Genomic DNA, 144,179 nt, shown 5'->3' with positions numbered 1-144,179 from the left:
ACATGCTTGGCCAGTCCATCACCCTTACCCTCAGCGTCTTTAGCAAGACAGTGGTAGTCTTGGAGGTGTGTTTGGGGTCGTTATCATGTTGGAATACTGCCCTGCAGCCCAGTCTTCGAAGGGAGGGGATCATGCTCTGCTTCAGTATGTCACAGTACATGTTGGCATTCATGGTTTCCTCAATGAACTGTAGCTCCCCAGTGCTGGCAGCACTCAAGCAGCCCCAGACCATGACACTCCCACCACCATACTTGACTGTAGGCAAGACACACTTGTCTTTGTACTCCTCACCTGGTTGCCGCCACACACGCTTGACACCATCAGAACCAAATAAGTTTATCTTGGTCTCATCAGACCACAGGACATGATTCCAGTAATCCATTTCCTTAGTCTGCCTGTCTTCAGTAAATTGTTTGCAGGCTTTCTTGTGCATCATCTTTAGAAGAGGCTTCCTTCTGGAACGACAGCCATGCAGACCAATTTGATGCAGTGTGCGGTGTATGGTCTGAGCACTGACAGGCTGACCCCCCACCCCTTCAAACTCTGAAGCAATGCTGGCAGCACTCGTACATCTATTTCCCAAAGACAACCTCTGGATATGATGCTGAGCATGTGCAACTTCTTTGGTCGACCATGGCAAAGCCTGTTCTGAGTGAAACCTGTCCTGGTAAACCACTGTATGGTCTTGGCCACTGTACTGCAGCTCAGTTTCAGGGTCTTGGCAATCTTCTTATAGCCTAGGCCATCTTTATGAAGAGCAACAATTCTTTTTTTCCAGATCCTCAGAGAGTTCTTTGCCATGAGGTGCCATGTTGAACTTCCAGTGACCAGTATGAGAGAGTGAGAGCGATAACATCAAATTTAACAAACCTGCTCTCCATTTACACCTGAGACCTTGTAACATTAACGAGTCACATGACACTGGGAAGGGAAAATGGCTAATTGGGCCCAATTTGGACATTTTCACTTAGGGGTGGACTCACTTTTGTTGCCAGCGGTTTAGACATTAATGGCGGTGTGTTAAGTTATTTTGAGAGGACAATAAATTTACACTATTATACAAGCTGTACACTCACTACATCACATTGTAGCAAAGTGTGATTTCTTCAGTGTTGTCACATGAAAAGATATAATAAAATATTTACAAAAATGTGAGGGGTGTACTCACTTCTCTGAGATACTGTGCATGTTAATGGGAGACCCTGTAAAGAAAAAAAAACATTATTGGGTTCCCCTAATAAAAAAAATACTTTATCCCTATCCTTGATGAGGGTATGGTATGGATGTTAAGGTGAAACCTTGTAGGGTGGCCCATAAATTCTATAGATAATATAATAGCCAGGCTGGCTCTTGTCCTCACCAATACTGGGACAATGTGTTTTGTCAAGGTTCCAAATCCCTGCTGAGAGTGCTTGGCCAGATATGGTTTGGGGAGGTGGGGAACCACTCAATGCTTGGATCTGGGTCTGATGGGAAGCAGCAGTAGTACTAATGCTGCTGTTTCGCTTCCCACTGCCATTGGAAGTTCAACTCAACTGAACACCAATTTAGTCCAGCCATTTGCTGAACCTCCAAACAAGAAAAATTCAGTCCAAACGTAGGATGGGATTGAACTTGCAACTTGTCCCTACTTCTTATATTTAGGTGAATTTAGGCTCAGTTTACCAAGAAGAATCCTAAAAGCCCCCACAGTTGGATAGGTGCACTATGACCATCCCTTCCCATTCACCCTATTGGTCAAGCCATTTTTTTTCGTGACCTAAAACACCTGATAAACTATCGACCCTACCAAAATGCAGTATTGTTATTTTGGGTGACACCAAATTGTCTACTACTATTAAGTGTTGGATTAATGAGAGAAAATGAGACAAATGTACACACTCCATTAAGCTCCTTTGATGATGACTAATCCCAGGATCCTAGTGCTGCAACACAAGAATGCTGACCATGCTGCCCAGCAGTATTGGTGCATAACAATCACAAGGATAGCTGATAAGAAGACATTAGGCTGAATAGATCTCTAAGTTGTCATAGTGAAGGCATTGCATCCAACCAAAGCTAAAATATGGAAAAGGCGACAATGTGGAAGCAGAAAAAGAGTTATATAATGGACTGTGTGTACCAAAGTGGTTAAAAAGTAAAGTATGAGAAATGACAGCAGAGAATGACAGGCTATCCATCCCTGCTGAATTAATGCATTTTAACACCTTGAAATTTAATTGTATGGTTGCAGACAAGAACAACAAGCTCCTTTGTTGAAAAAATCCATTTAGTGTTTAGATAACACAAAGAAACCGCGCTCTTTTGTTTTGCATTGCGGACAGTATATCACGTTGCTATGTATTGCGGTTTTCTTTTTTTGAACGCTATTCACTGTAGGATGTTGCTTAATGCAATTGAGACAAGGCCTGCGAACGTATCTACTAAAATGTCAAGGTTTCTTTCTCAGCCTGTAGCTTCCATTACACAGTCACCTCCTGACAACAGGCTGCTCTCTGCATTTACAGAACAATAGACACCAAATGAATTTGCTAGAGTTCATACCACGCTTGTGTGTAGGGGGGAAACCAAACATGAATGCTTACAGTTCAGGAAAGATAAAAATGTAAGTGAAAAATATTTTGCTGTTACTGCTCAGTCATTAGCAGAAACTTGTTCCTGTTTAGATGAACAGGAGAGAGGAGTGTAATCTACCATTACTACTGCTAGAGAAACAGGAGGTACATACCTACCTACTGCCTATTAATCCCACAGTGTTGCTAAACCTCCAGAAATGTACAGACAATCCATAAACTGTAGTCTAATTTAAGTTGCCTAATAAATATGTGTAAAAACATTTAAGTATCAGCTAACTGCAAATTATTTTATGTGTATAACAAATGTGATATATTATTTTTGTGGTAGCCTTCCAAAAAAGATGTCTCTGCATATTGTTTTGCTTAATTTTTGATTTGAACAGATATTTGAGTGTAAGTTTAAAGCTGAGCTCCACGGAAAAAAAATTATCCTGGGGTTGCACCAGCACTGCAAGGGTTAACTACTCCATTATGTCTACAGTAGGTACTAAAGTGCTTTTACTTACATGATCCTCCACTCCTCTGCTTGTTGACTGGTCCAGGCAGCCTCTTCTCCCCTATGCTCTGGTGGTTTAAAGCCCTCTGATGTCACGAAGACCAATGAAATGACATAGCCCTGTACTGGATGTGAAGGTGTTGAGATAAAGTCCACTGCCAGGGAATGGGTACATTTTTACCGTAATATAAGGGCACTATAATGCAGATTTTTGTTTAATTAAAAACTGGCTGGTCTGGATCCCATTGACAAAGCAGCCTAGTCAAAGTGATTTAATACTGGATATGTAGTGTCTACAATATTTTAGTGGCTAATTCCAGTGATATAAATAAAACCCAATTTTTCAACAAAATGGTGTCTCTCCTGTTCAAAATTGGGCAAAATAAATCTGCTTAAATACAGCGTGTGTAGTCAGTACAATATTATGCTGATTTTTTTTTTTTAATACTAAACCTAACACAGTGGCATGACGTGTCTCTTTGCAAAAGTGCTTAACCCCTTTCCACTGACCGAGTGGCCTCACTTGGCTTTTTCCATGGGGCTGCATATATGCGTATCTGTCCTTGTGCTGGGAGCGCGCTGACTCCTAGCACAGAGACCGGAATATCACTGGGAACCCCAGGTCCCATACTGACGATCAGGACCCAGGATTCCTAGTTCCTGGTTACCTGATCGCTGTGATATCCTCTGACTGGCTGCAACCCACCCCTATGTTTTCTTTCTCTTTGAATGCAGAATCCCGTGTTTCCTTATTACTTTGTTACCTATGTGGCAGTTACTTTTACCATGGTTGATACACAGCAGGCATGGTGCTGTCAGCAGCAGAAACATTAAAAAAGGCCTACACAGCAGAGCTCTTTCAATTGTCTCTGTCACGATGCTAGCTAATTTCAACCAAGCATATACAAAAAACCTATATTTTCAATATTTTGGCAACAATAGTGGATACAAACATGAGAGTGGATTCTGTGGGATTGGGATTTGGTTTAAACAAAAGTTACAAAAAATAATAATAAATTAGAAATAAAAATGGGGCAGACTCAATGGACCACTTGGTCTTTAGTTTGCTGTCACTTTTATATGTTTGTAAGTGATTTTGTGCTGTCTGTTTTTACATTTTATCAATATTATTAGTACCCCTCTAGAGCATTTTTTTCATTTTTGCACACATGTAATGTCTGCATTTTGGCTATAAAATTACATACTATTCCCAGAAATTATATATGTTATGAAAAGCAGAGGCTCTGTAGCATTAAATATGTTGTATTAAATTTGCACAAAAAGTTTATCAAATTTATATTTTCAAGAAAAAATACATCAAAATTATTTTTATTGCACACAAACAAAATTTAATCCCCAATTTGTTAATACAAATTAAAAGATGAGGTCATGCAGAGTAAATAGATATCAAATGTGTCAAGCCTCAAACTGTATGCTTTAAATCTCTTAACAGCTCATCATCAGTAAACCATGAATGAGGGACTTAGAGGTATTACTCTCACTCTGAAATTTGTGGCAATAAACACATACACATGTACGCCCTATGTGCGCATTTTGCATATGAAGGTGTGTATATGGAGTTGCTTTTAATTGTATTTATTGTTTTTTTTATATTTTGTTATATTTGTTAAAAACAAATGTTATTTTTATTTAATTTTATTGCTATCACAATGGGGCTAACAAGTCCCCTACTAGTTAGCATTGGTAAGGTGACAGGTCCTATTTACAAGGATAACAGGGGTCTATTGGACCCCTAATGTCTCCCCTGCAGCTAAGCAAGCATAGATTATGGTTGAGTAGCTGTTTCTCTGGCCACAGCAGCCTGGGAATTACAGCACTGAAACCATAAACATTCAGAGCTCAGAGCTTCCAGCTTTATATAGGGTAGAAGAGAATGGGGAATGGATGTTCCGCCTACTGTCCTGAGTGCACTTGTGGTCTACGAAGCGGAAAGTGCTGTGGGGGAGCTGGTGGATGCCAATATCACTTTACAATACAGCTAGGATAGGGTCCAGTGATGTGAAGTGTTTAACTTTTAAGACAAAGCAAAGTGGTATTGCAAAATAGAAGCTAACAAACTGTACTGTCATCTCCCAAGCATGTCATTTTCAAGATTCACCCCCCCCCCCCCAGACAATGGGGTTCAGATTTTCATTTGCAATTTTCAAAATTTCCAATAGGTTCGACAAATGGCCTTTAAACAGAAACCAAGCACATTCGCTCACCCCTAATTATACTGTAAGTAGAAATATTAATCTCTGACAATGTGCCGAATCCCTAGTCTCTGTCCCAATTACACAGAAATAGCTTTCTACATTAGATATTAAAAGCAACATGTCCTTTAGCTTAAAATGCTACTAATCCTAAATACTACAAAGTGTGTAAAAGACATATTGCATTAGAAGGAGATTGGAGGATTCAGAGAAGAACACTTTAGTCTAGAACAGCGGTTCTCAACCTGGGGGTCGCGACCCCTTTGGGGGTCGAACGACCATTTCCCAGGGGTCGCCTAAGACCATCGGAAAACACATATTTCCGATGGTCTTAGGAACCGAGACACCGCTCCTCTGACTCAGTCGATGTGTGGGCGGGATGACACGCTGCCCTGTCACCTGGCCACACCTCCGGGATCCCTCAACAACTCCTCCTCCTCGCCGCTGATTGGCCACCGGAACTGTAGCTCAGGAGAGGCACACAGGCGGCCAATCACCGGCGAGGAGGTGGAGCTTGGAGAGGAGGAGCCGAGCGGCAGCGCGCGTAGATCTAAGAAGATCGAGGGAACTGCCGGAGTAAGTGAAGAGGAGAGCGGCCAGAGAAGGAAGACAGCTGACAGGTAAGTGAGAGAGCGAGCCCAGGCTGGAGCAGGGGTCAGCAAGGTAAGTATCATTGGTGTCAGTGGGAGGAATAGTGCCCCATCATTTGTGTGACTAATACCAACAATGGGGCACTATTTCTCCCACTGACACCAATGAAGGGGCACTATTTCCTCCCCCCCCCCGCACTGACACCAATGATGGGGCACTATTCCTCCCCCCCACTGACACCAACGATGGGACACTATTCCTCCCCCCCACTGACACCAACGATGGGGCACTATTCCTCCCCCCCACTGACACCAACGATGGGGCACTATTCCTCCCCCCCACAGACACCAACGATGGGGCACTATTCCTCCCCCCCCACAGACACCAACGATGGGGCACTATTCCTCCCTCCACTGACACCAAGAATGGGGCACTATTCCTCCCCCCACCGACACAAACGATGGGGCACTATTTCCCCCCCTGACCCCAAAGATGGGGCACTATTTCCCCCTCCACCACACTGACATCAATGATGGGGCACTATTCCTCCCACTGACACCAATGATGGGGCACTATTCCTCCCACTGACACCAATGATGGGGCACTATTCCCCCCACTGACACCAATGATGGGGCACTATTCCCCCCACTGACACCAATGATGGGGCACTATTCCCCCCACTGACACCAATGATGGGGCACTATTCCCCCCACTGACACCAATGATGGGGCACTATTCCCCCCACTGACACCAATGATGGGGCACTATTCCCCCCACTGACACCAATGATGGGGCACTATTCCCCCCACTGACACCAATGATGGGGCACTATTCCTCCCACTGACACCAATGATGGGGCACTATTCCCCCCACTGACACCAATGATAGGGCACTATTCCCCCCACTGACACCAATGATGGGGCACTATTCCCCCCACTGACACCTATGATGGGGCACTATTCCTCCCACTGACACCAATGATGGGGCACTATTCCTCCCACTGACACCAATGATGGGGCACTATTCCCCCCACTGACACCAATGATGGGGCACTATTCCTCCCACTGACACCAATGATGGGGCACTATTCCTCCCACTGACACCAATGATGGGGCACTATTCCTCCCACTGACACCAATGATGGGGCACTATTCCTCCCACTGACACCAATGATGGGGCACTATTCCTCCCACTGACACCAATGATGGGGCACTATTCCTCCCACTGACACCAATGATGGGGCACTATTCCTCCCACTGACACCAATGATGGGGCACTATTCCTCCCACTGACACCAATGATGGGGCACTATTCCACCCACTGACACCAATGATGGGGCACTATTCCTCCCACTGACACCAATGATGGGGCACTATTCCTCCCACTGACACCAATGATGGGGAACTATTCCTCCCACTGACACCAATGATGGGGCACTATTCCTCCCACTGACACCAATGATGGGGCACTATTCCCCCCACTGACACCAATGATGGGGCACTATTCCCCCCACTGACACCAATGATGGGGCACTATTCCCCCCACTGACACCAATGATGGGGCACTATTCCCCCCACTGACACCAATGATGGGGCACTATTCCCCCCACTGACACCAATGATGGGGCACTATTCCCCCCACTGACACCAATGATGGGGCACTATTCCCCCCACTGACACCACTGATGGGGCACTATTCCCCCCACTGACACCAATGATGGGGCACTATTCCCCCCACTGACACCAATGATGGGGCACTATTCCCCCCACTGACACCAATGATGGGGCTCTATTCCCCCCACTGACACCAATGATGGGGCACTATTCCCCCCACTGACACCAATGATGGGGCACTATTCCCCCCACTGACACCAATGATGGGGCACTATTCCCCCCACTGACACCAATGATGGGGCACTATTCCTCCCACTGACACCAATGATGGGGCACTATTCCTCCCACTGACACCAATGATGGGGCACTATTCCTCCCACTGAAACCAATGATGGGGCACTATTCCTCCCACTGACACCAATGATGGGGCACTATTCCTCCCACTGACACCAATGATGGGGCACTATTCCTCCCACTGACACCAATGATGGGGCACTATTCCTCCCACTGACACCAATGATGGGGCACTATTCCTCCCACTGACACCAATGATGGGGCACTATTCCTCCCACTGACACCAATGATGGGGCACTATTCCTCCCACTGACACCAATGATGGGGCACTATTCCCCCCACTGACACCAATGATGGGGCACTATTCCTCCCACTGACACCAATGATGGGGCACTATTCCCCCCACTGACACCAATGATGGGGCACTATTCCCCCCACTGACACCAATGATGGGGCACTATTCCTCCCACTGACACCAATGATGGGGCACTATTCCCCCCACTGACACCAATGATGGGGCACTATTCCCCCCACTGACACCAATGATGGGGCACTATTCCCCCCACTGACACCAATGATGGGGCACTATTCCCCCCACTGACACCAATGATGGGGCACTATTCCCCCCACTGACACCAATGATGGGGCACTATTCCCCCCACTGACACCAATGATGGGGCACTATTCCCCCCACTGACACCACTGATGGGGCACTATTCCCCCCACTGACACCAATGATGGGGCACTATTCCCCCCACTGACACCAATGATGGGGCACTATTCCCCCCACTGACACCAATGATGGGGCACTATTCCCCCCACTGACACCAATGATGGGGCACTATTCCCCCCACTGACACCAATGATGGGGCACTATTCCTCCCACTGACACCAATGATGGGGCACTATTCCTCCCACTGACACCAATGATGGGGCACTATTCCTCCCACTGACACCAATGATGGGGCACTATTCCTCCCACTGACACCAATGATGGGGCACTATTCCTCCCACTGACACCAATGATGGGGCACTATTCCTCCCACTGACACCAATGATGGGGCACTATTCCTCCCACTGACACCAATGATGGGGCACTATTCCCCCACTGACACCAACGATGGGGCACTATTCCCCCACTGACACCAACGATGGGGCACTATTCCCCCACTGACACCAACGATGGGGCACTATTCCCCCCACTGACACCAATGTTGGGGCACTATTCCCCCCACTGACACCAACAATGGGGCTCTATTCCTCCCACTGACACCAACGATGGGGCACTATTCCCCCCACTGACACCAATGATGGGGTACTATTCCCCCCAATGACACCAACGATGGGGCACTATTCCCCCCAATGACACCAACGATGGGGCACTATTCCTCCCACTGACACCAACGATGGGGCACTATTCCCCCCACTGACACCAACGATGGGGCACTATTCCCCCCACTGACACCAACGATGGGGCACTATTCCCCCCACTGACACCAACGATGGGGCACTATTCCCCCCACTGACACCAACGATGGGGCACTATTCCCCCCACTGACACCAACGATGGGGCACTATTCATCCCACTGACATCAGTGATGGGGCACTACTCCTTCCACTGACACCAATGATGTGGCACTAGTCCTCCCACTGCAAAATTACAGTTATGAAGTAGCAACGAAAATAATTTTATGGTTGGGGGTCACCACAACATGAGGAACTGTATTAAGGGGTCGTGGCATTAGAAAGGTTGAGAACCACTGGTCTAGAACAGCCTTTTTCAACTTTTTCAACACAGAGGAACCCTTGAAATAACTTTCCAGTCTCAGAAAACCCCTGCTAAAAATGACTATATCTACAACTCATGGTACATTAGTATGATGGTCAATGGCAAGAATTCTCCTTACACTTGTGGTCATTGGGAACAATTACCCTCTTATAGATAGCTAAAAAGATCAGTGGTGTTACTGGGAACTTATCTGAGAGTCAGAAATTGCTCATTGCTCAAGGAACCCCTAGTAACCTCTGGAGGAACCCTTGGGTTTCATGGAACCCTGGTTGTGAAACCCTGGTCAAGAATGGTATTTTGTACAACCCAATGGGATTTCCAGATTAGGATCCTTTCAATTAAATCCTTTGATGTAATTGTGAGTTATTCAAAGTGATATCCACTACCTCAAATAAACATTGTTACCTGTGTTAATTTCCCATCAAATTTTCTGAAAAAGTTCTATGTTTTACTTCATCAGCATTTCAGCAACTATTTGGCAGAAATTTGTGCTGACACAAATATGGGAGATGCATTTTTTTTACATTGTTTTACGGCACAGGTTTAGTCTGCTAGCATGATCCTTGTTTGACTAACTAGCAAACAACAGACCTGGAACAAATATACAGAACAGGATTTCAAACATTTCTGACTGCAATTGCTGCATTCTTGTTCTGAGTCAACAACTCTCTGGGTTGTAAAGCCAGAATCAGACTGGTCCAAAAGAATTCTGTGGCATAACATCTGGCCATCTGGGTGGCCTGCCATCTGAATGAGGTATCAGTAGGCAAACACCAACTGGGATGAATGAACTAGGCATGTATTATCTGTGCTCTTCAATTGGCTAACCTCAAGTAATGTGGTAGCTGCCAGCAGATGTACTAGGGCACAAAGAGTGCCAATCGAACTGTATGACTCTCTTTTTGGCAGCTGAGTATGTTAGAGATATTATAATTACATTTTTACATAAGCCATTTTTTTCTTTTACTTTTACCTTTAGTAAAAGCTGTAGCCAATATGCTCAGACTCATTATCTGTTCAAAATAACTGTAAGCATATTTGTGGCAGAAGATTCTTCTATAACAAGCCAAGTTCAAAGGCCATACATCAGTTACCTATGAAATCATTACAGAAACATATCTCATCACATGGCACAGGAACCTGTAGGTGGAATTCAAAGTAACCATCATACTGTTAACTCTTCAAATTGCCAATTAGTCACACACATTTCTCAGTTGGTTTGGGTTTTTCAGTATTTCCAAAATAGCCGTTGCATCATTTTGCTGATTGTCAATAATGAGGCTGATGTTACTACAAAGATGCAAGCTATGATTAAGCTGCATTAAAAGGCCACTCTGACCACAGAGTCACAAATACAGTGTGTGTATCTACAGCATATCTTTGTAAAGAGCTCACTTGCTTCAGTTTTCTCCTCCAATGAAAAAGGCTAATTAAGACAATGGGGTTTACTTAATAAAGAAGTAGAGACTGTTCTCATAGCAAAGTGAATGTACACTGTGCAATGCAAGCATTTTTTATGTTAGACTGTGTGGCTACCTACCTCCGAAGAAATTAAAAATATTGTAATACAGCAAAGGTGGTGCCAGGATTATGGGGAAGAAAACTAGTCTGGAAAAAGTGTCAAGTACCAGCTCTGAGCTTGGTCAGGGCACAATCAGCCTTCATGGGTCCTTATATTGTCCTACCATTTCTGATTTCTCTGGAGGTGACTCAAACAAAATAACAGCACAAACACCTATTCCTGAGAGGGACAACTTGATAATTATAACAGCCTAAAGGCTGGCACATACTGGCCGAATGTCAGCCGTTATCAGCTGGTTCAACAGAAACCAGTCAACATTCGGCCAGTGTGTACAGCAACTGGAAAACCAGTAGCTGTCCGACAACCAATCAGCGCTCCAAGCCAATGTGGGGGAAGAATGAAAAAAAAAAAGGCTACACTAGCGATTAGTTATTTTTGCTACTGAGTTTTAACTACTCATTGGCAGACATTTTATTGATTTCAGTTTACCACACCAGGTACAGTAGCTGCCAAGGAATAGTTAGAAAACAAATATTTTTATTTATGTTTTGGCTAAAATATGGAAGGGTTAATACTAATGGTGCATTGAAAGGAAAATTCTGGTGTCAAAGCCGAAACCGAAAATTCAGGATGCACTTGGCTAACAACCAAAACCAAAAAAGACAGTTTTTTTATTTTTGTAATTTAATTAATGTGGATGGCAATTTTGCATTGAAGTCACTAGAGGGTAATTTTGCATTAAAGTCAAAAGGGATACGACTTTGCATGAAAGTCTATGAGATGCAGTTTTGCATTGAAGTCACTAGGGGGGTGTTTTTGCATGAGAGTCTATGAGACACAATTTTGAATTGAAGGCACTAGGGGACTTTTTTTAATTGAAGTCAATAAGAATGCGACTTTGCATGTAAGTCCATGAGACACAATTTTGCATTGAAGTCAGTAGGGGGTGCCTTTGCATGAAAGTCTATGAAACAGGACTTTGCATGTATCAGCACTAGAGATGAGCGAATTATTCAAAAATTCGATTCGACTGATTCGGCGAATTCGTGAAAAAATTTCGATTCGAGTCGAATATATTCGCTGCGAATTTAACTTATAAAAGGGTGTTTCTAGGCTTCAGAGAGCCTTTATATTAGTGCAGAACACTGTACCTTTAATTTAAATGCCCTTGGAGTCTGCTGGGGAAGAGAAATAATACTGACAGTCAGTATGACATGCAGATGAGTGCCGTCGATCTTAGAATCACCGCACACTTCACTCATTTGGGCAGTCACGGGGCCAAAACCAGAGTGTGGAGCCACAGTGTGGCGGTGGAGGCAGCAGCAATGGGAGGCCATACAGCACCCTATGACAAAAATGGAAACCACCAGCAGTGTGAGGAGACCTGAAAGTGGCACATGGCAGAGTGTGGCAATGGAGACAGCAGCAATGGGAGGCCGTACAGGGACCCATGACACACTCTGGACCTGGCAGCAGCATGAGGAAGCGGTACAGGGGCCCATGACAGATTACGGGCCTGGCAGCAGCATGAGGAGTTGGTACGGGGGCGCATGACAGATTACGAGCCTGGCAACAGCATGAGGAGTTGGTACGGGGGCCCATGGCAGATTACGGGCCTGGCAGCAGCAATGGGAGGCCGTACAGGGACCCATGACACACTCTGGACCTGGCAGAAGCATGAGGAGGCGGTACAGGGGCCCATGACAGATTACGGGCCTGGCAGCAGCATGAGGAGTCGGTACGGGGGCCCATGACACACTCTGGACCTGGCAGCAGCATGAGGAGGCGGTACAGGGGCGCATGACAGATTACGAGCCTGGCAGCAGCAACTTGGACAGGAGAACGTTCAGCTTCTGCACCGTCGGGTGCGTGCTCGCAAACTGTTGTCTCTTGGAAACGGATTCCAAGAAAGACTGCTGACGGAATCCGTGAAGAGGAGTAGCAGGAGAAGGAGCATCTGAACGAGCGGAATATGCCAACAAGCGACAACAGGGGCCCATGACAGATTACGAGCCTGGCAGCAGCATGAGGAGTCGGTACGGGGGCCCATGGCAGATTACGGGCCTGGCAGCAGCAATGGGAGGCCCGTAATCTGCCAGCACCCTATGACAAAAAATGGAACACACCAGCAGTGTGTGAGGAGACCTGAAAGTGGCACATGGCAGAGTGTGGCGATGGAGACAGCAGCAATGGGAGGCCGTACAGGGACCCATGAGAGACTCTGGACCTGGTAGCAGCATGAGGAGGCGGTACAGGGGCCCATGGCAGATTAGGGGACTGGCAGCAGCTATGGGAGGCCCGTAATCTGCCAGCACCCTATGACAAAAAATGGAACAAACCAGCAGTGTGAGGAGACCTGAAAGTGGCACATGGCAGACTGTGGCGATGGAGACAGCAGCAATGGGAGGCCGTACAGGGACCCATGAGAGACTGTGGACCTGGCAGCAGCATGAGGAGGCGGTACAGGGGCCCATGGCAGATTAGGGGCCTGGCAGCAGCTATGGGAGGCCCGTAATCTGCCAGCACCCTATGACAAAAAATGGAACACACCAGCAGTGTGAGGAGACCTGAAAGTGGCACATGGCAGAGTGTGGCGATGGAGACAGCAGCAATGGGAGGCCGTACAGGGACCCATGAGAGACTGTGGACCTGGCAGCAGCATGAGGAGGCGGTACTGGGGCCCATGGCAGATTACGGGCCTGGCAGCAGCTATGGGAGGCCCGTAATCTGCCAGCACCCTATGACAAAAAATGTAACACACCAGCAGTGTGAGGAGACCTGAAAGTGGCACATGGCAGAGTGTGGCGATGGAGACAGCAGCAATGGGAGGCGGTTCAGGGACCCATGAGACACTGTGGACCTGGCAGCAGCATGAGGAGGCGGTACAGGGGCCCATGGCAGATTAAGGCCTGGCAGCAGCAATAGGAGGCCCGTAATCTGCCAGCACCCTATGACAAAATGGAACCCTGGGCTGGGGCAGGCAGAACCGCCGTATCTTTATCACGGTTTTCCCAGGCCACCGAATGGTGACGCTGCATATGCTGACGCAACGCTGTAGTCCCAACATGGGCCCCCTGGCCACGCTTGACTTTCTGGCCACATAGTCGACATACGGCTACGTTTACTTCCTCGGGCGGCTTGACGAAAAATTGCCACACCGCCGAGTAAGAAACTTTGCCCCGCTACTCCTCACTGGCTGACTGCTACTTCCTCCATGCACACCGGCACCACTACTGGCCGTGGTGGTAGGCTGCAGTGGAGCTGGTGCTCTACTCCGTGGCCGTTTGCCTCCACTGACACTGCTGCGACCCTGCTGCCTCCTGGCAGCAGCAATGGGAGGCCGTACAGGGACCCATGACACACTCTGGACCTGGCAGCAGCATGAAGAGGCGGTACAGGGGCCCATGGCAGATTAGGGGCCTGGCAGCAGCAATGGGAGGCCCGTAATCTGCCAGCACCCTATGACAAAAAATGGAACACACCAGCAGTGTGAGGAGACCTGAAAGTGGCACATGGCAGAGTGTGGCGATGGAGACAGCAGCAATGGGAGGCCGTACAGGGACCCATGAGAGACTCTGGACCTGGCAGCAGCATGAGGAGGCGGTACAGGGGCCCATGGCAGATTACGGGCCTGGCAGCAGCAATGGGAGGCCCGTAATCTGCCAGCACCCTATGACAAAAAATGGAACACACCAGCAGTGTGAGGAGACCTGAAAGTGGCACATGGCATGAGACACTGTGGACCTGGCAGCAGCATGAGGAGGCGGTACAGGGGCCCATGGCAGATTAGGGGCCTGGCAGCAGCTATGGGAGGCCCGTAATCTGCCAGCACCCTATGACAAAAAATGGAACACACCAGCAGTGTGTGAGGAGACCTGAAAGTGGCACATGGCAGAGTGTGGCGATGGAGACAGCAGCAATGGGAGGCCGTACAGGGACCCATGACACACTCTGGACCTGGCAGCAGCATGAGGAGGCGGTACAGGGGCCCATGGCAGATTACGGGCCTGGCAGCAGCAATGGGAGGCCCGTAATCTGCCAGCACCCTATGACAAAAAATGGAACACACCAGCAGTGTGAGGAGACCTGAAAGTGGCACATGTTTGGGGCATGATTCATGGCGGATTTAGTCAGTTGTGTCAGGAACTGGTGGTATGAAATCCAGACTAATCCACGCCTGATTCATTTTCACAAACGTGAGTCTCTCCACACTTTGGGTGGACAGTCGTGTCCTCCGCGGAGTTACAATACCTCCTGCCGCACTAAACACGCGCTCCGATGCCACGCTACTGGCCGGGCATGACAGCCTTTCAAGGGCAAATTCAGCTAGTTGGGGCCAAAGGTCAAGTTTCGTTGCCCAGTAGTCAAGGGGATTGTCTACCTCGGTTGGCAGGGTGCTGTCCAAGTAGGCCTAAGCCTGTTGTTTGAGGTCCTGCTCCAGGTTCACCTGATGCTGCTGCTGCTGCGGCTGGTTAGTAGTTTCCTCACTGCGCTGGTGAAGAAAGCTACTCATCATCGACTGCAGACTGAGGCAGCCGCTGCTGGTGGAGCTGCCACTGCTCCTACCACCCCACCCCTCCCCTGCTGCCATGGCAGCGGAACGCGAGCGCACAGGGCCCACAGTGTCTGAGGATGGACGTTGGCGCAGAAAGGCAGAGACCAGCTGACTACATAGGTGGTTTTTATAGTACATTATTTTGGCCTCCCTCTCAGCAGGTGTGAAAAAGGCCACCATTTTTGAACGGTAGCGAGGGTCCAACAAGGTGGACAGCCAAAAGTCATCCCTCTGTCTGATGGTTTTTATTCGGCTGTCGCTACGCAAGCAAGCGAGCATGCTATGGGCCATTTGTGACAAGGAATGCGAGGGACTCCCTGCCTCCATCTCCACAGCATACTGCCACGGTGCGTCTGGGTCCTCTGTCTCCTCCTCCTCCTCCTCTACCAGATGCTCCTGCTCCTCCACTCCTGTCCGCTGAGTGGAAAAACCACCCATTTCACTCAATAATTCCTGAGCACCAATGTCCTCCTCTACCTCCTCCTCTTCTTCCTGTCCTGCCCCCACAGGGGTCATGTGGCGTTGAGATCTGTGCGCCACGTCTACCGCACCCTGACCAGCCATTGTTAACAGCATTTGTTCCAGGACGTGCAACAGAGGAATGACGTCGTTCATCCCATAGTCCTGCCGACTCACGAATAGCGTGGCCTCCTCAAAGGGCCTGAGCAAGCGCAGGTGTCACGCATGAGCTGCCAATGGCTGACATCTAAGTTACACAGGGAGTACCTTTATCCGCTTGTAACATCAGGAAATCTGTGATGGCCTTTCGCTGTTCGTAAAGGCGGTCTAACATATGTAGGGTTGAATTCCACCTTGTTGCAACGTCACAGCATGAGGAGTCGGTACGGGGGCCCATGGCAGATTACGGGCCTGGCAGCAGCAATGGGAGGCCCGTAATCTGCCAGCACCCTATGACAAAAAATGTAACACACCAGCAGTGTGAGGAGATCTGAAAGTGGCACATGGCAGAGTGTGGCGATGGAGACAGCAGCAATGGGAGGCCATACAGGGACCCATGAGACACTGTGGACCTGGCAGCAGCATGAGGAGGCGGTACTGGGGCCCATGGCAGATTATGGGCCTGGCAGCAGCAATGGGAGGCCCGTAATCTGCCAGCACCCTATGACAAAAAATGGAACACACCAGCAGTGTGAGGAGACCTGAAAGTGGCACATGGCAGAGTGTGGCGATGGAGACAGCAGCAATGGGAGGCCGTACAGGGACCCATGAGAGACTCTGGACCTGGCAGCAGCATGAGGAGGCGGTATAGGGGCCCATGGCAGATTAGGGGCCTGGCAGCAGCTATGGGAGGCCCGTAATCTGCCAGCACCCTATGACAAAAAATGGAACACACCAGCAGTGTGAGGAGACCTGAAAGTGGCACATGGCAGAGTGTGGCGATGGAGACAGCAGCAATGGGAGGCCGTACAGGGACCCATTAGAGACTCTGGACCTGGCAGCAGCATGAGGAGGCGGTACAGGGGCCCATGGCAGATTAGGGGCCTGGCAGCAGCTATGGGAGGCCCGTAATCTGCCAGCACCCTATGACAAAAAATGGAACACACCAGCAGTGTGTGAGGAGACCTGAAAGTGGCACATGGCAGAGTGTGGCGATGGAGACAGCAGCAATGGGAGGCCGTACAGGGACCCATGAGAGACTCTGGACCTGGCAGCAGCATGAGGAGGCGGTATAGGGGCCCATGGCAGATTAGGGGCCTGGCAGCAGCTATGGGAGGCCCGTAATCTGCCAGCACCCTATGACAAAAAATGGAACACACCAGCAGTGTGAGGAGACCTGAAAGTGGCACATGGCAGAGTGTGGCGATGGAGACAGCAGCAATGGGAGGCCGTACAGGGACCCATGAGAGACTCTGGACCTGGCAGCAGCATGAGGAGGCGGTATAGGGGCCCATGGCAGATTAGGGGCCTGGCAGGAGCTATGGGAGGCCCGTAATCTGCCAGCACCCTATGACAAAAAATGGAACACACCAGCAGTGTGAGGAGACCTGAAAGTGGCACATGGCATGAGACACTGTGGACCTGGCAGCAGCATGAGGAGGCGGTACAGGGGCCCATGGCAGATTAGGGGCCTGGCAGCAGCTATAGGAGGCCCGTAATCTGCCAGCACCCTATGACAAAAAATGGAACACACCAGCAGTGTGTGAGGAGACCTGAAAGTGGCACATGGCAGAGTGTGGCGATGGAGACAGCAGCAATGGGAGGCCGTACAGGGACCCATGAGAGACTCTGGACCTGGCAGCAGCATGAGGAGGCGGTACAGGGGCCCATGGCAGATTAGGGGCCTGGCAGCAGCTATGGGAGGCCCGTAATCTGCCAGCACCCTATGACAAAAAATGGAACACACCAGCAGTGTGTGAGGAGACCTGAAAGTGGCACATGGCAGAGTGTGGCGATGGAGACAGCAGCAATGGGAGGCCGTACAGGGACCCATGAGAGACTCTGGACCTGGCAGCAGCATGAGGAGGCGGTACAGGGGCCCATGGCAGATTAGGGGCTTGGCAGCAGCTATGGGAGGCCCGTAATCTGCCAGCACCCTATGACAAAAAATGGAACACACCAGCAGTGTGTGAGGAGACCTGAAAGTGGCACATGGCAGAGTGTGGCGATGGAGACAGCAGCAATGGGAGGCCGTACAGGGACCCATGAGAGACTGTGGACCTGGCAGCAGCATGAGGAGGCGGTACAGGGGCCCATGGCAGATTAGGGGCCTGGCAGCAGCTATGGGAGGCCCGTAATCTGCCAGCACCCTATGACAAAAAATGGAACACACCAGCAGTGTGTGAGGAGACCTGAAAGTGGCACATGGCAGAGTGTGGCGATGGAGACAGCAGCAATGGGAGGCAGTACAGGGACCCATGAGAGACTCTGGACCTGGCAGCAGCATGAGGAGGCGGTACAGGGGCCCATGGCAGATTAGGGGCCTGGCAGCAGCTATGGGAGGCCCGTAATCTGCCAGCACCCTATGACAAAAAATGGAACACACCAGCAGTGTGTGAGGAGACCTGAAAGTGGCACATGGCAGAGTGTGGCGATAGAGACAGCAGCAATGGGAGGCCGTACAGGGACCCATGAGAAACTCTGGACCTGGCAGCAGCATGAGGAGGCGGTATAGGGGCCCATGGCAGATTAGGGGCCTGGCAGCAGCTATGGGAGGCCCGTAATCTGCCAGCACCCTATGACAAAAAATGGAACACACCAGCAGTGTGAGGAGACCTGAAAGTGGCACATGGCAGAGTGTGGCGATGGAGACAGCAGCAATGGGAGGCCGTAAAGGGACCCATGAGAGACTCTGGACCTGGCAGCAGCATGAGGAGGCGGTATAGGGGCTCATGGCAGATTAGGGGCCTGGCAGCAGCTATGGGAGGCCCGTAATCTGCCAGCACCCTATGACAAAAAATGGAACACACCAGCAGTGTGAGGAGACCTGAAAGTGGCACATGTTTGGGGCATGATTCATGGCGGATTTAGTCAGTTGTGTCAGGAACTGGTGGTTTGAAATCCAGACTAATCCACGCCTGATTCATTTTCACAAACGTGAGTCTCTCCACACTTTGGGTGGACAGTCGTGTCCTCCGCGGAGTTACAATACCTCCTGCCGCACTAAACACGCGCTCCGATGCCACGCTACTGGCCGGGCATGACAGCCTTTCAAGGGCAAATTCAGCTAGTTGGGGCCAAAGGTCAAGTTTCGTTGCCCAGTAGTCAAGGGGATTGTCTACCTCGGTTGGCAGGGTGCTGTCCAAGTAAGCCCAAGCCTGTTGTTTGAGGTCCTGCTCCAGGTCCACCTGATGCTGCTGCTGCTACGGCTGGTTAGTAGTTTCCTCACTGCGCTGGTGAAGAAAGCTACTCATCATCGACTGCAGACTGAGGCAGCCGCTGCTGGTGGAGCTGCCACTGCTCCTACCACCGCACCCCTCCCCTGCTGCCATGGCAGCGGAACGCGAGCGCACAGGGCCCACAGTGTCTGAGGATGGACGTTGGCGCAGAAAGGCAGAGACCAACTGACTACATAGGTGGTTTTTATAGTACGTTATTTTGGCCTCCCTCTCAGCAGGTGTGAAAAAGGCCACCATTTTTGAACGGTAGCGAGGGTCCAACAAGGTGGACAGCCAAAAGTCATCCCTCTGTCTGATGGTTATTATTCGGCTGTCGCTACGCAAGCAACCGAGCATGCTATGGGCCATTTGTGCCAAGGAATGCGAGGGACTCCCTGCCTCCATCTCCACAGCATACTGCCACGGTGCGTCTGGGTCCTCTGTCTCCTCTTCCTCCTCCTCTACCAGATGCTCCTGCTCCTCCACTCCTGTCCGCTGAGTGGAAAAACCACCCATTTCACTCAATAATTCCTGAGCACCCATGTCCTCCTCTACCTCCTCCTCTTCTTCCTGTCCTGCCCCCACAGGGGTCATGTGGCGTTGAGATCTGTGCGCCACGTCTACCGCACCCTGACCAGCCATTGTTAACAGCATTTGTTCCAGGACGTGCAACAGAGGAATGACGTCGTTCATCCCATAGTCCTGCCGACTCACGAATAGCGTGGCCTCCTCAAAGGGCCTGAGCAAGCGGCAGGTGTCACGCATGAGCTGCCAATGGCTGACATCGAAGTTACACAGGGGAGTACCTTTATCCGCTTGTAACATCAGGAAATCGGTGATGGCCTTTCGCTGTTCGTAAAGGCGGTCTAACATGTGTAGGGTTGAATTCCACCTTGTTGCAACGTCGCAGATCAGGCGATGCTGTGGAATTCCGTTCTGCCGCTGCAGCTCAAGGAGGGTGTGCTTTGCGGTGTAGGAATGGCTGAAATGCATGCAAAGTTTACGTGACATTTTAAGGATGTCTTGCAGTGGGATGGTGGATTTTAGGAACCGCTTGACAACCAGATTGAACACGTGAGCCATGCATGGCGCATGGCACAACCTTCCTTGACGCAGAGCAGACACCATGTTCTTTCCGTTGTCGGTCAACATGGTTCCGATTTTCAGTTTGCGCGGAGACAGCCATCTGTCGATTTCTCTGTTCATTACACTCAGAAGTTCCTCCCCTGTGTGACTACGTTCGCCAAGGCATACCAGGTGCAGCACAGCGTGACACCGTTGCGCCCTGCACATGTGATATGCCGGTCGGGTAATGGGACTTGGCACGGGGGTGGCGGCTGAGGACACGGCGGAAGAAGAGGTGGTAGAGGCGGACATCTTTGCCGGACCAAGGACGTGCAAACGTGGAGGCAAAAGCGGCGTGACCTGTCCAAGTTGCTGGTGCGGCTGTGACGGCACCACGTTCACCCAGTGGGCCGTAAATGACATGTACTGTCCCTGACCGTAGTTACAGCTCCACACGTCGGCGCTGCCGTGCACTTTGGCAGAGACCGACATGCTCAAAGACTGGCCCACCATCTCTTCTACATGTGAATGCAGGGCTGGCACTGCCTTTTTGGCGAAGAAATGACGGCTTGGCACTCTCCACCGCGGCGCGGCACAAGCCATCATTTCTCGGAAAGGTGCTGAGTCCACCACTTGGAAAGGGAAGGACTGCAGCACCAGCAACTTGGACAGGAGGACGTTCAGCTTTTGCACCGTGGGGTGCGTGCTCGCAAACTGTTGTCTCTTGGAAACGGATTCCAAGAAAGACTGCTGACGGAATCCGTGAAGAGGAGTAGCAGGAGAAGGAGCATCAGAACGAGCGGAAGATGCCAACGAGCGACAACTCCCCTCAGCAGAGGTGTTGGAGCCTTGACTGGCTGATAGAGGGCGATTGACGTCGGGTGACGGAGCAAGTAGCGGAGCGGGTGATGGAGCGGGGGCTGGGGCAGGCAGAACCGCCGTATCTTTATCACGGTTTTCCCAGGCCACCGAATGGCGACGCTGCATATGCTGACGCAACGCTGTAGTCCCAACATGGGCCCCCTGGCCACGCTTGACTTTCTGGCCACATAGTCGACATACGGCTACGTTTACTTCCTCGGGCGGCTTGACAAAAAATTGCCACACCGCCGAGTAGGAAACTTTGCCCCCGATACTCCTCACTGGCTGACTGCTGCTTCCTCCGTGCACACCGGCACCACTACTGGCCGTGGTGGTAGGCTGCAGTGGAGCTGGTGCTGTACTCCGTGGCCGTTTGCCTCCACTGACACTGCTGCGACCCTGCTGCCTCCTGGGCAACCCACCGACTGTTTTGCTCGCTGCCAAGCTGCCACCCTCTTCTCCTGATGATGCGAAAGCAATAGCCTGATGACGACGAGGCTGCCAAGTGCGATCAGCCTCATCATCATCAATTAGGGTCTCCGCCTCACTACTAGCCCCCTCGGCTGCGTGTGGGTCAGGAGACAGACCTGTCTCTAGACCGGCTACCGAGCCACTCTCCTCGCCACTACTTCTTCGCCTGGCTGCTGAAGAGGCGGATGTCTCCCCCCGTTCCTGACCGCCCTCTGTTAGCTCTTCCTCACTGTACAGTGGGGCTGAGCCCACAGCATGCGATACTTCGCTTGGTGAGGGAACACCAAAGGACAGGGGCAGGTAGAGGACACGTGATTTCAGTGGGCTTGCTCCCGGGCCATGCCAACTAACGGTTGTGTCTGACGTACCCACCGACCGTTGGCTGTAGGTGTCAGAGGTGACCTGGGAAGAGGAAGACGACCGAGCCAACCAATCGATGACGGCAGGGTTGTCGGTGGAGACACGACCGCTGGATGACACCGGGAGCACTGGCCTCTGGCTGCGACTAGTGCTGCCTCGACCCCTTCCTCTGCTGCCACGTCTGCTCGCTCCTAAAACATTGCCTCCTCTGCCACTCCTCTGCATGTTCTCTGACATACTCTTTAATTAAACGATTCTGTGTCCCTGAGTAACAATTCTGTGTCTGTCTCTGAGTAACAATTCTGTGTCCCTGAGTAACAATTCTGTGTCCCTCAGTAACAATTCTGTGTCCCTGAGTAACACTTCTGTGTCCCTCAGTAACAACTGTGTGTCCCTCAGTAACAATTCTGTGTCTGTCCCTGAGTAACAATTCTGTGTCTGTCGCTGAGTAACAATTCTGTGTCCCTCAGTAACAATTCTGTGTCCCTCAGTAACAATTCTGTGTCTGTCCCTGAGTAACAATTCTGTGTCTGTCGCTGAGTAACAATTCTGTGTCCCTCAGTAACAATTCTGTGTCCCTCAGTAACAATTCTGTGTCTGTCCCTGAGTAACAATTCTGTGTCTGTCCCTGAGTAACAATTCTGTGTCCCTCAGTAACAATTCTGTGTCCCTGAGTAACAATTCTGTGTCCCTGAGTAACAATTCTGTGTCCCTCAGTAACAATTCTGTGTCCCTCAGTAACAATTCTGTGTCTGTCCCTGAGTAACAATTCTGTGTCCCTAAGTAACGTTTCTGTGGCCCTAAGTAACGGTTCTGTGGCCCTCAGTAACAAATCTGTGTCCCTCAGTAACAATTCTGTGTCTGTCCCTAAGTAACAATTCTGTGGCACTAAGTAACAATTCTGTGTCCCTCAGTAACAATTCTGTGTCCCTCAGTAACAATTCTGTGTCTGTCCCTGAGTAACAATTCTGTGTCTGTCGCTGAGTAACAATTCTGTGTCCCTCAGTAACAATTCTGTGTCCCTCAGTAACAATTCTGTGTCTGTCCCTGAGTAACAATTCTGTGTCTGTCCCTGAGTAACAATTCTGTGTCCCTCAGTAACAATTCTGTGTCCCTGAGTAACAATTCTGTGTCCCTGAGTAACAATTCTGTGTCCCTCAGTAACAATTCTGTGTCCCTCAGTAACAATTCTGTGTCTGTCCCTGAGTAACAATTCTGTGTCCCTAAGTAACGTTTCTGTGGCCCTAAGTAACGGTTCTGTGGCCCTCAGTAACAAATCTGTGTCCCTCAGTAACAATTCTGTGTCTGTCCCTAAGTAACAATTCTGTGGCACTAAGTAACGTTTCTGTGGCCCTAAGTAACGTTTCTGTGGCCCTAAGTAACGATTCTGTGGCCCTAAGTAACGTTTCTGTAGCCCTAAGTAACGTTTCTGTGACCCTAAGTAACGTTTCTGTGGCCCTAAGTAACGGTTCTGTGTCCCTCAGTAACAATTCTGTATCCCTCAGTAACAATTCTGTGTCTGTCCCTGAGTAACAATTCTGTGTCCCTAAGTAACAATTCTGTGTCTGTCCCTGAGTAACAATTCTGTGTCCCTAAGTAACGTTTCCGTGGCCCTAAGTAACGGTTCTGTGGCCCTCAGTAACAAATCTGTGTCCCTCAGTAACAATTCTGTGTCTGTCCCTAAGTAACAATTCTGTGGCACTAAGTAACGTTTCTGTGGCCCTAAGTAACGTTTCTGTGGCCCTAAGTAACGATTCTGTGGCCCTAAGTAACGTTTCTGTAGCCCTAAGTAACGTTTCTGTGGCCCTAAGTAATGTTTCTGTGGCCCTAAGTAACAATTCTGTATCCCTCAGTAACAATTCTGTATCCCTCAGTAACAATTCTGTGTCTGTCCCTGAGTAACAATTCTGTGTCCCTAAGTAACGTTTCTGTGGCCCTAAGTAACGGTTCTGTGGCCCTCAGTAACAAATCTGTGTCCCTCAGTAACAATTCTGTGTCTGTCCCTAAGTAACAATTCTGTGGCCCTAAGTAACGTTTCTGTGGCCCTAAGTAACGTTTCTGTGGCCCTAAGTAACGATTCTGTGGCCCTAAGTAACGTTTCTGTAGCCCTAAGTAACGTTTCTGTGGCCCTAAGTAACGTTTCTGTGGCCCTAAGTAACGTTTCTGTGGCCCTAAGTAACAGTTCTGTGGCCCTCAGTAACAATTCTGTGTCCCTCAGTAACAATTCTGTGTCCTTAAGTAACGTTTCTGTGGCCCTAAGTAACGGTTCTGTGGCCCTCAGTAACAAATCTGTGTCCCTCAGTAACAATTCTGTGTCTGTCCCTAAGTAACAATTCTGTGGCCCTAAGTAACGTTTCTGTGGCCCTAAGTAACGTTTCTGTGGCCCTAAGTAACGATTCTGTGTCCCTCAGTAACAATTCTGTGTCTGTCCCTAAGTAACAATTCTGTGTCTGTCCCTGAGTAACAATTCTGTGTCCCTAAGTAACGTTTCTGTGGCCCTAAGTAACAGTTCTGTGGCCCTCAGTAACAATTCTGTGTCCCTCAGTAACAATTCTGTGTCTGTCCCTAAGTAACAATTCTGTGGCCCTAAGTAACGTTTCTGTGGCCCTAAGTAACGTTTCTGTGGCCCTAAGTAACGATTCTGTGGCCCTAAGTAACGATTCTGTGGCCCTAAGTAACGTTTCTGTGGCCCTAAGTAACGTTTCTGTGTCCCTAAGTAAAGTTTCTGTGGCCCTAAGTAACGTTTCTGTGGCCCTAAGTAACGTTTCTGTGTCCCTAACTAACGTTTCTGTGTCCCTAAGTAACGTTTCTGTGTCCCTAACTCTCTCCCTGAATACAGCCAGGACTGCCTCTGTTGAATGACTGGAGGCAAATGGAGAATTCTAAAATGGCCGCCATTTATAGCTCGACCATTACACAGTGCTGGCTGGCTGCTGATTGGCTAATGCGATCACATGTCATGAATGAATGCATTATGGGTCAGCGCGCCTTGTCTGCGCGCCTTCCCAGACATCCCCGCTCCGTCGCCGCACATGTCGCCACCATTTTAGGAAAAATTTCGATTCGCGCATCCGAAGTCTGCTAATTTTCGAAATTTTCCTAATATTCGAAACGAATTCCACTTCGCCTACTTCGATTCGCTCATCTCTAATCAGCACTATTATCGGCACCTTTTTTCCTATCGGCATTTTGCTGATATAGCTGAGCATCCCTAGTTAATACCCCTACCAGTTTATTTTTTGTTGTATCCCACAATGTAGATTTCCCCAGTTTATATTTAGCTGTGTCCAGTTGTGTAGATTTTCCTTGACGCAACAGGATGTAGGATAACATTTGTTAAATTCCCTTTTTAGACCATTGTCAGTTGAACAATTGAACGCACTGGAAGGTTTGCTCTCAAATCTAAGTCTGGGAAAGACTCTAAAATTTTGGATTTGTCATCACTTACTGTCTCAGTGACAATGGTTCCCCAGGATAAATAAAAGGAGTGAGTGCCTATTCACATATATGTGGTTTGAACCGCATGCAATCCACATGACATGTGAAATAGCATTGCTTCCTATGGTGCCTGTTCACATATGTCCGGTGCAGGACAGGTCCAGATTCAGTGCGGATTCAGTGCGGTTTTAAACAGAGTCATGTCCGAATTCTGAGCAGTGGCTTCAGGTTCAAATTACAGGCTATTGACTTCTATGGGAACTGTATATGTGTGAATCAGCAATGCAGGCGTTGAGACTACAAAACAACTTTATAGGGGTCTAGCCCTTCCATACATTTTGGCAACCCATACACTTTAAGGCCTCCTTCACTCTAGTGTGATTTCAGATACCGCTTGGATAACAAAGAATCGTATAACAATGGAAATCACATTGATTGATTTCAGTGGTGACTGCTCACACCAATGCAACCCAACTGCGAAGCGACTTTGGGAAAGTACATGTGCTACTTTGGTGTGATGCAGCACTATTTTGTGCCCCATAGACTTCAATGGAAACCCACAAAAAACATATAATTTGCCCATGTTTTATGTTGCTTGTGAGCAGGGTGACCACATCTGTTTATTACGTCATTGACCAAATATACACATGCCCATATTCGGTCAATGACGGAAGGGGAGTGTCATGAGCTGCCATTCAACTAGTAGTAATGTTTGGGTCGCTGCAGGTTTTTTTATTTGTGCGAGTCAGTGGCTATCGTTCATGAGTGTCGTGGACCTACATCGCTGGATGATGTGATTGATAATAGATGTACATCGGGGACAGTTTTTTTTTTCTTTTAAAGGACTTTTCAAAAACTGTGTTAGTGATTTTCTTTTACTGTTTCTATTCTTTGGTGAATGAATAGGGGTACTATGTATTCCATACTCGTTCACAAAGAAGAGGGATCCCGGGATCTGGGGCTCCCCTTATTATTAAAGGGGACTTACAGATACCAATAAGCCCCCTGCCAGCAGACCCCTACAACCACCAGGACAGGGTTGTGGGGAAGAGGCTAAACTGACCCGTCTCCTTACCCTACAAAAAAAATGTAGTGAAAATTGCATCAAAAGCTCATCAAAATGTAGTATAAAATTGCACAAAAACTTGGATCAAATTTCTGCTGCACTAGTGTAAACCTAGTCTAAATCTCTCGGTAGCATAGGAATTTAATGGAATTGTAGCCCCAGCCTTAGGTCTCTCCTAAGCAAAACAGAGATACTAGAGGTGAAAGATCAATACGAGGGGCCCAATAGCCTGTACTCAATTGAACAAGCTGCAGCACAAAGCAAAGATTTACCAAATTCAGTCTGTATATGCAGCAAAGCATGTTTGTTATGCTCACTGTGGAAACTAAGGGGTTAATTCTCCACAACGTGTAAAAAGGCTGTTTGATCCTGTCTTCTCTGATCCTCCCCTTCTTCTAATGACCCCAATTTATCTGCTGATAAACAGAGCTCCATGAGTCACTCTGCACATGCTTAGCTTAGTGTGTATTGCTAAAGATTTTTTTTTCTTTGGCAGGGTGCCTGTGATCAGCACAGGGCCAATCAGCAGTGTCCAGACAGAGGGTCGGGGGTTATGCAGCCTCATAGGACAGTCAGAGCAGAATGAAAACTCTTCCTACAAGTTTTAACCAGTGCTGAGCTGGACACTGATAGAAGTCACAAGACTGATATATACTGCTGATGAGAAAAGGTATGTAGCAGTTTATATTTACTACAATAATTGCATTTCCATGTAGTATGTACTGTGGGAGATCGGATTTAGTGAATGCTGGGTCCTGGGTTTAGTAACACTTTAACTGTTTTTTAATGTAGTAGTGACTGGTACCCTTAATTCTGCAATATTTGCACAAGGGGGTGGGGGTTGACAGATGTGCTTTCTCTTCATATACTGTATGCTAGGATTACTGAAGCCATTAGTGTCAATGCAAAAAATCTGGAGCTTATGAAACGTCAGGCGGAAGCAGAGTTGATCATATTCATCAGGAAATAAATCGCCCTCCGTGTTTTACTTCTCATACAAGACAAAAGTCTTTGATTTTGGGAATGTGTTACAAATGTCTGGAACGAGCCCATAGAGCTGGTACGTGAGGCACCACCTCTCAGGTAGTCTGCCTCAGGGCTGATCATTATCATTCAACAGGACAGGACAGTCGAAAATACAAAGAGCTGTTTAAATCAAACAGACTATATTAATATCATGCAGCATAATGGTAATTAGGATTGCTGGCCTGCAGTGGCTCGGGAGATGCAGGATGAGAGGGATTGTCCTTCTTTTGTGAGATGTGGTTTTCTGTTTGCTACGTGTTTTATCAGATCCCACAGATGGTGGGAGGGGGGAGCTAAAATGGAAAGAAAGTATGCAAATAATATAAAAATTTAAAAAGATGCATGTCACTAGAGTCTTGAAGGGTTATATTAATAAAAAGTGGAATATTGGATTCCTCCAAGTTTAATCCTGTGTATGAATCAGTTTGATTATTTATAAAACATATTCATCACCTTTATTCCGGAAAAGCTTTGCATGGCTTGGGTTTGTTCTATTGTCATGTTAAATGTTAGTTTCTGTAACATTTGAGGTATTTATAAAGTTCAGAATGTTACTTTTAATGCAAAATTTTGCATGTCAACATCTGCTACTCTTAAAGTATAACTGTACTTTTAGCGAGCCCGCACCTCCACGTCTCTAGTCCAGCATAATTCTGGCTGTTCATCCACCTCAGAACTATAAAGAACCACAAATAATTGATGCATGACCCGGGCATGCATACAGCTATCTCCATGCAATCCTTTAGAGAGCTTGTACTCCAGTGGATTACACTGGACCAGAGAAAGGTAAATATAAGACATGGAAGGAGAATGGAGAGGTACACCCCAGTAAGTATAACTACACTAAAACTGTAGATATTTTATCCTGCAAATTCACTGATGCTCCACTGAATTTGTGTGGACATTCATACCACTCTTTGGCCTATATCCACATTCCAAGCACAATATATAACTTACCTGATATTATACATAACTTTTTAAGAGAATTCATGCTCTGCAACATTCACCAGTCAAGATGCATAAAAACTTGTAAGACGTTGGCAGCAGAAGTGTTGAAAATGAGGGAATCCAAGCAGAAATACAGTATATGCTTGCATTAAGAGTTTTTTTAAAACACTTTAAATACACATTTAAAAGCAGCAATTAATTGATTCCATGGTCATTCACACAATAAAATGTTAATCATATTTGTTATGCACTTTTTCTGTCCACGCATTAACAGAAGCAAGTCACGTTCACGTAGACAGAAGCAAGCCACTTTCGATGGAGGTCTCTGGAACATCTGACATTTAATAACATTGCTAATGTTACATTAGATGACACTAATTGCTTATAAACACTCTGTGTTTTTAAGTTTTATATCAGTTTTATCAGTGATTTGCCACTGATGCCTATGGAGATGTGCTGCACTCAAACCTGCTCCATCAGGTCCACCTTCGCTGCACATTTAACATACTGTATAGCAAATAAAATACTTGGCATAAAGCCCTTGGTTGCATACAGTATGTTATATGCATATATGAATCTGCTTTTTATGAAAATGTCCTTTAAATAAGGTTTTGTTGATATGGTTACGAAACACAAGGACCATCTCTCCACCATTTTTTCTTTAGAGATGTTTTGTGAGTATGCCCATAGCTCTTTTTGTTGAAGTTTAGGCACATGCTTATTCAGAATATGTTAGTGGCATTTGACAATACAGCACACAGTGCCTTTCTTGCAATTCTGTGGTTAATATATAAGCTGTGCTGGGGACAGAGCAGTACTTGACACCGCTTCTCTGAGATGAAATGGCCTTTTAACTGGGAATAGTGGGTGCATATATTCCTCCTCTGTCAATGCTCACACATAGGAGCATGATGCAGAAAGCAACCCAGGCAGAAATGTATTTCTCCAGGACTTAGTGACTTGGAAAATCACCTCTTGAAAATTAAAAGATTTTCATATTGCTTCTTGGCTCTATAAGGCTCCAAGGTAAGAATTTAAAGGGGGGGGTGTCATGGTTGCTTAGCAAAGAAAGCAGAAAGTCTGCATTAATTATTGCTTTAATTGCCACCACTATTTTAAAGCATGAGGACAGACTTAAAGGAGAACACCAGCAAACATGCAGACAAAATAGTCACTTCAGCACTGTAAAATTGGGTTTTGTCAGTATTCACCACGAACAAAAGTATTTTTTTATCCAATATTTTGTAACACATGCTGTCTGCAGAAACCAGAATACTCTTAATTGAAGCCAGATCAGTTAAACATGATTGGTTACTTCTTTCAACGGTCTGGCTTCAGTAAAATTTCCAACAACATCGAAGATGCATATCCCAGAGCAACAAGAATTCAAGAAAGGTCTGCAGAAAGAGGAGGTCAGATTCTTACCGGTTGATTTCTAGTGATGAAGCAATGTTTCATCTAAGTGGTAAAGTTTTGCGTCACATGTTCGCATATGTGGACTTGAGAAGCCACATGAACTTGTACAGCATTAGTCAGATTCTCCAAAAACGAATGTGTTTTGTGTGGTTTCATTTACAAAGATTTATGACCCTTTCTTTTTTTGAGGGAAACACTGTTACGGAACATTCCTATCTAGAAATGCTGAAGGACTGGCTTTTCCCACACCTTAATGAAGACTGAAGTTTTCATTTTTCAGCAAGATGAAGCACTGCCACATTAGCAAAACCAATTTCCGGTTTCTAAATGAAACATTGCCTCAATGTTATAGATAGCACAAGACCCCAAGACTTTGCACTACACTATTGGCCCCCCGAGATCCCCAGACATTACACCCTGTGACATTTTTTGTGGGGATGTGTAAAACAATGTGTTTATGTTCCCCCACTACCCGCTGACTTGGATGACCTCAAAAACAGAATCACGGCTGCAGTAAATTCTGTGGAAGAAGATACTCTCAGACGCATTGGGGACGAATTTAGCTATCGTCTTGATGTTATCCGTGCAACAGGAAGAGGGTACATTTATAACATGGTTAGTGAAACTTGAAGACTTACTTAATAGTTTGTAATTTGTTATGTAACTGTAACACATTTTCATTATTAAATATAGTATTTGAAATCGGGTCATTCTTTTTGAAAAACATTTTATAATTACAAATCATACATACAAACAAGGATTTCACGTAAACATATATTGATATGATTATACAAATTAGTCTGATCTCTTACATATTAAAAGAGAGATAACTTGATCTTGTCTCAATGCTCTGCATCTAAAATGTGCAAATGTGACCAGGGCTTAATGTGCTGCAAATAAAATGTAAATAATTTTATTTGCTTTTCAGATGTGTTTCATTAATTTTTCAAATAAATCTGTCAAAAAAATATCACAGTCAACATAAATGACACTGCCAAACACATCTGACTGACAATAAATGGCAATGAATGGCAGTCTGTACAGTAACTGGATTGTGAAGGAAAACTTTGTAGCTATATAAAAAACATCAAAAGTGAGCACAAAAATTTTCAGGAGCCAGGCGACATCCCTCCCTTCAAAAAAGATTATTTTCTTTGATTGTAATAGCTCTGTGCTGTGCAGCTCTGCTAGGTTAGATCTGAAATTAATTTGTATCACAAACTTTAACATAAAGATAATAGTTTTTGTTTTTCATGCTCAATATCATACAGTCATTCTTGAACTTTCCATGTTCTTGGATTCATCTTTCTGCCATCAGTTTAATTTCTTTTTTTTATTGATGGTAAGGAGCCAAGAGGAAAAGTCAGCTTGTGTTTGTAGCAAGATGCATTGTAGGAAAGAACAGTAATAGCCAGTAAATGCCACGCTGCTTGGTGTTTTATATGTCTGCAGTAAACGGCGCCCGCAGCAGACCAGGGCGGCTGTAAACGTTGATGTATATGCTGTGTGCTGACGATATTAAGCATCTAATGAATAAACAACACGTACAGGAGGCTGGGAACATGACGGAGTGACAGAGCGAGAGAAACGCTTCATTTTCACTTGGCTAAATACCCCGACGTGACAGAGAAGGATGGGTCATGTTGACAATGAATGGAGGCGCTGTCCGTCTCCGAGCTGATTTACAGCTTGCTTACTCAGGCCTTTCTGTTTTGCCAAACGTACGTGTGCCCAATAGATCAAATGTAGGATGGAGATTTTGATATGAGGTGAAAGAGAAAGGCTGAACTGATTCCAGGGAATTTTTCCTGCACGCCCTCCCCGCTCTCTCTCTGCCTTAGCCTAGCTTGGATTTCATTCACTAAGACAACCTTAACATAACAGGTAACAATGACAGAATATACAAGCAGCCATGCAGTCCTATACTAAATTCTCATGCCAAATTAGCTATCCCCTTTTATATTTGAATCTTTTTATTGAGTTTTTTCCACCCACAAAAAGAGTACAGAATACAAAGGCAAAATAATCTTAATTCAATCTTCAGGGAGGAAACGTTTTTGTTTATTTATATGAAGTATAATAGTAGACACACTAGAAGTAAATTTAACCAGTCAGTTAGAGTTTAATACATATTAAATACATTGGGGTGCAACCTATATGCTAGAGATGGTTTGCACCTAAATGGAAGGGGGTCTGCTGTGCTAGGGGAAATGTTTATGGGAAGGCTGGAGGAGTATTTAAACTAGGATCAAGGGAGGTGGAAGAATTAGATTATAACAGGATAGACAGATCACACAGGTCAGTACTTATTGGTGGGTGGAATGGGGAAAGATGGGTGGAAGGCTATGGCAGATAAGAAGGTTCCCATGTTACAAACAACCAGTGGAATTGGTACCATTTGTAGGAAAATAAAAAAAAAACATATGAAATGATTGACCAAGCCCTTGGAGGAATATTTAACTAGGAGGAAAGGAAGAGCATAAAAAGCCTAGATATTGGTAACCTGGTTTGAACTCTGAGGATGTATATTATTTGCTAACAGATCTTCAGTCCTTTTGCTGATCTTGGTGGGGCTATGATGTAGGCTTTTGGCTCCATAACTATTAATATCATATTGAATTCAACCAATCAAGAAGAGTAGGAAAAAGAAGTTAGAAGAAAAAGGTGTAAGGAATGAGTGCATATCTGAACCCGACAGGAGGGTATTCCTGAGGCCTTGTCAGTCCACAGAAAGGTATCTAATCCTGGTATCCCACATCTTGTCGAACTCAGCTTGATTGTTATAATAGAACATGTGAGTTTGTCATTAATTATAATACAATTCAGCTTTTGTTTACTGTGGTCAAGAACCACTGTGGGTAGGTTCCAACTTCTCGCTATAGCAATTCTTGCTGCCAAGATCATTTAAGAAATTAACCATTTGGCCATTTTCGGGATGCCAGAGTTAATTTTCTGGAAAATGGCAATTTCTGGTGATCTCGGGATATTTATCCCCTTTGCTAACCAGATAAGATTGAAAATTCTGATCCAAAACCTAGATACTTTAGGACATTGCCACCATGGATGATACATAGTGCCTCTTTGGCCGCATTGTCTTAAGTAATTTGAGGAGACAGAGGGATGCATTTTCGCCACTCTGGTAAGTACCAAGTATCATCTTAGCAAGGTTTTGTAGTATGAATCTGTTAGGGTGGTGTTTATAGATAATTTAGATAAGTCACTGCAATTTTTGTCAGCCAGAGAGTTCAAGTGAGATGCCTATATCTGTCCCCCACAGTTGCACAGATAGTCATTTACGGGTCAAATCCAGTGACATGTCGCACAGGATTGAGATTTGACTTTTGGTTACATCTTTAGATGAAGGGTCTGTTGAAAGTATAAGTTTAGTTTTAATAAAATACGTAAGTTGCAGCTTAGTCCGACAATTTTCCAGGTCATATAACTTCTTGCTCTTCAAAAAAATTATACCTAGAGCAGACCTTTATTTACCCAGGAGGAGTATGAAGAGAGGCAAGTGATCTTCTAGCTCTCTGTCTGTCCCAAACATCAAGGGAGTATGATAATGTAGGGCAAAAAATGGAGGCTGCAGCTTGTTGGGGATCCACATTAAGGCACTGATAGATCTAAGAGGGCACAAGAGGGTCTCTATGGGAATCCATGAAGGAGGAAAACTTGGAAAACCTGGAGTAGTTTATGCCAACTGCATTATCTAGTCACACTGATGATGTCAATAGATTAGTTTTTGGTTCCAAACAAATTTGTAATTTCTATTTCCAGTTTGGGGATTGCTATAGGAACTGTCCTATAAGAATACAGAAGTTTAGGTAATATGTTCAATTTTAATAGAATGGATCATTTCTCTAGATCTGTTTTGAATTTAAAGGGAGGATAGTTTGCAGCATAAACAGTCTAAATAGAAGGGGTCAAATGAATTCCTAAATAGGGAATGGATTTAGGGGCCCAAAGGAATTTAAAATTGTGTATTAGGTCCATTGCAACCTGTGGTAAATTTACGTTCAGGGCTACTGTTTTTTTGTGATTTAGTGTCAGACCTGATAGTTTGGAGAATCTGTTCAATAGTTGTAGTTGGTTAGGTATCAATGTGTGGGGAGACAATATACATATATATGAGGACATCGTCAGTGTCACGTACCGTATTTGTGTGTCGGACGGCAGAGGAAGGCCTCTTGTACGACTCCGGCTCAAGGGCCACTGAAGGTGGCAAGAGCATGGCGGGATATGAGTGCCTGGTCAGTCCTGTAGTCTGTGTGGGAATTGCTGGCACTTCGCTGGCCAATGGGATGGCTGGACCGGCTGGCAGCAGAGCAGACAGGTAGTGGAGCAGGCTGGTAGCAGACTGAATGCAGGGTCAGACAAGCTGGGTTGGTAACAGATAAGCAGATCAGACATGAACGGCAGGCAGAAGAATTGTCGGGTCACAAGCCAGAGTCAGTGATGGTGGGAGCAGATCAGGCAGAGTCAAAAGGCAGAGTTGGAGTCCAAGAAACAAGCTGGGGTCAATCACAGGTAATCACAGGAAAAGGCACAGGAATACAGGAGGGGGAGCTGCAGATCAGACAGCAACTCACTAGTGCACCTGATGCACCTTTATAGGCCAGTGGGCGCCAGAATTAGCCAATGCACATTTCCGTACATGTACGCCCACGCATGCGCATATGCGCACGGCCACACACTTGCAGACCCGCACCTGCGCATTCGGGCTACGAGCCTCAGCCATGCCATGGCCAACATGTCCCTGACAGTCAGCAAACAAGGCACATTTGCTTTTCGTTGGGCCGCAATTTATTCTTCGAATGTTAAAGTGTATGGCAATAGCTAGGTGCTCCATGGCTGTTGCATAAAGTGACGGGTACAGGGGGCATCTGTTGGTTGCCCCTTTGGATATGAATCATATCAGAATGATGTTTTTTTATGTCTTTTGTGCTGAAGGAGAACAATAAACAGCATGCAATATAGACAGTTAAGGTGCCAATCCCTACTACCTATAAGATGTTAAATGTACCCACGATAAGTTATCAAACACTTTGTTTAAATCTAATGATAACAGCTTAACTTTACTATGAACCAGGGAATCTCTTTGAGAACATACAGCAGAGATTAAGGTTCTAAGTATTTGATCCAGAGTCTGGTAATGCTGAATGAAGCCTGGTCATTGTGAATGTAGTGCTCTAGGAGACAGGATGTTAGGCTAGAATTTTTTGTGAGGATTTTTAAGTCACAGTTTATCAGGGAGACTGGCCAATAGTTTGAAGATATTCCCTTTTATAGTTTTTCCTTTCAACAAAAATAGGGAATACTATGTGGCTGCAGGAATAATCTCAGCTCACACCAGGCAATTTTCATACAGTACAACAGTGGAAAAACAACTATTGCTAGTTTATATTGTGTTCAGCTACTTAGCATGTAAGGATGCAAGTTAATGGCACACCTGGGGTCAGTTGGTTATTTTTTTCTGAAGCCTTAACCTTCGGTCTGATTATGTCCATATTTCTGTGCTCAAAGTAGTAAATTTTTTTGCATTGAAATATGTATTTTTTTTTGTAGGCCTGTAATTTTTAGGAATAACTAACTGAAATCTGGCCGAACAAGAGTCTAGTAAACATCCCAGGTATGTTAAAATTTGAAACACGAAATCATAAATTATAATTTAATAAATAATCATAAAAAACAACATAATAATAATAAATTTAATTCAATAATATAATCAAATCGAAAACACTGAAATTTGAAATAGAGCGCCAAGTTCGCACAACACTGAGCAAAGTCGCAAAATCGTTTTCAGTGTCTGATGACGAATTTCCCCACGAATCATTATCACTCAATTCTGCAAGTAGTTCTGATTTACTATCGCTGTTCTCTAGCTGGTCTAAAACCGATTTTGACCTAAAAGGATGCTTTTTGGACGCCATGGACGTTTCTCAGTTTCCAGGCAGAAAGAACAGTAAAAATGTAGGCAGGGCACAGGAAAAAGCACTCAGGACAAAATGTATGTGAAATGGTTTGATGCAGTAATGTTTTACTATGTTATTTTAGTGAATTTAGTGAATGTCACTTTTTGTCATTTTCAAATTTCCCGCCGTTCCGTCCCCGTACGTCCCGACACCTCGGGGGACGGAACCCAGAACAGCCTTTGCAACATATAACCTTCGCTGACTGCAGTTTACATATTACTTGCAGCAATAAAACAGCATTACTTTTACATCTTTCTTTGTCTTACCTACAGCAATTCTGTTGGCAATTTAAAAAATTAAACAGACCAAAGCATGCACAAAACAACCTCTACTGCCCCCATTAAAGGAAACTCTGCTATCTTGCACAACAAAGCAGATGGCAAATTCTTCACATTTCTGGGAGTAGTGGATGCCTGTGTCCCCAACCATGCTGTTTTTGTATCCCCTGGCTCCATACAAATCATAGTAGTGAAATTGGGGATAATGAATGGAGCCACAGCGCATCCAACACAGCTGGAACTGTCGGATGTGAAGATTTTTGCAGTGTTTTTGCTCTGCAAGTGAGCAAAGATTCCATATATGGATAGCAAACCAGAATAGTATGTAGTTATTTTTTACATGCTTTGGCTTGTTTGTCATAAAGGTGACAGTCACTTTAACCACTTGCCATCCTGAGGATTTACCGCCCTTCCTGACCATGCCTCTTTTTGCTATTCGCCACTGCATTATTTCAACTGGTAATTGCGCAGTCATGCAATGCTGTACCCAAACAAAATTTATGTCCTTTTCTTCACACAAATAGAGCTTTCTTTTGGTGGTATTTGATCACCTGTGCACTTTTTATTTTTTGTGCTATAAACAAAAAAAGATTGAAAATTTTGAAAAAAAAAACGCTATTTTTTACTTTCAGCTATAAAAAATATATAGTAAACTCAAAGTTAGTCATAAATTTAGGCCAAAATGTATTCTGCTACATTTTTTTTTGTTAAAAAAAATCACAATAAGTGTATATTGATTGCTTTATATACAGTTGTGACCAAAATTATTCAACCCCCAATGCTGTAAAGGGGTTTAGGGACTATAGTGTACATTTGGAATTGTATTCAGAATCAAATCCTACAAGGACGTTGTAACTACCCAAATGCAACTAAAATGACATCAATTGTTTATGTAATACAGTAGTAAATGGTTCTTATGTGGTTTCTTCATTGCCACAATTATTCAACCCCTTAAAGACTACCACTCTGAAGAACAGAGGTTCATACAGGTGCTTTCCATCAGGTATTGAAAACACCTGTGGATGTCACCGAGCAGCAATCAAGCATAATAAGCACCAATTAGGCAGCTTTAAAATGACTGTGATACTCAGCTCCTTCTAGACATTTACTGGTGTGGTTACAAACATGGTGAAGGCAAGAGAATGGTCCAGGAAGACAAGAGAAGAGGTGATTTCTCTTCACAGGAAGGGCAATGGCTATAAGAAGATTGCAAAGATGTTAAACATACCAAGAGACACCTTAGGAAGCATCATTCGCAAATTCAAGGCAAAGGGCACTGTTGAAACGCTACCTGGTCGTGGCAGAAAGAAGATGCTGACTTCGACTGCTGTGCGCTACCTGAAGCGTAGAGTGGAGAGAAGTCCCCGTGTGACTGCTGAGGAACTGAGAAAAGATTTGTCAGATGTGGGTACAGAAGTTTCAGCCCAGACAATAAGACGCACACTGCGTAATGAAGGCCTCCGTGCCAGAACTCCCAGGCGTACCCCCTTGCTGTCTCCAAAGAATAAGAAGAGTCGACTGCAGTATGCCAAAAGCCATGTGGACAAACCACAAAAGTTGTGGGATAGTGTTCTGTGGACTGATGAAACAAAATTAGAACTGTTTGGGCCCATGGATCAACGCTATGTTTGGAGGAGGAAGAACAAGGCCTATGATGAAAAGAACACCTTGCCTACTGTGAAGCATGGTGGAGGGTCAATCATGCTTTGGGGCTGTTTTGCTTCTGCAGGTACAGGGAAGCTTCAGCGTGTGCAAGGTACCATGAATTCTCTTCAGTACCAGGAGATATTGGATGGAAACGTGATGCAGTCCGTCACACACCTGAGGCTTGGGAGACGTTGGACCTTTCAACAGGACAATGATCCCAAGCATACCTCCAAGTCCACTAGAGCATGGTTGCAGAGGAAAGGCTGGAACATTTTGGAGTGGCCATCGCAGTCACCAGACTTAAATCCGATTGAGAACCTCTGGTGGGACTTAAAGAAAGCAGTTGCAGTGCGCAAGCCTAAGAATGTGACTGAACTGGAGGCCTTTGCCCATGAAGAATGGGCGAAGATACCCGTAGATCGCTGCAAGACACTTGTGTCAAGCTATGCTTCACGTTTAAAAGCTGTTATAACTGTAAAAGGATGCTGTACTAAGTACTAAGATTGAATGTCACTTGGGGGTTGAATAAAACTGATAATGCTGTGAGCACAGAAAAGACATTTGTGGTTATTTCATTATAACTGTTATGTTATATTTGTCTGACCTACAAGTGCCTCTTTAATGTAAATGTAAGCAAGATGACTGAATGATCAAAAGCAATGTCAAACTGGCCAAAACACTCAATTTCAGTGGGGGTTGAATAATTTTGGTCACAACTGTAAAAGTTATAGCGTCTACAAACTATGGTATAGCTACTGCAGTTTACGCCATTTTTTGCAATACAGTGCTGCACTAGTTTAACTGACAATTGCGCAGTCATGCAATGCTGTACATAAATGAAATGTATGTTCTTTTTCACACAAATAGAGCTTTCTTTTGGTGGTATTTGATCACCTGTGCACTTTTTATTTTTCGCGCTTTAAAAAAAAAGACCCTAAATTTTTAAAATAAAACAATATTTTCTAATTTCTGTCATATAAAATATCTAAAAAAAACCCTCAAATTTCATCATAAATTTAGGCCAAAGCAGTTAAACATGTCCAGTAAAAAAAATTAAAAAAATCAAATTTCATCATAAATTTAGGCCAAAATGTATTCTGCAACATGTCTTTGCTAAAAAAATCCCAATACGTCTAAATGAATTGGTTTACATGAAAGTTATAGTGTTTACAAATGGCGGTATAGATACTGGAATTTTTTTTTTTTTACTAATAATGGCGGCGATCAGAGACAATCTGATATCCCCAGTGACACCAATACAGTGATCAGTGCTAAAAAAAAGCACTGACACTGTACTAATGGCACTGGACAGGAAGGGGTTAACAATGAGGGGTGATCAAAGGGTTAACTGTGTGCTGGGCATTTTACTGGGGGGCGGGGGGTGTGCTTCACTGTAAAGCACACTGCTCTGGATGGCTCTGCTCAGCCATCCAGAGCAGTGTGTCCAAGCTGACAGAGAGGAGGACTGTTGGTAAACAAAGCAGCCCTCCTCCCCATCGGTGATCCTCGGCAATCACCGGGCGCCTGCAGGTAATCATCGGCCAGGACCGGTGATTGACACCCGCAGCCGCGATCGGCGGTGCGGGTAGGGCATGCGGATGGTCCACGAAATGCAAAATCACATATATATATACATATATATGTGATTTTGCACACCCGTGCCACCCTGTAGCAGTATTTCTGACATAGGGCAGATGGTAAGTGGTTAGGAGCCTTACCATGATTGTGTGGTTCAGTGTTTTGGCAGTAAGTGTAAATTACACTTAACCTTCTAAAGTACTTCATGCTCATGTAGACCCATTGCATTGTGCATTTATGGCTCCTACTCTCTGCATTATTTAAAAGCAGGGGCTTGGCCTCCCAATATGTTTGTTTGAGTTTTCTCAGTATCACACAGAAGAGTGAATAAGAGAAACAACCTTCTGTGTATAAGTACTATGTTGGGAATCCGATGCTTCTCGGTGAGCCGCTTCTCCAAAAAAGATCACCACACTTTGCTGCCCTCTTGGGATTAGGGATGCCCAAATAACATGATACTACAAAAGGGAAAAAAGAGCTCTGATGAAAAGGGGATACCCCTCAAAAAAAAGGTTCTTGGTAACATCTTCCTGAGGCAAGCAGCACGTAGTGGAGGCCAAGCAATATTGTCTTTGATGATTTTGATGAGTTTGTGGTTCACAGTTGTTTGTGAGCATACATCCATTATGCTTTTATTATTTAGGCTCAGTTCACACTGCCGTGACCAACTTGTGAGACCCCAAGTCGTATGACTTAATTAGCACTACTGAAGTCGCTCCGACTTTCCAAACAGTTCCTGTACTATTTCAAGGCGACTTCTATCTGACTTGTGACTATCTATTTTAATAGAAGTCACCTTCAAGTCGGATCCTCATCTATACTGATGTGATTTGGATCCAACATTACAGGACGATTACCCAGGAATTCCCTGAAGTTGCTTCAGAGTCGCTTCAAAGTAGTACTCAAGTTGCCTGGCAAAGTCGCACTGCAAGTCACGCAACTTTCAGGCAGCAGTAGTATGAACCGAGACTACTATGGTAATGCACACAGAATAGCGCAGCAAATGGGAGTGCATTGGGCAGCCGGAGTTCAGTATGCAGAGCTTTTTTTGAGAAGGATGCCATATCCTCTACATGGTAAGCCCTCATGAGCAGTGACCTCAGTGACTACCCACTGAATTTACAAATAGGCTCACTGCAGCTGAGGCTGATTTTTTATGGTTAATGGGGATATTTTACTGCAGACGCACAGAACAGAATGCAATCTATTTGCAGTAAACAGGCTTTGAACAGGCTGCATGGAACTCTTGCCCTGGGGGGAATTTGGCAAAAACTGTTTGGCGGGCAGTACCGCCACCACAACATGACCTATTCAAGTTAATAGGGCCACACCACAAAACCCTTTGGCACAGTGGTGTGGCATTTACAACCAATAGGTGGTGGAGAAGTGGCATATCGCCTCCTGACTACCTGTAATATGCCTCAGAAAAGTGGTCCACTGCAAATCAGTTTTCAGAGAGGCAGCAAGGGCTGCTACTGATGTAAACTCTGTATTTGCTGCTACAAACCTTTTTTAGAACATTATTTTTTCATCTTACTAGTGAATCTAGCAACAACAAACACAGTTAAATAACTTTTCAACGTATGTATTTATTTCTGAATTGTGTTTTTTGCCTGGAGTTCTGTAAGACATAATTGAGTATTTAGTGTTTCAAGGTCCTCTGAGACAGCACTGTATGTAATGAGCTAAGATAAACCAACTCAACTTCAAAGTGTCGCTGGAAAGTATTTTAAAATGTCGGCATCAAGTAAATGTTAAAGTTGCCAAAAAAAGGAAATATTTTTCAGCAGAATTTCTTTACAGTAAAAAGCTATGATGTACTTGTAAATTCCAGTTTTCTTTCAATATGTGTTACTATTTATAAATAACCTCTTTTCTATACATACAGTGCTGTGAAAAAGTATTTACCCCCTTCCTGATTTTTGTTTTGTGCATATCTGTCACATGTAAATGGTAACTTCACTTTTGTGGGAAACAAATAGCAAATAAAGACAAAATAATATAGCATATACAATTGCAACTCAAGCCATATTGTAATTGAATATTAGTAAAAAACTACCTTTCCTTTTCAACCTGCAGTGCTGTCATTTTCTGTAAAATGAAATGCAATATGGCAACCTGGAGGTGTTCTGTACACAGATGGTATACAGAATGACCCCCAGAAACATAATGTCCTGTTTGTGTGATTGGTTCACTCATTTTCCCAGAAGTCTGCACTAAGATACATGTCAGCTTTCGGGCATCCCCTGCAACAAAAATGTCATTTGTTGGTGAGATACTCCCAAAGGGAAATCCCATCTAAAGGGATGAAGACCCTGCAAATTTCCTCATTAGAGCCCTGCAGGTGCAACAGCTGATTGGTAACCCCTCACATACAGATTCAATCTGCACATGGACACAGACAAAAGGTAGGAATCCGCAACAAAGTTTGTTAAAATCCTTGCAATGTACATAGATCACCAAGAGTGGAATGGGTTTTTTTTTAACAAAAGTGGAGTTACCCTTTAAATGATTTAGATCATAAAACAAATTTTAATATTACACAAAGACAACCCAAGTAAATATAAAATGCAGTTTTTAAATGATGATTTCATTTATTAAGTTATAAAATCTGTTCAATCCTGCCTGGCCCTATGTGAAAAAGTAATTGTCCCCTAAACCTAATAACTGGCTGTGCCTACCTAGGTGGCAACAACAAGCATTTGTGATAACTGGCAATGAGTCTTTACCATCACTGTGGAGGAATTTTGTCCCACTCTTCTATGCAGAATTGTTTTAATTCAGCCACACTGGAGGATTTTCAAACATGAATGGCCTCTTTAAGATCACGTCACAGAATCTCAATCAGATTTAAGCCTTGACTTTGACTGGGCCACACCAAAACCTTAATTTTGTTTTTTTTTTAGCTGTTCAGAGGTGGACTTGCTGGTGTGTTTCAGATCCTTGTCCTGCTGCATAACCGAAGGAGGCTTCAGCTTGAGGTCACGAACTGATGGCCTGGACATTCTCCTTCAGGATTTTCTGATAGAGTACAGAATTCAAAGTTCCATCAATTATGGCAAGTTGTCCAGACCACCACACTACCACCACCATGTTTGACTGTTGGTATGATGTTCTTTTTATGAAATGCTGTGTTAGTTTTACGCCAGATGTAATGGGACGCACACCTTCCAAACAGTTCAACTTTTGTCTCATCAATCCACAGAGTATTTGCTCAAACATCTTGGGGATAATCAAGATGTTTTTGGCAAATGTGAGACAAGCCTTCGTGTTATTTTTGGTCAGCAATGGCTTTTGTGACATTTGTATCTGTTCAGTTTTGCCCTCCTGGAGCTTAAAAGACCCATGTTTGATCTATGGGCAGGTGGATGTAAATGAACGTGCATCAATTTTCATCTGACTACTTCAGATCCATCAAGTTTATGTGCGAAAAACAGAAAAGAACACAAACTTTTTCATTTTTTTGTGGGGGACCCAGGCGAACTCAGAGGTATTGACTGTAAACAGTTGCACATCCATTTACTTCGACATGGCCATAGACTAATGCAGAGCCTAAGTTCAGATCTGCCTGAAAAACTGAAAGGTGGATCTGATGGGACCACCCATGTGAAAGGAGTTACCTGTTCCTGACTTTACTCAGAGAAATCTGTCTATACTGTACTGACATCCAGAGTGATGCTGGAGCACCTCTATGTACACAGACATTTCTCTACTCATGTTTATGCAATGCATATGTCTTGATCTATAGTGCTACTTATCTGAAGTGTTCACATAGGTGGCAACTGACTCAGCTTTTGGCCCTCTACAAAGTACAGTGAGTCATACAAGTAAATAAAATCTGGATGAAGAATGGAAGTAACATTTCCAGGCTATAACAATTCTTCCTTATCAGAGGCAAACTGACCCCTTATCTCTTGTGCTGGATTCATTTTCTCCTCTTATATATTAAAGACAGTCAGACAGTGGAATAACTTTTTTGTGTTCCAGAATTAGCTTGTTGGGTTTTGGTTATCCAATTAATCACATTGTCAGAGTTTGCAGTATTTTTTTAGTGTGGTGTCACAGTGGAAAAAATACTTATTATGCATTATGTTATACTTTAAAGGTACTGTGTTATGAATGGCTAGATTAAGCAGTATGATTCACTTGTTACTGGGGTTTGATAAATGGTAAGACAATGCAAAGTGAAGTATTCAATCCCCAATCAGGATTTTTTCTTCAGAATTTAAAAAATGAGAGAAAGAGAGAATTAGTTACTATGGGTACAATAATTTGCAAATTGCATATTTTGTTACCAGCAATTAATTGACAGCAGTATAAGGAGGCCACCAGTGACCTTCACTTACATGAGAGTCTTCTAGAAGCCTCTATAAACACTGTAATACTATTGTATATAGGCTGCAGTGTCAGCCAGGGCACAGTGGGACATGATAAGCAATTAAAAACTATATGTCAGTGGCACTGCTATACCTAGTGTCACAGTCGGGGGTCAGGATAGGAATCAGTAGCTATAGCAGTAGAGCTGTTCCCACCGATCAGCAGGATAAGTATACAAGCAGGTCATCCTGGCAGATGACACTGGCTCACCCAAGTTGCAGGGTCTAAGCACTAACCGAGATTCACCAGAGCTTTTGATGGTGGAGATTGGTTTTGCTGTTTGTTAGTAACAGGTCGAGGTCCTCAGGATCGCCTCACCGAGCAAGCCAGGGTCAAGTAACAAATATAGCAGGTAGGCATCAAGCAGAAGCATAGTCAGTAAACAAACCAAAGGTCTGTAATAAGTGGTTGCAGGTTGGCATCAAGCAGAAGCATAGTCAAGGAATAAACCAAAGGTTGGTAATGAGTGGTTGAGAAGATACGAACAGCAGCAGGATTGACAATTTGTTCTTAAAGATCCTTAAATTAAGAATTTTCTCAGCGACAAATATTTTTTCACACTATACCTCAACAGGTGGAGGAGGTGGAAGGACTTTCATGAAATGGTTGGACTAGTGACACAGTGGGTGAATCTTTGTACTGTTAGGAAGTTTTAACTGAAAGGTGACTGTGTTGATCTGAAAAGGTCCCACAAGCTTTTGACCCAACTTAGCACATGGAACCTTCAAATTTTTGGTAGATAATCAAACTGTGTCACCCACATGAAAAGCAGGGAGTGATCACAAATGTCTGTCAGCATCCTTCTTGTAACATTCCTGAACCCCCTTCAAAGTATCAATCAATTTCTCCTGAATCTCCTGTATTGAAGTTAATCTGTTGGTGAAAGCAGAAATTGGAAATGAGATAGGGGGATCAGAAATAAAAACTGGATGATACCTGTCATTTAGGAAAAAAGGGCTTTGGGAAGAGGGGCTATGTTTATAATTGTTATTAGCAAACTCTGCCATAGTCATATTGGGTAATTGAAACACATTGAAGGTACTGCTCTAAAGTTTGATTGGTTCCCTTCTATCTGCGATAGAGGATGAAAAGCAGAAGACAGATTAATTGTTATGCCTAACACTGAACACTTTTCCAAAATTTCAAAGCAAACTGTATTCCTCTGTCAGACACTATATCATTGGGAATTTGATGTGGTTTAAAGACTTAAAGGGTATGCCCTTAACAAGTATAAAATTAAACATCTTAGTGAAACTCTCGACAACTACCAAAATAGTTGGAAATTGACCCCATGGAAATGGAAATTGACCCCCATGCTCTCAATGGAACAGGGATTGGTTGGAGAAATCCCAAAGGAAAAGATTGTGTGTCTTACTGCTTGCACAGCTCAGGCACAAGGTCAGATAGTTCTTGACATTTTTATTGTAACCAGGCCACCAAAAGGAAGGTGATAAAAGTTCTTCAGTCTTAGAAACCCCAAAATGCCCAGCAATGTTGATGTCAATTTGATGGCTTCTACCTGAACCAATTCAAGTACATAGAGACGATGTGCTTGATTTCAAAAGCTGTTCTTGTACTCAAGTTTAATGCCCTTAGGAGGATAATTGAGAACTGGGTCATTTTTATACCCCTCTTGGAAGAGACTCAAAAATGTCTTGGAACTTGTGGCCCCTAGGAAGTTCTTCTGATTCAGGACTGTACACTCAGAGTTGTCTTAATGGAGAGGCTCAGACAACATCCTCAATAAGGCATCAGTCTTACCATTACTTGGCTGAGGTCGATATGAGATCATAAAATTTAACTAAATGTGTTTTTGCCACTGGAAGTCCAATGTGACAATCATGCGAGTGATGAGGAGGTTGATCGACGTTCTTTTTATTACAGACATTCTGGAATTCATGGTATTAAGGAGGCAGGTTGTCATATGACCGGGTAGCTACCACATCAATTTGTGATTCCTTGATCAGTAGAGATCTTGTTTGACAAGGGTCTCTATAATGTTCTGCACTACAGGGAATGTCAAGTTTATAGCCTGTGCTTCCCAGTTAATCGGGGGGGATTATGGGTAGAAAACTAACTAGTATGACAGGAAATTATGGTGACGTAATCAGCTAAAAGCTAATTGTTCCACAATGGTCAGCCAATTGGAGTATCAGAGAAAGAGTTTCATGGGTAACAGGTCCTCAACTGTCTCCAAATCAATAGGGGCCAATTTATTTCTTATTTGAATATTTCTGCTGTGGGTGATTTCTATGTCCATAACGTTTCCCACAGCCCTGGAGTCCAGCAGAGCAGAGCAAGGAATTTCACGGCTCTCGGTGATAAGTTTGATAGGGATGACAAAACATGATAGAATTATTTTCTTCATGAATCAATGGGGAGATAGACTGAGAAATTAAATTTATTTGTTCAGGAATTATAACATCTGTAGCAGCAACTGTTCTTTTAACATTGTTAGCAATTAACTGTCTCTCTTGCTCCTACGTAGAAATGGATCTCTTAATAGCATCTACTTGCATAGGCTTGGGAGTGATCGAATCCAGAAAAACTTTTAGATCCTTCTGAACAAACTGACTAACAGAGAAACACATACCACCGTTACTTCCAAACATTCCCAGTCTCTCCTTCCTCCTTTCTGTAAATCTGGGATCAAGGTGCATAACTAGGTGAAAGTCTCTAGTTTGCCAAGCTTATCTTTTCACCTGTTCAGCAAGCCTGTGGCGGAACTGACCCTTTTGTGCTGCTGGGCTCTAAGTGGTATCTGGGATCCAAAGTAGCAGTTCAGCAACAGAATGTCCACACTGTAGTAAACTATGCAATTTTGCTTCAGCAGTAACGTAGTGATTGGGATAATCAAAACTTGATTCATTGTAGTCACAAAAGTCTCAAAATTATTCAGAGTTGTGCTGTCTTGTCCTAGATAGAGGGAGGCCCAAGCTAGGGCTTCCTCGGTCAGGATGTTGATAACAAACAATACCTTCCTTTTCTCTGAAGTAAATGCAGCGGGTTGCCTTTGAAAACATATGCGACATTGATTAAGGAAACCCCTGTAATGGTGGCGGTTTCCACTGAACTTGAGTGGTGGGGGTATACATATCCAGCATTAGGTAACAGCTGCATGATTTCCTCCTCTTGCCTCTCCACACTTTCTAGTTCAGAAAATATTTCATGGTCGGTAATGCCTAACTATTTCAGCTCTGCAATTTGCTGCCTGAAAGTAGCCACAGCATGTGGGCCAGATTTCTCTGTCATGGTCAGTTTTCAGGCTCAGAGACCAGAAGCTATATCTTGGGATTCACTAGAGCTCCTGATGGTGGAGATAGATTTTGCTGTGTGTTAGTACCAGGTCATGGTCCTCAGGATCACCCCAGCAGGTGGTGAGCAAGCCTGGGTCCAATAGCAGATATAGCAGGTAGAGATCAAGCAGAAGCATAGTCAGTAAATAAGCCAATGGTTGGAAACCAGTGGTTGCAGGTTGAGATCAAGCAAAAGCATAGTCAAAGGTCAGTAACGAATGGTAGTGAAGATACCAACATCGGCAGGAGTGACAAGAGTTAGATATTGGCTTGAGAGAACAAAATAATATGGTAAATAGGAAGTGCAAAGGCATGGTTTAAAGAAAAAGTTAAAGGGAGGAGCAAAGTTCAAGGTTCACTGGAAACACGGTATAAAGCAAAATTGTCCAAGGAACTGTCCAGGGTGCTGTCCAGCAGTTCAGGGAGCTGGTTCAGAGGTTGCAGGTTCAGATCCTAGGCCTGACACCTAGGCACTGGCAGTATGTACTTACATCCCTAATGTATGTAAAGCACACCATTTTTTTTTTAGTTTTGAATACAGTATGGAACAGTTAACCCAGTCTGTTCTGTTTTATGTGTGCTATTGGGGAGAACTGTACTCATTTCCCAGATATGCAACGGGCCGTTAAAATGTAATCTCTATAAAGTGAAGGGAAATCCCTTCTTAATGGTGAACTAAAGTCCCCATGCTTACCTCCTCTTCAACAGTTCGAAGTCTGTGAGGGGTCCCTTGCCGGCACACACATCTTTTCCCCAGCTCCTTCTGGAGCCGTCTTTTTTGGCCTTCGTGGGTTATTGTAATTTCTATGTATGCACAGAAGTCAGACATCCCAGCACACAGAGACCATGCCGGTGATGTAAACTGAGCTCTGCATGTGCAGTTTATTTAAAGAGTGAAAGTAGGCAAGCAGGTGTATTTTATTGCTGAAGAGACATTGTGGTTAATGGCATGCTGACTCTTAAAAGTGTTTTTTAATGTTGCCTTCATTTCTGCTTTAGGACAGTTGCCACTGGAACAGGTGTATCTATTGGAACACTGTTCTCCCCTCCTGTTCCTGTGACAACTGTAAGAGGCATATTTAAAAGTCAGTGGATGTGATTTTCACCAAACACTCACTGGTGGTGAATCAATTTCACCTGCAGTGAAATTTTGGTGAATTTCAGATTTATTGATTTATAAATACACCTCAAAAAATTTGGATTTCCCATTTACGTTCTGTACCAGAGACAATATCCACCAGCAAATATAGAGCGTTTATCTCTCAAGCAGGAAAACAGACAGCAATAAAATCTGACAGAGTTTTAAAAACTTCCTTGCTCTATCTAAAACAAAACAAAAAAAATTTTTGGCTTTACATACACTTTTAATCATTTTTTTCTCCTACAACAGACCCTTGTATCCCTAATCACTAACCTTTGGGGCCGTAACTGCTCTGTTAGTCTATTGCTCGCATTGCTGACTAATTATAATGTTATTGCTGGATATGGATACTGGATTTGATTTACTAAAGAAAAAGGCAAAGTGAATGCTTACTTAGCCTAGTAAATAAACTGTAGCTGGTTTTCCTTCAATCGTCCAATCATGTGTTCCCTGCACTTAACTGGGTATTCAAAGTAAGTAAGTGACTTCACCTTAAGCGCTAAGCTAAGTGAACCTTTAGTTTGATAAAGGAATATATGTTATTCCTTCAGTAAATCAACCCCACTGTTTATGACTGGGGTTTATTACAATACCATTGCTGGCCAGAAAATTTTATAAAAAGCTTCAAATGCCAGTGTTGGCTGGGGAAGTTTGAAGTTATGGGGGATAGCAGGTCAATGCTACCATGTTGTTTTTGTCTGGGAAGAATACAATTTTATGGGGAATTACTATTATAATGCAGTGCTGGTGAGGAGATATTATGGCATGGGAAATATTACAATGTACTTGCTGGCTGATCATTACAATGTCATAGGGGTTTTACTGTATAATGTCACTATCATCTTGTGGGGTTATGTTGCTGGATGTAGAATTATACACAATTGCGGTGTGGGAATTATATATAAATGCCTACATATGTATACGCTGTCTGTTGCTATTTCGCCATTCCTCTTAACACCATTCTCACATTTGACCTTGCCCAGATTTATTATAAGACAAACTTTGTATTCCTCCTTTTATTTGTAGTAACAGCACCCTGCATACATTTACCTTTTAGAATCTTAGAATTGTCCCCAAGTTTAAATATATCATATTACTGATTTAAAACGGTTTTAGAGCCTCAAGGTTTTTTTACCTTAGGTAAAAAACCTTTGTGTAAAATAATTCCCCCCCCCCCTTATACTTACCTGAGCCCCATCATGATCCAGCACTGTGCATGAGAGCTGCAGTTCTCCTGGCTTTGTCCCTCCTCACTGGTCAGATTGATAGCAGCAAGAGCCATTGGCTGTCAAACAACTCCAGTGACGAGGGGGCGGTCTGTGTCAATGGGTACAATAGCGGGACTTGGGAGTGACCATGCACGAGTGCCCCCATGGGAATCAGCTTACTATTGGGGGCACCAGCAAGAGGGGAGGAGCCAGGAGTGCTGGTGGGGACCCGAGAAGAGGAGGATCGGGGGCAGCTCTGTGCAATTCTATTGCACAGAGCAGGTAAGTATAGAAATGTTTGTTATTTTTTTGTTTTGTTTTTCCTTTACAACTGATTTAACAGCTCCAACATACTGCTGTTTACATTGTCTATTGCTTTACTTCAAACTATAATAGGATACACAAAATAGTGCAAAGAATACATCTCAGCCTGACATTTAAATACTTTTTCATTCACCCAGAACTCCTACAATGCCATTGCTGGAATCATTGCAGCTGTTATTGCAAGTCAACTGGAAAGCAGTATAGTTATTTCAGGGTCTGGATTGATTGAGAAATAATAAGGTTATTCGCGTTAGTTAAGTGGGTATCTCTAATTTTCTGCCTCATGCAGCCCTGAGCTCAATGAGGTTTAAATGCACTAGACCTACATATACATCACATTCCTCAACCTCATCAGCAGAGTACCTCATTCTACGGTCTGGATTGTAAAAGTATTCTTTATTTATGACCTTTCCTGTGATATTTCCATAAATCTTCCAAGATCTGTGACCTTGGGTGAATTATTACTGAAGTGCCCCATTATTGGAACTGTAACACTTGCTATGGTCACGTATGAGGTCTATGACTGTATTATTCATATATTACATATGAAGTCCTGTCCTTGATTCAATTAACCTTGTATTGATCCATAACAGGGCTGTATTAGGGCATCGGCGAATGCAAATGATTATGCTTTTTTGTATAGGCTACAACTCTACAGTTGTATGTAAAAATGACCTATTATATGCATGACATTTGCTTTAGATGTAGATGCTGGTATTAACCTGCACATATAACTAAACAAAAGAAAAGTTGTTTTGCCTGAACTACAGAAAGTCTTGTGATTCCTCTCTGCTGCCCCTGAGTTCCCCTTTTGCTTTGTTTTTGATGGATTACCCACATATACCTCTATTATTGCACCCGTTGTGTTTAATTTTATATATATATATATATATATATTTTTATTTTTATTTTTTTTTTTTAATTTTCATTATTTATTTATTTTTAGATAACTCAAAGGATAGTTAGTGCTGTGATAGTTAGATACTTGGTTAAACTATACAATAGGTACATGTTCATAACAAAATTCCTTTTTCCACCTTCCCAGGAACACAGGCTGGCACACTATTTAGATCCTTTGAGACTTCTGATAGGGTCCTAAAGTGCAGGTGCATTCTTCAAGAAGATAGGGGCAGGATCTGTGTCAAGCTAGCCATAAGTATATCTCACGTACTTGCCATTATGGTCAGCTGGAATTAGGCTGGCCACATCTAATTCATTATATTGTCCAAATGTGCATGCTGCTGGTACCTATATTACAGAATTCCAAAAACAATGAGCCTAGCCTTCATCAGTTGTGATGGGTCAGACAGATAGTAAGTTTACTTTCTTTTAAAGCAGGTGGGTGACAGCACATTTTTGTGGTTACGGTTGATAAAAAAAAAAAAAAACTATTGTAACTAATAGCTCTTTAGTTGTTTCAATCAGATAGGAGCCTAGTCTTCTCTTTTTAAGGTTAGTTGAGCATTGTCAGGGATGTGAAAGGTATATTTATATTCACATACATACCAAAAAAATGCAAAATGTACTTAATTCCTTTCCCAACTCTCAATACACAACACTCACTAGAGCATGATTCATACCCCATATTTCCATGTACTCAGTTCTCTTGAGTTCATACAAATCTAATTACAATGCAGAATTCTTCTACTTGATATTTTGTTCAAAGCCTTGTCATGTGATTCCCTCCTTTATGCCGACAACAAAGAGGATTTGTTACGTGGATGGCCCAGCCTGATTGAGAAATAATTTTGCAGACACCTAGGTATTACTAATCTTCCATCTACAGTGTCTCACACTTGTGGCAGGAGCAGCACAGAGTGTGGAGGTAATGATGGTCTAAACCACAGGATAACAATCTGCCATTGTTTGAGAATGAGATGCAGTGTTTGAGGAGCCTCATTACTCGTGAAGCCTGCTTAGTAATGAGTGGGGAGATTGACAGCAGTGAAGCAATTAAGTTCTGGTTAGGCACCAAATTATATTTGAGATGCTGATAGCATGCAAAACCATTTTTCCAATTTACCATGTACTACCATTAGGTGTTCTTTTTAGAAAGGTTAGAAAGGTTCTTTTTCTGGTTGACAGAGAAGACATGTTTTCTTTTTCTTCAGGATTCTACAACCTGGAACAAATAGCTTACACTGGTTAATGCATATATTCAAACACTGTAAATGCTACATTTAGGAAATATGGCCCACCTATCTTTCAGTCAAAGGTCTGAGGCTCCTGGTGCTGCTCCACCTGTCTATTTTTAGAGATTTAAGGTGAGATAGTTGTATCAGCAAGAAGACACTGTCTAGACAAAAGTGACACCAGTGAGTAGAGCAGATAGGAACAGAAGCAGTGAAGAAATGAGTCCAGAAGCTGGAGACCAGGGAGAACATTTGTATATTGGGAAGAATATGACAGATTCTGCAATGGACTGAAGCGTAGCTGCTGGAGTGAAGATAAGAAAAGGTACATCAAGTGACAAAGAAGTGAAGGAGCAATACATGGCTGAAGGAGAGGAGAGGGAAGTCTGGCTGACAATAGAGAGTGACTAAGAATCATGTCATTGGAAAAATGATGCTCATTCTGGCTGCCCAATAACAAGATAAAGTAGCATAACGAACAGGATGGCTTGTAGAGATGCGTATCCACACAAAGCATGCTGTTGAAATGATGACTTCCACTGAATGCTCTTAAGGATTATGGCTGAGTATGTGGGTAACATGTAGGTGCATAGAATGAGCTTTCCACGTCGACTGTTTCATAAAAAAAAAAATTGACATATAGTCTGTCTGTGTACGCTTTGTTGCAAGTCATGAACATGGTCGCTCATGTGTCCTTTTTATCTTTTGTATAATAAAAATTAAACTTTTTAATTATTGTGTATTTCATGTTGCTTCCGTTTTCTGTTGGATATGCCCTTAATAGTCTTTTGGTGCAAAAATATTTCCTTCATTCTTTGAAATATAGGATGTGAGCATAACAAGCATAAAACCTCTTCCTTTCTGATTATAGCACCAATGGAGGGTGCACTTTGGGACATATAATTTGACCAATATTATTGAATCTTTGATTATAATGAAATTTTCAACCACCAGATGGTGCTTTATTGTTGATGTGATATATATATATATATATATATATATATATATATACAGGGGGCAAAATAAGTACTGAACATGTCACTATTTTTTTAGGTAAATATATTTCTAGGTGCTATTGACATGAAATTTTCACCACATGTCGGTAACAAACTACGCAATCCATACATACAAAGAAACCACAACAAATAAGTTCAGAAATTAAGTTACTGTATGTGTAATAAAATGGAATGACACAGGGAAAACGTATAACTGAAATGTATTTAATACTTCATACAAAATTCTTTGTTGATAATGACAGCTTCAAGACTGAAGACTGATTTTCTATTGGATTCAAGTCAGCTGATTGGCTGGGCCATTCTAGCAGCTTTATTATCTTCTATCTTTTGAAACCAATTGAGAGTTTCCTTGGGTTTGTGTTTGGGATCATTGTCTTGATGAAATGTCCACCCTTGTTTCATCTTCATCATCCTGGTAGATGGCAGCAAATTTTTATTATGAATGTACTGGTACATTTTTCCATTAATCCTTCCTTAAAAGATATGACGTTTGCCAGTAGCGTGGGTTGTTAACGACTTCTGATGAAAATTTCAAGTCATTAGCACTTTTAGAAATATATTTGCCTATAAATTTGGTGACATGGTCAATACTTATTTTACCCACTGTATATATATAGTTGTGTTCAAAATAAAAGCAGTGTGTTGAAAAAAGTGAATAAAGCTCAAAATCCTTCTAATAGCTTTTATTTCCATACACACAAATGTATTGGGAACACTACGCATTCTATTCCAAATTAAAACATGAAGACAAATAGATCAAATTTGTGTTGTTCCTCTAAAAAAATTGAAGAAAAGTGAATATTAGACTGTTCAAAAAAATAGCAGTGTTTGTATTCTTCTTTACAAACTCAAACATTCACTATATAAACTGAAAAATGTTTGAAGATTTTGCTTTCCTTTGAATCACTTAATGAATATTTAGTTGTATAAGCACTGTTTCTGAGAACTGCTGTACATCTGTGTTGCATGGAGTCAACCAACTTCTGGCACCTGTGAGGTATTCCAGCCCAGGATGATTGGACCACATTCCACAGTTCTTCTCTATTTCTTGGTTTTGTCTCAGAAACTACATTTTTGATGTCACCCCACAAGTTTTCTATTGGATTAAGATCCGGGGATTGGGCTTGCCACTCCATAACTTCAATCTTGTTGGTCTGGAACCATGATGTTGCACGTTTACTGATGTGTTTGGGGTCGTTGTCTTGTCAGAACACTCATTTCAAGGGCATTTCCTCTTCAGCACAAGGCAGCATGACCTCTTCAAGTATTCTGATGTATTCAAACTGATCCATGATCCCTGGTATGCGATAAATAGGCCCAACACCGTAGTATGAGAAACATCCCCATATCATGATGCTTGCACCACCATGCTTCACTGTCTTCACAGTGTACTGTGGCTTGAATTCAGTGTTTGGGGGTCATCTGACAAACTGTCTCCGGCCACTAGACCCAAAAAGAACAATCTTACTTTCATCAGTCCACAAAATGTTGCGCCATTTCTCTTTAGGCCAGTCAATGTGCTCTTTGGCAAATTGTAACCTCTTCAGCATATGTCTTTTTTTCAACAGTGGGACTTTGCGGGGGCTTCTTACAGATAGCTTGGCTTCACATAGGCGTCTTCTAATTGTAACAGTACTCACAGGTAACTTTAGACCTTCTTTGATCTTCCTGGAGCTGATTGTTGGCTGAGTCCTTGCCATTTTGGCTATTCTTCTATCCATTCGAATGGTAGTTTTTCGCTTTCTTCCACGTCTTTCAGGTTTTGGTTGCCATTTTAAAGCATTTGTGATCATTTTAGCTGAGCAGCCTATCATTTTCTGCACTTCTTTATATGTTTCCCCCTCTCCAATCAACTTTTTAATCAAGGTACGCTGTTCTTCTGAACAATATCTGGAACGACCCATTTTCCTCAGAATTTCAGAGAGAAATGCACTGTAACCAGCATGTACAACATTTGCTGCCTTCCTTCTTTAAATACGGGCAATAATTGGCACCTGTTTTTCAAAGAATGAATGAACTCACTAATAGAACTCCACACTGCTATTATTTTGAACATGCCCCTTTCAATTAGTGATTCAATTACGCAGAATCAGCAGCATGCATGTCATGACTGTTGGGTCTGTTGGATTTCTATTACTCTACTACACCTGCTAGTAAATTATTTGCCATGTAGAAATATCATTTCTACCAAAAACAGTGATTGATCAGGTTAGTGATGTCTGACTGCTATTATTTTGAACACAACTATATATATATATATATATATATATATATATATATATATATATATAAATATATACAGTTATTCTGAATGGAAGTTCTCCTTTAAGGAAGTATAGATCATGCTGAGGACTATAATCTAACAACAGTCTTTTGTCTGCAAAGCCAATGTCAGACCTCTGAAAACAGATTCCTAATGTCCTCATTTTCATCATAAATAATATATATTTTTCACAGTTTTTATTCTATTAGCCATTAATCACATTTATTATTCAATGTCTCCATACAGATAAATCTAAAATGTGAAGTATGAGTAAGGAGCTCAGGGAAAATATTAAATTGTCTTTTCTGTTTTTCAGGCAGGTCTGAAGGTCAGTGATGGGGACTTAGGGATATGAACTTATAAAGCAGCAACATTTGTAGGAAAATAATATTAAAAGGGTACTCCAGAAAATAAATCAGTCAAATACTGTATTTGGAATAAGTAAATGTATTCACTTCAGTTTGCTATTTGTTTCCAGATTTATTGACTGCAAGTTAAATGACTACACATTCCTGTGGCATTCACTGTATCAATGATTTGTACAGTCCTTTGGTTCTTTCAAGTGCTAGAGTTGACAGCCCTTACTCCTCATCAGTTCGCAACCCTTGGTCTAAGGGATAACAATAACATAGAGCCTACAGTATGTGGCCCATGGAACTTCATTGTTCCCCATATTGGACTTTTGCAGCTGTAGGTTGTAGCAGAAGCTCCTAAAACCTAAAGTTGAATTCCAGATATGGTGAATTTTTCCAGCTTGATCCATTGGTCCACAGTATGTGTATACCATACCTGATCGGTGCCTCTGGAAGCTGGAAATCACTGAAGCAGACATCGCTACTTCATTGATCTCCACTTGCTTCCAGATCCTGTGCTGAGTGGCTGGCCTGCTGCATTCTGGCCACTCAGGACAGGCATCATAGAGTGCTTTGCATTTCCTGGATAAGTGCAAAGCATTTTCTGATTGGACCAGGTGAAGGGACAGGGTGGTGATATCATTTAATACTAACCCCTGAACTCTGAGCATTTATTTACTCCTGGCCCACAGCAGCATAGGCTAAAGTTTTATTTAATTTAACCATACCCCTTTAAGTTACATTTCTGACAAGTAATGCACCACTTCTCCCAAAAAACTGTTGCAAAAATGTTTATTCTGTGACATTTTCACAAAGTTTTAAAAAAGTAAAAAACAGGGAAAACAATGCATTGATTTGTAACAAGACATCACACTGCACATGTTGCAAATGTTTAGGCATTCTCATGTTTATTTCATTTGTTTGTATTGATATGACACAAAAAAAGCCAAATCTGACACATTCCATGCAAAACTCCAAAAATAGACTGGACAAAATTATTGGCACCCCCAATTTAATATTTGGTAGCACACGCCTTGGAAAAAATAACTGAAACCATTCACTTCCTGTAACCAACAATCAGTTTCTTACACCTCTCTACTGGAATTTTGGACCAATCTTCTTTTGCCAACTGCTCCAGGCTTCTCAGATTGGAAGGGTTCCTTTTTCCAACTGCTGTTTTGACATCTCTCCACAGGTTCTCTATGGGACTGCAACCTGGACTCATTGTTGGCCAGTTCAGTACTCTCCAGCACTTTGTCTTAAACAATTTCTGATGGGTTTTTGATGGGTGCTTTGGGTCATTGTCCTGCTGTAAGACCCATTTTTTTTTTTTAAAACAGTAGAATAATGGACTTTACCAAAAAGCTGTAATTTTGTTTTGTCTGTCCATAGCACATTCTCCCAAAAGGACTTTGGCTTCCTTTGGCAAGTTTTGGCAAACTCCAATCTGGCTTTTTTATGTTTCTGTGTCAGCAGTGGGGTCCTCCTGGGTCTCCTACCATAGGGTCTCTTAACATCCAGATGCCGTTGTATAGTGTTAGCTGACACAGTTGTACCCTGTGCCTGAATGTCAACTGGAATTTGTGAAGTTGATTGAGGTTCTTTAGCCACCATTTGATCAAACCTTTTGATCAATCTTTCTCTTTCGTCCACATCCAGGGAGATTAGCTACAGTGCCATGGTCTTTTTTTTATAATCAAAGGAAAACTGTCCCAAAATAGTAAACAAAATAATATTTTTTAAATTTAGCTGTGTGTTTCTTGTTACTAACATAACCTACCACCAAAGAACAACCCAAAATACATTTTCCAGCTCTTGAGGATCACAACGATACCATATATGTGTATGTTATTTGTTGTTTGTGCCCACAGTACAGCCCAGAAACAATAGTGTGCATTTAGTTTCTTTTTATTTTACCTAAAACACACTGACACTAACTGTCACATTGTACCAATAAAAAAAAAAACTACAAACAAAGATGGACCTTTGACCCTGGCCTTGACCCAAACACTAACCTTGGCACTGGACTAGATCAAACCTTGATCTAGGTATTTTTTCTTTTTTTTTTTAAATATTTTTTTCTTTACATTTTTTTTTTCTTAACAAACCGTTTCCCCCCTATGCAAGGAGAGAGAGAGATACAATATATCTCTCTCCTCCATTCATAGAGAAAAAAAAAGAATGGGGGCAGGCTCCACAGTGACTGATCACTGTGATAGCCAATCAGAGGCTATCACAGCAATCATGTGACCTGGAATCGAGAGTCCCGGGTCCTGATCGTTAGAACAGCACCCGCGGCTCTCAGTGACACCCCGGTCTTTGTGCTGGGAGTGTGCTGTGCGATGCACTCCCAGCACAAAGACAGATACGCAAATATGCGGCCCCACGGAAAAAAGTCCAGTTCTGTGAGGCCGCATATTTGTGTTACGTCGGCACGAAGGGGTTAAGATCTCTGGGGATGAACTTGTAACCTTGTCTGTCCATGCTTTTCCACAATTTTTGTTCTCAAATCCTCAGACAATTCTTTTCTGCTCTTACTCTTCCCCATGCTCCATGTGGCACACAGAGACACACAACAGAAATGTTGAGTCAATTTTTCACCATTTTAACTGGTTGCCGGTGTGATTTTTATATTGTCAGCACATGTAAATTGATACAGGTGAGTTTAATTACAAATTACAGGAGCATCACAAACTTGGATTTTTGAAAAGGTGCCAATAATTTTGTCCAGTCCATTTTTGGAGGTTTGCGTGGAATGTGTCAGATTTGGCTTTTTGTTTCTCCACTTTTTTCTGTCATACCACTACAAACAAAATAAATAAACTTGAGAATGTCTAAACATTTGTAACTGCAACAAATTTCTGGGCAAAGTGGCGCATTATCTGACATAAATGCAGGGGTGCCAATATTTTTACAGCCATGGCTGTATGTATCTGTACTACACCACACTAGCTGACAGCATGTTTTTCATATAGCAATTTAAAATGCTTACATTAGGGGCCATTCACACCAACAGGTGTATGGTATGCTCTGTCTAATAAATGGCCACTGGTATTTGTTATGTAGGGATAGTGTGATGTCTTGTTACAAACCATTGCACAGTTTACCCTTTTTGTTTCTTTTTTTAAACTTGATTAACAAGTCACAGTATAACATTTTATTCAATATTATGCACTGTAATGCATTGCAATACAATGTACTGTAATAATGGGAGCTAAGTTATTTTCCCAGATCTGCTAGTCTTAACTGAGAATATCTGAAAAAGTTCTCAGGATTCAGGAGCTTCAACTGCACCTATTCAGCTTCATGTATTCTGTGTTTTCAGCCAGCGTCATTGGCACATGCACTGACAAGTCTAGGAGTTTATATTAGCTGCACTTTCATTAGAAGCAAGTAGACAAAAGCATTGATTGATCGTATTTAGTGATCTCAACAGCTCCTTATTATAACATCCAAACTTTTCAAGAAAGTAGAATCTTTCTTTAAATCTGTGACCTTTGCAGCACTTGTGGTTATGCTAATATAAATAGCTTACAATCTAGGATGAAAAGAAGTACAAAGTGAATAAAATGTGATTCTGATTTTGTTATTATTAGGGTGTCTTATTACAAATCACCACAGTCGGTCTCAGAAAGAGTAGAAAAGTCTGGCAGATTGTCACAGTGCTTCTTGCAGATCGGCTGAATTAACATTTTAGCAGATCGCCCTCTTGTATCTCTGGGTGACTGGCTGGAGCAATGGGAAAAGCAACTCTAAGCAATTTGGCTTTCTGTGCAATAAATGGAGCCTGCAGAGGAAGATAGGCTGCAATAAGAATGTGATTGATTACTGTGCTCAGCTGCTTGTCTGAACAAGATAGGGCTTCTCAAAAGCCTCAGTGCTTCACTGTGATCCTGAAGACAACTCAGGGTCCCACAGGGGAATTGCAGGTGGGAATAAGATCGAGGGGGTAAATGAAAGCTAACCTAATAATATAAAATTGCATTTGATTCTCACTGCCTCATAATCTCTCCATTCTTCTGTATATGTCTCAGAGAACAGCATTGTGCTAAATACACTAATCCATAGCAATCAATCAAAAAACTTCTTTCATTTTTCCGAATGGTTTGATCTGACAAATGGTGAAATCTAGTTGTACGCAAGGGTTTATGCATTCTGTAAATCCTTGTTGCTAGTTACAGTGCCTTATTAAAGGGACAGTCTACCCAAGATTATCTTTCTGGTTTAGGTAGATGCCAGCTGCATCTTGAGGACACTCTTGGCAAAATTCAAGAACCTGAGTGTAACCACCCTGCCCTAAGCAAGGATGACTATCTAAATTTAGTTTGCTGCATGGTAAACAGCCCAAGATGATTAGTCTCCACTAAATTAGCCTTCCCCTAAGCTCAGTGTTGCTACTGTTTTTGTCTTCCATCAGTATCTGTCATTGGTACCTCTGGCAATAGAGTGACTAGGTTATAATTATTTATGTTCCCCCCCGCCCAACCACTGGGAGGTTTATTGCTAGTGGTGCATGCAATGGGAGGGCATAAATATTTTCAGCTAACCTTGTGAGGCTCTCCTCCCCCCAGGCTTCAACCTGGGTAGATGTGCTTTTGAATTGTCTGACCAGTTAGGCCTGAGGCCTGTAGGGGAACTAACATGTTCTTGCTAATGAAGGATTGGATTTGTCCCACAAACTGTACCACCTGAAAGAAGGGGGAAGCTTCCCAGGACTGAGATTCAGGGATGGAGACTTTGCTGGAGGAAGGAGTTGGATGGAGATGGATCCTCATAGGGGCCTGGTGACTTTCCTGGGAGAAAGCACAGAGAAGTCTGTTATGAAGCTGAATTATACTGTTCTACAGCATTGCCAGTGTCGCCTTGAAGGTCCTTTACACTATACAGGCTGAAGGTGGATCTGGAGTCTGTAAGTGTTGCTATGGGTATGTGAAGATCTTAACCCTCTTTCCCTGTGAGTTGTGAACAATAAGATCTTTATAAAGACAATAAAATAACTAGAGCCCAATGTTTCTCAATCCCCTTTTACCACCATGGATTCCGCCCTGGGGGTAAATGTTAGCTCCCTCTGCCACTAGGGCCTAGATTTTACATTCTGGAGAATGCAGCAGGAGGTAGAGCGATCAGCTTTCATGTAAAAGCAATCCTAGTGGCTAATTAGCTGCAGGATTGCTATTACAAGCAAAAAGATGCTCCCCCCTCCCCTACTACCTTCCACGTCCTTCTCGGTCATTCCAGTGCCATTGGGGGAACCTGAGAATGCAGCGGGTGTTTCTGCCAGCTGATCATAGAGCTGATTGGAGACCGGAATGATGACAATCATCTCTACAGTCTAAGATATCAGAAGCTACGAGCATTTCATCACTTCAGTTTTGCACGATATAAACAGCGCCATTTGTAAATTGGGAAAGCATCTGATCACACAGATCTTGGTGATATTAGATAATGTAAGGGCAGAGGAAATATCTAGAGTCGGAGAGACCCCATATTTCTAAGAAAAAAAAAATATATGACAATGCCCATTGAAGTTATAGGGGATATTTACATTCTCTGTAATAGCATTAAAAGTGATCCAAAAAAAGGACAGTGTAAAAATAACAAAAAAAAATCAAAATAACTTAAAAAAAACAGCACACCCCCCCACCCCCCCCGTGCACACCTGCGTGCACGAGCGTTGCGCTGACCCTGTGCCAGTATGTAAACAGCGGTTGCACCATGCATGTGAGGTATTCCCGCGAACGTCAGATCAAGGGCAGTATTTCTAGCACTAGACCTCCACTGTAAATCTAAAATGGTAGCTTGTAAAGGCTTTTAAAGTGTTGCCTATGGATATTAAGAATATATGCAGTTTGTCGCCATTGCACAGGGCATGCTCAGTTTTAAAGCATGTCATGTTTGGTATATATTTACTCAGCAAACAATCATCTTTTATATTTTACCAAATAATTGGCCAATATATTGTGTTTTTGTGCATTAAAAGTAAAAAAAGTTTATTTTTTTCAAAAGATTTGCGTGTGAAAAATTGCTGCGCAAGTACTATGTGACATAAAAAATTGCAGAACCCACCATTGTATTCACTAGGGTGTCTGCTTTAAAAAATATATAATGTTTGGGGGTTCAAAGTAATATCCTAGCAAAAAATACAGATTTTTTCATGTGAACAAAAAGTGTCAGAAAAGGCTTGGTTTTCAGGTGGTTAGAAGAGTGAGTGATGTGTGGCATAAACTTCTAATGCTGGGCATAAAATGCCCCCGCTCCCCAAAACGACCCCTTTTTGGAAAGTAGACACCCCAAACTATTTGCTGAGAGGCATGTTGAGTCAATTGAAGAATTAATTTTTTTACTACAAGATTTTGGAAAATTACAAAAAAAAATAAAAATATATATATATATATATATTTTTTTTTTTTACACAATATTGTCAATTAAATGATTTATTGCTCACACATGCTATGGGTGTATGTAGAATTACTCCCCAGAATACATTCTGCTACTTCTCCCGAGTATGGGGATACCACATGTGAGAGACTTTTTGGCAGTCTAGCCAAGTACAGGACCCCAAAATCCAATAAGCACCTTCAGGCTTTTAAAGGACTTTATCTCCTCATTACACTTTCTCACTACCTATCACAGTTTTGGAGGTCCTGAAATGCCAGGATAGCACCAAACCCCCCCAAATTAACCCTTTTTGGAACGTAGACACCCCAAGGAATTTGATAAGAAGAATGGTGAGTATTTTGCAGATCTCGTTTGTTGCCACAAGTTTTGGGAAAATGAAGAAAGAAAACAAAACATATTTTTTCTTTTCTTTTTTTATATTTCAAAACCTTGTGAGAAAAAAAATCTGCAAAATACTCACCATGCCTCTTTTTAAATTCCTTGGGGTGTCTACTTTCCTAAAAGGGGTCATTTGGGGGGTTTGGTGCTATTCTGGCATTTCAGGGCCTCCGAAACTGTGATAGGTAGCGAGGAAGTGAAATGAGGAAGCTATGCACCTTCAGGCTTTCAAAGTGGTCATTGGATTTCAGGCTCCTGTATCTGGCTAAGCTCCCAAAAAGTCTCACACATGTGGTGTCCCCATACTTGGTAGAAGTAGCAGAATGTATTTTGGGGTGTAATTCCACATATACCCATGACTTGTGTGAGCAATATATCATTTAATTGACAACTTTATATAAAAAAAAATGTTTTTGTCATTTTCCAAAAACTTGTGGTAAAAAATAAACCTTCCTTGGACTCAATATGCCTCTCAGCAGATAGCTTAGGGTGTCTAATTTCTGAAAGGGGTCATTTAGGGTGTACTGTTCTGGTATTTTTGCACCTAAAGAAATGTGGCTAATGTCAGAAAGTAAAAGCTGTGTAAATTCCATTATCTATACTATAGTTTGTAGACACTATAACTTTCACACAAAGCAATGAATATACACTTATTGGGATTTTTTTTTACCAAAGACATGTAGCAGAATACATTTTGGCCTAAATTTATTACTAACTTTCAGTTTACGATATATTTTTTATAGCCGGAAGTAAAAAAATATTGCTTTTCTTCAAAATTTTTGATATTTTTTTGTTTACAGCATGAAAAATAAAAAGCGCACAGGTGATCAAATACCACCGAAAAAAATATCTATTTGTGTGAAAAAAGAGACATAAATTTTATTTTTGTACAGAATGGTATGACCGCACAATTGTCAGTTAAACTAGTGCAGCGCTATATAGCAAAAAATGGCGTAAATTGCAGTATCTATACCATAGTTTCTAGACTCTATAACTTTCACACAATCAATATACACTTATTGGGATTTTTTTTACCAAAAACATGCAGCAGAATACATTTTGGCCTAAATTTATGACTATCTTTGAGTTTACTATATATTTTTTATAGTAAAAAATATTGTTTTTTTTTCAAAATTTGCAGTCTTTATTTGTTTATAGTGCAAAAAAATAAAAAGCGCACAGGTGATAAAATACCACTGAAAGAAAGCTCTATTTGTGTGAAAAAAGGACGTAATTGCGTTTGTGTACAGCATTGCATTACTGTGCAATTACCAGTTGAAATAGTGCAGCGCCGAATAACAAAAAAAAGGCCTGGTCAGGAAGGGCCTCAGGAGGGCAAGTGGTTAAACCATCAAAACATATAGTATAGTAATACATAAACTTTTGCAATATACCACTCCCACTGCGCTATGGATTAAAAGTGATAACATTTTTCAATTCCTGCAATTCTTAACATCTTGTGCCACTTCTACCTGCCTTTAAGATTGATAGCTCACTTCACTGCAATGGTGATGCCCATTATGAGTGGTCTGACTCCTAAAAACTTACCTACCTAATGTACTTCAAATTAGCTCACAGAGCAGACACTTCCACTGAGAGCGTGGCTTGCTACAGCTGCAAATAAAGGCAGACATCAGGTAATTACACTGCTTGAATTAAAATAATTGGTCATAATCATGACATTTAAAAGGAAATATAGGCAAATAAAAGAACATATGTATTTCCAGTATTTGTTTCAAAGTATGTTTCAGCTGACCTTCACACATACATCAACACCCTCTCAGGTCAATCAACATATCAGAAATCCAGGAGATACAAAAAGACTGACTTGTACTCCATTAAGGCCCGAAGGGACATTGGAGATGGACCGCTAAAAGGCAACCTGATATATTGTAACATCTCAAGCAATGTTATGAGATTCAATTACTCCTAACTTGTGTCAGTTAACAGTAATTAATTCTACTGCAAAAACTCATTGAAAATGTTCTTTCTTCTACCCTACATATAATGGTTCTCACATCACTCTGCATTCACAGAATTCCCACGAGGGTACTCAGGATCTAAGTTCACGCTGTGCACATGTTATAGCTATACTGTCTATAATTAATAGCTGTACTGCATTTTTAATTAACAGATTGTGAAATTGTAAGGGAAGTGCAGAAGTGTTTTGAGCAGAAACTCCTACTGTCTTTCTGGACCCAATAACAAGAAAACATGTTATACATTTTTGGACCCGCAGCAAGGAATATAGCCTGCCTCATAAAATTTCTTGCTCCTGTATGTTCTGGACAAACAAATTGGCTTAAAGAATTGAGTTCTGTCATTTCAAAGCCATTGTTTCTCATTTTTATGGACTCTTTAGTGACTGACATAGTACCACAGGATTGGCGTAAGGCCAATGTGGTGCCTATATTTAAAAATCTTAACCAAGTAATTATAGACCTGTTAGTTTAACTTCTATAGTTGGGAAGATACTGAAGAGTTTAATAAAAGACCACATAGATGAGTTCTTGCTGGAAAGAAATATTTTAAGCAACAGACAGCATGGATTCATGCAAGACAGAATTTGTCAAACAAATCTGATTTCTTTTTATGAGGAGGTGAGCAAAACCTTGGACAGAGGGGTGGTGGTGGACGTGGTATACTTGGACAGAGGGGTGGCGGTGGACGTGCAAAAGTGTTTGACACAGTTCCCCACACACGGCTAATGTGTAAGGTAAAGTCTACAGGCTTGGTAAAATCCATATGTAAATAGATAGAAAACTGGCTTAAAGATCATATTCAGAGAGTAGTGTTTAATGATTCATATTCTGAATGGTCTAGGGTTGTCAGTGGTGTACCCCAAGGTTAGTGTTGGGACCCTTACTTTTTAATATATTTATAAACAATATAGGGTCTGGGATTATAAATCCCATTTCAGTCTTTGCAGATGACACCAAGCTGTGCAGTAGAATAACTTCCTTACAGGATGTCTCCAATTTACAAGCCGACCTCAATGCACTGTTTAATTGGGCAACTATGAGGCAAATGAAGTTTAATGTTGATAAATGTAAATATCTGCACTTAGGGGCTAAGAATACGCATGCATCATACATACTAGGGGGGGTACAACTGGGGGAATCAATGGTGGAGAAGGATCTGAGAGTTCTCGTAGATCACAAGCTTAATAATGGCATGCAATGCCAAGCTGCGGGTTCTAAAGCAAGCAAAATCTTCTCTTGTATTAAAAGTAGTATAGACTCCAGAGAGAGAGATATCATATTACCCCTGTACAAATCATTAGTAAAACCTCATCTGGAATATGCAGTTCAGTTTTGGGCACCAATTCACAAAAAGAACATTGGGGAACTGGAGAAAGTGCAGAGAAGGGAAACCAAACTGATAGGCATGGAGGAGCTCAGCTATAAGGAAAGATTAGAGGAACTGAATTTATTCTCTCTTGAGAAGAGGAGATTAAGGGGGGATATGATCAACATGTATAATACATCAGTGATTCATACAGTGAACTGGTGTAGAGTTATTCATCCTGAGGTCATCACACAGGACAAGGGGGCACTCCTTACATCTGGAGGAAAAGAGATTTAATCTCCAAATACAGAAAGTTTTCTTCACAGTAAGAGCTGTGAAAATGTGGAATAGACTTCCTCAAGGGTTGATTCTGGCCAGCTCAATGGATTGCTTTAAAAAAGGCCTGGATTCTTTCCTAGATACACAAAATATAACTGGATACTAACATTTATAGGTAAAGTTGATCCAGGGAATATCTGATTGCCTCTTGGAGGATCAGGAAGGACTTTTTTCCCCTGCAGGAGCAAATTGGATCATGCTTTTGCTGGGAGTTCTTTTGCCTTCCTCTGGATCAATTGTGGGTGTAGGATTATAACTTTTTTTGGTTGAACTGGATGGACTTTTGTTTTTTTTTCAGTCAGACTAACTATGTAACTATGTAACTATACTATTCAATACCATCCAACATGAAAAGCAGTTTGTTACATTCCCAGGTTTGTATCGTCATACTAAATACTGAAAATGTTTACCTTCTCTGCATTAACCACTTGCCCTCCAGAGGATTTACCCCCTCCTTCCTGACCAGGCCATTTTTTGTGATATGGTGCTGTGTTACTTTAACTGACAACTGCGTGGTCATGCAACGTTGTACATAAATGAAATTTATGTTCTTTTTTTCCCACAAATAGAGCTTTCTTTTGTTGGTATTTGATCACCAGCACGGGGTTTTTTTTTTGCAACAATAAACAAAAAAAAAAACGTCAATTTTGAAAAAAAGAACTATATTTGTGACTTTTTGCTATTAAACATGTCCAATAAAAAGTTTTAAAAAAATCTAAATTTTGGAATACATTTATGCCAAAATGTATTCTGCTACATGTCTTTGCTAAAAACAATTCTAATACATATAAATTAACTGCTTTACGTGAAAGTTAGAGTCTATGGCGGTATATATATACTGGAATTTTTATTTATTTATTTACTGTGTGCTGTTTTACTAAGTGTGCTGTGTGTTTTTTACTATGAAAACAAGCTGCTTTGTATTGCTCTGTTGTGAAGAGCAATACAAAGCAGCCTGTTTGTGTTGACAGGGGAGAGATTTGTATTGTTTATATACAGACCTCTCCCCTGCCAGCTCCGCCGATGATCACCAAGTCCCAGCCGAGATTTGGCGGCCGAGAGCCAGTGATTGACATGCCAAGGAACCAATAGAGGCGCGGGTAGAGAGTGTGCGAGCGCCCCCAATCCGGAAATACAAAATCACGTATATATACGTGATTTTGCACATCCCTGCTGCCCTGTAGCATCTGCTATAGGGTGGTCGGGAAGTGGTTAAGGTAAAAATGTCCAGCATTTGATATCCCCCACCGATAAATACTTACCTCACTTGATCCAATGCTGTGTCTGTCAGTAGCGGCTTTCTCCTCTGTCTCTCCCTGCATTCACAGGATAGATGCAGACAGAGGCAGCAGCAAGGGCCACTGACTCCTGCTGCTGTCAATCAATCCTGCTGCTCTCAATCAAATCCTGTGAGGAAGAAGCGGGGGGCAAGGCCGAGCCGCACTGTGTGTCTAAAGACGCATACAGCCCAACTCAAGATTGAGCCCTCAAGTGTGTCACCATAGAAGCGGCTTTGCATAGCGAATAAGTGTCACAGAATTAAAAGAAGTAAATGCGTGGGGCTCTTCACGAAGTAAGTTTGCAAACTTCATAATTCTTCATATTATTAGGGGCAGGCTGGAAATAATGGAAATACAATATGGAAATAAACATAATGATTTAAAATTTTAACTACAGGTATGCTTTCATGTCCTTTGCATTAACACTTTTTAGAATGAGATGAATTATCACAATAAGTTTAATAAATGTACCTCTAGTGTTTAGCATTTTGAAATTAAAATATTTTTTGTACTTACACAGGAATTGTGTTATACTATCGCCTACAGGAGGAACTGGGCACTGGCAAACAAAAAAACAGTGACTAGAGCAATGCAACCCCTCCTACCCCCAGTATGACGCAGTTTTTGTTAGAAAAGCAATACCACAGCAAGATCATATAAAATTATTTTATGGTAAGTACAAAAATTGGATTTTCCAAATCTGGGAAACAATCCAAATCCGGAAAACAGTTGTTTGATGTAAAACATCCCACGAAGCACTCATAGATCTAGTAGAGTGTTCATTGACAGGAAGGAGTGGAACATGCTGGTAGGTTAATTGGATCCTGTCTAAATTGGACCTAGTATGTGTATGTATGAATGTAAGTTAGGGACCTTCGATTGTACATCCCTTGAGGGTTAGGGACTGATGTGAATGTACAATATATACAGTATGTAAAGCGCTGCGTAAATTGACAGTGCTAAATAAGTACCAGTAATAAATAATAAGAAATAAATAAACCTGATCCTTAAGACCATATGCTTGCAAGGTAATCTTACCGAGCCACTGAGAAATGGTGGAATGAGAAGCAGATTCACATTCACAGGTGCCATCCGGGATGACAAAGAGAAAATTAGTCTTCCTAATAGAAGCAGTGGCTGCAAGGTAGACATACACAACACAAACTATGTCCAGGTAATGAAGAAAGATTTCCTGATGCACTGGAGCTGGACAGAAGGAAGGAAGGACAATGTCCTGGTTGAAGTAAAAAGCCAAAACAAACCTTAGGAAGTCTGCATGCCAATTGTCCAGGCCTGAGATTTAAATGAAGGAAAAGGCTTAAAGAAGACTTTTTTTCCCCAAGACAGAATTCTTTCTACATCGTTTGTGGCAGCAAGACTTCTGCTTTCTTCCTGATGATTGATTTACACCACTGCTGTAATGCTGTACAACTGGATCCTGATCGAATAACCCTCCATTTGGGATGTCCAGCGATGTAGATACAACCAAATCTCCCAGGGCTCCAAACTATTGATCAGGAGAGTGAATTCTTCCAGTGTCCATGTCCCCTGCAATGGCTCCTCCCCAGCCTATCAGGCTGACATTCGTTGCAAGGATCTTCCAAGAGATTGGGAGGAAGAATACCCTGAACTCCAGAACTTGATTCTTGAGTCACCAGGCCAGAGAGGTGTTAGGTGAATGGCTTTCAGCTGGTACAGCTCTACACAGAAACCAAGCAGCTTCCATTTTTTTTTTGTCAAAGCTTAAAGAACTACAAGCTGACAGCTGCAGATGACTGTGAATGAGTGACACAGCCATGTGGGTGGAACCCTGCACAGCCACTTTTTTTTACATTTTTTTTTAATTTGACAGCTAGCGAGGGGGGAGAATATCCCGCTAGCTGTAAAATCAGAGAAGGGGGGGGGGGGGGAGTGGGGGGCCAGTCTGATTGTAACATGTTACATGTTACACCCTGAATATGTTATGAAAAGGTGAGCTCATCCTTTAACTGAACAAGCAGAATTTATAAACTGATTGGCTACCACGCACAGTTACCCCAGATTTTGTACTCTCCAGTTTTAGTAAATTACACGTCTATCTTTAGCAAAGGCAATATGTCCTGGGCAGCACTAGCAGTTCACTGAGCAATGTTTCCTGGTTGCCTTGAGATGCTCAAGGGGATAAAGGGGTGGGGGAAAAAATAAAAACATTCACCTTGTAATAGTGCACATAACCTTTCTACATAGATCAGGCCACTGCACATGGAAAATTCTGATAAACTACTTAGGCTGCAGGGGATGGGGGGTTGGAAGCAGAGTACCACCATAAGGATTCCCCTACCTACTACATTTGACACTTATTAAAATGTCTTTGAAATCTTCAATGAGTACAGAGAAAAGCGATCGGATGAGTGCTTCATATTATTCTGCCTTTGATCTCTGCCAGTCTGTGATCACAGCTCCCTCGTCCCCAAAATTTTGCCATTCTAACCTTCTCTGCGATCAGCCTCTGAGATAAAACCTAAGCCCTCCTCGTTATGACACATGCCGAGATGCTGTGAAATTTTCTCAAAAGCCTCCCAACAAAAAGCAATGGGGTTTTACTAAGCTGCTGAAGATTTAATCCCAAGCCATTCAGTTGGCTGAGGAATGAAATGCTGGAAATGTTGTGCCTGCAATATTTCATCTCAAACAAAGCTCTCTCCGTGATTAGAGGCCTCACTTCCTGATGAGTGTGGCCAGTGCTGGCTTAATGCTGAGTACACATTTTCTCCGGCATGGCTTGTTAACCTCACTGCTCTGTGTTTATATTGCTTTACAAAAACCCAAGTGATGGGTAGCCAGCTTGGCAGTACAGAATAAGAGCTGTGTGTGGCTTTGGATGACGACGGTGACATAGGGAGGCTGAAGAAATCTTTTTCTGGGAAATCAGCAGGCTAATTTTGTTATATAATAGCTTTACATTGTTGCATGTACTAGTCAAGTACTGCTCGCTATTTAAACAGAATATAAAGAAAAAATTAGCAGGGGATTCCACCTCACTTCAAGTTGTCAAAATGTCAGCAATTGCAACTTTTTATTTCACGTTTATATTGTGTAACTTAAAGCAGAACTAAACCCCTCTATCTTTTACAGCCAAGAAAGCTGCCATCTTAGCCTCTTTTTGATCTGCAGTTGGCAGGGTGCTGCACATCGACTATGATGCCAGCAAACTGATGGCTTGACAGTTTGATTGAGAGCTGATATAGGGAAGCTAGTAACTATAGCAGTGATCAGTCAATATATATTTATATATGGGGACCTTTTCTATGTTACCTAGTATTTCCCCCTACTAAGTGTTATCCTGTCTGCATCACCATTGGAGCCGTCTGCCAGTCGCAGTATCTCTTTTTTATAGCATCAGAGGTTCAGCGACACCACACAAGTCCCAGTCTCTTTAATAGATTGTTATATGGAACTGTTATCGCAGATCACAGGCTTGTTCCTGTGTACTGATTAAACCCTAATTACTATTCATCTGTAAATAACCTGACCATCTTCTGAACATAGGTTTATTGTGGTAATACAGACGACAAACTACACAGTAACATTTTTAGACTTTATTATTTTATTTTTTCAATACACTTTTTTGTGTTTAAAGAGGAACTTCAACAACCTCTCATACCCATGCTGTTTCTTCAGAGCACTGTACTGTATCCTGAGACTCCTGTGTGCATGCGTAGTAATGACCTCATTGCAGCTCGGCCATTCAAGCCACCGGAGCCTGCGAACCTGGAAGAAGGACTGAGTGAAGATGGAAGCCCTGTCAGCAGTGACAGCGTGTCGCTAGAGGGTTTTGTTTTAAGGTAAGTTTTACATAATATGCTAGTATGCAATGCATACTAGCACATTATGCCTTTAACTTGCAGGGGATTTTTTTATTTGGATATGGTTTACTACCACTTTAAAGCGTAGTTAGGGGTGTAGGGTGTATTGTATAACATGCTCCAGGTCTGATTCCCCACCCCCCTCCTTCCATGATAGCAGGCTGGCCATCTTGTACCAGTATTCTCTGCCACTTTTCAAAAACATTGTGGCTGTGCAGGGCTCCACCCACACAACCTCATCATTCATTCACAGTTATCTGTGAATGAATGAACTACAATTGGCTTGTAGTTCTCAATGAAATGTGATGATATAACTGTCTGCGTGTAAGAAGGTATTGGCAAGTAAGCTGGAGGCAGTGTCTGCAGGAGCCTTACATTGCACCCACAATGTATTGATTGTGGGTGTAATGCTCTGCAAGCTTATCAGATAAAAAGAAATAATACATTTTCCTGCCAAAATATGTGTATTTATTATGTTTTTTCTTAACTGCTTCACGACCGCCCCATAGCAGAAATACTGCTACAGGGCGGCATGGGTGCACAAAATCACGTATATATACGTGATTTAGCATTTCCGGGTAGGGAGCACGTGCACCCTACCCATGCCGCCATTTGCACCTGTCAATCACCGGGTCCCGGCCGGTGATTACCCGCCGGTGCCCGGTGATTACCGAGCATCTTCGACGGGGAGGAGGACTATTTTGTTTACTTAAAGTACTCCTCCCTGTCAGCTCAGGCACACTGCTTTGGATGGCTGTGCACAGCACAGCCATCCAAAGTAGTGTGCTTACACTGACATGGCCCCTAGTAAAACACTCCCAGCATACAGTTAACCTTTCAATCGTCCCTCGTCTTAACCCCTTCCTGTCCAGTGTGATTAGTACAGTGTCAGTGCTTTTTTTAGCGCTGATCACTGTATTGGTGTCACTGGAGATGTCAGTGACACCAAGTCAGTTCCCCCCAGTGTCAGAATGTCGGCCGCAGTCCCACTATAAGTCGCTGATCGCCACCATTACTAATAAAAAATGAATGATCTTGAAGTTTCTTAACTTCAATTTGTAAAGATTTACACTCATTTACTTCCTTGAATTCTGACACATATTTACTATGTCCACTGAGAAGGCACTACTATGTCCCAGAATGCATACAGCCTGTCTTCTGAACTACAGAGCTGCTGATAGGAGGAGTTTCAGGATGCAGAGTCAATACGGTAATCACTGCTTGCAGGCAGCAAGGTACCCTGGGATACGCAGTCCATAGAAATATAATGCTGCAAAATTGCAAAGAATTCAGTAAGTTGATGAAAGACCAGCAGAAAGACAGCTCTCACAGCATGAAAGGGGATTTTTTAAGTAAGCTGGATTGACAATTATAACTACTGTTTGCATTGCTGTTACAATGATGATGTTATAAAATGAAGAGTGTATGTTGTGACCAAAAAGAAAGCCAAGATTAAAACAAAAGCCACAGAGATTGCACCTTTCAAATAAATCAGCAGTAACAGCACCTATAATTCTATCCTCACAGGTTCCATTTTCAACTAATATGGATGGGGGAGGTAAAGCCCAATCATAGCAGATCATAAAAACAGAGATGGATTACAGTAGAACCCATACTGCATTTCAAAGTAATATCCAGAAGAGCTGTCTAATGAATCTACATACTACAAATGCACCGATTATTAGCTAGAATTGAGTCATGACCTTGTTAATTAAGAAGAAAGAATATATCAAGTTCTATTGCTCATGACACATGGAAGGTGTCTTTATTCCTTCAGTCCCTGATTACTGATGATAGCGTCCCTAGATTGTATGTAGAAGGTTAATTAGCTGCTCCGACCTGGGGAGCCTCACAAAGGATTCCTGGTGGCTTGATAATTGCAGCGCCAAACATAATTCTGCACGGATACAAAGTACGTAACGTTCTAGTCTCCTACATTATTCAGAAAACACTACTTTTGTACTTTAACAGCAACAAGTGATTTTGAATTTTTTCACTGATCATAGTGTCAAAAGGTGACTAGTGGTCCTATGGATTTCACGTATGTGTTAATAGAAAGTTAATGTTGCAATATCTACTCAATACTTATAACTCTGCATTGCTATGTAAGATGCAGATTTTTTTTTATCCTTTCAATAAAACAAAGCTTATTGCCTGCTAAGCTAACAATCTGAGTTCCAGCGAACACTATTCAAATGGTTATCATTTCATTTAAAGTACATATTGTTTTTCTCAGTAAAGTTTTCAATAGATGATAAAGAGACATGGAATTATTATCTTTTTCTATTTAAAGCTCCTTATAATGTGGTAAGTCAGGAAAGGAATATAGTAGATGTACATACACTGTTAACAATACATAACTGGGAACATGAAGTATGAAGGCCCTTGACATTACAGTTTACAATCTGAAGCAAACAAAAAATAATACAAATATAAGTATTGATTTATATAGGTGTAGAAACTCTTTTCAGAAACAGAAAAACTGAAAGTAAATAATGAATTTCAGATTTGTATTGGTCCTAGTCTACCAGTCCCAAGCCCAAGCAATTGGTGAGGATTGAGGAAAACTAGGCGACCTAACTCATAAAAAATTGCCAAGAAAATTCAGTGGAAAAGGCTTTCAAGTGTATCAGACATGGTGTCAGAGAAATGGCCCAAAGAATCACAGAGAGTAAGATATGACTGAACATTTATATACAGCGGGGTCACCAATGGTTTGGCGACCCCCCTCTGAAGACGTGCTGGAGCACGATACGCATCAGGAGGAGCCACACCACGCCGTGACGTCATGCCGCAGGAGCAACGTGGAGCTCTGGCGGCCATCTTAATATACCAGCTGGTCAGTCCTTTTTCAGACTACTGTCTGCAACGTTGTTTACCTAATTTTACCCTGATGTATCTCTAATAATAAAGTCTTTACAACATACTACACTATAGGAGTGTTCTTGTCGCCCCCTGGGGGAGTGTTCTAGCCCACAGACCCACTCTAAGGACGGAATACCACCCACTACCCAGGCCATCCGGAGGGACAGCATCCACCAGGATTACACAGGGGGACCCCTTTGAGGAAGAGGACCACTTACCTCGGACCCTATAGAGGGAGGACCACCCATTACCTAGCATCAGGATAATTACATATAAGGCGCATTTAGAATGCGCGTCCGGTGAGTGCGCATTTCATTACCACTACCACGTGACTATCCAAGTCACCTCAATTTCTCATATTCACCTATATATTTGCTGGACTATCCCATAATTTTTATATTTAATATTAAGGATTATATATTTTCTGACAGCAGATACCCCAGAGAATAAAATAGTGGTAGATATTATCACAAAGGTCTAGAAAATGCAACATTTCTGTAAAAAATGCACTAAAGTTAATTTTACAGCACACAAACAAAATACATTACTCAATTTTGGCAAAATATAAAAGATGAGGTTGCATCGAAATGGTGACAAACTTCAGTACTCTAAATTTTTCATAAAGTGACGCATTAAAAGCCCCCAATAGGTCATCAGTTTAACATTAAGGAGGAGATCTGGTGTTAGAAATATTGCTGTCACTCTGGCATACGTGGTGATATGTAACATGTGTATCGCAATCAATGTGTTGATATGTAGGCACCCCGACGTGTGCATTTAAGTTTGTATGTGTTTGTATATGTGGGGGTGGGAGGCCTAAAAAATTTGCGGTCGCAGGGGCACAGTGGGGTATGAGTGCCTGTAATCAGTCCAGTAATAGCTGATGAGCTGATGAGGTGTAGGCAGGGAGCAGGACTGTGATATAGTCGTGCTGGATGGATGGATACTCGAGAGCTGCGTGCTGAGGATGCAGGATCAGACGAGCCGGGTTCGGTGTCGGTCAGGCAGATCAGGCTTAAGCGGCAGGAGGAAGAGTAGTCAGGTCACAGGCCAGGTCAGCAACAGAAGATCAATAAGACAGGAGTGGAGACAGAAGAATAATCCAAGACAAGCCAGAGGTCAGGGCAGGTAGCAATCAAGTGGAGGTCAGGAACAAGCTGGTTCGGTATCAGGAGACAATCACAGGGAATCAGGGAACACAAGCAGGGAAAAGACCATACGGCAATGGGACAACTACTGCAGCCAGTTTAAACAGCCCTTTTGGCGCAAGCATTAGTGACAGGTGTGCGCGCCTGTATGCGCGAGTACGCATGGGCACGCGTGCGCCTATGTCCAAGTGCCTGCACATCTGTTCGGCTCGTAAGGACTCTGCACATGCGCATATTTGTGCGCCGTGGAACTTCACCTGCACTATGGGCAGGCCTTTCCTGACATACAGTGACAGATCTGCAGGAGACCTGCAAGGCATCAGCGATCTGCTGATCACTGGTGCAATGCTTTACAGGATCCCATAACAAAAAATAATGAATGCACATTTTTTTGCCTGCATAAAATTGTGCATTTATTATTTTTTGCTGACAGGTGAACTTATCCTTTAATTTTGTACAAGTAAAAAAAAATGTTTTTATTGCATATGAGACATAATATCCCCTATATAATGATTTTTTGGCAACAGGTTCACTTTAATGAGACATCTGGGGTCTAAAAGACCCCGGAGGTCTCCCCTGTGCTCGCACTGAATGTAATGCAATGTAGAAAACTGAGAGGGGGACCCGGAAATTAAATTTTACACATCACTTCCAGGTCAGCAACAGGATAGTGAGGAGAGTGGACATGTGTATGCTCAGCTCCCTTCCCCCTACCCAGCGGAAACCATTATGTCGGTCCTGGGCTTGCAGATGGGCAAACAAAGCCCAGGATATAAGGCAGGGGAGCACGTTACCTGAGATGTGTCGAAGCAGCAGAGATGTCTGACTGCTTCTATCTGACAGGCAGAAGTCTGCTTTTCAGATGTACACACAATCCTGGTGGCTGCAGTGTAAAACCCACCACTGTCAGGTCCATACAACGTACAGACCTGGCAGCAAAAGGGTTAAAGGGATGCTGGAGTGGGCAGGAAGGGGTTAAATAGCCTTTAATAAGTTTAATAAATGACAACCCCTAAAAAGAGAATAAGAAGACCTCCTCTAGTGTTGCACAGTCAATCCAGCAGTGCATTGTTCCATAGCAGTTTAAAGCTGAACTCCAGGCAGATGTAGAAGACACAAATGAATGCAGCTTTGCATCCATTAATACATCAATAAATGTAATTTCTTTAATCTAAGCAGTGTGGATACCCAAATTTGACTTAGTAACAGCCTCACAGCCCCTTGTACAGCAGACTGAAAATGGGTGAAACTGTGCAAAGAACCAGTCTATTGTGCCCCATATACCCATCATAAAACGTATTTATGTTTTCTTTCTTGAAATGAAACCGGCTGGAAGACTTAGCCTGCGGGGGTTAATACTGAGGAAACATCATGGGTACTTCTGCATTCTTTCCCATAATCCATTACAAACAATTTCTTCTGCACTACCATCATTTTTACCACCCAAGTCAAAAGTTTCAAAGCAAAATCATACAAAAGCCAAAAAATATATAGTTTGTCATAATCTTACAGAGGAGGTAGGTACTTCTAGCTGTGTGTAAACAGTCAAGAGACTTCAATCGATTGTAACTGTGATGCCTACTTGAAGAACTGCCCCTTTAACTTCAAAAAACAAGGTGAATCTGTTGCTCCAAGGGAATCTTATTACTGCTTTCATGCTACCCTCTTCTCTGTTGATATTACGCTGCAGAAATCAAAGGAGATTAGGTCTTCCAAGGTCTTCTCTGAATCCTCTTTATTAAACCTGGTACTTTATTTCCCTTTAGACTGAGCCGCTGTACGGTGTGATGTATGCTGCAGGATAAACGGCAGTGTTGCATTCAAACTCTATTCTTGGCTGAAGCTTCAACAAATGATATAAAACAATCGGTTCCGGTCGGGGTTAGTCAACGTGATGCTTGTGGATTCCAGTCTCGTTTTGTTATTGTTTTTTCTTTGATCATCATTTTATAACAGACATTTGAAACACCTCTGTTGTTATCATGGGAGCTAACTTTTTATTGCAATGTGCCATGCTTGAAACAAAAAAATTGGTGTAACATGACTTAAAAAGTGTACTTCCACTTTTGAGTAAGATTTCAGGAATAAATCCAGCACAACCAAAATGCAGTATTCCTGGCTAATTGTTTACCTTATTCTTGGCAAGCATTTCTGTTATATTTCACATTCTGGTCTCTCCTGTCTGCAAAAGTGCCTACTATCAATAGAAACACTGTCTGTTGCTAAACACTATTTGCATCTAATAAAACCCCTATTTACATAATAAAACCTCAATGCAAGTGCAAACAATGTTTATATTATACTACTACAAATCACTAATCCGATTAAAAACTTAAAACTAAAAACTGCCATCACATTGTACACGCATATTCAAAGCAGTTTATCCAATTTGTCTGCTGTCCTAAAAATGCCAGTACAAATGTTTTTAAAGTGCTTATGATTTCAAGGGAGGGTTTTTTTAAGAGTTAAGAATTTGTCCGTGGAACTGATACTAGCGCTCTAAATTGAACAAAACGTGTGTTCCTCTTTTGTGTCCCTAGTTTAATTGCAATCAAGTCACATCCATATTTCCACAGGAATGGGGTGCTTAGAAAACCAATTCCTTATCAGCCTAAACACAGATTCCTCATCTCTGACTAACTCTTCTCCACTCTATCCAAAACAACATGAAATGGGCTGAAGTTCTAAAACCATGCTCATCAAAAAACAAGCAGAATCCAAAATTTGGCTTTGTCGGTTACCAAAAATCATAGATGTCTGCAGTTTGGAAAGAGAAAACTGGGATTTAATTATAAAGTGTCTTAAATGCAAATAGATGCAGTATAATGATTTTTGGCAAATCTGGAATTTATGGCTTATTTTCAGCCTGATATAAATGTATGTATTTGTTCCTTGGCCCTTACCTTCTACACCATTTCACCAGCGAGCATAACTACATTTATTCAGCTTCACACTTTGTATTAACAGTTTATTCACAGAAGAAAATATACATTTTATATATATTGCATCTGGTGTTCATTACTAGCTGTACAGAGGTTAAACTGTCCCCAGTGTTTCATTTTCACTTCTGTAGCGGACTTGGCTGTGTGAAATGACAGCATAGCGCTGTGTGCATTTTACACTTGATTACACAAGTACAGTAGTAGGTGAAGTATTAAACTGAATGTTCCTTCTTGCAAAATACACATATAAATATTCTTCCTATGCTTTTTACTGCATAAATATCTGACAGTATCAATAGCTGAACTCTAGGCAGGTATAAAATACAGCCCTGCAATAATTTTATCAATAAATACATTTTTAAAGGCAAGCATTGTAAGTACCTACTGTAAATCTGACTCCTGGAACTGCAAAGCTGAAATTTAGAGGGGGAAGAAGCACAAGAAGCCAATCTGTTCATGTGCACAAGAATCATGCTTATAGGAGGAAAAAGCAGAGTGTCCGAGATATGAGCTCATCACTTTGCTGCCGCTCCTTTTACTATCCAGTCAAAGGCTGGGGTTGTCTAGGACAGTCTGGGCTCAAAGGAAGTGGCATGAGTAATGCTGGCCATCTGACTGACAATAGCTAATGGCAGAAGAAAAGTACTGCAGGGAAATCGGTAGACACAAGATGAATATTGCCAGCAACGGTTTAAATTCCTTTAGAGCTCAGCAGGTATTCTTTATGGAGATCTAATAGACCTTCAACAGCTCTCCTGTCCTTCACTGCAGCTAATCAATCACAGATTGTGAAGAGAAGACTGGGGAACAGATGTTCCTTAATCTTCCCATCCACTTGCCATCCTGAAAGCATCAGATGTTTGGGGCAGGGGAACCACATGCACTGTAAAAGTGATTGGGTGAATATAAAGACCGGATCACTTTTAAAGGAAAGCTAAGAGTCACTTGAACAAAAATACAAGCTCTTGGCTGCTTCTACACTGTTTACTTTGTGAATGTACATAGTACACCCAAAGAACTGAAGTAGGTAAAGAATATGAAAACCCAATCACTGCAATCACATATAAGCTTTAACATATTAATGTAATTTCAAAAGTAACTTGAAAAGGTCTCATGCACACAGACATAAAACAATAACAAAACTCAAAGTGTTTTCTGGTTATGGACCTGAATGCAGATGTATTGGTTTCAATAACAATTCATGAAAAATCTGCGAATGCGTGTGTTTACGTGTGTAAAAACATGCATACGCACATACGTTGATGCAAAAAGTGCATTCTGGGACCGAAAAAAAGGAGGAGGATACAGAACTACAATTTTATACATTTAAATGGGTACGCATCTTTACAGGTTTAAATGTATTTAAATGCAAGTATTTTACTGATCATTTATGCAGGAACGTTTGTGCCAGAAAATCCATGCCTATATGGTCAGTACAGTTCTTAAAGCTGTGTGCATGTAAGCCTAAATAGTAACGCTGCAGCTTTTATTAAAATCATATTTGGTTATCCTGCCATGAAGGTTCTTGTGTAGGAACTACCTGTTAAAGTGGTGATAATGCTCTGCTACACCGAGATGTAACAGAGGATGAAAATAAAGTGAAAAGAAGTATTTAAAAAAGGAAACATTTATGTATGATACACAATGCTTAGGCAAACTAAGTGCCATTCAATTAGACTATACATTTACCCCCTCTCTCATAATCGCACACCACCTGAGATAATACTTTCATCCCCCATACAGCGATTTTTCCTCTGACATGGACCTTGCAAGCTTCTCTTTATACTATGCATGTGTGCTGCAGCCCCATTCAGTCCTTTGGGCAGCTGTACGCATGGAAGCCCCTAGCAGTCCCTCAGTGTATGGCTCTTATGAATAAATAAGGTCACGGTGCTCATGCGCAGTGTGAATAGTAGCCACCAACCCACTTTGGAGGAAGCTAATATTCACATAAAGGCTTAAATACAATATTTTCCCAAGTGTGTTTAACACTTAAACTAAATCGTATACCTAAACTGCCTAACTCATGACCCTATATGTAAACAGAGCTTAGCCTTTAGCCAATCCCTGGTACTAGCTTAACCTCTAAGAGCCTGAAATAATTCTATTGATGAGTGTTCCTAAACTGAATAGCCCTGAGTCCCCCTGTACTGTTCCAATATGATAGCCCTTCACTGTGCAACAGAAGGAACAGTCAGTCCTACCCAGAGAAGTCAGTATTACCAGTTTCTGTGTGTGTCTCATTATATTTATGTTCTTTTTAATATCTGTTTCATGCTTTCATAAATAAGGGCTTTGCAATGAAATAGGCCCAAATGTCTTTGTGTTTCATAGATGACCTACACAAACAAGGCTACAATCTTTGTTCAAGTCATGAAATATTTGACAGCAATCTTTTGAGATCTAGACTTTCATTGTTGTGTGAAATTTCTATCATGGCCTAAAACTTGAATACATTGATATTAAAGCTTTGGTTTTTTTTTAAAAAGAACAAAAATATCATACCTGCTTCGTGCAGTGCTTTTGCACAGAGCAGCCCTGATCCATTTCTTCTTGGGTCCCCTGCCTGCTCTCCTGGCTCCTCCCCCTTGACCAGTGCTCCGAATAGCAAACTGCTTGCTATGGGGGCACTGGTGCATGCTCACTCCTGAGCCTCACTGTATGCGTCCATAAGACACACAGAACCATGGCTTGGCCACACCCACTGCTCTCTTCTCACTGGCTGCAATTGACAGCAGAGGGAGTCAATTCTGTGTCTAAGCCAGTGAGGAGAGAGAGACCTGGGACAGCTGAAGTTCCTGTGCTGGATCGAAAGGGGGATCAGGTGAGTATTAGCGGGGTTGTGGGGGGAGAAGCACACAGAAAGTTTTTTACCGTCATAGATAAAAAACTGTCACATTTAAAAAACCTTCAGACTTTACAACCACTTTTAGTCAAGTGCAGGAATGCCTTTTTTTAATTACACATTTCTGTCCCACCTTCCTGACTTTTCCAGAATCATACTTTAGTTTCTTTGAATATATTAAAGCGGACCTTGAAAAAAATATAAGGACTCCAACTTTCAGCCCTAGCCCCCATCCCATTAATAAAAACTACAAAGCTCTGAACGGCTTCCTATAGGTGCTGGTGTTTGTCTTGGTCTTATTATGGCATCCTAGGAAAAGTGTCTACCCCAAATCCTTCAAGGATGTGTTCCTGCACAGTGCAGGAGTGCATTTATAGTCCATTGTATTATTCATGTTTCATTATTGTTGTATCACTATGGTTTTTTATAATCAGATTTTTATTTCAGAGCAACATGGACGTTTTTTAGAATACAAGGAGGGAATCTGGATCTAGATCTTACAAAAGTAAGCAATATAGTTGCTTTAAAGCGACCCCCTGTATTTAGGGCCCTTGATATGAACACTGCCATGCTGATAGCAACCCAGTATAAATACTTGTTTTTATCTCAAGCTAAGTGCAATGCCTTATGGGTATGTTTCTGCAGCCTGAAAGTGTGGGTGCTCCTTTTTTGTGAGTCACCAGCATTTATTATTCTCCTCGTGATCATCTTCAGCTCATATAGTACTGGCTTCTTTCTTTGAAAAGGCATAAATTAAACTGAAGAAAATCACATCAGAGCTGATTTATCTATTTCACAAACATGTCTTACAGTAGAATGCACATTAATAAGAAGTGACATAATTCACTGTTTAATCTTAGTCTACAGGGTTTGCATACAGCTCTATAGCAGTCAAAGAAAAATATGTATTAAAATATTAAAAATCCTAAACACACACATACACTATATTTAATTCCATAACTTTCAATGGCATAAGCAACCATATTCCTCATGACTCAACACTGTCTATGGACTCATGGAATTTTTTAGACATCTAACCTACTTTCTTCTTAGCAGTTCTTTATTTGAATAACACGAATAACTGTAACTGAATAACATTTTTAACCCTCTGTTGCATCTCACTGATGTGTCTTTGGCATTTATTTTGTTGATTGTGGGGTAAAGCAATGTCTGTAGTAAAGGTACCAAATGCTTCCAGGAAGATCAGGGCCCCTTTAAAGGACAACCTTTCTACAGGTATCCTTTAACTTACCTCCTTTCCAGGAACCCCTCCAAAGAGGTGTATTGTTGAGTCACATTATAGATGTTCTCTACATGTGAATGAATGGATTTTGAAGGAATTGTGTTTTTTTGTGGACGAAGGTGAAATTTATTGACTACACTGGTTTACCGAATCCTCCTAAGCAATACTATGTCCCAGAGTGGCTTCTTCTTGTTCAAGCTTAACACTTTATGGCTCAGCTTTTTTCTCTTCCAAATTTTAACATGCGTTGGTGCACGTTTTGACGTTCATTAAAATGCAGGTTTTCTCGTGACATTACTTCCTCTTCCTGTTTGTGTGTTACAGAAGGAATGAGCGAACACATTTTTTCTGGTGTTTTTTGAAAAGTTTTGGAGAGTCTTTTGGTAAACAGGATGTCACAACAGCCTTAATCACTGTGATTGCTCTGGCTACATTTTTACATGTTGCTCACCCATTGTACAGTTATAAATGGATATCCTTTTTTTTTGTAAATACCATTTATTCCCGTATACAGGTGGCACTTCCGGTCCCCGTCGCCTAGGCAATTTCATCATTAGGTGATTCCTGATGTCTCCTGGAGTGTCCACTTTCCAAAAAAAGTCATGGGGGGGATGGGGGTGTTTCTATTATTCTGGCATTTCAGGGTCAACATTTGAAGTTTATGCCACACATCACCCACTTTTCTAACCACTTGAAGACCAAGTCTTTTCTGACATTTTTTTTTTACTTTAAAAAAAGAATTTTTAGCAAGAAAATTATTTTGAACCCCCAAACATTTTTAAAGCAGAGGCCCTAGAGAATAAAATGGTGGGTGTTGCAATTTTTTATGTCACACAGTATTGGTGTAACGATTTTTCAAACACAGTTTTTTGGGAAAAAATACACTTTTTAGAATTTCAATGCACAAAAACACAATATATTATTATTATTATACAGGATTTATATAGCGCCAATAGTTTGCTCAGCACTTTACAATATAAAGGGAGACAATACAGCAACAATACAGTTCAATACAAGAGGGATAGAAGGGCCCTGCTCCTTGGAGCTTACGATCTATTGCCCAATTATTTGATAAATTATATAAAAAATGATGTTATGCCAAATAAATGGATACCAAACATGACATGCTTTAAAACTGCACAAGCTAGTGCAACGGTGACAAATTACGTACATTTTTAATATCCATACTTTTAATATCCATAGGTGATGCTTTAAAAGCCTTTACAGGTCACTGCTTTAGATTTACACAGGACGTTTAGCGCTAGAACTACTGCCCTCATCTGACATTTGTGGATACCTCACATGCATGGTGCAATCTCTGTTTACATACCGCCATGAGTGTGATAGTGTGTGGGCAATCTAACGCTAGCTGACCCTGGCTGGGAGGGGTGCCAAATGACCCTGGCGCTATCTGATGTCGCTAGTGGCAGTAATATAGTAATCAGCTCCAGCTGGTCACATGGTACAGGGTGCTGTGATTGGCCCCATGTGTCATATGGACCAATCACAGCTCTCCAGGAACAGAAGCAAAGCATAGCAATCACATGATCACCAGGTCCCGATTACCGGGATTCTCTTTCCGTGTCTGGTGGCCCCCTGTGTTGCCAAAAGACCAGCAATGTACCTGTACCCTGTAGCTGCCACCTGTCTGCAGTACATTGCGGGCGGGCGGGCAGCCAGAAAGTGCTTAATGCAATGCAACACAGGTCAACGTAGCGTTGTAATGTGAACAGGATACATTAAAAAATTGGTTTCTAGCTGTCCTTGTGTTGACCTGCATTTTACTGATTGCTGGTCTCCTCACTGCTGTCCTTGCAATAAGGAGGGTCAGGGTCTATAATGCACTAACTATATATATAGAAAATCTAATGCATGTAGAAACTCCTCCTCCCTGTATTGGGTAAGGAGACTTGAGCTGCTTACTGGTTATTAAGACCAGTAATGGCAGTTTCTAAACTGCCATTTATGCTGTGTGAAGTATTGTATATGATAATGAGTACCCTTTTCCTTTGAAGGCTCCATGCTGAAATAGTGAATTGTTTCTAGCTGAAGTTATCCTTGAAGTACATTAATTTTTATTTTAAACTCAATGAATAACTGGGTCAAATAGCAATATTTTATAAAATGCTTAGGTCTCATATGAGCAGATATTTGTATCTATTTTTTTTTTAAGTTTGTAAACACAAATTTGTTTAGCAGTGATGTTTTATTGCATTGTGTTAAGGCACATTTATTCATGTTTATGCAAGCAAAAGCAGAAACCACATTTCAAAAGCAGGAAAATGCAGTAGAGACTTCTAAGAAAACACCAGTACAAAAGCAAGACATTAAAAGTATGGAACAAAAAAATCATCAAGGACACCACAATAGAAAACATTATTATAATGTTTCACCTGTTTAAAAGCTGCAGTAAATGTCTGTGTATATGAGGCTGACAGATCATGTAAACAATTTAATCTAAATTTCTTTATGGATTTCCAGCTTTTATTGGATATGTATATGCATTGATCCCTATTAGCCTATTCTAAGCTTGCAGAGTTTAGGTCAGGTAAATAAAAACACACGTCATTCGTACATAAATATTAAGCATTCAAACTAAACCAAGTGATACATCTAAAAGTGGAACTGAAGGCAAAAATTAAAAACTGTATAATACAAGTCTGACATAAAAGCTATCCATTCACAATACTTCCCTCCCTCCAGGGCGTATGCTCTGATATTGTTCAGTTCACACACTTACCAGTCAGCCATATACAGGGTCTTCCTTCCTCCCTCACTTTGGCAGGGGGAAACAGAGTTTGAGGTGGTGATGTCACTTCCTGTTGGACATCAGTGGTAAAGGGAAATCACCATCTGAAACTCCAAAAATATATGGTAGTAAGCCATGGTCCTACCCAGAAGCCATATGGAAATACAGCTAAAGCTGGCTGCACAGGCTGTAACTTGATGTAAATTTCTGACTTTAGCACCACTGCAATCTTTCTTAGATAGCAATATCCATAACACTAAATGATTAACCTGTCGCCTTGGGTTACCCTTTAATTTAAATCATTATATTACTCTTATAGAGTCTATTGTGGTATTGCCCAAAAACTCACTCCTATTTCAATGACAAATGGAGGGAATGAAGCAGAAGAGAGTGCAGCAACTGATACAGGCAGTTGCTATGGTTACTGCAAATTGTTTGAAACATTCACCTGTCAGGCTATCTGTGAAGGAAATGCCCATGTATTGTTCGTGAGAGAATCGAGCTAGTGTATAATTTAAAAACTCATGAATATTATGTTTCCATTTTTTAAAGGCCTGTCTTTAGATAAACAATACCATACCGTTCTCCTTGCCAACTACCTATTATGCCATTCCTGGAAATACAGCGCAGCTTAGCGATCTGGCATCAAGCACATCAGTACACTGTGCAGTTCTTGTCAGAATAGCATAAGCAATAGCTCTTGTTAATTTTCTGTTTAGTTAAAATGACACCATGAAGAAAAAAATATGGAAGCTGCCATGGCTATATCCAAAAGAGCAGGTCCTGTGGCCCTTATATGGGATCTAGCTTTGCTACCTATTGGTTCACTGACCTGGAACAAGCATGCAGAACAGAAACTGAGAATGACTAGAAAGGTAGAAAAGCAGGAATCAGAGTGATAGCCTGAACACATTTAAGTTTGTGAGGTTTCCTTAAACAACAACTCCATGCAACAAGTACAATTAGTGAACAGTTTCAGAGTGAGGCTTGGTCTGAGAACACTCTTTGGTGATCTTGCCCTGGAACAATAAAACTTTGTGAAGACTGATATCAATGGTGTGTGGATGGTTTATTTGTTCATTCCAACTGAGGAGAATTTATGAGCTCCATTGAGCAGAGATGGGTCTCTTGCAGGCTTTCAGTGGTTACTTGCTTTGGTAGTGCAAAATTAATGAACTGTTACTATCACCCAATAAATGCCCCAACAATGTCAAAATATTCACTCAATTCAAGCTTAAACTGTGTAGCACCTTCCTAATTAGGCTGTTGGGTAAATTCAGTTTTTGGCTCCTCCTGTACTCTGGGGAGCAGTGGTTGTTTGATCTGCTCTTCACAGCCTGGGAGTTTGATCGCTTCCCCCACCTGTAGAAGTTTCTACAGCTTAGGGAGGGCGAATTAAAATAATGAGCCAGAATATTGATCAGTGCCTAGCCAATCCCTGGGGAGGTGTGCCTCTCCTGTGTATTCCTGTGAGTAGAGCCTCTTTTCTGTGTCTCACCTTAATTAATGGTCACCAGCCATGAACAGACTTTTCCAGCTTACCATTACTTGTGCTCAAACCTATTTCATAGTCACCAGCTGTGAAGCTATAAACTGTTCCAGTCTACCTTTTACTTGTGTTTTACTTCCTCTGCTAACAATACCTAACATTTGTGGAGTATCCCATACCACTCCAAACCCCCTTCTGTTACCAGTTCTACAAACAAAATTTAAAAAGACATCCCCTAGACCAGTGGTGGTGAACCTATGGCACGCGTGCAGCAGCGGGCACGCAGAGCTAAGTCGCCCCAGCAGCCGATCGTCGGATAACAGTGCACATATGGGCCATGCGCATGCTCAGAAAGGAGTAGTGGCACCAGGCAATTATGTCACGAGCCACGACTCATTAGCAGTGACTTGTCTGAGCTTTCGCATGGCCATTCAGTGCATTGCCAAGGATATATATACTGGACTGGCTGTGAGTTTTAATACATTTGTTTTTATTAATGCACGATTTTGCTGGTGGTCATTGGAACCTTACCCCCTTGTGCTGGTGGTCATTGGAACCTTACCCCCTTGTGCTAGTGGTCATTGGAACCTTACCCCCTTGTGCTGGTGGTCATTGGAACCTTACCCCCTTGTGCTGGTGGTCATTGGAACCTTACCCCCTTGTGCTGGTGGTCATTGGAACCTTACCCCCTTGTGCTGGTGGTCATTGGAACCTTACCCCCTTGTGCTGGTGGTCATTGGAACCTTACCCCCTTGTGCTGGTGGTCAGTGGGACTTTGGCCCCTTGTGCTGGTGGTCATTGGAAACTTTTCCCCCTTGTGATGGTGGTCAGTGAAACTTTGCCCCCTTGTGCTGGTGGTCAGTGGAACTTTGCCCCCTTGTGCTGGTGATCAGTGGAACTTTGTCCCCTTGTGCTGGTGGTCAGTGGGACTTTGCCCCCTTGTGCTGGTGGTCAGCAGAAACTCTTGTTATTGTGATTTTCTTTTAAGACAAAAGATATTAATGTATGGGTTGTTTTTTCTAAACTAAAACCTCAGTATACAGGTTTAATTGCAGTATTGGCACTTTGTGATAAATAAGTGGGTTTTGGGTAGCAATTTGGGCACTCGGTCTCTAAAGGGTTTGTCATCACTGCCCTAGACTGTTCAGTGAGCCAGAGTGTATGGATGGTTGTTGTGTGCCTGGCTGTCTCTTCACTTTTTTGGGAAATAAACTGTTAAACTATAACAGCCCCTATGAGGGGTAACGCTACATCTGCATTTGATATAATCTAAAGCTATTTTAACCATACTTGGCAGAGCTTGTAAGTTACTCCTCTGAACATATTTAAAGCCTACCTGAAATCCCAGTGATAATGATATAAACAAACAAATTATAGTGTATAAACAATACAACCTGTTCCCACCAGTCGTCTGCAGTTGAAGAGTACTGTGTCCTGTGTGAGAGCAGCTTTCCAAAAAGCCCCCTGCTACAGCTCTCCGACCATCAGTATTCATGCTCTATGAGTTTTGCCAAAATGTAGATCTGACTAGGCGAGGGTGAATTGGACTACTGCAGAGAGACCACTGCTCTCACACAAAAGACATGGTCCTTTGCTACAGATGACTGGGGAGACAGGCTGATTCAATCACTTACTGTTTACTTGCACCCTAAATGTGTTTATATACAGTATAATTTTATTGCAACTTCAATTGGGCATTAAAACATGATATATTATGGGACTTTATCAGCAACCCACCAACCTAATACCTTCTCTAAACTCCTTAGCGGGTCAGGAAGCAACTTGAATTCTCAGTATAGAGTAACAATTCATACCTGAGAAAGTTTATAACACTCTCCTACTCTATCTAAAACAAAATTTAAAAATGGTTAACAGTAGTTTTACTTAAAGCGCTTCTAAAGGCATTTTTTTATTAAAATAATAAACATGTTACATTTACCTGCTCTGTACAAAGGTGTTACACAGAGAGGCACTGAACCCTATCTTCTAGGGCCCCCTGTCGGCGCTGTCTGCTCTACCTCTTCTGTGTCTGTCCCCATAGCAAGCTGCTTGCTGTGAGGGCAGACATGTGGGATGTGTTTCCATAGACACACACAATGCGGCTCAGCTCTGCCCCCACTCTCTGCTCACTGGATTTGATTGGCAGCAGCAAGAACCAATGGCTCTTGCTGCTGTTCAATCCTCAAGTAAGAGAAAGACAGGGGAGAAGATCTGCAGACGGGCACAGTGCTGAATCGATACAGGACTCGGGTGTTTGTTTACCTTAATGCAGAGAAAGCTTTAAAGTAAAAAACGTTTTAGCTTTAGAACCACTTTAAACTCACTAACAGCCATCCAAAAATGACAATTGGGTAGACTAACCCTATAAAGCAGAGGTTCCCTTTACAGATGCTTTGGAAAATGTCTGTTTCGGTGCTCTGTCTGTTTTCTCATATGAATAATCACTCATACAAAAATATGTTATTTTCTCCAGTAACTAAGCCATTGTTCTGGTAATATTAAACAGTCTGATTGTTAATAAATACATTTTCCATCCTCATTTAAAAACCATCAATGAACAGATCTGATTCTGAAATCTATCAAGCGTCCAGCTGAATAACTGCATGAACATTCTGTCTCTGGTGCTTTGATATTGATGGCCCATCCCCTGTATACATGTATGCTTTAACAGTAATAATCATGGCAACAGCGCAGTAAAAATTGATTATTTGAGCTCAGTGAGCCTGAATTAGGTGGCTAACCATGCAAAAATGTGCAGATCATGTTCAGAGCATCCGCAGTCTAATGACACTTCAAGCATACTGCTCTTCCTTCCTGCTTTATATGACAGATAATGGAGTTAAAGTCTTAAGCACATGTTAAGAAGACAGGTTATGCAACATAAAAGGCACATGGAAAACATGGACAACTAGAATGAGAAAAGTTTGATTTTGCCAAGGCCATTTAAAATAATTCTCTGCTTTGCCCTTTAGCTAAAAGTTGGCTAACTACTGCAGAATAATTCTTTTTGCACATAATTGTTGCACAACCAAATGCATCTAAAAGTAGTATATATAGTATTTTGTATTGTTGCTACAAAGCTGAATCACATGCTGACTTCTTATATCATTTGGGGAACTCCCTGACCTACTCACTCTTGTAGGTATTAAAAAAGAAAGGATAGTGTTACTGATACATTCTCTATAGATCAGAACAAAACAATGACTTGGTAACCCAGCTACACAAGTAGGGATAGGATTCAGGTGTGTTGGCACTGTATCCCAGGAATTTGGGAAGTTCACAAGTGGCAAACGTTTGGCTGAGGAGTTTGCAGGTTCGCCATCAGAAATAAGGAACAAGCTATAATGCTGAGCATAATTTTTTTCCTGCTCAGATGAATCATGAACGCCAATAGTTTGAAGAAATGGATAACCCAGCCCCTCATTTTATGAAGGAGTGGGACACATCTATGTTGTCAGAGTGTGTAGGAGCTGTTGAAGAGAGCTGACAATTCTGTGTAAACAGAAATATGGGGCTCAATTCAGGAAATGTTATCTAAAGCTTTAAGATCAGCTGTAAAATAGGTAATTGTGTTTTTCAAAAATGTATTTGCAATTCACTAAAAAAAGCTACTAAAATACCACATGACCTATTTCTCAACGTGATGTGGTATTTTAGTAGTGAAAACTTGCAGTATTATAATGCCGACACGTGCTGGTGTCCTTAACAACCAGGGAATAGTTGCTTGTGAAGGAGCCGTCACCCACCGCGTCCTCAACAACCATGACTCATCCACGGTCAGCGGGATTCCCTGCTAACAGCAGAATGTAAACAAAAGAAGACCCAACATTAATTTTTTTTTAACAAATGTGGGTACCTCTCTCAACATGAGTTTCCTCCCACAAAGGACCTTTCCCCCATGATGATAAGGACAAGGGCCTCTTCTCAATAACCCTGGCCCAGTGGTTGTGAGGGTGTGACTTGTCGGAATCTGGAAGCCCCCTTAACAAGGCGCCCACAGATCCCGGCCCCCATGTGATAGTGTATGGGATACATAGTACTCCTAATCATTCACCAAAAAAAAATGACCAAATAAATAAAAACCCAAAGCCAGTCCTTCATTAACCTCCCTACCGGTCTGATTATGTCCATATTTCTGTGCTCAAAGCGGTACATTTTTTTTTGCATGGAAATATGTATTTTTTTATTGTAGGCCTGTAATTTTTAGGAATAACTCACTGAAATCTGTCCGAACAAGAGTCTAGTAAACATCCCGGGTATGATAAAACTTGAAACACAAAATCATAAATTATAATTTAATAAATAATCATAAAAAATAATAATATAATAATAATAAATGTAATTCAATAATATGATCAAACCAAAAACACTGAAATTTGAGATATAGCGCCAAGTTCGCACATCGCTGAGCAAAGTCGCAAAATCGTTTTCAGTGTCTGATGACGAATTTCCTCACAAATCATTATCACTCAATTCTGCAAGTGGTTCTGATTTACTATCGCTGTTCTCTAGCTGGTCTAAAACCGATTTTGACCTAAAGGGACACTTTTTGGATACCATGGACGTTTCTCAGTTTCCAGGCAGAAAGAACGGTACAAATGCAGGCAGGGCGCCGGACAAAGCACTCGGGACAAAATGTATGTGAAATGGTTTAATACAGTAATGTTTTACTATGTGATTTTAGTCTATTGAGTGAATGTCACTTTTTGTCATTTTCAAATTTCCCGCCGTTCCGTCCCCCGTACGTCCCGACGCTTGCAGGGAACGGAACCCGGAAGACAGATGCCGGCATACGCCGGATTACATTGTCGGGGACACTGCAGGAGGGACATCGCGGGAGCGCAGGACAAGGTAAGTAAAGAACAGATGCCAGAGCAGCGCCGCATGGTAAGCCCGAGTGTAGCACGGGGTTACCGCTTTTGGTACTGAAACTTTACCCCGAGCTACACTCAGGAATACCGTCAGGGAGGCTACAAAAAGGAAAGAACAAAAAAAAAATCCCCTAAAGAAAATCCAGCATCAATCACAATGAACGCTGTCCACTGACTGGCACAAAAAAAAGAGAGCTCTAACAGATGTTTGGCTCCTGCCGACTGACAGCTCCGCACCCTGCTGCTAATAAACTAAGGAGAGGGGTCACCAAGTGATGTCGCTGAGTTACACCGCCCCTTCTGACATCATTGTCCCAACATGCCTTGGTCGACTGCTCAGTTCTTGGGTCTGTGCTCAGAGTGGACCCGAGAACTGAGTGATCAGCAGTCACCTGATCACACAATTCATGCGCTTACAGCTGGTGGGGGAAAGCTACAGTGATATAGTTGAGTATGTATGTTTTTTTTCTGTTTCCCACACTTCTCCTTTAAGCAGTAATCATATGAAAGTGTTGTGACACAAAGCAAACAAAAAGAAAGATTTACACACTCAGAATATATGGTCACACTCTTTGGGATACAGTATTTTTAACACTGACAAAATCAAGAACAGACTGCACTGGAAAAAAAATTAAAATTTAACAACTAGCCAGTGGCCAGTATAATTGAAAATTCTTTTTTCTGTTTTATATGTCTAAGATACATCTTTAATCATTATGCCAGACTACTGATAATAATTAGCATATAGCCTAAAAACCTCTTACCGTTGTCCAACCTAGCAAGACACAGATCGTCTTACACATATGACAATGAGGTTGTTAAAGGCTTCAATGAGCAGGATTCAGATATTAAATTTCCGCAGAGTTACCATTTATAATGACAGCCCAACAAAGCCCAGGTTATAATGAGCTGAAAATCTCCCTCCAGCTATAAACCTATGACAGGTAAATGGAATGGTACCATAATGACTACATGCTGAAGATTCTAACTTTGCACTAATAGTCCTTCACACTGTCACCTGCTGATAAAAGGTGAGCTTTAGTTAGTCACACATTATATCTTCTTTTTCATCCGTCTAATACACCGCCACTACAGAGACAGAAAATACACATCTCTATCTTTTTACACTTTTACCTATTAAAGCATCACACAGCCGAACAAATAAAAAGAAAGGAAAAATAAATGCAGTCAGTTGTGGAATACGTTTGTCAGAGGAGAATGCTTACTTTTCTTTTATTAAAGTATTTAAGCATCATTATTAAAGAAGAAGTATTATTATATGTTTTATTTTACAGTTCTGTCTCCTATGGTGGGACAACATACATGTAGTACTTTCCCCCATGTTTCTAGCTGCTTTCTCACTGTAGTTATGAGGTCCAATCTTCCCCCCTCTCCTTCTGCAGCCCATCTGACAACAGCTATGAAGCAGACAGCTGATTAATAGCAGATAGATTAATAGCTGCAGCTTGTCTTGGCTGTGAGCACTTTCCTGAGATAAGCAACAGCAAGAGGAATTCAAAGGTAGGGGGCACATGACAACATCTTCTTGTCTCAGGAAACTGCTCACAGCTGAGACAAGCTGCAACTACCAATCAGCTGTCTCCTTCATAGCTGTTGTCAAATTGGCCATGGCAGACAGGGGGGAGAGGCAGGTCAGACCTCATAACTAGGGTGAAAAAGCACTTAGATGGGATAAATTACTACATGTGTTTTGTCCCATAGGAAACAGAACTGTAGTACCTGTAATGTATTTGTGCCTTTTTAATTTTCCAAATTGTATTTCAAATGAACTTGATTTATCAACGCATATTACATGCCACCCAAAACATTTTGTAGCTTGAACATAGCTTTAGTCATATAACTAATACAACATTGTTTTTGTGGTGAACCTACTGTAAAAGTCCTAAAAGTACAACTCCAGTCAATACTGATTTTTAGTTCTGTATGTCTCCCTACTGGTGACATTTACAGTTTATCTAAAACTAAAGTTAAAATGTTGCCTGTCATATGACTTTAACTATAGTCATTTATTTCTATTGCTCTGCCTGGTTTATGTTGAAACTAAGCAAGTCAAGTTTATCTTTGGGAAGTTGTACTCATTCAGCCAAAAAAGCATTTGTGACAATAGGTACTGCTGTTGGATGAAAAGACTTGGCTTACAATTGGCTTTCCATTTCGTCCCAAAGGTGTTTAGTGGGGTTGAGGTCAGGACTCGATTTCTCAAAACCTAAGTTACCAGATCTTGTCCTTAACCGCTTCCACACAGGGCACTTTTACCCCCTTCCTGCCCAGGCCATTTTTCAGGTTTCAGCGCTCTCACTTTTTGAATGACAATTGCACGGTCATACAACACTGTACCCAAACTAAAATTTTATAATTTTCTTCACACAACTAGAGCTTTCTTTTGGTGGTATTTGATCACCACTGGGGTTTTTATTTTTTGCTAAATTAACAAAAAAAGACCTACATTTTTGAAAAAAAAAAACACGTTTTTCTTTGTTTCTGTTATAAAAGTTTGCAAATAAATAATTGTTCATAAATTTAGGCCAAAATGTATTCTGCTACATGTCTTTGGTGAAAATAACCCAAATTAGTATTTATTATTTAGTCTGTATGCAAGTTATAGAGTTCACAAACTATAGGATATATCTGAAAATTGATCAATCCTGAAGTACTGACAGCCAATCTAATTTCTTGAGGTCCAAGAATGTCAGAACAGTACAGATATCCTCCAAATGACCCCTTTTTGCAGAGTAGACAGTCCGACGTATTTCATAACAGGCATGGTGAGTTTTTTGAAGTTGTAATGTTTTTGTCATAATTTCTCAGAAATGAAAAAATGTAAAAAATAATTTTCACTATTTTTTTTTTACATACTGTCACCAGTGCAGTACAGCATCATCATATAACTGGCATGGCGGTGATCAGGTACACTGACTGGTGACAGTATGAAAAAAAAACTGATAATTTTTTTTTTTTAATTTTAATTTTTTTATTAGTTTTAATTTTCTATAAAAAATTTTTCTCTTTTTTTAAGATTTGTTTTCATATTTCACTATGTCCAAAGTAGTATAATGTTACCATAGTAACATTGTACAACTTTGGGGAACTGATCAGTATTTTTTTTTTTTTTTTACACAATTTGCTTATAGCAAAGAATTACTGTGCTATATGCAAGCATTTACCTGAATGGCATGGATTCATTCAGGGTTTTTTTTTTTGGTGCTTAGCTGTGATTTGGCCACAGCTAATCACATGACACAGATGGGCTGTGATTGGCCCAGCTTGTGCATGTGATCGCTGTGACTATTCACAGCTAGACACATTTGTATACCACCCGGAGGGAAGAGCTGTTCGCCTGGCCACCATCTGGCTATAGGCTGGGCGGCAACTGGTTAAGGAACTTTTTTTTGCACAGGGGAACAGTTTTTGGAGCATAAAAAAGGACTGCACAATCTATTGCCGCAAGGTTGGGAGTGCACTTTGGCTAAAATATCTTTGTATGCTTTAGTATTAACAATAATCTTCACTGGAAACATCTAGACTCAATAATGTGGAGTCATGTGTACATACTTTATACAGTGTATTTACATTTCACCACTTGCATCTTTCTAATACAAATCCAAAAAAATAAGAGGCTTATTTTATTACCTCTTTATATTTATATTTTTGTAGACAAAGCCATGTTAATAATACCTTTATAATTCTGAACTAAAGTGCTGCGTAAATTTTCAGCAATATAAATATCTGTATTAAATAAATACATAACAAATAAATAAGGAATTGCTGGAATATAGCACAGATGCAACTTAAAATGGAAGTAAAGTTTTTTTCAACTTGTACCTACAGGTAGGTCTATAATAAGGCTGCGATGCATACTAGCACATTATACCATTGCCTTGCAGGTAATTTTTTTTTTTTTTAAGGCAGAGGTTTATTACTGTTGTAATATTATAAATATATTTTTACTTCTTTGCATACAACAGTTTCAGGCTCATTAGTACAGTGTATGGAAACCATGGCTTCCATGAAGTATGGTTTGGACAGCAATGAGACAGTATAACCAGCTTATGCTCAGGTGGGCTTAAGAGGTACCACAATGTCGTTAGCTAACCCACTGCAATGTCCTCACATGAACTAGTGATTCTAGATCAGGGGTGGGCAAACTTTTTGACTTGAGGGCCGCAATGGGTTCATATATTGGACCCGGGGGCCGGACCAAGAGTAGATGAATGATGTGTATGTGTCATCCATAGTAAGTATAGTAATATTCCCCCATAGTAAGCATAGTAATTAATCCCCCATAGTAATTAATCCCCCATATAGTAATTAATCCCCCATATAGTAATTCATCCCCCATAGTAATTCATCCCCCATATAGTAATTCATCCCCCATAGTAATTCATCCCCCATATAGTAATTCGTCCCCCATATAGTAATTCATCCCCCATATAGTAATTCGTCCCCCATATAGTAATTCGTCCCCCATAGTAATTCATCCCCCCTATAGTAATTCATCCCCCATAGTAATTCATCCCCCATAGTAATTCATCCCCCATATAGTAATTCATCCCCCATATAGTAATTCATCCCCCATATAGTAAGTCCCCCATATAGTAATTCATTCCCCATATAGTAAGTCCTCCATATAGTAATTCATTCCCCATATAGTAAGTCCCCCATATAGTAATTCATTCCCCATATAGTAAGTCCTCCATATAGTAATTCATTCCCCATATAGTAAGTCCTCCATATAGTAATTCATTCCCCATATAGTAAGTCCTCCATATAGTAATTCATTCCCCATATAGTAAGTCCCCCATATAGTAATTCATTCCCCATATAGTAAGTCCTCCATATAGTAATTCATTCCCCATATAGTAAGTCCCCCATATAGTAATTCATTCCCCATATAGTAAGTCCTCCATATAGTAATTCATTCCCCATATAGTAAGTCCCCCATATAGTAATTCATCCCCCATATAGTAAGTCCCCCCCCTGTGTCAATTCACTTACCTTTGGTCCGCGCGTTCCTCTCGTATTCCCGCGCCGTTCTGGTCTTCAGGGAGGACTGTGAGAGGAGTTCGTCACGCTGCCCCGCCTACATCCTGACAGCTGCAGAGTCCTGACGTCCGAGAGGAGGGAGGGGGGCGGCCATCCGAGAGGGGGGGCGGCCATCCGAGAGGAGAGGAGGGGAGGGGAGAGGAGGAGAGGAGGGAGGGGAGAGGAGGAGAGGAGGGAGGGGAGAGGAGGAGAGGAGGGAGGGGAGCGGGCGCCCGGCACACAGGAGAGCCGCATCTAAATTTGTAAAGAGCCGCGGCTTGCCGACCACTGGCCTTGCGGGAGCCTAGCTCCGCGGGCCGGATTAAAAGGTCCGCCGGGCCGTATACGGCCCGCGGGCCGTAGTTTGCCCATTGCTGTTCTAGATGCACCAACACCACAGACACATAATCACATCACTGCACCCAATATAATTGAGAAATAAACCCCTCATTTTTTGTTTGTATAGGAAGTGATAACTTTTTTTTACTATTTAACTTTTTTTTTCCTTTTAGATATCTGACCTTGAATACAATGTTTCATCAAATGTCTGTATGCACCAAGCTTCATGTTTACATTTATACATTCCCTGTTGTTATTCTCTATTCTTGTTTTATCAACAGTGTCTTTTAGTAACAACCCATTTTTAAATAAGAAACAGCATGGTAAAAGATTTAAAGGGTTGAGGGGCAATACTTCAGGTACCCCTACTTCAGGTACCCCTACTTTTTCCCACCTAATTTTTGAGTGTTTCACTTTGCAACTTAAAATAGCCAGAAGTAATAAAACATTCTAACTCCGCTTTTTCCCATGACCTTACATTATAGATAAAAGCTTATTTAAGTGATAGGTTTACCTTTGGAACATGTTACATGTTCCACCCATTTTTATGGTGGAACATGTAACATGTTCCAGCTCCTGCACCTTCTCCCTCTGCACCCACTGTCACAGTTTAAAATGAGCATGGCTGTGTGGGCCTGTTCTGTCAGTGAATGAACTACAAATACCATCAGCTTGTAGTTCACAATGAACTGGGAAAGCGCTCTTGTAGTTAATTGATTCTTCCTGCCATTCAGTAACATTCTGCCCGTACGGAGGTACGGGCAGATAGCTTACTGAGAGTCTGCAGGATCCTGGCATTGCACTCACAATCTGCTGATCGCAAATGCAATGCTTTACAAGATGCAGAGTAAAAAAATAATAAATTAACATTTTTTTGCCTTCAAAAAGATGTGCAATTATTATTCTTTTACAAAAGGCAAACTTTTCATTTAATAGTACAGTTAGAAATGGTTTCTATTCAGTGCCAGTTGTTATACACTGTTATTAATTTACCTGTAGTGAATAGTAAACAGTAACCTTTTATTTGTTATGGGTCACATATGTGTCTGTCCATTTATCTAACATTACATCCGATTGTTCTTCAAGTCAGTGCATTTTCTTTTTTGTCATAAGAAATTGCTGGATTCATGCTCACTGCTTGATTTCTTCCCTGCACTCCATTGTGGGTCTCATGTATGTATAAATAAATGAAACATGCCATATTAGTGTTCATGTGAATGATTAATACACTTGTAAACTGGGACAGAAAGTTTTCCTTGCCATCACAGAGTGCAAAGCACAAGTAGAATCACTCATACATACACTAATCATTCATTTCAGAAGGATTACTTGAACAGGAACCACCAAGGGTTAAACTGCATGCATGATTCAAAGTGTATACAAACACTAGAATTTAACTACTTGCTTACTGGGCCAATTCTGACATTTCTCTCCTACATGTAAAAATCATTTTGCCAGAAAATTACTTAGAACCCCCAAACATTATTTATATTTTCTAAGCAGAAGCCCTAAAGAATAAAATGGTGGGAGTTGCAATTTTTTATGTCACACAATATTTGTGCAGCAGTTTTTTAACTTTAAAATGTTTTTTTAAATGCACTTTTAGGAATTTCATTACACACAAACACAATATCATACACAATTTTTTAGCAAAATGTAAAAGATGATGTTGCGCCAAGTAAACAGATACCTAACATATCACCCTGTAAAATTTCACACTCCTGTGGAACAGTGCCAAACTGTGATATCGAAAACACCCATTTAGAATTACTGGAGGTTTGGTGCTAGAATTATTGGTCTCTCTCTGACTTTCAATTCAATACATCACTTGTATGGTGCGAGCACTGCTTACATATGTATGTGGGACTTATGTACACACTTGTCTTTGCTACGCGAACATGGAGGGCTGAAGCCCTTTAATTTTTTAATTATTTATTTATTTTATTTTATTTTTTTACACTGTATCTTTATTTATTTAGATCACTTTTATTGCTATCACAAGGACAGTATCCCTTGTGATAGCCGGAGCAGTGACAGGTCCTCTTTATCTGGAATCTATTAGACCCCAGATCTATCCAATGCCCTTCAAAGCATCTGATCAAACCGAGATTGCCCTTAGCTCAGGCATAGGCTGAGCTGAGAACCCTCCCTCCCCTCATGAAGACTGCTGGGATGTATGACATCATTTGCCTTAATATACTTTCCTATCTAATTACTAATGCTAGCAACTAGAATTTTACCTCCCTCTGACTATTACCAAAGGCTGCTGCTGAGCCTCTGTCTAACAACTAATACTAGTTCCCCCTAGCTACCTAGGAGGGTGCTACATAATAATGACACCATACTGTACATGTTTGCTGGTCCTGTTTACGAACACTGCCCTTTGCTCTTCAATGTGCTAGAAAAAAGGTATTTGCTAACTTTATCACAAAAACAAATATAATAGTCGTGTCAATACAGAATAAATTTGCAACTTAAATACTGTCATAAAACTTGGCACTCTCAGCTCTCGCGTCCCTTAATAACGTTTTTCTGCCTAAAAGGTTTATGTGAATCAAACCATTTTCCTGTTTATTTTCTTGCAGAGTAATAGTGGAACATCACCACTGGTGTGTCACTCTCTAAAAATAATGTGTTGATGGCATGCAAGAACAATTTGCATCATTTATTTGAGCTAATAAATGCTCTGTTTTCTTCAAAAAGCACAAAGACCTGTCAGACCTGCTAGTGTTGAATAACAGTTAATCATGTTACAATATAGAGGCTCTACAATATGTTTTATGGGAGTTTACTCCGGGCCTCAGAGCTCAATTAAAAATTAAATTTGACTTACTGTCCGAACCACTAGAAATTAATGTCTTAATTTGATAGCGTTGGATTTGACAAATTGGATAGTGTAGAAAGTTAATTTACACGTACTAAAAATAATGAAGTCGCATTTCTTTATTAAAAGAATTATGGGGAGATGATCTGCTATTGTAGAGGACGAGTAATAGGATGGTAATTCTTTTAACCCTCTCTTAGCTCTACTTAGTTTCTACAAGAGGTAAATTAAAAGAAATGAGTTCTTTTGTTTTATATGTAGCTTTCTCCTGATGGTGTCTATAGACAACCTTGGATATAAGCAGCAATCAGTGCAGCTTGTAGGCTAATTCCATTCTATGGGAAGTAAAATACCTTTTGATGCATTTATGAAATTGTATTTATTACTGCTTGTGTAACTACCTGACATTTGTCTTTATATTACCTTCTCATATCCATCTACACACCAGAAATTAGATCGCAGAGTGTGGTGGTTCCAGCATTACTTACCAGCCTGCCTTCATTACATTTTACAGTTCTTCCTTGAGAACCCTCAAGATGTTAGCATACTTGAGGACAGCAAGGTTGATTAACTAAAGAAATAGAGTCTGTTCACTTTACAAAGTAAATGTCTTTAAGCTTAGAACATAAGATAAAGCTGCATTCAATTTAGTCATCATGTGCTTACAAAGCAAACTGTTTTCAATCTCCCTTGTACGCATATTGATATTCAAAGTGAACAAAAGTTTACCTTAGTTACTATAATTCACATGTGAGAATTCACTTTGCATAGTAAACAGCCTCTAATTCCTTCAGGTTACATTTACACTTGAGGACAGCATACTCAGGTGATTTCATAGGTGTTTTCTACACGTTTTTCTGTTTCAATACATTTTACTAAAAGTTTATAGCACGTGTTGAACACAAGGCCCGTGGGCTGAATCTGGCCTGCCAGGCCATTTCGTATGACCCTACCACCTTTCCTGCAGTTGCAGCACCCCCCATATCTCCCTCCCACCACTTTGTATGAGCAGTTGGCAGCAGAGAGGAGGGCAGAACAGAGCTCATTTCTGCCCTCCCTGCATCTCAGTAGTTGGCAGCAGAAGGAAGGACAGATCTCCTCCTACAGATCCTGCACCTATGTAGCCACAGTTCCCCCTCATCTCCACCTCTCCCTGGTCCCAGCAATTAGCAGACTCCAGAAGCTGACTCCAGCCCTTCTCTGGTCCTCCTCCAGACCCTTCTTCCTGGCAGCAGCACAAGGTAAGGAAGCAGCACTGTGATGTAAGGGAGGTGAGGGACTCTTGACTTCTGATGGTAAAGGGGCTCTTAATATCTAAGAGGGTGTAGGGTGCTGTGGACATTTGTTTATAAATATTATGAGAATAATAGAATTCTATGCCAGTTGAAAAGGAGGGTCACACACTGCTGGTATCATGCTCTAAACACTTGAACAAGAACCATGTTCATTCTGACCAGCCTCCAATAAAGTTTCTTGTACATGGTACCAGTGGTGTGCATCTCTCCTATTCAGACTTGCATCATCTAGTGGAGTAGTGTGAGTGGGATCCGTGTTGGTCTGCACTGGCCCTTCACAGCTTAAGTCTTAAGTTATTACTAAAACCAGCAATACTCAAATGCAGAGGCAACTATTTATTATGATAATGAGTGGATACATGTATATAGTCCTACAGAGGCAACCGGCTCTTTGTGGTAAATAAAACTAAATAAGGAGGAAAACATTTTAAAAGGTGGAAAAGTTTTTATTTAGGGCTTTTTTATACTTCCTGCATCCTAAATGCTCTGTTTTAGCATCTGTGCAGCTGTCAGTTTTTAGTTACAATGAGCTGTGGTGAAGTGACATTGCAAAGCACATTTCAGCACATTGCACTGTTTACTTTTTTTTTTTTTTTTTTAAATGAGCTCTCAAAGACAATTATAATTAAGCCTTTAACCCTTGTCTGCTGATCCGCTGATGATCACAGCAGAGCAGGCAGATGACAGGTCCGTGTCAACTTAGTATATGCAGGGCAGACATAGGCTGAGCCCTCTCTGCTCTATGGGTGGTCGAGTGTAAACAGAATTCTGTCTATTTACACCCGACTGCCTTCTGAACCGATCCACCTAGATGGAAAGGGACAGATCCCCTTCTGTTTTTGTTTTTTTAAGCAGATCAGATCAGATTGGGGTAGGTGGTGATAAGGGAATTGCATATATATTCCCTTAATAATGTTGGTCTCACAAAAATAATAACCTTAAAGCAGTTGTAAAGGCTAAAGATTTTTTACCTTCATTCACTCTAAGCATGAAGGTAAATAACCTTCTGTGTGCAGTAGTGACCCCAGCCCCCTCTATACTTACCTGAGCCTCATCGCGATCCAGTGATGTGAACGACAGCCTCGGCTGTCCCAGGTCTCTGCCTTCTCATTGGCTGAGGCAGCAAGTGAGAGCCATTGGCTCCCGCTGCTGTCAATCACAGCCAGTCAGCCAATGAGGAGAGGGGGCGGGGCCAAGCTATAGTTCCATTTGTGAATAGACACATGGAGCAGCAGGTGCCCTCATAGCAAGCTGCTTGCTGTGGGGGCACCGGGCAAGAGGGAAGGGACAGAAGAGCCTGCGGGGGACTCGAGAAGAGAAGGATCCGGGCTGCTGTCTGCAAAACCACTGCACACAGCAGGTGAGTAAAGACATGTTTGTTATTTAAAGAAAAAAAAAAATAATAATAATAATAAATTTTAGAATCGCTTTAAATGACTTCAGGCCATAGGAATTTCATTGTAAGCTGACCACATGGACAAGCCAGTCCACTAATTTCTTTCAGGAATGTGTGATTACAAACTGACCAAGTCCTTAAAAGGTCATATTGCTGCTTGCGAGGGGAGTTGGCTGTGGGCTGTCCATAGTCTATATACTACAGTAGTAGCTTGAAACATGCAGTCTCATCTTCAGAGCTTGCAATCAAACATGTGTCTGTGATCACCGATGCCACACTGCATACGCAGATGGGACTCTGTGGCAGAAACATCTTTAGTTAGGTATTACTGTTATATTTTCTAATATTTATTATCTGTATCTGTCATTATTTTTATTAAATGTAAGTATTTGTGTGTTCTCTCTTTGCACATATTGAATACAACCCGAAAAACGTAACAACACAGGCGGGTGTAAATGGACATGAGTCAGTTTATACCCGCCAGTCTATAGAGGTGAATGGGGGGTCTGATCAGGTCCAACTGAAAATCTAACAGGTGGACCTGATCAGACCCTTCATGGGTAGTTGAGTGAAACATGTAACAAAAATATAAATAAGTGATACCACAGCATGTGTTGAAAAAAACAATGCAGTACCCCTGATATTTGACAATCTATAGGTCATAAAACCCTTATATGTTTCACGTGGAATGTTAAAGTATGACATACTGATCGCAGACATGCCAGTTCTTTTCTTTTACAAAGATTTTATTGTAGATGAAGCAGAGATAAACAAACATTCGGGTTACAGATTCAGTGACCATCGAATATGAATTGTACTGAATAAATGGAAACCAATTTAAATCATACATTAATAAAGGCATAAGTTGAAATGAAAAATTTTTCATAAATGCTTCATAAAGACAAGGATAAGGGAAAGAAATAGTGAGGAACTATTAGCGAACCGTTCTGGGTCCATAATGATGTGAGTTCATAAGAAAGTTTTGCTACATCAACATTATACAAAACAGGACAGACACAAAGTAGAACCTTTCCAAGAAGTGAAATCTGTTCCAAACCCTAGGTACCTAAAAGAAGACTGGGGTACATAGATAGTACTGCAAATGTAGCTTATAAAACAGGAAACTCAATCCATAGAATATGATTAAGAGCAGCTTGGAAAGGAGAATAGAAAAGGACAAACAGTAGAGAGACAAGGACAACAACAACAACAATAATAATAAAAAAAAAACAAAAAAAACGAAAGGGACTCCCAGGCAATCACGACAGAATCCATCTTTATATCGATAGAAGGGACTGGTCGAATCTCGAAGGTTGAGCTATATCCAGCCAAGGACGCCATACTTGCAAAACTTTTGTATGGGTGTCCAACAATACGGCCGTCAGTTTTTCATTGACCATTATGAAATTCATCTGGTTTTTGACAGCTTCAAAACTAAGAAGGGGAGTTTTCCAAGCTCTCGCAATTGTCAATTTCGTTGCCACAAATAAGTGTGATGCCAGCTGCCGTTCAGAACGGAGAAGGCCCTCCAATGGTTTAAATAAAAGCGCTTCATACGGATTACGCTTAATGTCTGTGTGAAGCATAGTGCGAAGGAGGGCATACACCCTAATCCATAATCTGTTTACTTTAGGGAAAGTCCACCAGATGTGGGCCATGGTGCCCAATTGTTGACATCCCCGAAAACAGACCGGGGAATATGAAGGTATAAAAGTAGCTAGACGGGCAGGCGTATAGTACCATCGGTAAAGAATTTTATAGGCATTTTCAAGGATAAGAACATTCCTGGAACTCTTAGATAGCGCTTGGGTCATGGTCTGCCAATCCTGTTGGTCTAAAGTCCCCCCTAATTCAGACTGCCAGCGCTGATGATAGGAACCAACCGGAGGTGTTCTACAAGATATAATGGAAGCGTAAATCAAAGAGATCAAACCCGGGGCATGAGGTCTGTGTCTGCACTGACTTTCAAAGGGGGACAAACGATAAGGTCCCGGCTGCGTGCGTATTAATGTGTTGATAAAGTGGCGAAGTTGAAAGTAACCAAAGTGTTCTCGCAGAGGAATGTTATAAGAAGATCGTAAAGTTTCGAAGGTAATTATTCTAGTGGGAGATAGGAGCGAGTGGACATCATAAAAACCATGCGTCTGCCACCAGGCAAACTGTTTGGGATTGTCCTTACCCGGAGGAAATAATGGGTTATGCAATAGACGTAACAGCGGCAAGTGAGGGGAAATAAGGCCAGCTGAATATTTAATAGAATCCCAAAGGCGTAACGAAAGCGTCAGTGTCGGACTAAGGGTAGATGGGCGCTGGGAAATGGGAAGCCATGGCAAAGAGGAGAGTGGTATCGGGTGGGAGTCCATCATATCCACCACCGCCCACAGGGGGAAGTGGTGAGAAGCATGAACATGAGCTAGAGGAGCAATGTTAGCCGCCAAATAGTAAGACTGGAGGTTTGGAACCGACAACCCTCCCATACTCAGTCGCGCAAATAGGATATGTTTGCTAATTCTGGGTCGAGAAGAACCCCAAATAAAGAACAGAAGTTTCCGCTGATGGATACGCAAGACATGCGAAGGTACTGTAACCGGCAAAACACGAAATAAGTACAGTAGCTTCGGAAGATAGGTCATACGGATCGCATTAATTCTGCCAAACCAAGAAAGTGAGAAATGAGACCAGGAGGACAATAGCTCAGTCAGCTCTCGAAAGATAGGGGGAAAATTAGCCTGATACAATCCTTCATATGTCGGGGTAAGCTTAATTCCTAAATATGGCAAGGCCGAAAGCCATTGAAAAGGGAATGTTTGCTTCAAGGTAATCAAAAGTGGTGGTGGAATGGTGATAGACATAGCTCTGGATTTAGCAGGGTTGACATGTAAGCCCGAAAGAATCGCAAAAGAATCGAGAACCGCGAGCAAGTTGGGCAAAGTAACCCTCGGGTTCGAAATTGACAACAATATGTCATCTGCAAACAGAGACAATTTATGATGAGAGCCCGCCACCTCAACCCCCTTAATATCGGGATGTATACGAATGGCTTCCGCCAACGGTTCCAAGGCTAAAATAAAAAGCAAAGGGGAAAGCGGACAGCCTTGTCTAGTGCCTCTGGCAACCGAAAATGTAGGGGACTCAAATCCATAGTATCTAAGCTTCGCTCGGGGTGATGTGTATAGCGAAGAGATCCAGCGTAGGAATGAAGGACCAAAGCCCAAGCGATGAAGGACTGACAGAAGGTATGGCCAAGATAGAGTGTCGAAGGCCTTGTTGATGTCTAAGGATAAGAGCATCATATCGAGTTTACGAGTATGGGCCAAATGTTGCAGTTGTAAAATATGTCTGATAGCATCTCCGGCCTGCCTATGGGGAACAAATCCCACCTGGTCCTTTTTGATAAAGCGAGAAAGGAGGAGTTCAATCGAATAGCCAAAATCTTAGTGAGAATTTTCATGTCAATATTGATAAGAGAAATAGGCCTGTAATTTGCCCAGGATGAGTGATCTCGATCCGGTTTAGGAATCATAACCACATTAGCAGTTAAAGCAACCGGGGAAAAATTTGAGCCTCCTTTCACTGCATTAAACATAGCGGCAAGGTGAGGAGCAAGAACATCAGCCAGTTTCTTATAGTATAGTGCCGAGTATCCATCAGGACCTGGGCGCTTGCCCGTTTTCAGGTCTGCTATGCAATGCAAAACCTCAGAAACTTGAATATCACTGTCCATCAAATCTCTATGAGCCGACGTTAAAGTAGGCAGGGGTAGACGGGATAAAAAATCGGAAATGGACTGAGGATCAGCCTGGGTAGGATCAGAGTAGAGTTTAGCCAGTCGATATCGGAACTCCTCCAAAACCGCCACAGGATTGCTCGTAAGGGTATTGTGACGAGTACGTAAAGATATCGGTTTGGGACGCTATGCAAATGAACGTAGTCTACGAGCCAACATAGAGTCCGGTTTATTTCCTTTACTATACCATTTCTGGCGAGTCCAACGCAAAGAACGCTCAGCCTCATCCGTTAAACAAAGATCCAATTCCAAACGAGCCTGATCCAACAGTCTACGGTTCGACGGGGAAGGTGACTGTTTAAATTGGGTAGACGCGGAGGCTAACTGCGATTCCAACTGGCGCTGCTTAAACTGTCTGTCCTTCTTTCGCCTTGACGCTATTTGGATAATATGTCCCCTAAGAACTGCCTTCTACGCTTCCCAAACTGTTACTGAAGAAGAGACAGAACTCGAGTTTAATTGGAAATATTCCTGAGACTTACGTTGTAGTTCCGCCTGAATCTCCTTCAGTGAAAGCAAAGAATCATTCATTATCCATGAAGAGGAAGCCGGCCTACATAAGAGAGATCGGCAGACCACCAGAATAGGATCATGATCTGACCATGGGACCGTTAGAATAGAGATAGAGCGAACTAAAGGGAAATGTTTACGTGAAACGAAGGCGTGATCAATTCTGGAGTGAGAATGGTGAGGGTGTGAATAGTGAGTGTAGTCTGTCCCCCGAGGATGAAATTCACGCCATAAGTCTACTAAATCCTGGGTATCTAACGCACGTTTAAAGGACTTCGCTGACGCAGAAGGGTCAGAACGATCCGCTGGGTATTTATCCAATGCAGGATTTAGTACCAAATTCGAATCCCCTGCCATCAAAAGCATACCCTGTTGATGTGTGGCCAAGAGTGAACATAAATGCGACAGAAAAGGTCCAGGGTTAACGTTGGGAGCGTAATAGGACAGTATGGTAACATCTATGCCATGAATCGTGCCTTGAAGCAGAAGGTATCTGCCATTGGGATCAGCAATACATCTCACACAGACAAAATGCCAGTTCTTTTAATCCAGCTAAGACACAAATGGGAATAATTGCCAGATCTAGAAAGAAGCTGTAGCAACTGCCTCAAGAAAGAAACTGTATAGGAACTATTTCATAGAGTAAAAGACACATGCAGAGAGAAGACAGATTTTTAGATAGAAGGATATATAGGTAAACAGACAGAAATGATGGTGAAATGCAGCAGCTGGAAGGAAGGGGAGGAAAAGGAAGGAAAGGAATGGGAAATGAAGGGAAGGAAAGGAAAAGGAAAAAAACATTATGATAGAATGCCAAGAGGATACATAAGTCACCATGAGACATACAGGTAAACACTAGGTAGTGAGAACTGGACAAACAAGTAGACTAGACTAGATAGATAGATAAATTACTTTAGCACTACTGGCTAGGTGATTGTTACAGGAGTGAAAAGGAACATCATTACATTTCACAATGGGAATATAAAACACCACAAAAAGGCTAAACACACCCACAAAAAATGATCACTTCAAATAATTAACTTGTTTTCTTCCCAGCTGCCGTATAATCGAGAAGGCAAGATGTTCTGTGTTGGACTAACTGAAACATTATACATTTAAATGTGCATGACAAACACAACTATTTCTACATGATAAATTCCATATAAGATGGCTACTCCCCCGAGAGAGACAATTTGCATACTCTGCTGAGAGAAGGAACTATTAAACCAGAAAGAATGGCACTGTAATTCTTTTATTGCTGTTTCTAATACGCTTCGAAGAATGTTGCTGAGGATTTCATAGATTGTACAGTCTCAGCAGCGGCTGCTAGTAATAAGCTCCCATTGTGTTCTTTACCATTCACTTGCATGAACAAAACTGGCTCCACCTTCCTGTACTACGCAATATTATGTACCACACAATATTATAAAAAAAATGTCAGTAACACCAAAATAGCAAATTATACTAATACCTATATTTTTTCCCAAGATGCAGAGTTATAAAGAGTGGATTTTCCTAGAATCAGTCTGGAAAATTTATGGCAAATCAAAAGCATCCATCACAAACATTTCAAAGGTGATTTTTGAGTTCAGATTTTGCAGCATGTCATATTTGGGAACAATCAAGATCACAGTAATATTGGCACTAGTGTCAGTGTGATCTTGGTTAGCTTCTGGTGAAGGTTTAGGGGTTCTTTTAGGTTTAGGGTAAAGCTGATGTCTACTTCACAGTAGATGTCCATGCATGATAAATAGGTGTGAAACAAATTAGTAAGGTGAGTACAGTCTATTTTAAAATCAAGAAGTTGGGGAGATTACCCTTTACATTGATCAAATCCCAAGTTTCCAGAGGTTACTCTGGGCTGGACTTTAGCTGTAAAATGAAAAATACTGTATATCTGGATATATTAGACTGAATTCACACCTGCAAATGCACCCAACTTTGATTACATGTAAGGACCCCAGCAGGGGTTCTCAGCGATTAACTAATAAAATAAACAAGTGCCTTCAAACCAATGCCTAATCACTAATGAAACCAATTAGAAGATGATCCTATAATATAAAGGGTTGCCAAATGAACAAGTGCAAAAGAGCAAATATGTGCAAACTAAGCAAACAAAATTTAAATAGAAAATAAAGTGCATATGAATCTCAATACTAAGCAACTGCAAACATTAGTGTGCAAAAATATGTACCATTTCTTCTGATGGTTGATATATCTTTTGCACTTTCATGAGAAGTATGATATTGTGTAGGGGTAATGATTCATCACTATATATTTTTGCACACTAACGTTTGTAGTTGCTTAGTATTGAGATTTATATGCCCTTTATTTTGTATATAAATGTTGTTTTCTTAGCTTGCACACATTTGCTCTTTTACACAGTTCATTTGGCAGCCCTTTACATCACAGGATTATCTAATTGGTCTCATTAGTGATTAGGCACTGGTTTGAAGGACTTTTAAAGAGACAGCGCACTTCTTTATTTTATTAGCACATTTTAGAATCTAGTATTCAGAGTTCCCAAGTGCAGCAGTCTGACTTTATATACAGTTCAGTGCGAGGGTTCGCTATTATTTCATTCCCAGTGATTAGCTGTAGGAAGTGGCTTCATTGAAAGCAATGGGAGGCTGCCAGTTCCCGCAGCTAATCATGGCCATTCACATGTAATCACTCATGCAGCAATCACATGTGAGTGACCAGCCCTGCGACTAGGCCAGGTACATTTTATAGACTTATCTGATAGGGATGGTAAGTAATGGCCTTTCTGGCTTAAGTAAACTCTGCAGTGCCATTTCCATCTAATGTGAGTCCTTCCTACCCTGTCACCAGTCTTCCCTATACTCAATGGCCAAATTTTGTGCTCTGGAACAAAACACTGGACAGGAAAAGGTCAATAGTGGGGAGGGAGAGATAATCCAACATGCTGATGATTGGGAAAATGTAAGACCTTTGAATGATTTCAATGGAACATATGCATAAGGATCGTGATAACAATCTCCAGAGCCACATATCCAGGTAAGAAATATATATTTATTAACTATTAGTGATAATCCAGGCAGTACGTTATAGGAGTCATCAAAAAGTAGTTTTTAACAGACAGGCATCATGTATTTCCAGTCACAGAAAGGCTGAAATTATAATTCTTTAAAGGGTTAGTTCACCTTTTCGGGAAAAATGAAATTTGAAGCAATACCCTACACCCTAACCACCCCTCCCCACCAGTCCCCCATGTACTTACCTCATATGTGACATCATTGCCTACACAGCCAGTGTAGCAGTCCAGGAATTTGAAATCACCCCTTGTCTCCCCCTTCTTTCTGAAGGGCTTCTGGAACAAATTAGAGTGACTCTCTGTACCAGTGCTCACCAATCAAAATCATACCAGAAGCCCCGCAGAAAGAAAAGGAGAAGAGTGGGGATTTCAAAACCATGGACTGCTGCACCATCTGCATGGGCACTGACAGCTTATCACCCTTGGAGGTAAGTACAGCAAAGACTGGGGGGTGGGGAGGGTGTAGGATGTTAGTTCATCTTTTAATTTTTTCTGAAAAAGGTGAGCTTACACTTTAAGTTACTCAGCCCCTAAGATATGACCCATGATTTGTATGATTGCAAAAACATTTTTTTTTTCTATTCTGTTTTGTTAGGAAAGTCTCAACCTTAATAGCAAAGTGAAATTTAGTGCATTTCTTTATGGTGAAACCTCTAAAATAACCAAACTGTGCTAAGACTTAGGCCCATTTCACATTAGATGATTTGGAATCATGGGCAGAATCATCACGATTCTACCCAGAAATTCATAATCGCTGCAAAACACATATTCCTAATGGCACCCCAAATGCGGTGCAATTCTGAAGCAATTGACATGCAGTTGACAGATCAACTTAAGCTTAATGTTCAAAAAGGAGCAGGAGCTTCTTTTGGGCATCCAACATATCTTGTTGAAATTGCACTGTTAAAATTGCAAGTGGGAACGCTCATTCCCGCAACGCGATATCTAAACTGGGCTTAAACATCAATAGTGGTTCACATAAATGAAGTAAACTTTTGACATTATATAAATACATTTTATATAATCATTAGTTTATATAAAGTATGTTTGAAATTTAGTATGTAATCAAAATTTCCAAAACAAAAGAGATTTAACTAATTTATTTTGTTCAGATGTAGCCACACATATTTTACCCAACTCACATTCGTCTTTGGATACCTGGCATAGCTGGCTTGGATGCAGAGAAATGTGGGTGCTTGAGGATCCCTACAAATGGCAGAACATTTTACCACCAACTATCACATATGGCTGGCCAGGTGCTGCTATAATCACCATCACATCACACATCGAACTTTCCAGATCACCTTTAACAATAATAGGTCAAATGATCAGCATGTTTCTTTTAAAATTGCTGCAACATAGCACACTACATGTGTCTAGGATTCTAGGAAACATGACCTCTAATGGGTCCTTGTAAACGTGAATTGGAAATAAAACAGCATATACAGGAGTTTGACAAAAAGAATAGAAACACCATATGATTTGCAGGTTTGCTTCCACTGTGTGATGACACCTAACTAACAGGTGGGAAGCCTCACTTTCATAATTCACTGCTTTCGCTGCTAGCAATATGGAGTCATGTCAGAGCTTACTGATCTTCAAAGAGGACAAATTGTTGGTGCCTCTGTGACTGACGTTGCCAATTTATTTGCAATGCCGCAAAGTACAGTACCAAAGGTTATGACGCATATACAGTTTCCTGAAAAACGCTGTCTGATAATCATAAGCTCGGTCCACATAGTCACCTCACCGAAAGAGACAAAAGGCAGGATTGTGACCCAGAATAGGAAAACAACTGATGCATAAGTGACTGCAGAGCTCAATCTCAGTCTTCACTGAGACTTTCAAAGTGCAACATATCATCCCTTTCACACCTGAAAATCTTGTTGTGTTTCCATTTTTTTGTCTAATCTCTGTAATTTAGTTCACCCAAACTACTACATTACTGATGGTATGCATATTTTATCTCAATGAAAAAATATGCATACCTTTCTGTGTATCCTCCCACCCTTTCTCCCTCAGTGCCTGAAACATGAGAGACCTGGCATTTCATCCATAAGAGTCTGCAAGCACCCAATACTACGATATCATTTATGGGAGGTTTACGTTTTTAAAAGAGAATAATAATAAAGGCTATGTAATAAAATATTACAGAAAATTATGGAATATCTGAGAATAAAGCTCCATCCCATTTACCTGTAGGAAAGGCCTGCTGTGCAGATGTAACATGCTCAGTTTGCATGGACTTAATTAGTGCGGCAGCTGCAGAATTACTGAGTGGCTGCCTTTTTCATCAAAGAAATCTGTGCCTACTCTCCACACTCTGTGCTGGCATTTAACATTCTGCTTAAACAGCAATCTCCACCGCTGCCACTTTGCTCAAGCTATTCAAAGGATTTGTTAACAACTTTCTGCCAAAGTTCGAAAAGAGGATTCACTCGATGACATCACTCAGGAATCTGCATATTTTATATTATTGTACATTCCATTCATACATTAATTATTTTCATTACAATTTACACAAGGTATATACAGACCAACTGCTGAGTGGCTTACTTTAAACTCTTACATATACCCACTGAAGTGACTAGCCTCTAGTGATACATAGAGATGAAACAAAACATTCTATATACATTGTACCTGTTTATCTGCAGTCCTGTCTCCTCTACAGCTGTTTAAAGTACAGCATATCGCAGGTCCAGAAGGCAGGGGGCAGGATGTGATGTCACTCACAACACAGCATAGAACAGGGAGCTGAGTGTGAGGAGGCATCAACAGCAGGGCTCTCACTTTACTTTCCATTCATCGTGCATCAGCATCAGAGGTTGGTCATCAGCTCTGAGGAAAGGGATTCGTCCCCGAAACGCGTCAGCCATTTGACCGCACTGACAGTGAGAACACCTTGCCTGCCGTTGTGGCCATTGTCATTTTTCTATGCTTTTTAGATACATGCTTCGTCTGTGAGTATGTTTTTATGATTTAATTCCTACAATAAACCTTGGATAATGCACTAGGTGTGTGTGCCACCTGTTTTTCTCTCTATCCAGTGGCTGATTTCCCCGTCTGAGGAGGGCTGCACCCCTGGAACATTTCCTTTTGGTTGTCGCTGTCCTGGTATCCTTGGCTTCCCTTTTGGCTGTGCATATCTTGAGGCGCTGGAGAGTACATACGCTATAGGGAGCTGAGTGTAATCTGAGACCTGATGAGAGAGAATGAACACACCCACCTCTACACAGTCTCATAGAGAGGCATGCATAGCTGAGGCTGTCAATGACCTGCAGTGGGCTGGAGAGGGGCAGGGGTCATCTCCTGGGATTGTCTGGTGCTTGGCATAGAATGTCAGAAGTAACTCATGTAGATAGCCGAGGAATGAGAGAGAGGAAATCACAAAAAGAGAGGTAGGTACACATATAAAAATATGTGTTGTTCATTTTTCATTTCAGAGGTCTACAACCTCTTTAACCGTGTCGTTTAGCCTGACTCACCAAATATATGACTGGTCCAATTTCTGTGTAAGCATAGAACTCTCAAAAACAGTCCGACACCTCCTGCTAAATCACAGCTAGTGTTCTGCAGTTTGTAATGCTCACAGTCTCTGTTGATTTGAGAATTCTAGTTATGACTTACTGGGTGGATGGGGGGGGAGCGCATAAAAACACTGAAGCCTGCTGCCTACATACAGATAGCAGAAGTCCAACATACTGGCAGGGATGAGTTTCTCACTCTTGCATTGCTTGCTTTAGCAAGAGATAAAAAGGAAAGAAAGTCACACCTTGCCATATTGCTGCATCCTGAAGCTATTGGTACAATTGTTACATAAACTTCAACTAAACTTTAAATATTTTTGTGACGACTGTTTTACCTGAAAATGGAGTATCTGGATATAGACAATTTCATACATCTACCACCCAGCAATGCCGCTTTCTGTGTAACCTCTCTGTTTTTAGTAGGCACTACACTAGTCACTGAACCAGAATCATCTTGTCCAATTTACAGGGCAAGGATACAGCAGTAATGCTCATCCAGGAAATAAAAGACTGATCTTCCTGGTTGTGCAGCGTGTAAATCACAAGACTAGATACAAAAGATACAAAACTTTTTAAAGGTATAACAGTAAACTTTTATTTCAACACTGTATTTAGCTGACTGTCTAGAGTTTTCCTTTGATGAAATTGCAGACCTCTGAATCCTCTGTTCTGTTTTTTACATAAAGGTACAAAACTGTAACACTATTATAGATGTATACACTGGTGTCCTGTTTTATTATCCCACATCTTGTTCCAGTGACTACTGTAATTCCGGACACAGCAAAGTTAAACCGATATCTATTGTTTATATTTCTGCACGTACACATCTTCTTTCTCACACTGGAGAATATTTTTAGTATCTTTATTTTATTTGGTGTTTATGGCCAACTTTAAGCATTAGTATTAACATTGTAACAAAACAAAGATATATATATATATACACACTATATTGCCAAAAGTATTGGGACACCCTTCCAAATCATTGGTTTCAGCTGTTCCAATCATCTCCATGGCCACAGGTTTATAAATTTGTGAAAGAATGGGTCGCTCTCAGGAGCTCAGTGAATTCAAGCGTGGTGCCGTGATAGGTTGCCACCTGTGCAATAAGGCCATCCATGAAATTTCCTTGGTCAACTGTTAGTAGTATTATAACAAAGTGCAAGCAACTGGGAACAACTGCAACTCAGCCACCAAGTGGTAGGCCACGTAAAATGACAGAGCAGGGTCAGCACATGCTGAAGCGCACAGTGAGCAGAAGTTTCCAACTGTCTGCAGAGTCAATAGCTAAATGGCCTTCGGATTAGCACAACAACGTGTAGAGAGCTTCATGGAATGGGTTTCCATGGCCGAGCAGCTGCATCACCAAGTGCAATGCAAAGCGTTGGATACAGTGGTGTAAAGCACGCCGCCACTAGACTCTAGAGCAGTTAAGACGTTTTTTCTGGGGTGACGAAGCACACTTCTTTGTCTGGCAATCCGATGGACATGTCTGGGTCTGGCAGTTGCCAGGAGAACAGTATTTGTCAAGTGTAGAGTTTGGTGGAGAGGGGATTATGGTGTGGGGTTGTTTTTCAAGAGTTGGGCTTGGCCCCTTAGTTTCAGTGAAGGGAACTCTTAAGGCGTCAGCATAGCAAGACATTTTGGACAATTTCATGCTCCCAACCTTATGGGAACAGTTTGGGGATGGCCCCTTCCTGTTCCAACATGACTGCACACCAGTGCACAAAGCAAGGTCCATAAAGACATGGATGAGCAAGTTTAGGGTGGAGGAACTTGACTGGCCTGCACAGAGTCCTGACCTCAACCCGACAGAACACATTTAGGATGAATTAGAGCGGAGACTGCGAGCTAGGCCTTCTCGTCCGACATCAGTGCCTGACCTCACAAATATGCTTCTGGAAGAATGGTCAAACCTTCCCATAGACACCCTCCTGAACCTTCTTGACAGCCTTCCCAGAAGAGTTGAAGCTGTTATAGCTGCAAAGGGCGGGCCAATTCAATATTGAACCCTACGGACTAAGACTGGGATGTAATTAAAGTTCATGTGCATCCCAATACTTTTGGCAATATACTGTATATATATATATATATATATATATATATATATATATAAAATGAACACGGCATTATAAATATTGAATAATGTTGCAGTGGACTGTCATCCTATCCAGCAAGCTAGTAGCTTAAATCTTTCATCTTCCATTTTAAGCTGTTCATCTGCTGATTCAGATGTATGGCTGCTTGTGGACACATGAGACAGAATTTCTGCATGCTGTTTGAACTCCTGTTAAGGCATTCTAGCTTCAAAGCAACTGAATTATTAATTGAGGCTGCTTTATTTTATTTCTTTTTTTTTTGTCATAACACAAGAGGCCGGAGAGAGTCCCTGCTTTGTTAAAATGGCCTCTGTTAGTCAGGGAAATAAAACAAGCAGCCAAAAGTTTTTCCTTCTAGTATAAGGAAGAGGTGAACAAGGCACCTAGTATAAGGAAGAGGTGAACACCAGACATCTCTGCTACCATGTAATATCAAAGCAACACAACATGTTACTAGGGCTGCATTTGTACATTTCAGCAAGTGATATTGGACAAACAAAAGTGATATTGTTGCTCTGGGAGGTCAATGCTGAGTTGTATTGCCTACTATACTCTTATATCTAGAAGAGTTTGGTAGGGAGTGGCACTGAATCAGAGGACTTCTTAGGTCCTGATGATTTGGATGACCATAGGTTCATTGGAGCTGGTATAGCAGTATGGCTGCTCCTAAACCAGGGTGAACCCTCTACCCTTTAGTGAACCTTATGTGAAGACTTGAGGATCAATATAGGTTCCGCAAACTGCACTGTTGCCTTTTCTCACTGAATGAAGACCTAACAGAAACACTGACATGTACTAAATATTTGCTGCAGTAGCTATATTTTACACTGCCAAGTCATCCATTCTAGTGTGCACCAAGACCTTAAGAAGTTATTCTGTTATCTCTGAAACGAGTTGACTGTCAACTTATGATAAAAGACAATCATTGGCTCTTCTACACCTCTACCACACAAATCTTCTTATATCTATCAGAGGCTGCAGTGGTGAGGGTAGGCAGAACTGGTAATGCTGGTGTTGGTATCTTACCATTGAATTACATGAAACACATAAAATGCTAGCATGCAATTTTCATCAACTATGCCAAAAACATGAGGTAAAAAACTCATTAAATGGTGTTAAAGTCAATTCACTAAAGGAAGCAAATAAAGAAATAAATAAATGCATGAGTAAATAAGTAGTGGTCCAATCATGAGGTATTTAACCACTTACCCTCCTGAGGATTTAGCCCCCTTCCTGACCAGGCTATTTTTTGTGTTACAGTGCTGCATTACTTTAACTGACAATTGCGCGGTCATGTAATGCTGCACCCAAATGAAATTTACATCCTTTTTTTCCCACTAATTGAGCTTTATTTCGGTGGTATGTTATCGGCTGTGTGTTTTTTATTTTTTGCGCTATAAAAAAAAGACCAACAATTTTGAGAAAAAAACAATATTTTGGACCTTTTGCTATTAAACAAATCCAGTAAAAAAATAAAAAAAATCAAATGTAGGCAATCAGCGACTTTTAGCGGGACTGCGGAAGACATTCTGACACTGAGGGGAACTAACCAATGACACCAATACAGTGCTCAGTGCTAAAAAAAAAAAAGCACTGACACTGTACTAATGACACTGAGCAGAAAGGGGTTAACATGAGAGGTGATCAAAGGGTTAACTATATGTAGGGAGTGTCTTACTAGGGAGCGGGGCTGTGCTTCACTGTAAGCACACTGATCAGGATGGCTGTCCCGAGCAGTGTGCCCTAGCTGACAGGGAGGAAGACTGTTTCTAAACAAAACAGTCTTCCTCCCCATCAGAGATGCTTGGCAATCACCGGGGCTCGGTAATTGACAGTCACGGCCACGAATAGCCGCAAGAGCCCCCTACCCAGAAATGCAAAATCATATATATATATATATATATATATATATATATATATAAATATGTGATTTTGTGCACCCATGCTGCCCTGTAAGGCTTATGAATGGTTTGCATCTTGTGTTGAACCCTCTGTATTTGCTCTCGTGAAGTATTCTCGATTGTACAATTTGACAATGATACGCCCACCTCCTGAACAGTGTCCTTCACTTATCTGGATATTGTGAATGGGTTTTTCTTTACCATAGAGAGGATCCTGGGATCATCCACCACTGTTGTCTTCCGTGGACATACATGCCTTTTTATGTTGCTGAGCTCTTATTTCCTCAAAACATACCAAACTGTTGACTTGGCCACTCCTAATGTTGCTGCTATCTCTCTGCAGGATTTGTTTCATTTTTGAAGCCTTACAAGGGCCTGTTTCACTTGTATGGACAGCTCCTTTGAATGCATTATGTAGGTTTACAGCAATAGATTCCAAATGCAAATACCACACTTAGAATCAACTCCAGACATTCTACCTCCTTAATTGATGAAGAAATAACGGAGTAGCCCACACCTGGCCATGAAACAGCTTTGGATTCAATTGTCCAATTACGTTTGGTCCCTTGAAAAAGGGTAAATGGCTACTCTTAAGAGCTATAATTCCTAAACCTTTTCTCCAATTTTTTTACATACCCTCAAATTAAACCAGAGAGTTTGCACTTTCAGCCCATATCCATTATATAACTATAGCTTGAATATGTTTTGGTAAATACCTGAAAAAAAACTAAAATTGTGCCTGTGTCCAAATATATAAGGAGCTAATAGTATGTGTGTGAGTTTTGATACTATTAAGATAAGATAAGACTAAGATATTTTGTATTTACGTAATTTAACTTAGTTCTTGATACACCACATGAGTCCCGTGAAAGCAGTTTCCCTTTGACTGGTATTCTAGTCACATTTTTTTCTTTTGTATTAATACATATGCTGCAGGGACCGCACTGCACTGACTTAGTGAATTGGCATATTTCTATGGTTTAAAACACTTTACCTCTTTATTAGCAATAAAAACTGACAGGGGTTCTAATTTGTCTCCACGGTATCCATTCCACTAGGTTCATGATTAAAATACCTCACATTTTCATGAAACAACTCATGCCTTATTTTAGTATTTTTTTGTGAATTGCAAAACAAGTTTGAACAAAGCTATGAGTTATTTTATCTCAGATTTTAGGAGTAAAATACCTCTTTGTGAATTGAGCCCTATCTATTTATCTATCTATCTATCTATAGTCTATACTGTATATATACTATACCATCATAACAGAGTATTAACATAGTGACAAACATCATATTGGGTATAAAGACACAGAAATGACAACAGTGTGCACACCTTAAAGTGTTACTAAACCCACAACAGTAAAATCAGTCTGTATATGCAGTAAAGCATGCTTGTTATACTCACTGTGGAAGGGGTAATCCTTTGTATTGTGTAAAAAGGTTTTTTGATACTGACTTCTCTGATCCTTCCCTTCTTCCAGTGCTCGCCTCTTATCTCCTGATAAGACATATCATGTGAAGAAGCTGCACATGCTCAGTTTGGTGTGTATTGCTAGAGAGTTTTTTTTTCTTAGTAGAGTGCATGTGATCAGCACAGGGCCAATCAGCACTCCCCAGACAGAGGTCAGGAGTTCTGCATCCTCTTAGAGAAAAAGTATTTAGCAATTTATATTTACTAAAATAATTGCATTTCTATGTTCTGTGTACTGTTGGAGACCAGATATAGTGAATGCAGAGTCCAGGTTTAGTAACACTTTAAAACACTGTTTCATGTGTAAACCCTTGCAAAAAACATGTAGACAAACACAACCTAATATCTATTTTGAGTTGAGTTGGATTCTAAGTCTTTCCACTGCAGAGGACAGACCTCTGTCAAGAGCCATTACAAAACCAAGATTAGTCCAAAAGAGTTACAATACAAGACATATGTATTATTGTGTTAGCAAACACATGGGAGGTAGAAGCTGACTGCTTATCCCAGAAAGAGTTTTTTTCTTTTCAGTCAGCTCTATTGCTGCTTAATGTTGACCATTTGTTAAAAATGTTAGACATTACCTTTAAGCAGCAAGAGTGCAGCATTATCTAAACTTGAACTTAAAAAAAAATATTTTATTCTTTTGTTTGGAAATCTCTTTCAGCCCATTTTACAAATACCAGCCCATGAATTTCTTCATTAAAGAAAAATAAAGAACAGCATGTGGGATCAGCATGATCCAGAATTAACATAATCTCTTATCACACAAGGTTACAAATTAGAATTTCACTGCTCTACCTAGGCTGTAATAGAACACTCTTGCTTTAAATGCATAGGCATGTACAGTGCCTTGAAAAAGTATTCATACCCCTTACAATTTTCCACATTTTGTCATGTTACAACAAAAAACATCAATGTATTTTATTGGGATTTTATGTGATTGACCAACACAAAGTGGCACATAATTGTGAAGTGGAAGGAAAATGATGTATGGTTTTCAAAATTTTTACAAATAAATACCTGAAAAGTGTGGCGGCATTTGTGTTCAGCCCCCTTTACTCTGATACCCCTAATTAAAATCTAGTGGAACCAATTGCCTTCAGAAGTCACCTAATTAGTAGAGTTCACCTGTGTGTAATTTAATCTCAGTATAAATACAGCTGTTCTGTGAAGCCCTCAGAGGTTTGTTAGAGAACATTAGTGAACAAACAGCATCATGAAAGCCAAGGAACACACCAGACAGGTCAGGGAAAAAGTTGTGGATAAGTTTAAAGTCGGGTTAGGTTATAAAAAAAATCCCAAGATTTGAACATCTCACGGAGATGCTTTTTCAAGGCACTGTAACATCATTCACTGCTCATTGATGATACTGTTAGACTAAAATTTATTTTATGCCAGTGCATGCCAATCCCACTCTGGGGACTTAAATGATAAGTTCACCCTTTTTGACAAAATAATAAATGCACATATTATTGCAGGTAAAAAATGTGAATTTATTATTTTTGTCTGCAGGAGCCAGGAAAGCATTGCACCAGTGATCAGTAGATCCCTGATGCCATGCATGTCTCCTGCAGACCTGTCAGAACACCTGTTTGCCGTATGGGATGCACAGCAAAGCAGATATTCTGACAAGAAGCTTCAATGAACTACCATGGCGCTCCACAGCACCATGGTACTTCACTGAAAACTACAAACCAACAGCAGCTAAGGCTGCCGGGACTTGTAGGCACTCATTCATAAAACTCTGTGAATGAGTAACATGGCCGTGTGGGCGGAGCGCTGTTTTCAAATCTGACAGATAGTAGGAGGGAACTTCTACCCATACTATGTGTCAGAGGGAGGGGGGCGGCGGGCGCAGCTGTAGCTATGGGAATATGTTGCATGTTCTACCCTAAAAACGGGTGGAACATGTAACATGTTCCCAAAGGTGTATTTATCCTTTAATTTCTTACTAATTGCCTCAGACTGGCTGTGTTACTGGGTTACTATACAGGATAAAGCAGTCCTCAGCTCTATGTATAGATTACGCAAAACAATTTTATTATGAAGCACCCCTGAAAGGTAATTTCAAAGTCTCAACAGGTCCTTCCTGTTTGAAGTCACTGGCAGGTATTGGGATTCCCACTAATGCAGGCCATAGATGGGTCAAAAACTGGCCATTTTTTTTTATAAAAACAAAAAATCGGTCGTTCAATAGGCCGATGTTACCACCAATGGTAAAAAAAAAAAATCGGCCGATTTTCGGCCCGTCTGCGGCCGGCATTTAATGGCTCATGCGCAGATTTTTTATCGGTCAAAAGATCGGCCGATTTGCCTATCATTGCTGCGAAAATCAGCCGATTTTTTCCAACTTTACCGATTAAAAAAATGTACCAAAATCCAGAAAAATGGCCAACCAATTAACCCATTAACTGTGTGAAAAATGGCCTGTTTTTTTTTTTTGGCCGAAAAATCAGCCAATTTTTGACTCATCTATGGCCTGCATAAAACAACTATTTAATTATCAGTAAAAAGAGATCACATGGCACAGTTCACATAGGATCAGATGATCATTTCAATTTCCAGCTTTTCCATATCATCCAGCTGCTGCTTACTGGCTTTAGGTACATATCAATATCACAAAACTGCTATATTACCACAACAGCATGCATTACAAATTTTAAAAAAGTGTGAGTGCGTACTACTTTCTTCATTTGACTTGTAACCTTTTAGACTATCAAGCCTGTATAAAATAGTTTTCAATCTGTCAAAGACACTTCTAACACAGCTGTGTTTATAGTCTTCAAATTTATCCCCATCCGTTCCCTACAAATTATGCCATTAAATGAGATGTGACCATGATTCTAAACTTATAACTTATAACAATATTTCTTCTGAAATAGAATCCATGTACAGTATATATCAGAACTACTTATGGCACCCTTCTATACTGTGCTATAAAAACTATCCCTTCCTCATCGATTGCCAAACAAAATATACTGGAAGAATCCTGTAAAATAAATGTTTTTTTTTGTGCTTCGAAATAGACATCTGTTAAAAGATTTCTGAGCAGCCAGTGAACATAAAGAGAATTCATAATAGAGAAGGAGGAGGTCCTCCTTTTTGGAGTGAGAGGATGTAGAGCAAATGTCAGTGTAGCTTTAAGGCAACCAGGCAAGAAATCAGAGGAATGATTCTCTTTAATCTCGCACACAAACCCACAGTAGAAAAGTAAATAAGTTTAGATAGTGTGGAACATCACAGTCTAAGCTCACAAATGAGAGTTTCATTTTGGTGCTGACTATTCTGTGAACATTTTTTGCTTGTTTTATCAAATTACATAGTGAGCTAGGTTAAAAAGGGTACATCCAGTACAAACAGTCCCCAAAAGTGTGGCAAATCCAAATTTACCTTAATGGGGAAGGGGCCCTTTTGACCTTAAAAAAATGCAATTGAATTCCATAGGTCAAAACAAAAATATACATCTACTATTTACAAGAACAAGAATAAAAATGACTTCTACCACATGCAATTTTTTTAAAATTTTAATATTACATTCATAGCATTTAAAACCTCCTATCATTAAATACATTTGGTATATAAACAGAGAGATATATTAGATTAATTTATAAAACTAATAATTTGTTAATTATATTAGTTTATTCTACTTTCATTAGTCCTATTATTGTTAAAGCCCAACTTTGTACAGGGTTATCTTCACAGATTTAAAGTGGAGCTCCAGGCTCCCCCCAAAAAAATTTAAGGCCAGCAGCTACAAATACTGTAGCTGCTGACTTTTAATATAAGGACACTTACCTGTCCAGGGATCCAGCGATGTCCTCATCTGATTCTTCAATCAGCTTCTGGTGCAGGTGCTGGCATCTTAAGTAAAGGAAACTGGTTGTGAAGCCTTGTGGCTGCACGGCTGGTTTCCTACTGCACATGAGTGATACGCACTGTGCTTTGTGAATGGTCCTACAGTCTTAAGGGACCTGTGAAGTGTCCCAGAAGCCTGTGGAGGAAGGAGGGGGGGGACTTCAAGTTCATATTGCCGCGGCAATCTGACCCGGAAGTGGTAGCGGGTACCTGTCACAACCAGTTGCCCGCTCCCACTGCCCCCCAAAAAGTGTCAAATGTGGCTGAGGGTGGATTGGGTGAAGTTCTGCTTTATGGCAGGCAAACACTCTACTTCCTAAGTAGAACCTCGCTGTCATGCAAACATGTATCCAATTCTTTGAAATCATTTAACTTATATGGTGGAAAAAGTCCAGCTCCTAGTTCAGCTGTAAGCACTGCAGATCTCCAGTGCTACAGTCGCATCTCCGTTTAAGAAAAATAATCTCCCATAGTATACTCATAAGGCGAGAAATGGACAGTGGTCTGGCCTTTCCAGATCTCCAACTCTATTATCAATCAATTTCACTCAACCAAATAATAAATTGGGCCCACGCAGAGACGTTACCATAAAACTGCAATAACACACACAACAGATCTTCTCCATTACCCACTCAGGTCAACAACTACCAAGAAATCCAAATCTTCACAACTTCCTACCTGAATATTACATTATATCTAAACTTGTGCTGGACCTCCTGTTTACCACAGCCTTCGATCCAAATATCTACTGAGTTCATCATCATCCTGCCTGACTCGACCTCAGTAATCTTAACTGATTTCCTCTTAGTAGCATGGGAAAATTACCACCATTCTTTTTTTCTCTCATTTTTTTTCTCCCTCTCCTTTACCCCTGCCCTAAACCCTCCCCTTCCCCTTCTCTCCCTTGTTTTTCTCTTCTCATATTATGCAATGTTATAACAGTTCATTCTTTGAGGTGAATATCTATTATTGTTTGCGTTATGGAAAACATGCGTTAAAGCAGGGATGTTATACTGCTGGCTCTCCAGCTGTTGCAGGACTACTACTAAGTCCCAAGAGGCATTGCAAGGCTGACAGTTACAAGAACGACTCCCACAGGCAATGGTATGATGGGACTTGTAGTTCCGCAATAGCTGGAGGGCTGCCAGTTTGACACCCCTGCCTTAAAGTGATTGTAAAGTTTACTTTTTTTTTCTATAACAAACATGTCATACCTGCTCTGTGTAATTGTTTTGCACAGAGCAGCCCCAAACCTCCTCTCCTTGGGTCCCCCACAGGCACTCCAGGCCCTTCCCCCCTGCTGAGTGCCCCCAGACCAAGGAGCTCATGCATTCTCACTCCTGAGCTGCCTCTGTGTGTCTATGAGACACACAGAGCATGGCTTGGCCCCACTTCCTCATCACTGGCTGTGATTGATAGCAGCAGGAGCCAATTGCTTTGCTGCTGTGTTTCAGCCAATGAGGAGAAAGAGACCTGGGAGAGCTTATGATCTTGTGCACATTGCTGGATCGGGATCGGCTTAGGTGAGTATAAGGGGGAGCTTCACGTTGAAGGCATTTCACCTTCATGCTTTAGAACTACTTTAAAGTGTTACTAAACCCACAACAGTAAAATCACTCTGTACATGCAGTAAAGCATGCTTGGTATACGTACTGTGGAACCTAAAGGGTTAATCCTCTGTATTCCGTAAAAAGGATGTTTCATCCTGTCTTTTCTGATCTTCCCCTTCTTCCACAGTCCCCAATCCATCTGCTGAGCCTTGGGTGCAAGCTGCACATGCTCAATTTGGTGTGTATTGCTAGAGAGTTTTCTTTTTCTTGGGAGAGTGCAAGTGATCAGCACAAGGCCAATCAGCACTGTCCAGACAGAGGGTCAGGGGTCCTGCAGCCTCATAGGACAATCAGGGGAGAATGAAATCTCCTCCTACAAACTTTAACCAGTGCTCTGCTGGACACTAATAGAAGTCATAAGACTGTTCTAACTGCTAGGAAAACATGTTTAGCAGTTTATATTTACTAAAATATTTGCATTTCAATGTTCTGTGTACTGTGGGAGACCAGATATAGTGAATGCAGGGTCATAGGTTTAGTAAAACTTTAATGACTATACTGACAGCCATTTATAGTATCCTGCCTCTTGTAAGTATTTTATAGGGGTATGGTACTGATCTAAATTTTGTTCTTACAACTATAATCTCAATATCTACACTATATTGCCAAAAGTATTGGAACACCCCTCCAAATCATTGCAATCAGGTGTTCCAATCATCTCCATGGCCACAGGTATATAAAATCAAGCAACTACGCATGCAGACTGCTTCTACAAACATTTGTGAAAGAATGGGTCGCTCTCAGGAACTCAGTGAATTCAAGCATGGTATCGTGATAAGTTGCTACCTGTGCAACAAGTCCATGACATTTTCTTGCTGCTAAATACTCCACGGTCAACTGTTACTGGTATTATAACAAAGTGGAAGCACCTGGGAACAACAGCAATTAAGCCATGAAGTGGTAGGCCACGTAAAATGACAGAGTGGGGTCAGTGCACAGTGCACAGAAGTTGCCAACTGTCTGCAGAGTCAATAGCTAAAGACCTCCAAACTTTGTGTGGTCTTCAGATTAGCGCAACAGTGCATAGAGAGCTTCATGGAATGGGTTTTCATGGCCGAGCAGCTGCATCCAAGCCTTACATCACCAAGTGCAATGTAAAGTGTCAGAAGCAGTAGAGCTTCTCTAGAGCAGTAGCTCTAGAGCAGTGGAGACATGTTCTCGGGAGTGATGAATCACGCTTCTCTGATAATTATAATCTAATGGACGTGTCTGGGTTTGGTGATTGCCAGGAGAACGGTACTTGCCTGACTGCATTGTGGCAAGTATAAAGTTTGGTGGAGGGGGGATTATAGTGTGGGGGTTGTTTTTCAGGGGTTGGGCTTGGCTCCTTAATTCCAGTGAAGGGAACTCTTAAGGCGTCAGCATACCAAGACATTTTGAACAATTTTATGCTCCCAACTTTGTGGGAACAGTTTGAGGATGGGCCCGTCCTGTTCCAATATGACTGCACACTAGTGCACAAAGCAAGGTCCATAAAGACATGGAGGAGCCAGTTTGGGGTGGAGGAACTTGACTTGCCTGACCTCAACCCGATAGAACACCTTTGGGATGAATTAGAGCGGAGACTGCGAGCCAGGCCTTCTCGTCCAACATCAGTGCCTGACCTCACAAGTACGCTTCTGGAAGAATGGTTAAACACTCCCATAGACACATTCCTGAACCTTCTGGACAGCCTTCCCAGAAGAGTTGAAGCTGTTATAGCTGCAAAGGGTGGGCCAATTCAATATTGAACCCTGCGGACTAAGACTGGGATGCCATTAAAGTTCAAGTGTGTGTAAAGGCAGGCATCCCAATACTTTTGTCAATATAGTGTATTTACACTAATGATTGTGTCATACTCCGGGTCACTGTATGTGCTTACTGATATTTTACTACTTTCTCTACCACAGGTTATGCACATTGTTTCATAATTAGTTGGAGGAGAATTTGGTATTTAATAAAGAGTACAACTCAACATTTTTCTTACTATATGCGATCTATTGGTACTGTGAGATGCGTGGCATCATATTTATTTTACATTTTGTGTTCTGGGAGGCATGCATGCCTATCTATTCAAGCACCCTTCTCAAGATTTTCATTGTGAGACTTTTTTTCTGGAATACAACACTCCAGAAGACATTATTAGTAAAAGCAACAAATACGATTACTCTTTCACACTTCAAACCTTATTATTATTGTCTCTAAAGCAGCTGATCAACAGTGTTCTAAGTTCATCCTCCTTGTTATTTTACTTTCTAACCTATATATTCTTTGTTTTTGTTTGTTACTACATTTCTTTTGGAGAGCAGCTAATGGACCCATTCAGTCCCTAACTTACTGCCACTAATAGTACCCAATATAAGTGTCCTTGACATTTTTCATGATTTCAAAAACTGTGACATCACCTAATGTGCATTCCACTATACAACTGGTTTCACACAATGTGCAAGGGTTGAGCTCCCCAATGAATAGTTTTCTTATAATCGCTCTTTGGACTTTGATATAATAGTACTAGAGAAAACACACTTCCCTCAATCATTTATCCTAAAATATCATCATAAGCAGTTTCCTATTTGTTACTAAGCTAACGCATCTGAAAAAAACAGAGGCATGGCCTTATATATGTCCAAACATACGTCCTTTACTGAAACTTAAAGTTATCAGGGACATAGATGGGCTCTTCCTACAAGTTAAGGGTCACTTATGGGAAGAGTTAATCACCTTTCTGGTTTATTTTGCCCCAAATTCCAACCAGTTCGGGTTTCTAGGGAATGTTCTCCATACACTTTATTCAGAGATTGAGGGTATATTCATCTTGGTAGGAGACACTAATTTAGCCCTAGACCATACTCTAGACAAATCCCACACCACTGTCTATAAGCCCCTTCCAAATCTAGCTACAGGCTTGCTGACTTATTTGAACATGACTTAATAGATGCCTGGAGGGAAGCAAATGCTACAGCAAGGGGAAATTCTTTTTACAAGGGATTTTTCTTTCTACTCTCAGGCACATAAACAATATTCTAGGATAGACAATGTATTCATCCCTTCTGTGTTACTTCCTAAATTGATTTAAGCAAAAAAAAAACCAAGACATCTTGGTCAGATCATAACCCAGTAATGGTCTCCCTCTAAAATTTCACAACTATGGACAAGGTATTTCACTTGAGGCTGAATTAAGCTTTATTGAGTAATTGTTTCTATTGTTTCGATATTGACTTATGACTCAGAACATATTTTGAACTCAATAAGGTGGAGGATACCTCCACATCCCTGAATTGGGTGGCCCACAAGATTCCCATAGGAGGATTTCTCATTCAACTCTCTTCAAGGTTGAAAAAAGCAAAATACTGTTTCTAAAACTGAGGAACACAACAATTTACTTATCCAGCACAGACTCTCAATCATGATCTTCTTTCTAAAATAGAACAGGTGTGCAAGCAATTGAATTTCTGTCTGACCACCAGGGCTGAAAAAATGTTTTACATGGAGAAACAAACCAGGTTCTTTTTTGGCAAACAAACTCAACCCAAGACCTCATACTCATGCTTATACAAAACTTAAAAAGGTTCTAAAGTCTCAGGGTTTTTTTTTACTGTCATGCATTCTATGCATGAGGGTAAAAAACCTTCTGTGTGTAGCAGCCCTTCTAGTGCCCCCTAACACTTACCTGAGCCCCCTCTTGATCCAGAGATATCCACAAGAGCCTCTGTTCTCCGGGAACTCTCACTCTGGATTGACCGAGGCTGCAGCGGGAGCCATGTTTGTTATTTTTAAGAAAAAAACAAGACTTTAGTATCACTTTAAACTTAGGGATGGGACACTATCCCTAAACCCTCACTGAATCCTCCAGGAATTTAATTCTTATTATAGAAAACTTTACCAAAAGCCTTTGGTTGATAGCCAATTCTCTACTTGGAAGTTCCTGGACCAGTTCCATTGAAACTCCCAGCTCTTTCCACACAAAATGTGGAATTAATGGATAAAGCTCTCACATGGGACGAGATTGCTACGGTAATTGAAACGCTGAAACCACATAAATCCCAAGGTCTGAACGGATCTTCCTAAAATGTATTATAAAAAAGTTTCAGACTTGTAATGCCCCATTTAATCTTTTATTTTAATCACTGGAGAAATAGAGCCAATACTCAGAGAGAGGAAAATAACGCCTTTATTAGTGCAATTCCCAAACTACATAAGGACTGTACAGAGGTCTTCAATATCAGACCAATCTCTTTGATTATTTGCAATTTTAAAATACTCACAAAGCTGCTTGCACTCAGTCTTAATTAATTACTGGAACATTACATTCATCAAGACTAATCAAATTTTATTAGATACAGGCAAACATCTAATAAAATACGTAGAACACTGAATCTAATCTTGGCAGTTCATTTCAAATGGGACTCTCCTCTACACAGACGGGCAATTCGACTTTCGTTAGATCTTCTTAAAGCATTGGACAGCCTGTCCTGGAACTACTTTTTTTTGGTTATGGAATATGTGGGGTTTGGACTGTCTTATGAATTCTACAGGCTTTGAATTACACCCCAATGGCACAAACTGAACTTAAAGGATATAAATCTGACTCAATAGTTATTCAAAGAGGGATGAGACAAGGCTACCCCTGTTGCCTCTGTTATCTGCCATCGCCACGGAACCATTGGTGATTGTCATACTCTCTAATCCCAATGTCAAGGGTATTCACTGTGCATCCTACGAACATAATCATGCTTTTTTTTTTTTTTTTTTGTTACGTATGCAACATCTCCCCACACGACTACACCTAATTTACTTAAACTTTTAGATTAATTTTCACAAGTATTGGGATTATCGGTAAATAAAAATAAATCTGTGACTTTATATATTCATTTATCCACCTCTACAGTCACAGAGGTTCAAATTAATTTTGAATTCCAATGGGCTTACAAATCCCTCCCCTACCTAGGGACACATCTGACCCCCTCTCTACACACACTTTACTCTTACCTTTGTTTAAAATAATCTTGGAGAATTTGGACAGATGGTCTGATTTGACCCTTTCCTGGTTCGGTAGGATCCACTCAGTCAAACATACATCCCAGAATGCTTTATTTTTTCAGAAATATCCCAATTGCTACCCCTTAAAGAGAGCTGATGAAACTTCAGCAGAGTATTATTAGTTTTAAATGGAGAAACAAATGCCCTAAAGCCAATAGACCCATGTTATACACTCCCAAAAAGAAGGGTGACCTGGAATTCCTAACCTGTATTTATCACCAGACAGCATAAATTACCCAATTGGCATTCACCACTTTTAAAGGCCCAACTCCACAGTGGGTTGGTATGGAAGCATTTTCCTGCTCAGTGGGTTCTATAGCAGCCCTGATGTGAGCTCTTACTAGGTTGCATCTCCCAATAATATTTCCCACGTTGTCATATGCCTTGGCTATATGGGATAGACATAAGGTGGAGAAAAAGCTCTACTCATACCACACACCCTTGTGTCCTATATTTTGTAACCCAGAATTTACCCCTGGACTATACCGACAACTCCTCCATTGGTGGGTTAATAACGGCTTGTTAAGAATAGGATATTTCTTAACAGGAGATAGCTTACACTCTCTGGAATATTATAAAAACAAACTGCACAAACATCTCCTTCAGAAATGTTCAGATATAACTAGATTACCTCTTACCTCATAGAATGCATGAAGGTAAATAACCGTCAGCCTATACAACCACTTTAACCTGATTCACTTAGTTACATTCTTACGTCACAATAGATAGAGAACCGCTTCTCCCTCTGAAGAAGTGCTATTGCACGAAAAGCCTCAGGAGGAACCAGACAGCACATGACACTACTGCCGCCTGGAGCTGGAAGGAAGCCCGTGCGGCCATTTTAAATGAAGTTATAGTGTTATTTCTGCTCACCACTATACCCTATCTGTTTTATGCGGTACTACAATAAAGTTATTTAATCTACTACACTATGGGCACTTCTTTTGTGGCTCCTATCTGGAGCTATTAAGCCCACAGGTACCTGTTAGTATCCAGCATATCCGGAGGAATAGGAGCCCCATATCCAGGCTGATCACCTCACCAATCTTAAGGGGACCTCTGGAACCAGTGGATTTAAATACTTCTCTTACAGCTTGATGACTGCACCATAGGAAAAAGTTCACCGGATTGTCCAGTATACCTTGAGGATTTATATTTCTGCGCATTATCTATGCGCTTCCGGTGAGTGTGCATTTTTTACTATCGGCTGGAGTCACAAGTTCATCTGCTGCATTTTCTTATGTTTTAAGACTATATATTCGTTTATGGTTTTACATGCGTTTATGGCTATTATATGTGGACTTATTGGCATACTTGAAATTTTATATGTTTACAGCGCTACACCATATATTAATCTCCTGATTTGGACATACTTTTCTTGTAAATGCCAAAATATGCAATAAAAAGGGAAATAAAATAAAGAAAGGAACCCCCCAATGATGTTGCTTCCACCTCTTCTTTCTACCCGTGTTTAAAAACGTAGAGGTAGATTTACCAAAGGAGTAGACCATGTTTACATCAAAAAGTGAATTTTCAGGTTGCAAAGACATTTTAGCTTAGCTTAGTTGATGAGGTGAATCTGTGCTGACTATTGTTCTATCACATCCTTCTATCAAATCTGTCACGACCCGCGGCGGCCGCCGCCACCAACAGGCGACAATCGCACAGCCGCGACTAACAGTAATACGTCACGCCCACGGCGTCAGACCCCAGACCTTCTCACCAAACTCGTGACCGAAGGACCGGCCGATCCAAAACCGCGGTGTGACGCGCGTAACAAGGCCCCACCCAGCTGCACCCTACACAGCGATTGCCCAGCTAATGGACTACAATCGGTGCCTGCAGCCTGAATGCGCTTGTTACTGGGTCGGCTTAGTTACGCAACTAACCCTCTACTGCCACCACCACTTTTGTCGGAGACTGGGAAACTCCCGTTATCAAATATACACTATAATGATTGAAATATTGATCTATATAGCACGGCCCGCGGACCTGTTTTACAGAGATATAACCAACCAGTAGCGTCTCTTCAAAGGCAGGGATTCGTGAATTGCAAGTAAGCGCTTAGAAACAGTTTAACACTTTCAGAAAGAAAGATTTATTACTAAAAGCTTCAGATGCAAATACATATTTACAAAGAGATATCACAAAAATATATATATATGTATATAAAGACACAGCAAAGAGAGAATTAGGAAGAAGATTACAGGGTTGAGTTACTTGCCCTTAGCCTGGGTTTGCAGTCCAAGTGTGAGCCGAAAGGTTCTTTGATCTCCTCTGTTACGATGTTACCTCCGAGATCTCTGTGTGTGTGAGTCAAACTCTAACTCTCTTGAAAGTCCCTCTCAAGGGAAGGGGGGGGGGGCTCTGACTACACGTTTTGGGAGTGGTCATTGGGGAACTCTAAACTAACTACAACTCATCCCCCTTGATATGAAACATACAGTTCACCTGAGGAATGTGCAATTCTCTTATCTTGATTAAGATGGGGGAGGAAGTACACTTTACAACCTTTATCGACTGCTGGACACAGGATGTCTTAACCTGGTTGACCCCCCACACCATCTGCCAGAAGATACTTTGCCTCTCAGGAAGGGAGGGGGGTAGGAAAAAGGCTGAGGAATGCCTCAAATAAACAGATAGAACATGAAAAGAGGGTTGAGGGGGAACTCTGCTCCAATTCTGATGAGCAAGTTTGCCACAAAATCCTTTGTAATTTTCCTTGCACGTGATCGTGTATGTTTTGCAAAGTGAATTTCAGCACATTCACTAAACTAAATTAAAATTAATTTGCAAAGGAAAATGAACTTTGCAAAGTGAACATGTGTTTGACAAAGGCTATAACTGCATGACTTCACTAAACTAAAGTATTCGACTAAAAAAAAGGAAAATTAGAATATATTCCAAAGGTTAGTAATGGGAACCTGTTTTATCCTGGAGATTTATTCTAGTTCATAGCGAGATTTAAACATTTTAGTTCACAGCGCGCATACAAAAAAAAATCGTAATTTAAGTTAATACTATTGAAAGAACACAAACATTCATATTTCTTGAAAGGCTCTCCCCTAATATTTTAATCTTGTAGTGCAGGGTCACTGATGTTTGATGATCCTACCTGTTTCTTAAATTTCAAAATAACACTGCATATATTAAATAACAAAACATTTTACAGCGCATTTCATATTTTTGTTAACTCTATCTCTAACAATCATTTACTTGATTTAATTTTTAAAAGTAACTTAAGCAGGCCATAGACTTGGAGAAAACAGGCTGTTTTTTTTTAGAAAATCACAAAATTGATCGTTCAGTCGGCCGGCGTTACTACCATTGTAAAAAAAAGTCGGCTAGTTTTCGTCCCATCTACGGCCGGCAATTAATATAATAGTGGTGTCCCTGCACAGAGCCCCGCTATTATATTTGACAGAAGAAATAGATTATGCATAAGAAGAAGAAACAACATTGTATCTATTTGTACTTGAATAGAAACACCTGTATCCGAAATGGATACAAATAGATACAATGTTGCAACTTTTTCTTCTTCTTCTTCTTCTTCTTCTTCTTCTTCTGCTTCTTCTTCTCCTGCAAAATCTATTTCTTATTCTTCTGCAAAATCTATTGATTCTTCTCCTGCAAAATCTATTTCTTCTTCTTCTGCAAAAACTATTTCTTCTTCTTCTTGATATTCTATTTCTTCTTTTTCTTCATATTTAATTTATTTGAAAATCTGCAAAAAGAACGGCCGATTTGACCATAATTACTGCGAAAATCGGCCGAACGACCAAATCGTCTGACGATTTTCCAGCAGGGCCAATTTTCTAAATGTCTTAAAATTACAAAAAACGGCCGACCGATTTCCCCACATGATCCAAATATCGGCCAATTTTTTTATCTGCCGATAATTCGGCAACTTTATCGAAAGTCTATGGCCTGCTTTAGATGCACATTCTGATAGAGAATAGAGTCACACATAATACAGGCATTAATTGTGTTAAAGGAGAATGCCAATCATGTCAGAAATTGGTATTAATCGTTTATATTCTTGTATGTAAATGCACCTGTAAATCGGACCTGGGTGGATGTCTAAAAATATACTGCCAAAATCATACAGGAATTATAACAGCTATAATTATGGGAAGAGATTCATTCTTTGACCACAGTTTAATTAAATATTTTTTTAGTTGTTTTATATATATTAGACTCTTCTATGTCAGACCCTGGGCAATGTTTAGCATGGCAAAATAAAAATAGCTGATGGCCTTCTGGCAAGCCTGCTTAAATAAGAATGTTTTGCCTTACAGCTATGTTTTATTCATATCCCAAATTTAGCACTGAGATTCACCCTGCCTGTTAAAATCTACTGTCCTGCATTTTGGCTTTGCTTCAGTGTACCAGGCCATCCCATTATGCAAAATCCCCTGACCACCAATAAATCCTCAGAACACCTAGTCTAGAGCCTGAGCTTCTGCAAGCAGGGGTGTCTCGTTTTCTACCCATCGGAGTCTCTCTATACCATTGCTCAGTCATTATACCATTAAACCCATCAGAGTCTCTATAAACCATTGCTCTATACCATTACAGCTTGAGTCATTCTTCATTGCAGTCCATGGAATAGCATTTTAAATTGCCAGGGATTTTGAACAGCAGAAAATAAATGTCAAGAGGCTGCATTAAAAAAAGCCCTGCTTTATCTGTCTGCAAATTACCATGGGAAAATAAGAAAAAAACTGATCAAATGATTTTACTTATCAAACGTTACTTTATAAGCCATAAGTGCATCCCCAAAAAACAAGCATCCACAAAACAGTTCAATTATAAAATGTTCTACTGATCTAGTTAAAGATCCCATGGTTCCTGGCTCCTAGAAGAGGCTTGCATGCAGCAGCCTTATTATAAAAAAAAGCGCTGCTATTACAGACATAGCTGTGCCTGCTTTAGGGAGACAGTCCGCCCTGATCAACAGGGGATCCATGAGCAGATCCTTTGCTGAATCAGAACCAAATGGGGAGGATTTCAGTTTTTTACATCCATGCCCATTCAGTATGTGTTGGGAGGACCCGTAATGCTATATGGGCAGCAGGATGTAATTGATCTCCAATGTCTGTTTACATCAGGCTACCACTGAGCCATCATGTTTAGGTGTGGAAAAAAAAAAAGGACTATGTCTTTTTTTTCCAGACCTGGACAGACGTGAAGGTAGGCAGGTGTTAATGGACACAAGTCCGTTTACATCCGCCTTTCCATAGAGTTGCATGGTGCTTCTGATCAAGTCCATCTGAAAATATTACAGATAGACCTGATCAGGAAGCCTGTGTGAAAGGGTCAGTTGTCAGCAGCAACTGTATTCTGAACAAGAACAGAAGACTCAGATTACAGATGAGATCACAGGGATCACTACATTACTGGATTATATAACTGAATTTGTATTTTAAATAGGTACAGTGTTTTGTACATATTTTCTTTATTTGTTATGGCTAGGACTAAAGAAATATATATATTTTTTTGTCAGGTAAATATGATATAGTGCATTTTACTAGTTTGCATTTTTTGCCAGTATCTGCAAAAAGACTGTTTCACTTATTCCTTCTAATTGCTTTTCTTTTCAGCAGACAGTGCAGACATTTACAGCCAGTTTTGAAATGTTAGTAACACTTACCAAGTAATTTTGCTGAACATGCATATAAGCCCTAAAGGAAAGATACAGACAGGCGCAGAATTTAACAAACAATAGTTAGAATAGCTGTACTTTGGAAGCAAACAAACAAAAAAAACATACCCCTTGAATTAGGCAGACATGGCCTGCCTTCCAAACAATAACTGGTTACCTAGCCACCACTAGAAAAGAACTGGCGTACTGTGCCGATTGCACATAGTATTTGGAGTGTTGTGCCATAGTCACAAGATGCAGACAAGAGGGAAAAGGTCTAAGACATGCTGACTATCATTTTCATTACATCATTACAGAGACCCTGTACACTTACCTGAAGCTTGGAGCACTGAAGTGCTGGGCAGGAGAGGGTTTGGTGCAGTGAGAGGCTGAACCAGCTGTAGGTCAGGCATCTAGGTGGATCCCAACATTATTTAGAGAGCCTTTACTTTTAGTCTGCTGTCAGCTGATTCTGGGTCATAGGAGAGCAAAAGTAAAGGGTTCTAATGTGACCCAGAAAAGAAGTATGACCAAAAAAGCTTGGCCATACGTCTCTTTTATATTCATTTCATTAAACCAAAACGTATCAAATTTATTGCTATAGTATTTTACTATTTTGCAACAAAATTGCTCAATTTTTAAACTGCACAGCACCAAACCACATGATACTTCTGTACCATGCGTTTTATCTGGCGCAAACACATGCACTTTTGCCAGATGCATGGGGTACCATTAAGTATTAATGGTACCCATGTGTGTATGCAGAAGTAACTGGTTTTTAATGTGGTTCAGGTAAAAAACACAATTTAGCATTTGTTTCTGCACATACCTGGTGTGATCAAGCCCTCAGAGATCAAATGCTAAAGGATCACATGAAGCAAAATGTAATGACAAAGCGTTATGTATTTTATACATAAATGCTGGCTCTGTTAATTCTTCATAAGGTAAATCCAAACTGATGAAATAAAATTTAGCAAAACAAAGCAAGAAATCTTTTTTGGTCAGGTTTCACACCTGGCAGATGTCTTTGATAAATTATTCACATTACTTTCATATCTCAGTACATCTTTTGTTGATTTATGAAAACGTTTCATGAAAAGAAAATCTAAGACACTGAAAATAAGTTCTGTAAAGTACAGAAAAAAGAATCAGGTTAGAAAAGAGGCAAATAAACATTAAAAGCTGGTCATATGTTAAAAAAAGAAAAAAAAAACGTATCCTGATCACAGGATAACAAATCAGCCTCATAAATGATACACTGATTGGATCACTGAAAAAAAATGCATCATCCAATTCCCATGCTCTACACCAAAGGCACTCATCTGGTTTACTACTATTTTTTTATTCTTTCTAGCAAATATATGTTAAATCTGGAAGGAAACTATTAATTACAGGCATTTATATAGCACTAACAGTGTATGTAGTACTTTACATAATGCACATTCATATCAGTTCCTGCCCTCAAGGTCCTTATCTCACATGCATACATACTAGGGCCAGTTTGGAATGGGGCCAGTTTACATAACAGCATGTATTTGGAATGAGGGAGGAAGCTCACAAAGATTGCATTCTCAAAATATCTATTAATCATATTCAGTATATGAATCTCCTCATTTATTGCCTTTATTTATACTTCAGAAAATATATTGATGGGTATTATTACCTGTAGTAAACACACACACATATATATATATATATATACACCAGAATACAATCATCTTACCCCAGTTATATTTACCTTGCATTTGCATTTTTGCCCCCACCTCCTTCGCAGCTTGCAACAATAACTGTTTCTTCCTGGTGTGACTCCCTACCCTGTGACAGTGCTTAGGTCTAGTAGCGAATTAGCAGTGTCACATGACTGATTGAATTACATACTTACTCCCCTTAGCGCCTACTACAAGCTGTGACTGAGGCAAGGGTGGAGAGGGAGCGCTGGCAAGGTGAGCATGACTGGATTGGGGGTCCTTCACAAAGACAATGCAACTTTGCTATTAATAGGCAAGATGAATTAAGGTGGAAATAAACCCTCTTTTACAGCAAAGGAAGTTGCTATATTAGTCTATGTTTAAAGCACAGTTGACATGGTGCTGCACATGTGATCAGCTATGACACCGGCCATTTGATGGCAACTGTGACAGTTACCATTTACTGCATGCCTTGAATGTAACTGTTTTGGGAAACAGTTAAATTGATGGGTTTAGTTTTGATTTTAAGCAGAACTAAACTTACTTCTGCTTTAACTATCCTGTGCCTCACCAGCAGTGCCAGCATCTTTTGCTGTATGCTGGTCTTTGACCCTCTTAATTGGCCAGTGCAGGATGACATCGCTCCTGCACTTGCACAGGGGTCAGTTATCCTTGCATACACGGACCAGGCCTGCGGGTAAGCTGCGCATGCGCAGCTCAGTTTACATGCTAGAGAAGACAACAAGCAGGCAGGTTGATTCATATTATTGCAGAATAGACATTGCATGTCTCTCCTGGAATATAAAGCCTGCTTGCTCATTGTAAGAGCTGTTTTAGTAACCCACAGCCAATGATAAAATTTAAATCTTCACTTGAAAATGACAGTCTGAGAATGAAAGGTTACATATTACTGATTGCTGCAGAGCAGTCCATTTCTTATTAGGACAATGAAATACAAGGCATTATCAGCTTTAGTGGAATCAACTCCAAAGATTTGTCCCTTCACACAAAGATGCAAAAACCACTAGCAGGTATGTAGACTATATTGCCAAAGTATTGGGACACCCCTCCAAATCATTGGATTCAGGTGTGCCAATCCCCTCCTTGGCCACAGGTATAAAAAATCAAGCACCTAGGCATGCAGACTGCTTCTACAAACATTTGTGAAAGAATGGGTCGCTCTCAGGAGCTCAGTGACTCCAAGTGTGGTCCCGTGATAGGTTGCCACCTGTGCAATAAGTCCATCCCTGAAATTTCCTTGCTACTAAATATTCCACGCTCAACTGTTACTGGTATTATAGCAAAGTGGAAGCAACTGGGAACAACAGCAACTCAGCCACCAAGTGGTAGGCCATGTAAAATGACAGAGCGGGGTCAGTGCATGCTGAACCGCACAGTGCAGAGAAGTCGCCAACTGTCTGCAGAATCAATAGCTAAAGACCTCCAAACTTCATGTGGCCTTCAGATTAGCACAATAACAGTGCATAGAGAGCTTCATGGAATGGGTTTCCATGGCCGAGCAGCTGCATCCAAGCCTTACATCACCAAGTGCAATGCAAAGCGTCGGATGCTGTGGTATAAAGCACACCGCCACTGGACTCTAGAGCAGTGGAGATGTGTTCTCTGGAGTGACAAATCATGCGTCTGTTTGCAAATTTCGATGGAAGTGTCTGTGTTTGGCAGTTGCCAGGAGAACGGTACTTGCCTGACTGCAATGTGCCAAGTGTAAAGTTTGGTGGAGGGGGGATTATGGTGTGGGGCTTTTTTTCAGGGGTTGGACTTGGCCCCTTAGTTCCAGTGAAGAGAACTCTTAAGGCATCAGCATACCAAGACATTTTGGACAACCTAATGCTCCCAACTTTGTGGGAACAGTTTGGGGATGGCCCCTTCCTGTTCCAACATTACTGCACACCAGTGCACAAAGCAAGGTCCATAAAGACATGGAGGAGTGAGTTTGGGGAGGAGGAACTTGACTGGCCTGCACAGAGTCCTGACTTCATCCTGATAGAACACCTTTGGGATGAATTAGAGCGGAGACTGCGAGCCAGGCCTTCTCGTTCGACATCAGTGCCTGACCTTACAAATGCACTTCTAGAAGAATGGTCAAACATTACCATAGACACACTCCTAAACCTTATGGACAGCCTTCCCAGAAGAGTTGAAGCTGTTATAGCTGAAAAGGGCGGGGCCAACTCAATATTGAATCCTACGGACTAAGACTGGGATGCCATTAAATTGCATGTGCGTGTGAAGACAGGCGTTCCAATACTTTTGGCAATATGGTGTATATAACAGGGTAATCAGCCGAGAATAATGAGACAAAGAATAACTGTAACTTGTAGTTTACAAAACAGGCGCAAAGTTAAAATCAATAATGCAAAACAGAATGGAAAACAGCTTGCATACACTGTAGAATAATACAAAACAGATTATAACTCCAGAAACATGGATTCCTTAGAGCAATGTCTCTGTGGCTCGTTCTGGGTAACATGCAACTGCACAGCATAGTCTCAATGAGACTTTAGTGCAACAGGGAGTCTTGCTGAGAATCAGTACTTTAGCAAAACAGTACAGTTACTTGTGCTTATCTTCATAAACAGCATCCCTCTCAGTGAAGTCCAGGGTAGTTCAGGCAAACAGCTGTAAAGATTCAAGGCCCCAAGGACATGTGGGGAGGGAGGGAACCTCACTGATATTAGTGTACTAGAATTAGAGTGCTCTGAAAGCAATTGGAAATATGCAACTGTGCCCCACAGTAGCTAGTTCTTCCAGAGACTCATGATATTAGTCTTCTACCTGGCTGTCAACTTGCTGGTTCTGACAGTGTTGGGCCTCTTATCTGGCTGCAGATCACTTGCCCACCTACCTCTGTCTCATTAGGTGTGTCTTCTCTAAGCTGCTAAAGGAGGAATGCAAAGGAACTTAACTTCCCTGGACTTGTCCAGGAACCCAGGGATTTGTGGGAAACGGAGATAAAGGAGCCTGTACCTCAGTGGGTAAATAGAAGCTTAGCAACACGTATATTATTACTCAAGTGCTGCTCCATATTCAGCATGTCATTACTATTTGTTCTATGTGTTCTGAACTCTCACCTCCATGTTACTACATGCTTAAAACTGTGGCTGCTCTTGTATCCTTGTTAATAAGCAGGCTTATACCTGACCTTGGCAAGTTTTTGCTCCACTCTGGACCTTAGCTTCTCCTGGGCCATCACTATGCACTCTAATTTGGTGCTACAAAATTTGTTTCTGCACACCAACTCTAGCCTATCCAACCTGTTAATTTGGCTTCAACAGAATCTCTCATAATAAAGGCATAGTGGGGTACTGAACCTTGCCCTACTTCCCCAAAAGCCAATAAAAATGTTTTGAATGTTTTGGGTTTACAATCTCCTCAGCATATGGACTCCTAGAGCATATGCCCTTAATATTTTATGTCCAAAGAGAATTTACAAGTGCAATTTTATTGCTCTATATTTTTATGCATAAAAAACACACAATCAACTACTGTCCGTTAATTTGCATTTTAGACCTATTTGCATTTTAACAATTATCAGGCAAGTTTTTAAACGCTTGCATTTTTCCCTGACTGCTGTGAATGTAAAAGCATTTATTATTATTTATGAGGCCTGGTATGTAATTCTATTTCGGAGATAGAAAGGGTTGAATAAAACACAGCATAAAGACAAAAAAGTGCAACATTAATCTGCCTCCAAAACATGTCCATGTACATTAAAAGATAAAGCTTCCTTGTACTGTGTTTGTAAGAAAGGGAAAAAATGAGACAGATTGATTTGAACTGCATGAATTAAGGAGAAATATAGCTAACTGTGCCCAGTGAATATGCCATTCGGATGAGGGGGTGGGTAAGTGGTATGCTGGACAATTAAAGGCAACAATAAATGTTCTGTAAACAAAGCAGGGTCAAGACTATGGTATTCAGTGTGTTATAAAGTTGAAATTTAAGTCTAAGTCCAGGACAGGACTGAGGACACTGGTGTTAAGGTTGGCTGTGGTATGAAAGAGAGGTTGTAATGCCAAGGGGGCTGAGGACACTGATGTTAAGCAGGGGCTTTGATGTAATGGGGGATTCTGAAGTAAAAGGGTGGACTCTGATGTGAAAGGGGGTCCTGATGTGAAAGGGGAAGACTCTAATGTGAAAGAAGGCTTTCTGATGTGGACTCCAATGTGAATCAGCACCAAAGAGAGGGTGACATCATCATCCACTGCATATGGCAATGTTCTTCAGACCTTTAAATACATTGTCAGATGTTCGGACAGGGCACAATTTAGGTGCTTCCCATAGATGCTACAGTACATTCCATGGATAAGTCCCCAATTGCATATTTGTATTGGCAGTGGGTGTGCATGTGTGATAAAGTACTCCCACAAAATCCCATCCCCGAAAAGCAACTGCCAAAAACTGCCTACCACATTTCTACTTGCAGTCAAATGGTGTGGCACTATTTCTCTGCAGTTTGACTGCACAGTAATCCCGTGGCTGCATTTTATGACAGGAATTGTATACTTCTGGCCTCCAAGCCAGCTCAGTCAATTCCGAGGTGGAATGATATATGCCCTCTGCCTCTCCCTCCAACTCCCAGACTTGCCACAAGCAGGGGAAGCAAGTGGGATTGAGTCTGTGCTATTATTCAGTCCTGGTTGCTTGTATTATAGATGTATTGAAATTTTTCCAGTTCAGCAGGGCCCCCAGAGCCCCCACTGGTGCTCCTTCCTATGATGGCACACGTGCGGGCTCAATCAAATCTGGGTTCTGTGCATCTCCATGGATTTGACTGACAGCAGCAGGAGCCAATGGATCCCACTATTGCTGAATCTCCTATAAGAAGAGAGAGAGAGGAGAAGAGCTTCAGCAAACGAGCACAGTGCTGGATCAAGATCAGGCTCAGGTAGGTTTTTAAGGGATTGATTGGGCAGGGGAGGGCGTCAGCTATTGAAAGTTTTCTACCTTAACGCAGACAATGCATTAAGATGAAAAAGAAAAAACTTTTTTCTTTGTAACCACTTATAAGATTCTGGTGATACTGTGTCTTCAGGACTTATAAAGACTTATTAGAAATCAGAATGTTAACTAGACTGCAACAGCTTGGAAAGCTGAACAACTAATTAAATCAGTTAACATAAAAAGTAAACCTGAAAACATCACATCAGGAGGGTACTCCTGTTTTCTCTGTCATAGGATGTCAATAATGCTATCTGAAGAATATTACCGCTGGGATACAAAATTGTAACAAAAAGAAAACACCTTATTTCAGATAAGGATATAACCAATGTAACCTATGACTTTAGCTGCTCACTGCTGACTATTGCCATGTCCTGATTCAAGGTCTGCCTACAGATGGTACTATAACCAATCACAAATTTGCCATATAAAACTTGTTGGCTCTCTATTTTGATTTCCAACCAAATTAAGGGCTCCATTTAAGACTATACAACCAAACCTACTGTTATCTAAAAAACTTCTGAGAACATTGCATCAATATCATTTGTACCATTTGATCTTCTCTATTCTTTTTTGAAAAGTTCCATGTTTTTCAGTCCTGCTTATTTATCATAGACTATGGCTGTGGATAATGGCATATTGAAACCATGCTGCCAAAACAAACTTTTGTACCTGCAAGCTACTTTGTATCCCATGGGGAAAAATGCTATATAAATCGTATCACATTATCTTGTATTGTGTTGTGTTTGCCAAAGGTTATATGTTAACAGCTTCCAGTTTTGCAATTGTGAACTTGGAAAAGAGAAACCTGAAATAGAACCATACTGTGAAGATCTGTATATAATTTAACAAATTAATATTGTGCTAATTACTCTGTGAACACTCTGCAAGGTTAAATTCTGAATTGCACAATTAGCCAGCTTGATGTTTTCAGCTATTAGGAAAAATGATACACTCTGCCAAAAAAGCAAATGGTGGACATTATAAGAATTAACTCATTTATACTCCAGTTAGAGGTTCCTGAAGAACAGTGGTATGTTCTAAAGTGGAAGGCAACACAAAACCAGTATTTCAGTTTTGGAAAGACATCTGGAGATATACAGTATGCAGATGTGGTTGGGAGGACAGTGTCTGCTCTTGCTGAAACAGGGGACAACATGGCTGCAGGCAGAAAACGGAATCCCTTTCAGGGAAATTTCACCACTAGAGTCTTCAAATTTAAGAGAAGCATATCCAGATCTACAACCAAAATGCACATACTGAAAGGAAAGTCCCTTTAAGAAACATTGTGCTATAGGACCACCATCACCTCCCCATGTCCTACTTGGTATGATCCCCGATCAGTTAAAATTAACAGCCAGACATCAGATAAGTAGGAACAATATAAGCTACTTTATTTCTGTTCTCAGCTCTGTGAACTAAAAGACTCTAGAAAACTTTTACAAGCTTTACTGGGTCACAGCTTGTAACAGAACTCCTGCAGAATATAAGTTATTAACTAAGATCACAGTGTTCTCTACGCTTCTCCTTAAGGGCCCAGAAAATAAAACACAAAACTTTCTTGTTCTCTTATTGTTAAAAGACTGCATGCAACTAGCCATCTCACTCTCCATGTATGGTTACACATATACAAATATATAACACAAACAAGAAATTATAGGAGGCATCCTATTATGAGAAAAAAGGAAATACATTTAAAAGAAAACATGTGGTCATAATGCTATTATTGCTGCAACAGTTATTCGATAGCTGGAAGCTCCATGCTGCCTCTGCATCAGTTCAACTCATTGAACCCCTATTATGGAGCACTTTATTATGGAAATCTTGAACAGCTTCTTTGACCCACAGCGCTTTACCATCCTAGTTCCTATGCCACAGAATTACTCAGTGAAACTACCCATAACAGTGATGGGCCAACAATAATGCACAGAAAGGTGAATGAACAGGAAAGAGCTTTCAACTATAGTAGTTGGTCTACACTGGTTTTAACAGAGACCCAGATTTTTGGGCTTCTGTTGAGGAAGCTGAGCTGACATACAGGGACCTGGATCTGACCGATAAGGCAAACAAATGTTTGTAATGTTATTCTGATCACAGGTATAATTTGAAGCACTACTACAGGCAAACACCTAATTAAACAGTAAAAGCAGAACTCCAGGCACATATAAGAGCACAAATGTACACAACTCCACAATAGATCATTACATTTATTTTAGGGTTGCACCGATAGCATTACCGGTATTGGTGTCCTTACTAAGCAGTTGTACTAGTACTCATGCAAATGCTCCGATACCTGAAACTGATACCTTGGGGGTGCAATTTGAGCCCATAAAAAATGAATGGGCTCAAATCTTACTGCAAAGAATAGCATGTGATTTGATCTAAAATGTAAGAAATGTTACTTATTAATGGGAAACCTGAACCTGGGACAATTCTCACAACCACCTTGATGAAATTACTTTCAAAAGCCCCCTTCACATTAGTGGTTCCCCCTTCACATTAGAGGTCCCCATTCACATCATATGCCCCCATCATATCAGAGGTCACCCTATCACATCAAGGTCATCTCTTCATGTCAGAGGCCCCCATCACATTATAGACCCACATACATTTAAGGCCCCTATACATGAAAACCCTCCTTGGCCCTGGGAAAACTGTGCCCAGTGCTTGCAGCATTCCTGAACAACCCAGTTGGCAGCTTGGTTGAGAAACGTTGGGCTACACAATGCAAGAGCAGCAGCACACTTAT

Source organism: Staurois parvus, unplaced genomic scaffold, assembly GCF_062004578.1.
Source record: "Staurois parvus isolate SC_StPar_1 unplaced genomic scaffold, SC_StPar_1.0 ptg001492l, whole genome shotgun sequence".
Classification (NCBI taxonomy): Eukaryota; Metazoa; Chordata; class Amphibia; order Anura; family Ranidae; genus Staurois; species Staurois parvus.
This window is presented reverse-complemented; position numbering follows the sequence as displayed.